This window comes from Lutzomyia longipalpis, chromosome 2 (genome assembly GCF_024334085.1).
Source record: "Lutzomyia longipalpis isolate SR_M1_2022 chromosome 2, ASM2433408v1".
NCBI lineage: Eukaryota > Metazoa > Arthropoda > Insecta > Diptera > Psychodidae > Lutzomyia > Lutzomyia longipalpis.
In genome coordinates, this window is record NC_074708.1 from 3,656,796 (window position 1) to 3,774,031 (window position 117,236).

The 117,236-nt window shown below is 35.7% G+C and overlaps 15 protein-coding genes across 22 annotated transcripts; 6 read left to right on the forward strand and 9 right to left on the reverse strand.

Moving 5' to 3' along the window:
- Positions 1-1,563: 1,563 nt before the first annotated feature.
- Positions 1,564-3,123, reverse strand: LOC129788664 (farnesyl pyrophosphate synthase-like). Its single transcript, XM_055824897.1, has 4 exons — positions 2,820-3,123; positions 2,669-2,751; positions 2,406-2,608; positions 1,564-2,333 (listed from the first exon to the last, which is right to left on the reverse strand). Exons 1-4 carry the CDS (start codon positions 2,990-2,992, stop codon positions 1,581-1,583), a joined length of 1,212 nt encoding a protein of 403 aa, XP_055680872.1. The 5' UTR covers positions 2,993-3,123; the 3' UTR covers positions 1,564-1,580.
- Positions 3,124-4,311: 1,188 nt separating this feature from the next.
- Positions 4,312-9,589, forward strand: LOC129788665 (sialin). Its single transcript, XM_055824899.1, has 5 exons — positions 4,312-4,730; positions 6,641-6,852; positions 7,962-8,275; positions 8,363-9,128; positions 9,199-9,589. The coding sequence occupies exons 1-5, from the start codon at positions 4,691-4,693 to the stop codon at positions 9,406-9,408; spliced, it is 1,542 nt and encodes a 513-aa protein (XP_055680874.1). The 5' UTR covers positions 4,312-4,690; the 3' UTR covers positions 9,409-9,589.
- On the reverse strand, positions 9,487-12,513 carry LOC129788666 (5-methylcytosine rRNA methyltransferase NSUN4). Its single transcript, XM_055824900.1, has 5 exons — positions 12,370-12,513; positions 12,123-12,309; positions 11,117-12,056; positions 10,918-11,055; positions 9,487-9,731 (listed from the first exon to the last, which is right to left on the reverse strand). Exons 1-5 carry the CDS (start codon positions 12,430-12,432, stop codon positions 9,587-9,589), a joined length of 1,473 nt encoding a protein of 490 aa, XP_055680875.1. The 5' UTR covers positions 12,433-12,513; the 3' UTR covers positions 9,487-9,586.
- A 323-nt stretch (positions 12,514-12,836) lies between these two features.
- Positions 12,837-36,199, forward strand: LOC129788667 (E3 ubiquitin-protein ligase UBR1). Its single transcript, XM_055824901.1, has 9 exons — positions 12,837-12,969; positions 13,361-14,077; positions 21,308-21,846; positions 24,107-25,083; positions 26,945-27,892; positions 30,279-30,390; positions 30,459-32,068; positions 33,241-33,773; positions 35,069-36,199. Exons 2-9 carry the CDS (start codon positions 13,900-13,902, stop codon positions 35,581-35,583), a joined length of 5,412 nt encoding a protein of 1,803 aa, XP_055680876.1. The 5' UTR covers positions 12,837-12,969; positions 13,361-13,899; the 3' UTR covers positions 35,584-36,199.
- A 2,188-nt stretch (positions 36,200-38,387) lies between these two features.
- On the forward strand, positions 38,388-41,247 carry LOC129788673 (uncharacterized). Of its 2 annotated transcripts, none has more exons than XM_055824915.1 (3): positions 38,388-38,536; positions 38,710-38,824; positions 40,171-41,247. In XM_055824915.1, the coding sequence occupies exons 2-3, from the start codon at positions 38,719-38,721 to the stop codon at positions 41,013-41,015; spliced, it is 951 nt and encodes a 316-aa protein (XP_055680890.1). In that variant the 5' UTR covers positions 38,388-38,536; positions 38,710-38,718; the 3' UTR covers positions 41,016-41,247. The 2 variants fall into 2 exon arrangements, with proteins under 2 accessions (XP_055680890.1, XP_055680891.1); XM_055824916.1 differs by lacking the exon at positions 38,388-38,536 and adding an exon at positions 38,624-38,633.
- A 1,219-nt stretch (positions 41,248-42,466) lies between these two features.
- On the reverse strand, positions 42,467-44,061 carry LOC129788675 (uncharacterized). Its single transcript, XM_055824917.1, has 2 exons — positions 43,903-44,061; positions 42,467-43,607 (listed from the first exon to the last, which is right to left on the reverse strand). The coding sequence occupies exons 1-2, from the start codon at positions 44,006-44,008 to the stop codon at positions 42,778-42,780; spliced, it is 936 nt and encodes a 311-aa protein (XP_055680892.1). The 5' UTR covers positions 44,009-44,061; the 3' UTR covers positions 42,467-42,777.
- Positions 44,062-45,400: 1,339 nt separating this feature from the next.
- On the reverse strand, positions 45,401-47,075 carry LOC129788672 (uncharacterized). The gene is made up of 2 exons (XM_055824914.1): positions 46,336-47,075; positions 45,401-46,265 (listed from the first exon to the last, which is right to left on the reverse strand). The coding sequence occupies exons 1-2, from the start codon at positions 46,451-46,453 to the stop codon at positions 45,430-45,432; spliced, it is 954 nt and encodes a 317-aa protein (XP_055680889.1). The 5' UTR covers positions 46,454-47,075; the 3' UTR covers positions 45,401-45,429.
- Positions 47,076-48,344: 1,269 nt separating this feature from the next.
- On the reverse strand, positions 48,345-62,051 carry LOC129788668 (anoctamin-1). Of its 7 annotated transcripts, XM_055824903.1 has the most exons (7): positions 61,970-62,040; positions 61,450-61,816; positions 60,895-61,253; positions 52,937-53,894; positions 51,164-51,396; positions 50,263-51,093; positions 48,345-50,192 (listed from the first exon to the last, which is right to left on the reverse strand). In XM_055824903.1, the coding sequence occupies exons 2-7, from the start codon at positions 61,460-61,462 to the stop codon at positions 49,662-49,664; spliced, it is 2,925 nt and encodes a 974-aa protein (XP_055680878.1). In that variant the 5' UTR covers positions 61,463-61,816; positions 61,970-62,040; the 3' UTR covers positions 48,345-49,661. The 7 variants fall into 7 exon arrangements, with proteins under 7 accessions (XP_055680878.1, XP_055680880.1, XP_055680879.1 ...); XM_055824905.1 differs by lacking the exon at positions 61,450-61,816 and having other exon boundaries at positions 61,970-62,051; XM_055824904.1 differs by having other exon boundaries at positions 60,955-61,253; positions 61,450-62,043.
- Positions 61,959-64,911, forward strand: LOC129788676 (uncharacterized). The gene is made up of 3 exons (XM_055824918.1): positions 61,959-63,563; positions 63,627-63,911; positions 64,393-64,911. Exons 1-3 carry the CDS (start codon positions 63,512-63,514, stop codon positions 64,902-64,904), a joined length of 849 nt encoding a protein of 282 aa, XP_055680893.1. The 5' UTR covers positions 61,959-63,511; the 3' UTR covers positions 64,905-64,911.
- Positions 64,912-64,913: 2 nt separating this feature from the next.
- Positions 64,914-68,340, reverse strand: LOC129788669 (ER degradation-enhancing alpha-mannosidase-like protein 2). Its single transcript, XM_055824911.1, has 4 exons — positions 68,190-68,340; positions 67,206-68,129; positions 66,009-66,213; positions 64,914-65,937 (listed from the first exon to the last, which is right to left on the reverse strand). The coding sequence occupies exons 1-4, from the start codon at positions 68,288-68,290 to the stop codon at positions 64,996-64,998; spliced, it is 2,172 nt and encodes a 723-aa protein (XP_055680886.1). The 5' UTR covers positions 68,291-68,340; the 3' UTR covers positions 64,914-64,995.
- Positions 68,341-68,536: 196 nt separating this feature from the next.
- On the forward strand, positions 68,537-70,831 carry LOC129788670 (translation initiation factor eIF-2B subunit epsilon). The gene is made up of 4 exons (XM_055824912.1): positions 68,537-68,731; positions 68,807-68,931; positions 69,001-70,546; positions 70,611-70,831. Exons 1-4 carry the CDS (start codon positions 68,636-68,638, stop codon positions 70,809-70,811), a joined length of 1,968 nt encoding a protein of 655 aa, XP_055680887.1. The 5' UTR covers positions 68,537-68,635; the 3' UTR covers positions 70,812-70,831.
- Positions 70,832-71,135: 304 nt separating this feature from the next.
- On the forward strand, positions 71,136-72,554 carry LOC129788677 (selenoprotein K-like). Its single transcript, XM_055824919.1, has 4 exons — positions 71,136-71,608; positions 71,671-71,758; positions 71,816-71,911; positions 71,984-72,554. Exons 1-4 carry the CDS (start codon positions 71,482-71,484, stop codon positions 72,057-72,059), a joined length of 387 nt encoding a protein of 128 aa, XP_055680894.1. The 5' UTR covers positions 71,136-71,481; the 3' UTR covers positions 72,060-72,554.
- Positions 72,555-74,219: 1,665 nt separating this feature from the next.
- Positions 74,220-83,040, reverse strand: LOC129788671 (chitin deacetylase 1). Its single transcript, XM_055824913.1, has 4 exons — positions 82,499-83,040; positions 77,703-77,903; positions 76,389-77,265; positions 74,220-74,607 (listed from the first exon to the last, which is right to left on the reverse strand). Exons 1-4 carry the CDS (start codon positions 82,569-82,571, stop codon positions 74,292-74,294), a joined length of 1,467 nt encoding a protein of 488 aa, XP_055680888.1. The 5' UTR covers positions 82,572-83,040; the 3' UTR covers positions 74,220-74,291.
- A 231-nt stretch (positions 83,041-83,271) lies between these two features.
- Positions 83,272-85,007, reverse strand: LOC129788360 (uncharacterized). Its single transcript, XM_055824334.1, has 3 exons — positions 84,781-85,007; positions 84,048-84,706; positions 83,272-83,306 (listed from the first exon to the last, which is right to left on the reverse strand). The coding sequence occupies exons 1-3, from the start codon at positions 85,005-85,007 to the stop codon at positions 83,272-83,274; spliced, it is 921 nt and encodes a 306-aa protein (XP_055680309.1).
- A 20,515-nt stretch (positions 85,008-105,522) lies between these two features.
- Positions 105,523-106,114, reverse strand: LOC129788361 (odorant receptor coreceptor-like). Its single transcript, XM_055824336.1, has 2 exons — positions 105,638-106,114; positions 105,523-105,576 (listed from the first exon to the last, which is right to left on the reverse strand). The coding sequence occupies exons 1-2, from the start codon at positions 106,112-106,114 to the stop codon at positions 105,523-105,525; spliced, it is 531 nt and encodes a 176-aa protein (XP_055680311.1).
- Positions 106,115-117,236: the final 11,122 nt, after the last annotated feature.

Here is a 117,236-nt window from a genome sequence, read left to right on the forward strand (position 1 = left end):
AGACCAATTCAACAGAGTGGCGGTTGATGTGAGAAAATTTATAGACAAATCGATCGAGCGATTAGCTAATTAGATCAATTTGGTAGCTATGCATTAAGTACAAGAGCGAGATGGGATTTTTGAGCATTACACAGACATATCATCGATTGCTTGTTGTATAAGAAGGTGAACACACATAATTACAGGTATAAAACTCATAAATTGTGTGCTCTGCTTCGCCGGAAATTTACAAATTGCACTATCAAGGTGAATTTCGTAATTTTTTCTTTGCAAGTTTGCAAAAAAAAAATAACTCGAGGAATTGGCAGTTTTAGGAGGAGAAATTTAAATAATTCTACAAGTGAAAGGAATTCTCATTCTTTAAATCAGGTGGTGGTAAAGTCTATTAGAAGACCTCGAAAGAGACTAGAAGAGAATTTTAACATTACTGAAATTCTTGCTTGGTAGGTATAAATTAATTCATCTTCTGTGAGTTTTTTATCTAGGAGAGACCGAGGTAAAAAAAAAGTCAATTTTCATAAATCCTCATCTGCAGGATTCCCCAAGCCAAGGGCAAGAAAAGGAATTTATGCAAGGACATATGAAAGATGATCCTCTGTCGCAGAACAATTTTAACCCATATCATCTTGTAGGGAATCATAAAAAATAGAAGAATCGCGAGAGAAACTCCCCAATATCCACTGGGATCACATAGAAAAGTGCAGTGAGAGAACAGTCCGGGAGTACATAACCTCAATTGTGGAACAACATTGAAATGAAACAATCAATCTCCCTTGCCACAGATAGTGACACAATATAATCACCAAGTTAATGAATTATGCAAAAAGATCTATCAATCACGACCATTGTGGAGCCCTAATGCCGATCGTGAGCGAATTTGATGAATGGGCGAGTGGCGCGAAGTACGGCCCTGGTGGTTACGATGTTGTCTTGTAGCGTATGTAACGTAAATGGTGGGGAGATGGAGTTCATTGAGAAAAGCACGATATAGTTGCAAAAAAAAGCAGCGTCGACGCAATCAGTACAGTAAGTTCCCCTTCGTTGTTCGTGACATGAGATGTTCACGATGTGGGGGTCACAATGACCGTGGCAGTGACTCTTTCAACGTGAGATGCCCACTGATGGACAATCAATGAGGGAATTGTGTGTAGACATATGTGCAAAATGCAAGGTGAGCTGAGGGCAAAATAATTTCACAATTATTTCGCTGAATGTGCAAGTCGTGTTTTCACTGACGAAACTCTACACCATAAAACAGGTGGTTGGAATATAAGGACTTTTTTTTAAAGATTCATTAAATTGTTAGAAAAGTAAAAGAAAACAAATCTTTAATAGTGAAAATTCTTCAAATGACGCAATTGGTAAAATTTTAAAGAAAATTCAATGACAATGAAGACTTTCTGATGAAATATGAATTTTTGATGACTGTCTGCTTTTTATTTTCGTCTTTCTCGTTCAACGACCCATTTATTTATCTTCTTCTTTAATTATTTTTATATGCAATATTTTGTACATAATGAAACTGTTTCAATATTATGGAATAACCAATCAAAAATGCCAAAGAAAGCATAAATTGTAATTTATTGTCCAAGACACATTTTATCAATTATTTCGAGACAAACTTGCAGAGGAATTTCAGAACTTTGACCAATTTCTTTCTTCACCGTCGTATAGAAGTTCTTTTCAAACTCAAAATAAGCATCTTCCAGGGATACCTCATTGTAGAGCTCCTTAACACGACGAATTGATGCTTCATCGCTTTTCCCATAACACTCCTTCATAATTTTCTTTTGCGCCTCATTGGCACGCTGGAGGAAATTCACAGCTAACCACGTACATTTACCCGTCTGAATATCCGTTCCTGTTGCTCCGGAATCTTCAATCTTCCCATAGCAATCGAGATAATCATTCTGGATCGCTGCAAAAATTCCAATTTCCATCGTGACGTCTTTTGTATGCTGCGTAAGTTGATCCTGGCATCCAGCTAAATATGCAGCCATTTCCATTGGAAGATAAATTGAATCTGAAGCTTTATTGAGTGCAATCCCTCTGTATTGTTCCATTGTGAAGGTCAGAACATCCTGATATGTTGCTTTTGCATCCATTTCTTGTCCAACTGCTACAATAAATGAGCTTCTCTGGAAAAGCTCCATGAGTTTTATGTAGCAACTCAAATGGCTGAAATGATCCTTAAGAAGCTGATAAGCTGCATTTTCAAGCATATTGGCATCATTGAGAGCAGTTAGCCCAACTTTTTTGTACCAACAAGGCTTTCCTCTGCGGTACAAACTACCATCCATTATATCATCCATCATTAAATATGCAGATTGAAACTAAAAAAAAGAAAAGACAAAAAGATAAATCATTTAAAGTTCTCTTCAAGAGCTTTTAAATGTTTTTCCTACCAATTCGACACACCATCCTAAATAAGCAGCTGATCTTAAATTTTCCGAAGATACTGGAGCCATTCTCTTGAATGTCTCATAAAGGAGCATTCCACGATTTTTCTTTCCACCCAGCAGATTATACTGAAGAACTCCCTCAATGTGCTTTCCACCTCCGAAAGGATCGTAGATTTTCACCTTTTCTTTTAAATCTTCCACAATGTCTAAAAAAGTAATTGAAAGAAATTAATTTCTTTCACTCTTTAGCTTCCTAAAATTCTTACTTGGGTAGAACGACATAAATTCCTGGAATGTTTCTGGAATTGCAGCTGAGCTCGCTTTGGCATAAGTTTTCGTTGCAAGTGCTCTGAAATAACAAAAAGTTTCAAATAAATATTCGATCTGATTGAACTTCAAGCATTTTCCTTTAATCACCTTGATATGTTATTTAATTTAAATTCATTTTTTGATATTTTCTTGAATTCAAACTTATTTTTCACTTCACTGCTCTTGCAGAATTTGCTAATGTATCTCCTATGAGACAGCACAGAAGTACGAAGTAGAGCTTTTGAGCTTTCTCTTGATATATATCCAAATGTAGAAATCATTTTGGGGAACTGAACTTAACTGATATTTAAAAAAAAATGAAAGAAATGTTTAAAAAAAAATGAAAGAAATGTTTAATCAAATCCACAAAATCACCATTTTCTCACAAAATTCAACACAAAAGTGTTGCCAAGAGATTGTAGCACCTTCTTTTATAGGCGAGGGATTATTTAGCCTCGTTATAAACCTTAAACTCAAAGCATATTATATGGAGGAAAAGTTGTTGCAGCACATTTTTTTCTGTAATATGAATTTTAATTATTCAATCGCTGAAATGGCTTAAATGATGTAAATAATAGGTCGTCTCTCTCAATGCTGATTAATAATATTTTGTATTAGTTTGACTTCATAATTATTTATTCACAAGTATGTTAATGATTGAGAGAGACCTACCTCAACAAATACTTAAGTTTCGATTTATGTTTTCATAAACATAATATCGGTTTAATATTCTAAACTACTAATGCATCATTAAGAATAAACAGAAAGAGAATTTTAATTTTCTTTTTTAGCACAAGAATTCCATCGTATATTGATACCTTATGTCCTTTATGTACATAATTTATATATATAATTATCTACATAATAGATTGCAAAAGAATCAATTTTAAAAGACGAGAGCCCTTAATCAGTTTATACAGCATAAAAACACAAATTATGTTAAATAAATGCTAATTTCGTCTTGAAATCGAATGTGAAATTTTGACCCTCTTCTGTGACCCGGTAAGTTAATCACATGGTATACATAATAATGATTAAAACGTCAAAAAAATGCTTCTCCTCTCAGCAAATGAATTCCAACAATTCAAAACATATCATGACTAATGTAATTTTTCTTCATGATCAATGGATTGTTTTTTTTAATGAAAAAGAAGAGATTTTTTGATCTTGAACTTGAATGACATTTTTACGTTACCCATTGATTTTCCATTAAAATTACGCAATTTAAAAATAAATTACAAAATACGTTTTATGTTGAAACTATGCTGAAAATTATAATTAATATAAAATACGTTTAAAAAAAAATTAAGCAAGCATGTCCTACAAGGAAGAAAAATCTAAACAACACCTCAGGTAAATTTAAATAACATTTATTACCTTTCCAATTGTCTACCGTGTCGAGAATTAATTAATAGAACACACACCTTTTGAATTTGTCATGAATTTCATCGCGCGGTAGATATTTCACAAATTCTCACATATGTTGAGCTATGTCTGGGATAAAAAAATCGATATATATGCGTGAATTGATAAGAAGAACGAACCAGAGTGATGACGTAGTTTCTCGTACAGGAAGACCACGAACGAAAAGAGTGCGAACTTGGAGAGTTTCATCGAAATTTGCGCTCTTGCGAAATCCCCTCACAATGCTCTACCGTCTGCCACACGGAGAAGATGGAAAGAAAATTCTGATCCGTATTTTGAATAAAATAAAATTCCGTGAGAAACGAAGTGAATTTTTTATCACACTCGTGAAGCAACGCCAAGACACGCGCGTGAATTCTTTTTTATTTTAGTGAAAACGAGAATTGAATCTGAGATGGACGCTTAACCATATCGGTCTTCCCTGCCCAATTTTGTTGTGAAAAAAATAAATTAGAAAAGGTGATTGAGTGGTGTGTAGTGGAGCTTAATTTGGGATTTCTTTTCATCCAGAAGGAATAAATTCTCAAAAGAAGGAGAATTATAAATTTTGCAATATGGTAGAAGCTGTTCCAGCCCGGGGAAATGTGCTCGGAAGTAAGTTGAAGCCATATGCTTTCTGTCTCTAAACCCTTAAGAGCTTCCTCCCATAAGACCATGTGCTCTGTGTGTGATGAAAGATTAATTAAATGGGAAAAAGAAATCCCAACCCAGTGAATCCTTAATCAACCTTGTTCAGAAAATTCTTTTGGGGATAATGGTCAAGAAGCAAGGACACACCAAGGTCACGACGCCTTCAACAAACACTTGTTGCTGACGCAAAACCAAAAGGCGTTTCTGCAATTAAGCGCAACGCAGTGGAAAATCGATTTTCCCAGACACCCTCCTGGGCCAAAAAGTTCACTGACACACACCCAGAAAACACGTAAAGTGATTCGGCTAATTTCGCATGAAAATTCATGGATATGAAAATTGAGAAAAGTCAAAAATGGAGCATTCCCAGAGTTATTTATAGAAAAGTGCGAAGATAATTCAGCACCCACGCATCTGCTTTGATTTTCCTTGCGTGGCCAGAGAATTATTAACCCGCAAAGTAAGACAAAAGGCAATTTTATACTGTGTGAGGATAATGCCATATAAATTGTGTGTCAAGAGGATGGTGGTTTAGTAGCAAAATCATTAAATTCACATGATTTGCGATGTGGAGAAGTCGTTGCCAAAAAGCAAGGGAGAGCATTTAAGAGGAGTGATGTACCTACATTTTTTTTTTGTTTCTTAGTCAATTTAAAATTGAATTAATTTTTTTTGATTCTATGCTTTTCTATTTGTTCTTTTACACCATTAGAAAATTATTTATTTTAAGTTTGGGTTAGTGAAGAAGACCTAGTTCTCTAAAAATTTAATTTTATTGGATTTTTGATATTTTTTTTTTAGTTTTCTTTCAATTTTGCCAATTTTTTTTATCCAAATTTGTTAATTTCGTCAATTTTCTAGCAATATTATTAACCATTTTAGTTAATTTTTAACCCAATTTCGTAAATTTTCAGCTCATTTTGTTATGTTTTTGCCAGGTTTTTAGCCATGTTTCGTCAGATTTGTTAATTTTCTGTCAATTTCTTTGGCAGTTGACCCAATTTTGACAATTTTCTGCTAATTTTGTTAATTCTTTATCCAATTAAGTTAATTTTTACCCAATTTCGTCAATTTTGTCTTTGTCTATTTCTTTTTTTTTCCTATTGTGATCTTAAGTCTTTTTGATGATGTACTCATGTCTTTTCAAGACGTTTTACCTTGCTTCACTCTTCAATATTAAAGAAATCAAACTTGGAGCTTTTTCTTTATATTATTCCTCAAAGTTTCTTCTATTCAGAGCAAAAAAAAACTAAAGTAAATAATAAATAGAAAACTAAACAAAGTTTATTGATAAAGAAACGATATTTTCTTTTACCTTTTGAGCTTTTTAAAATAAATAAACTTGCGTTTGTAGTAAAATGGGATTAGATAAATAAACGAAAGCAAAATCGCGCTCATGTCTCTCCATCACAGATCTGCTTAGACGCGTATTATGTTATCAGAAAAGGTAATAAAATACTACGAAGAAATAAATGCCAAAAGTGGTTGGTTAATTGAACTCATTGAACCAGATAATCGGAAGTATCGATCATAAATTAATCATCACAAACACCCATAAAAATTCAACACTTTGTCCTGTAATTAAACCAGAAGCGACATCATCGCAACTCTCGTAATCTTTCATCCTCACTTCACGTGCAAATGCTCACCAATTCTCACCGAATTTGCCCATCTGTTCCGCAACATAAAAAAAGAATAGACGACTTTATGCAAATTCAATGTGAAACGAAAATATCAAATTTTGAGTAAATAGCTAAAACTAGTTTTTTTTATTTATTTATCTTCGCGCCAAATTCTGCGGCATTGTTGAGATTTTATTGATTTTTGGGGATTTTTTTGAGTGATTTATTAAAAATAAAACTAAAATTCGACAGGCCTCATTCCGGCACGATACATTCTGGCCCTCTTGGGCTCCATCGGAATGGCAATCATCTACGGACTGAAGGTGAACCTCAGTGTAGCTATGGTTGCAATGCTAAATCACACAGCTCTCGCTCAAGCCAGTCATGATGCCTTCAATGGCACAACCAGCATCTCACCTGCAGACGATAGTTGCAAAGGTGATGATTCACATGAAGCTGTTGAGGTAAAGAAGTATTTTCAAAAAAAAGTATTCTTGAATTTCTTTTTTAAAGAAATTATTTATTTTCTTTTAATTTTCAATCTCAATTCTGTAGAAAAGTTTTCTTAATTATGTTTTCCATCAACGGAGTATTTTAGAATTTAAAATTGGTTAAAAAACTTTTTTATGGTTCCCTAGACACATACAACAAAAATATTAGAGACTCATAATGCTAATTTTATGTTTAAGTTTTCTTTTTAATTTTTTGAAATCTATTCATTGAAATCTTAATTCAAAAATTTGCTCTCTATCTTTTGTTCTTCTTTAACTGAAATAAAACTTTTCGTTAAAACAAAATAAAATTCTTTATGATAGCCTAGACACACACACTATAAATAATAACATTTCTATCTACTTGTGTTTATTAATCTGGAATAGCGCATAATTTTTTAATCACATAAAACTCTAAATCTAGCTTTATAAAATTCATTTTAATCTTTTATAGATCTTAAAAAAAAACCTTAAAAATATTTTTCATTCAATAATAAAAAAATTAAATAATAGCCTAGACACATACCTTAAAATTTTCAATTTTTCCCACAGAAAATCCATAAAATATAGGGAAACATGGCCCGATTGCGACCTCCTTAGACCTTTTTTAAGTCCGTTATTACTTAAAACCGATAAAACTTTTAATGTAGTAAGTTATGAGAGAAAAACGAGCCTTAAATGGGCTTTAAAATGATACAAAATTTAAGAATATTGCTTTTTATTTTATACCATTTTTTTTTCTCATTCTGCGCGGACCTTTGGAGGTCGGAATTGGGCCACGTTCCCCTAATCAAAATTGAAATCATTTCGTTTTTATAGCAAAATGTGTCTTACCTGAATAGTTTTATCTGAAAAGATTTTAGCTAATCTTGTGGACTAATAGGTGTCTTAGCTACCAACTTGTATAGTATAATATTAAATGAATCTCGGCTAATTCTAAAAATTTTTACGCAGAAAAGCCTTTTGTTCTAGCTCACAATTTGCTGGAAGAAATAATATTTTCCACAGAATTGAAATTCTGAGAATTTTCCAATTTTTTTTTTAAATTTCTATTTCTTTTTTTTTTTTTCAAAACAATCCAGGATGGACCATTTACATGGAGTGAACCCCTTCAGGGCACAATCCTCAGCTGCTACTTCTGGGGCTACTTCATCTCCCAAATCCCCGGAGCGCGAATTGCGGAGCTGCTCTCTGCAAAATGGGTCATGTTCTTCTCTGTGGCCATCAATGTGGTCTGCACCCTCCTAACTCCAATCTCAGCTGAATGGCACTATGTGGCTGTTATTGCAATGCGCGTGGGTGAAGGTATCGGTGGGGGTGTAACCTTCCCTGCCATGCACGTCATGATTGCCTCATGGGCCCCACCCAATGAGAGAAGCGTCATTTCTGCCATTATGTAAGGATGACGGATTATTTAAAATCATCAGCAGAAGCTTCCCGGAAAAGCTCCAAAATCTCTTTTTTTCCCTGAATTTCTTTTCAGTTACGCTGGAACTGCTTTAGGTACGGTCATCTCAATGCTAATGGCTGGTCAATTGGCAGCTAATTGGGGTTGGGAATCCGTCTTCTACGTCATGGGCTTCCTGAGTGTTGTCTGGATGGTTCTCTGGGTGTGGCTTGTGCAGGATTCTCCCACAAAGCAGGGGCTAATTAGTCAGGAGGAACGAGATTTGATTACTTCTGCTCTGGGATCGAGTGGAGAAGATGGGCATCATCCGGAGAAGAAGCAACCAGTACCGTGGAAGAGAGTTTTCTCCTCTACGGCCTTCCTGGCTATCCTGGTTGCCCACACATGCAGCAATTGGGGCTGGTACATGCTCCTCATTGAGCTGCCCTTCTACATGAAGCAAGTTCTGGGATTCAATATAAAAGAAAATGCCTTGGCCACGGCTATTCCCTTCCTGACCATGTGGCTCTTCAGTATGGCCATCAGCAAGTGTCTGGACACACTGAGGAGTCGCTCAATGATCACCACAACAACAGCGAGAAAAATAGCAACGCTCTTCGCCTCTGTTGTGCCAATGTTTGCCCTTTTGGCCCTCTGCTACATTGGATGCCAACGAGGAGTAGCTGTAGCACTCATGGGAATCGCCATTACATCCATTGGTGGGATGTTCTGTGGCTTCCTCTCGAATCACATTGACATTGCACCCAACTACGCTGGAACACTCATTGCCATCACCAATACAGCAGCCACAATCCCGGGAATTATCGTTCCTGTCTTTGTGGGACAAATTACTCATGGAAATGTGAGGGAAATTCCTGAGAAATCTTCGCCTAATTTCCAAAACTAACCCTGAGAATCTCTCCTATTTCTAGCAAACAATCTCCGCCTGGAGGGTCATCTTCTACGTCACCATTGTCTTGTACATCATTGAAATTGTTTTCTACCTCATTTTCGGGTCAGGGGAGGAACAACCCTGGAATAGGGGTGGAGATGTGAAGAAACTAACTGAGACTGATGACCCCGAGGGCGTCCCATTGCGCCAGAAGGCAAGCCCAACGAGCTACACGAGTGAGAATCAGTAAATGACAAAACCTCACAATGTTCTCTCAATACTCTCTCCCTGACTTGTGGATCACTTCCGGAGGATAATTCTTAAGATATTTTTTTTTAAATGTTTTCTGTTTATTTACAACATTTCTTCAGTTTTCTGTGTCTCTCTCTACGTCCAGGAGGATGCCAAATAAATTTTGTGCTTACCTTTTAGCTGATTCTTGTCATTTTGCAGAAGTACATTGGGCCAAAATTCAATGGGAGGAACGGGATGACCATTTGGCCGTATTTGAGTCCTCGGGGATTCTCAAACTTGAAGATTTCCACAAAGGGCTTCATTACGTCCGTTAAATCCCTGGAAAAGTCATGAAAAATGTTCAGAAAATGTACTGGTAAGCTGACCAAGCTTACGAGAGCTGTGTTTCTTTCAGTGTACCAATTTTGTGAGAGCAAACTAGAGCGTAAATTAATTTAAATACGCGCAAAGTCGGGAAAAGTTGAAAAGTCATCCCACAAGAAATCTTTAGAACGCCATATCTCGGGAACGGCTCCATAGATTTTCGAATTTAAGCTATCGTTGGAAAGGTCTTAACCTCAACTATAACATATTAAAATATGAGGTAAATCGATAGAAGCATTTTCGAAATATTCGAGTTCGAAAATTTCGAAAATTTTGATTTTGACTTCAGCGCCTCTTGCGGTCATTTCTCGAAGTTGCAATATTCTAGACATTTGTAGGGTTTCACGAAACCTTTCATTTGCACTTAAGCTGATCAAAATCGGACTTGTAGAACCCGAGATATGACATGTCAAATTTGGAACTCAATATTTTCAAAATGGCGACAAATTTTTTTAAAATTTTTTTTATAGATAGATGTTATAGTAAGCTATAACATATCAAAAAATGAAGCAAATCGATAATGGCGTTTTCGAGATATTAATCGAAAACTCATCGAAAATTTTGTTTTTGATTTTTGGCTCCCTAGCGGTCACTTTTGAAACTTCGGATGTTCTAGAGAGTTGTAGGGTTTGTCGAGAGCTTTCATTTGACCCCGGGTTGATCAAAATCGGTCAAGCCGTTTTCGAGTTATGGTCGATTTTCGATGAAAAATTGTGGCAGCCATATTGACTAAACGGCTTGACCGATTTTCGAAAATGAGGTATCGTTGGAAAGGTCTTGATGTCCCCTACAACATATCCAAATTTCAGATTTTTGTCTATTACAGAGGCTGAGATATAGGCAAAACAAAATTTTGAGATTATTCAAAATGGCGGTCGGAGGGGTGGGGGGGCGTGAATTTGACCTCATAATCGGATGTCTTCCGGTCGATATTTAAACTTTGCCGTTTACCGCAAGTCTCTATCTATTACGGTTCTCTTGCAATTTAGCTCTGAACCTAATTCGTGCTCATACTATAAGTTTGAGCCCGATCTGACGACTTTCGATTTTGCTCGGTACACAAAAGCTGTGTCTGAAAGAAACACAGCTAAAATTGAATTTTTAAGTTTTCTCGCAATCTTTGGGAAGAAAGTTTTCTTACTTGATAACTACTGAGATTCCGGATTCCCGGAAGGCATTGGAAAGGGCCATTTGAACAACCCCATCATTCTGAACGGGACTCAGGGAGCACGTTGAGTAGACAAGGGATCCTCCGACCTTCACAAGCTTCAAACAATTCCTTAAAAAAATGCAGAGATTTAAAGAAAAATCCACCAGAAAACATTCCCTCAATTCCTTACTCAAGAATCCCCGCCTGAAGCTCCGGAATCTTCAATCTCTCATTCATTCTCGTTGGTTTGAAGATGTTATTCTCATTTTCATTGAGGCAATGCCTGTCTGTCGTACAGGGCACATCCACGAGCACTTTGTCGTACTTTTTGTACTCCGTGAGCAGCCTGGCGTCTTCGTGGACAATGAAGCATCTCTTCTGCTGCCAATTCTCCCGGAAATCAAAAACAAAGTCCTCCATGATCTTCCGGATGCGCTTAACTCTCGTCTCGGGGATATCATTGCACACGAGAACATCCGGGTAGAGAGTTTGAAGCATTATGAGGGATTTCCCGCCAGGAGCAGCACAAGCATCGAGAACTTTGTCTCCAGGCTCAATTCCCAGAGCCAGGGGTGGGAGGATTGAAGCTCCATCGAGGAGGTAGTGTGAAAAGGAGCCCGTAATGCATTTCTTGGGGCTAGAGAAGCGATCTACATTGCTCCTCTCGTACGTGTAGATGTGAAGATTTTCCGGGAAATGCAGCTCAAGTTCTGGTTCAATCTTCAGGGGGAAATCTGTGTTTTTGTTGTAGTATTTGTAGTGATCTGACTCAAATACCCAATCCTCCAGACCCTTCATCCTTGTGGCTGGCATAAAATCCTCCAGCAGCCCTTCGCTGATTTCCGGATCAATAATACGACGATCTCGGGATTCTGGCTCAACCAGCGTGGACTCATTGTCAGCTGGGGATTGCCTCATTGTGTCTATAGTCTCAGGGATGTAGTTCAGGGAAGCTTCTCGTTCCTGTGGGTAGAATGTTTGGATTTCTTCAGCCTGCCGTTTAGCCAACGTTGCCTGGAGCCTTTCATCGATCTTTGTGAATTTCTCCTCAATTTTGTGCATCTGCGGAAGTTCTCCTTTCTCAATTCTCTCTTTAGTGATATTATACAGAGTCCTTACATTGATGGCACCTACAAGAAATCAATAAGAAATAATCAATACAAGATTTCTTAAATTATCCTGGGAAATTCCCTAACCTGTAGCTTCGAGTTTCTCAATGGTTTTCTCTGCATCTCCGAAATTATTCACAATCGCCATGTATTTATGCTCACACAGGAGTGCCAGCCTCATGGAATTCCATCTGATCCCAAAGATAGAGCCGTAGAATTCATCAAAATTCGTCAAAGCGCGATCTTTGGGATAAATTTTCTTCCTCACCATGGACTGCAAACAATCATTAGAAAATGAGAGTTTTCCTTTGAATAAATGAATGATTCTACTTACCCAATGATCCCGACGATGCTTGAATCTCCTGAGCTGCAAAATCACATTCTTTGGCCTCAACATTCTTCTTAAAAATTAATATTTTTTGCCAGAAGTTCTGAAACTTCTCTACAAAAAAAATCTCTCCAAAATAATAACAAAAAACACGTGTTTTTGACGTTTCATGCAATTCGCAAGTGGAACGGGACAATTTTTATTGGAGTCACGTTACAAAGTGCGACACTATCCATGACAAATTACGTGTTAATCAAATTCTCAACGTTCTCAAATCATTTAAGGTTATAGTTTTTTAGAATAATCTTCTTTTAAATCAAAAGATTACATAAAAATGGTTTTATTAGCACAAATGTAACAGGAGCAGAGTAAAAAATTTCTATTCAACTCACTTGTCACGGGACACACGGCAAGAAAGAACCTAACCTATGGGCTTGTTTTTAAAAGTTGACATTCGGACGTTTCGCTTGCTGGGATGTGTAAATGTCAGTTTTTTGCAGAACCTTCACTGCAAATTGACGTCTTAATTTTCATGCGAAAGAAAAACGCATTTTAACACGATAAATCCACAAGGAAAGTGACCAAAAAACATCTTGAGACGTCTATGTAAGTACTGCGTGGCTTTTCCTGCGGCTAATTTCCCTCAAAGTTGGGTTTTTGGGGATTTTTCCGTGACCCAGAGGCCGTCATGGAGAGTTCACAACAAAGAAATTTCCTTCTCATTCACTTTTTTCCTTCCACCACACATTACGCACCCAATTGCCACCACTAGATCACCTCATTTTGCAGCCTGAATGGCAACCAAGTGGTGGTGTTGGAGTGATTTTCCTGCCATCTCTGCAAAGTGATAATTTTAAAAATAAAATTCGCGACGAGCTTTCTGACAAGGCTCGCGCTGTGTGGTGGGAGCGGGGTGGGATGGGAACCTTGATGCCTTGCGTATTTTTCTTTATTTATATTTTTCATGCCAAGCACCGTCATCTCTTCTCTTTTTCAGTCGCTCTCCCTCTCAACTCATAAACTGATGTGCCACTGATTTTGTTTTCCATCTCCATCCATCGCGCGGGAATTCCCTTCGTAGTCAGGAAAGCAGCAGCAGCAGCAGCAGCTGTTCCCCAAAACACCTCTCTCAATCCCAGAGGGAACTTTTGCAAACACAGCAAACGAAGAAAAAGAAGAAGAAGTGTCCAGGAAACTCGTGATGGTGCAGAGGACATCCTCCTGACAAACTAAAGAGTGTTCTTACGACGGGTGTGCCATTTTGTGCTGTGAATTTGTTGTGTGGTGAAAAGTCTCACACACCCACTCCCTGTGGGGCTGAAAATTTTGTGTGGAAATCAATTTTTCTGGGTTTAGTGAAGTGAAAGAAAAAATAAATAAAACCTGAGAGAGATAAACTACGTCGCAAAATTCTCTATGTGAGTGAACTCTCTTTCTCCTCATCTGGTTGAAAGTGAGAAAAGACAAATACTCGTGTTTTTGTGTGTGCAAAGAAGATTAACAAGAGAAAAGGAATTGAATTTGGTGCGCGTGAAGATGATTAGATTGAGGGACATCGAGGAGAGGCAGGAAAAGGAATCTCTGCCCGAGAATCCGCTGAAGAGTTGGCGGGCAAAGTTTGACAACAATTCCCTGACCACGGAGGATTTTATCACCTACTTCAACGCTGCCTGCCCATTCTTCATCATTGTCAATAAAGAGGAAGGGGAGACTGGTGAGTACAAATCAATTAGTTGGTATACCACAATCGTGGCATACCAAGTATTGTAATCGTCGGAAAAACCGACCACCTCAGATCGGGCTCAAACTTGGTATGAGCACGTTTTAGACATCCCACATTACGAAAATGGTGGTGGAAAATTTTTGATCCGGCCGGCCTGCCGGCCGTCCTGCCGGCCGGTCGCCCAAACTTTGCTTTATATCTCAAGAACGGTAACAGATAGAGACTTCCGGTTTGAAGTTTTCTATAGAAATGTGGGTGTAAAATTTCATTTTTTCGCATTTTCAAAATCCAAGATGGCCGCCGTCCGCCATTTTGAAATACCATCAACCAGTCCCCTTATAGCTAGAAATCTGAAATTTTAGTATGTTGTAGTGCTCAGTGAGACGTTTTCATCGATAATTTATACTTGAAAATCGGTCAAGCCGTTTAGCAAATATGGCGGCCTAAAGCAAAAAGTGTTTTTTCGATATAACTCGAGAACGGCTTGACCGATTTTGACCACCTTGGTATCAAATGAAAGGTTTCAAGAAGCCCTACAACTGTCTAGAACATTTCAAGTTCCAAAAATGGCCGCAAGAGGCGCTAAAAACAAAAACAAAAATTGCTTAACTTTACTGGGCAATATCTTCGAATCCCAATCATAGATTTCCTTGAATTTTTGATATGTTGTAGCGGGACTAATAATCTTGCATCAGTCCGAAAATGAAGAAATTCTATGTCGCCGTTTAGAAGATATGACCATTTAAAAAATTCTTGAATTTGAAAAGTTCTAAGAGCCATATCTCTTGAACCGCTTGTCCGATTTGACTCAATTTGGTATCAAATTAAAGGTTTTGCAATTATCTACAACTTTCTAGAGCATCAGAAATCTCTAGAACCATTCATTCAGGACGAAAAATACGAAAAACTCTTTTTGTGAAACAAAAATCCTCCATTTTGTGTTCTAGAGGTGACCTTGAAAATCATTGAAATTTATGTCAATTTATAGCCTATTTTAATACCTTTCCAAAACTAGTCAAGAAATTTCTGTAGGTCTAATAGAACTTCAGATATGTGCATTTTTATCTTTCATATTGATGAATTTCATAAAAAAAAATCAACTTTGCCTACTTATTCTACTCACAAATTAAATTACAACGCATAGACTGACCCATCCGCGTTGTGGTATACCAACTTTAATAACTGGACGCGTTATGATTGACTTTATAGAGTTTTTAAAGCCTTTTTTATTTAAGGGATGATTTCAATTAAAATCTCTTAAATATTTCCTTTTAAAGAAATTAATTTAGATTTCTTATTAAAGACCTATTAAAATCTTATTAGAACTCTTGGGACCTTTAATTTTAAAGGCATTCTTATCGTTTTAATGCGTAACACCTCGAAATTTAATCCTAAATAATAAATTTTAATAAAGAAAAATGTTTGTGAAACGAATTTTTTCTGCAGTAAGGAGCAACTTGAATTTTTTACACATTTTGAATAAACTTCTCTTCCCAGAACCAATTGATATGCTCCCGGAAAGTGCTATAAGTGGCTGGAAGTTGTGTAGTCATCCCGTCCATTGCATCTGGAAGTTTCAAAGGGATCTTAGGAACCTTCTTTTCAACACCCGGTTGATCCTTGATTACGTTTAGGGGTCAAAGTCTGAGTCTAAAAAATGTTTCACGCAATTGCAAAAGGGACTTCCTAAATGGACAGATTTTGAATCCAAAATGTAGTCAAGGATCAGCCGGGTATTAAAAAGGAGATTCCTAAGATACATAGAAACTTTCTGATGCAATTGGCAGTCATCCAGCACAACTTCCAGGCACTTACGGCACTTTCCGGGAAGAAGAATATTTTCAAAAAGGGTAAAAAGTTCAAGTTGCTGCAGTAGGGTCTTTAAACGGTTACATTTGACGAATTTTTAATATTCTTCTTCATTTTTTTTTAGTTTAAAACGTTTTTTTAATGGAAAATATACCTGAAAATGAATTTGAATAAAATTATTCCTTTTTAAGGGAAATTTATTTCATTTTAACACCTCTTAGCTCATTTAAACAGTCACTTCATTAAGTTTATGACCGTAAAATAGGTATAAAGTTCTCATTTTTATTCCATTGAGCCTTTTGAGAACCTTGAAATGTAAGATAAACAGAAAAACTTGTGTTAATTATATTACCTATGCGAAAAACTAAGCTTAAATTGATCAAAATATTCTTTAATTTATCACGTCAAAATCATTAAAATTTTAAGACAAAATTATTCCTTTACGTTTTTCTTTAGATATTTTTAAGGGTTTTCTTTTGGTATTCTGTGAAAAAGACTTTTAGGAATAAAATTGTTCTAAAAATTTAGATCTTTTAGACCTCTTAGCCAAAACACATCATCCATATTTTTTTTGATTGAATTCGTAACCAAATCTAATATTTTTTATTTACAAAATAAATCATTAAAAATTTATAAAATCTATATTTTTAACAAACATATATAGCCAAGTCTTAATTCCTAATCTTGTGCTAAATATTTAGTACAAATTCGTATTTAATTATTAAAGAACTGTACTAAAAATTGTCTAGATAAACAATCGTGAGTAATCTCAAAATTTCTCTAAAAAATCGGATTTTTATGTCTTTAATAAAAAAATAAATAAATCTAAAATTCTGTACTAAAAAATGTTCTAAAATCTTGAACATTTATTACGCCCCTTGTTCTTAAATAAAACTATTTTTAATAAAATTCCTTGAAAAGGTTAACCGTCTTTCTAAAACCTTAACACTAATAAAAGAAATTTTATTATTATTCAAATTTATTACTAAATTATTGATAAAACAATATTATTAATTATGGGTTATCCCTTTCTCTTTCAAACATCTCCTCACTTGCGTTTCTTTTTGCTTGTTTATTTGCACAAACACCCACACACGAAAAAAAATCAAAAGTTTTGAGGGTGAAAATGGTGTGGAATTTCGGAATTTTCGTTGGGTCTGCGTGCGAGAGTTGGAGTGAAAGTTAAGTCAGCCATTCCGTGAGTCGTGACGATTTCCGAGCCAGACAATTACTCAAGACCACTTAAATTAATCACATCGTCTATCATATTTTCGCTTTTCACTCTCTTTCCACGATCAGCTGATGAACTCACTCTGTGCTCACACGCTGGCCCATACAGCTCTCATTCTCATTGATCAATGGCCGAGATTGGTTTGCCATAGAGTTCCTCCCTCTGCTTGTCTCCTTCGTGGTTTTAGATATATTTTTATTTTTTATAGAGAATAAAATTGGCTAAAGGGGCCACCACACAGTGCCAGACTTCTTAAAATTGTATAAGAATGTTTCATTTATAGAAACTTACGCTCCGTTTATTCGTACACAATTAATTCTACATACTTACAAATTAGTAAGGAAGGTACGTTTCACATTAAATAGTCTCTGGCAAAATACAAAATGAAGACAAGGTGAAGGCAACTTCCTCTTGGTCGACATTTTTTTTTCTTTTCATTCACACCGTACTTGCTGTTTGTCTCGATATTCTGTGTACGATACTCTAAAATTCTATTTTTGTGACAATAAATTGCGGATGCTGTTTAATGTTTTCTTCTTCTTCGATTCCTTTGTATAGTTTTTTTCTTTGCACAGACTTACTCACCTTGAATGAAGAAAAGTGAAGCAAGTTCTGATTATGACGTGGATTCCTTTTTTATTATTTTTGCTTTATGATAAGACTAAAGAGAATGAAAACATTGTAATTTTTTTATTTAGTTGGAAAAATATTTAAATTATTTTTTTTTAATCAAGAAAACTGCGCAATGTTGTGGGAAAAGAAGTCTCTGTAAAAAGATATTTAGTATGAAATTTATTTAGGAAATTTATTAATTTTTAAATAATTCTAATTGAACTAAAGGAATCACTTAGAATACGTCTGGTTTTTTTTTTAGGAAATCAAGAAAAGAATAATAAGTCGCCAAACTTCATTTAAAGTCAGTGACCATTTGCCCAAAAATGCATACAATGACGTCATCATTGTATTTTTTGTCTTATACAATGAATGAAACATCTTTCTAATGTTTCATCAATGCTTTTTCGACAAGACGATGCTTCAGATATTTTTAGTTAACTTTTGGGTGCAGAAATAGGCTTTTTTCATTGAAATAAATTTATTGGAAAAAAGTTAGAAGTTCTTTAAGAAATAAGAACTTTGTCCATGCTTAGAAGCTAGAATAGAATTGAAGTTATTGCTACAATATTTTTTTTTATTATTATTATTTTTTTTATCTATTCTTTTAATTGCATCTTAAGATTCTTAATGTTCGTTCTAATTTCATGCCCTAACGACATACTTACTTTAATACTTTAGGACTTTTCTTTTAGCTTCACGCGTAACGTGAAGTCCGTGACGCACAACTGGAACTTAAAAAAAAACATAAAAATATATTTTTTAAAGATTTTATATCACAATTAAAATTAAAATACAACAAAAGAGCTTTTTGTATCACATTTTCATTTCACTTTTTTTTTTCAAACATTAAAGGAGCCCATGCAGCTCCCAAGGGCGAAGTACCTAATTGAAGGAAACGCAGAAAACAATTTTAACCCACCCAGTCTTGTAGGGAATCAAAAAAGGATAAAGAATTGCCAAAAATATTCACCATTTTCCACTGGGGTCACAACGAAAAAAGGCAATAAAGTTTTGTAAAAATTCAAAAAAATTGGCCGCCATTCGCCATTTTGTTCATTTCAATGCATGAAGCATATGTTTCAATGCTTCGTCAATATGAGCTTGTCGATGACAGTTTGACATTTCATTTATTTTTGGGAGAAAATAAAAAAAAATTGCGTATTTTTTTGTTTAATTATCGTGGTAAATGTGTTTTACGTGTTGTTCAAGAGTGATTTTTATATTTGAATACCTGAAAAAAGTCTTGGGAAAGGTGGGTGCCAAGAAAAATCGTAAGGTTTTGCGTGACAACATCCAGGGAATCACAAAACCAGCAATCCATCGTCTTGTCCGTCGTGGTAGTGTGAAACGCAAAGGATTCCAGCGCAGAGGATCTCTCAATTCGTGAAAAAGCCATTTTCAAGACGATCCACGACCAATGTTTTTGGATTGCTTTGTTTTGTAACGAGAGATGTGCTCGCTGAGACGGTCACAAGCTGGGAGGGAATTCATCCTTCAGGTATTCAGATATAAAAATCACTCTTGAACAACACGTAAAACACATTTACCACGATAATTAAACTAAAAAATATGCAATTTTTTTTATTTTCTCCCAAAAAAAATGAATGAAATGTCAAACTCCCATCGACAAGCTCATGACGAAGCATTGAAACATATGATTCATGCATTGAAATGAACAAAATGGCGAATGGCGGCCAATTTTTTTGAATTTTTACAAAACTTTATTGCCTTTTTTCGCTGTGACCCCAGTGGAAAATGGTGAATATTTTTGGCGATTCTTCATCCTTTTTTGATTCCCTACAAGACTGGGTAGGTTAAAATTGTTTTCTGCGTTTCCTTCAATTAGGTACTTTGCCCTTGGGAGCTGCATGGGCTCCTTTCAATTCATCCCACTCTTCTGCATTATACAATGTGAAAAGAGAAATAGGGAGATGCAACAGAGAAGAGGAGGAGAAGAATAAATAGTTGAGTAAGAAAATAATGCAAAATTCATATAGTTTGAGCTACATTTTGAGTGCGCGACTCCTCTTTCACTTTTTATGGTATTTTCAGCAATGTGGCGAAAGCATTGAGATATATTTCGATATCATCTCTACACTCAGTTGCACTTCAAGTTGCAAATTTAGACCTCATTATCAGTGGGTTTTTCTGCGGGGGTGGAAAAGAGTTTGAAGGGAAGTTCTCAGATAAGTTTTTTTTTTTCTTTGAAAGAGTTTCCTGCAAAAGGAGCAGGATGTTTGAATTTAAATTACGTTTTTCTGAAGGTTGGAAAAGTCAATTTTATTCATTAAATAAAGCTTAGGGGAGTGTGGAGGAAGTTGAGGAGAATTTGCAATGAAAATCAATATTTCGTCATCTTTTGACTTTTCTCGGAAATTTCTTAAGAGAGACTATCAATTCAGAGGAGATTATGCATTCGGGGAAAGATTGATTACAAATACAGGGTGGTGTAGTTGAAGAGAATTCTTCCAAGAAGTATTCTGAGAATTTTTTGAGAACTAAAAAAATTAGAACATAAAATTTATTAAAAGAAAATTACGTGAAAAAATTTAGAAAAAGTTTAGAACAATTTCTATTGAGGTTTTTCTATAATCTATATAATCTAAAAATTAAATTCTTATATTAAAGACACATTTTAATAATTTTTACATTTTTTATGTAACTTTTAGTTCAAATTTTAACTCATTCAGCATAAATAACAAGATTTAAAAAACTTTTAGAGCTTTTTCATCACCTTTGAAATACTCTTAAAGTTTATTACAGGTTCTCCAACAATTCTACGCCGTTTAGAACTAAAACTAACAAGAACCTAATTACAAATAGCAATTTTTAACTAATTTTAGACATTTTAAAAAAAACAATTAAAAAAAAATATCCTGGATATTAGATCTATGTGGTCTAAAAGAACTAACTTTTTAGAACTTGTAGTCTTAAAATTCTTTTTACACAGAATACCAACTAAAAGGAAAAACTCTCGAATTACAGGAAAAGAAAGGAAGATATTTTAATTAATTTCAAAATCTTCTCATTCATTAAAAATAATAATTTAATTTTTCTTGAATAACTTTCTAAAAATCTTCTTAAAGATCTTTAAGAAATCTCTTGAAATCTCATTAAATCAATCGTCTATAAACGAACAATAAATTGATATTTTTCCAATTAAAATTTCTCTTTTTTTTTAAAGCATCAATTTAGTTGCTCTATTTGAATGCCTTATCAGTCTTATCGTTGATTTCTCCCCAAATTAATTTTCTTTCACGAAACACGAGATGGATTTTCCCACCTGTTGTGGGTAATACCAAATAAATTTCATCTCACTTTCTCAATTTTAAAGGGAGAAAGAAAAATATTTTATTTTGAGGAAAAAAATTGGCAAAAGTTGCCTTTGTTGGTAATATTATTTGTGCTTTAAAATAGAACAAAAACTCTGTGAGAGAGAAGGTCTTTTTTGTGTAATGATGATGAGAGACAACTCTTACGTGGTGGGACAATAGAGACAGAGCTCCGTGCGTGATAAAGCCATTCAATTCAAAGTTAAGGGTTGGTCTGTCCGCTTCTTGTTGCAGAAACGGTGACATTTGATGAGCAAAGTGCAAAAGGGGCCATTTTGGATGCACTCGAGGACTTCATTTGCGGTGACAATCCTCAAAATGTGCTGGATAAGCTGAAGTCAGAGAATAACGTGGCAGCAGTGTGTGGGAGGGTCTTTAAGATTGGCGAACCGACGTACTGCTGCCGGGAGTGCGGTATGGATCCCACGTGCGTTCTCTGTGTGAATTGTTTCAAACAATCAGCGCATCGGCATCACAAATACAAGATGGGCACCTCAAATGGTGGCGGATGCTGTGACTGTGGCGATGCTGAGGCATGGAAGAGGGACCCGTACTGTGATCAACACATTCAGGGGCTGACAAATACCCAAATTGATAATCCCGTCATCACAGAAAGGATAAAGAATGCCTGTGGTATGGTCTTCCATGCTGTCCTCAGCTATTGCACCACATCCCTTGAGATTGATTGCAATGGAACAATGTCAGCTGTTGACGAGGATGAAGACTTCTACTGCACAGTTCTCTACAACGATGAAACTCACACGTACGAACAGGTAAATGAGCCCAAAATGTTTTAATTTTTATTCAGCTTGAAAATCCATTTATTCTTCCCCCACGGCATAAGGCCTTGTGGCTTTATATTCGAAAGGCGCACAAACCTCATTGCACTGATATCATGCCAAGTGGCGAGGAAGCAAATATTCTTACAATTCCCGTCTCTCTCTCTCACTCTCAGACTAAACATGGAATGTAGTATTTTGGGTGTCTTATAAAATGATTCACTGGAAGTAGCAACTTTTTCTTCCCCAAATGATAAGACTTGGAAGGAAAATTATTTATTTTATTATTATTAGAAAATGTCTCGCAGAAATAAGACGATTTTGTAGTGAGAAAGTCAACTTATTTAGGCCAATTTATGTGAATTTTTGATTAAGCCGAAATTGCTTTTTCTTTTTGATACTAAATGTGGGGCTTCTAATAATTGCTTAATTATTATTCAACTTGATGTTGATTTAATGTCTTCCGTAATTATTTATCTAGTTTGTTTTATATTGTTTCGGAACATATTTAGCTCATACTCCGAGTTTATTTTTTCAATTGAAATTTATTCTTGAATATTTTTATTCAAATAGGGTAAAGTGTTCTAATATGGGGAAGTAAAAATATGTGGGACACATTTTTGCAACAAATGAAAAGGATAGGTACCTAAATATTTACTTAAATAGATTGAAATTATATTTTTATTGATATCTAAAAAATAATAATAAATTAAGCCCATAACCTATATTAGAAAAAAAAATTATAATTTCTATACAAAAATTGAAATTTTTAACGAATTTTTATGGTAAAGATTATGTCCGGATTTAACTTTTTAGACTATAAAGTTGTTCTATAAAATTGCTATTCAATTACGAAATAGAGGAAATCTTGAAGAAGAAAAAAAACAGAATGATTTATCATTAATATTTAGTTTTCTTGGATGTTATATTATTATATTGTTTTGATATTGTTTTTATATTTTTCCAACCTTTCCAACAATCAAATAGATCAAATATTATTTAAAAACAATAAATTAAAATCTAAAAAATCATATCCGAATAAAATTCGAAAAGAACTTCAGCAAAATTCCCTAAAAATGATAGATTTTAACGCATTTCTTTTGGCTCTTATGAATCTTTTGACCGATTAAAATGGAAAACTTTCGCGAATGATTGTTTTTAACCAAAGAAATGTTAAGGAATCATCCAGGAATTTTTAAACATTTCAGTTTTTGAGATATTTTGAAATTAAATGTTTTTTTTTAAGATTCCTTAATAATTTCAAGAAAATTAATTCAATTTAAATAAACTTATAGTGGCGATAGGTCAATCGGTTAACGCTCCGATTTGATCATACCCAATATCGCTACGAAGCGGGTTCGATTCTCTGCTGGGTAGATTTTCTACCTTTCCTTGGCCAAGCGTTTCCTAATACCGGTTTCCTTCCCATTCCTCTCTTTCGCACAAAAAACAATCACACAAAATCAAAGTGGGTTCAATAGAACTTCACTCCACACAAAAAACTGCGGGCGATATTGAATAAAAAGACCCATAAAATCCTAACCCTTTTTTAAATAAACTTAATTTCTAAATTATCTTTGTTCATGGAAGATAATTTCCACAAATTTTCAGAAAAATCAGCCCAGTTGAATTCTGAAAATAAAATAAATGATTTAAATATAAAAGAATTTTAAAAGTTTAATTATTTTCTGATTAAATTTAGAAGATTTTTTTCATGAAATTGTGAAAAGAAATAACAAAAACTAATTAACCTAAAAAAATCTAATAAAATACCCTAAAAAATTATAGAAATTAAGTCCTTTAAATGGAATAATTTGATAATTTTTTTTAGTTTTATTTCCGAATAATTTTAATAAATTCAAACAATCTTTCTAAGAAGACAGAGAGTAATGACAAAAAGTGTCCCATTTAGGCACATTTACCCTATCTCTGTCCTTCCTTTTATAGAATAACTTTTGGCATAATCTAATCTGAGTTTAAAAAATATGATATTTTGACCATGATTTCAATAATCTGGAATCTGGCCAAGACGGAGTTTAAAAAAAAAAGAAGAAAGAAAAGAAATAAAACAAAACCCTTTTTAGTATCTCCGAATTGTGCTACAATAAATCACTTTCATCCTCACACAGTTCAGTTGCCTTGGCTTGTGCCCATGGTTTCTTTTGGGGGTACTTATCAGAGAGCTGATTAAATTTGTCATTGGATGGGAGCTAATTATCTTCCCTCCTCGTCGTGAATTTTATTCGCTGTTTAGGTTATCCAGACATTGACAAGGACTGTCGCATGCCCACACAAGAATGCCGTGGACTATGTCACCAGTGTGGACAGAGATGGGCGTGCAGTGGTATTCTGTGGCTCCTTTGCTGAATGTATGCGCCTCAAGGGTGAGGTGGAGAAGCAATCCGTACGGAATATAATGCATGCTAAGACACAACCACTGAGAGTGACGGTGCTGCACAAGAAGGGGTTGTCGTATCAGCAATTTGCATTGCAACTCCTTGGATGGTTGCAGCAATTCCTCATGCACTCTGCCTCCTTCAGGAAGGTTTTTTGTGATATAATCACCATGAATACGGATTACAACATTAACCATTTGCTGTCGAATGATTGCAAATTGTGGAAGATGGCACGTACGAGTTGGCACAAAGTTCTCATTTCGGGCATGTTGATGGAGTATGAGAATAAGAAGAAGTTAGCTGTTGTCTTTACCAAGTTGTACGCATCAGTGATGCAGGATTACATTCGCGATGATCATGATCATTCATTCTCAATTGTTTCACTGAGTGTGCAACTTTTTACGGTGCCAACCGTTGCCCACCACTTAATTGCCCACGAGAGTGCATTCTTCATACTTATGCAGACTTTCTATGCGGAAAGTGTGGAGAAGTATGTGCAGAATAAGGTGCTACAGTTTGCCAAGACAACAATAAATCTCAATGTTTTCAAGAGGGCCGCCTACATTTTGTACGATGTGCGGTACCTCCTCAATATTGCGCCCGATGTGTGGACGGATGATTTGCGAAAGGGCTTCCTCCATGGGATGCAGATACTCATAAAACTCCTGAGGGTGATGCAAGGAATGGATGCAGTGCATCGACAGACGGGATCACATATTGAGCATGAACCAGAATGGGAGTCAGCCTTTAATTTGCACATTAAATTGGCATACGTCATATCCTTGGCACTTGATTGGTGTCGCACCGATAAGGTTGTCCTTGTCAAGGTTTACAGGTTTGTACAAAATCTTTTATTTAGTTATCAATAGGGCTACCACCTTCGAGTTTCGGGGTATGATCTCCGGGCTACGGGTTTAGGATCAATTTCTCCGGGTCACACGGTTTTAATTTTTTTCTGCTTTAATTTTCTGCAGTATTCAAAAACTAAAAAATCGGAAATTGAAATAGACTCTATAATTTAGAATTTTTCGATTTGTTTAGCTAAAGGAAAATCGTCTGAAGTCAGATCTCAGTTTTTCTAAACCAGAATAAACTTCTTTAAGCTAGACTATAGTTTTCTTCAAACTAGGTTTAAGTTTTTAAAGTCAGTCCTAAGATTTTAAGGCAAGACTATTGTTGTAGACTAGACTTTAGTATTTTTTTTAAAGGTCAAGTTTTTAAGGTTTCAAGGTTAGATCATGCTGAACTGAACTGAGTCTGAATACGTCTTAAAAGTCTGACCGAAAGAAACTAAGGTTTAGCTTAAGAAAAAAAGACCTGGTTCAATAAACGGCTTAACTTTGTTTCTTAAGTTTTTAAATCAAACTTGCATTTTTGAGGTTTTACACAATTTACCCTTACAATTATTTAAGATAAAGCATTCATAGTTTTAACAGTTAAACATAGACTAGCTTTAGAATGCACTTAACACTACCTCAGCATGACCTCGATTAAAAAACTTAAGATTAAAACTGAAGCCTAGTTAAAGTAAACTTAAACCTGGCTTAAATATATTCAAGCTGATTCCTTATGCTAAAAAAAGTTTGCGAAAAGTTCGGGGGGGGGGGGGGGGGGTGGGGTAGTTAAAATCTCTGGGTCAGAATGTAATGTGAGGTGGTAACCCTAGTTATTAAGACAAGGGCAGGGGCGTAGTCAGAAATTGAATTTAGAACGAATATAACGACTTTAGGGTACAGATTAATGATGATTAAGGTTACTAAATTAATAAAATAATTACTTTTGCATTCGAATTAGCAGTTTTTGATAGTTTTTTGTGCAATTCGAACGTTTGAAGTTTATTAAAACGTCTAACGTTCCTTTTAACGTTAAAAACGATTTTGATAATGGTTATAACGGTTTATTTCCGAAATATTTTAGTTCTGTGACCATAAATCTGAATATTTTCGAAACGTCTCTTGGTAAAATCGAATTAGAACTGAAAAAACTTTTAGTCTCTTTTAGGGTTAATTTTTTTTTTGCTTTTACTGTTCAATCTTTGCCTTTATAGGACTCAAAACCAAATAACATTAAATATAAGAGCAAAGAAAGGCAAACGTAGTATTTGAGGATAAAGTGAAGGAAAGTCTGATTTTAGGTAAAAGTTCAGTTCAAATTAATTTTACTATTACTATCGACTTGAATTTAGTCCCTTTTAGGCTTAAATTTAGATCCTTTTAGGCTTAAATTTAGTCCGTTTCAAGTTTAACTTTAGTCCCTTTTAGGCTTAATTTTTATTGGCTTTTACTACTTAATCTTTGCGGCTTTACGACTCAAAACCAAATACCATTTTTGGCTTTAATTTAGTCGTTTTTAAGCTAGAATTTAGTACTTTCCGGCTTTAATTTATCCCATTTAGGCTTAAAATAAATATTTTTTAGGCTTCTACGCCTCATTCCTCAATCTGAGCCATTTTTTAATTTCAAAAGTTTGCCATTCCTTATTTCTAACGGTTTAACTTATGATTTTTCATTAAAAAAATTATTACGTAACTTTTAACGTAGAATTAATTTATTTTGATTTCTAACGAAAAACCTGAACTGTCGCAATTTTCTCAAAGAGTCTTTAGACACCCAAACTTCCTACCTGACTACGCCCAATTACTTGATCGGAGAGTCCTTTAGCTTTAGCAATTAAAAAAAAATTCCCTTTCTCTTTAGGATGGTCTTGGCCTCACTGTCTGAATGCGAATTTATTGTGTCGCAAACAATGACAAAGGTGCAAGAACTTGCGGATCACAGTGTAACGTGCTTAATGTACGATGTAGCATCACAACCTGTCTCAATTCATCTCCCCCTTTCACGCTTCTTTGCCGGATTGTACTTACACTTGGAGAAATTCGGTTTATCTTACTACACTGTGTCTGCTCCCTCATCTGGCCTATCCCTTGTCCACTTGATTGAACCCGTACTGTGTACACAGACAATGATTGCTCAAGTACACGCTGGCATGTGGAGGCGCAATGGGTACAGCCTCCTCAATCAACTCTACTTCTATCGGAATGTTAAATGTCGCTCAGAGATGCTTGACAGGGACATTGTTACCCTCCAAATTGGGGCGTCGCTCATTGAGCGCAATGAATTCCTCATTCATGTTATAAATAAATTCAATCTCATGAGTTGGGTGTCACCGACCCCGTGGACAACACCTGAAGTGGATTCCAGAATTACGGAGGAGGATAACATCAGACAAACAATAAATATGGTTGATGAATTCCTCGAGTTACTCATCATAATAATCGGGGAGCGCTACATGCCGGGCATTGGGCGTGTAACGGAAGAGGATAGGCTGAAGAAGGAGATCATTCAGCAACTCTGCATTAAGCCCTTTGCCCATTCGGAGCTCAATCGAACCCTTCCGGATATTCAGCATGAAACTGGCATGGAGAATGTAATAAATGCCGTTGCAATTTTCAATAAACCCGCACAGGCGGATAGGAAGGGGGTGTACGAGCTAAAGCCGGAATTCTACGACATGTACAACATGTTCTTCTACCACTACAGCAAAGAGGAGAAGTCCAAGTCTGAGGAGGCACAGAGGAAGCGTAAGAATGCCAAGAGGACGTGTTGTCTACCGCCAAAGCTACCAAAGCTCACGGAAGCTTTTTGGTGAGTACCAATTTTTGCCCATAATGAGTTTTATAGTTTCTTGATTAAATTTTAAAGGATATTTTGTTTAAATTTGATTTTTCTAAACAACTTTAAATAGAAAAATAACAGAAAAGAGTTGATTCTGAGAAAAAAAGATTCTTTTCTGTTTTTCTGTTTATTGAAATTTTTATGGCACAAAATGTGTCTTGGCTAAGGAATTTTAAAAATTATATTCTCGTAAGCCTTTCAGATATCTTTTTTTTTTTATAAATTTTCAAAGAAGAAATCTTACAGTTTCAAGGAAAGTTTCTCAACTACGAAATTTAAAATTTTTTTTTGTAGCACATGTGTCTTGGCTAAAGAATATGAAAATTTTTTATTCTTTTTCATTTAAAAGATATCTTTTCTTTTACGACATTAAAAAAAATAAGTTTACTATTGCAAAATAAAAAAAAAATAACAGAATCAACTAAAAAAATATTAAAATTTTCTCAGGTACGAAATTTTAAAATTTTTATAGCACAACATGTGTCTTGGATAAGGAATTATAAAAATTATATTCCCTTAAAACCTTCAGATATTTTTTCTTTAATAAAATTTCAAAAGAGAGATCTTACAATTTCAAGAAAAATTTTCAACAGAATCAAATGAGAAAATATCCAAATTTTTATAGCATAACATGTGTCTTGGCTAAGGAATATAAAAATTTTATTCTCTTTCATCTATGAGATATCTTTTCTTTTATAAAATTTTAAAAGAGACTTTTTTACAATTTCAAAAAAAATTTAACAGAATCAACTAAGAAAATGTTTCTCAGCTACGAAATTTTAAAATTTTTATAGCACAACATGTGTCTTAGATATGAAATATTAAAATTTTGCAATTTGTGTGAAGTTTAAAAAAAGAAAAAGCTTTTTAATTGAATTATATTCTTTATGTTTTCCTCAATAAAATGAACCTCATTATTGATTTCCGTTTTGCAAATTTTTTCTGCTTGAATAATTTTATTTTAATATTGAATTTTTGCATAAAAATTCAATGATAAGTGATCATCCTTGACCAATATGCAAAATTACGATCATTGACCATCGAAGAGACCCCTAAATTGCCCCTAAATGACTCATTTAAAAATCAAGGAAATATTTAGTTTTTTTTTTTTAAAGAAAGTTTTTGGAGAAATTTTTCACAGAGGAGTTTATGCCCGGGTATATGAAAGATGATCCTCTATCGCAGAACAATTTTAACCCATTTCATCTTGTAGAGGATCAAAAAACATTGAAGAATTGCGAGAGAAACTCCCCAAAATCCACTGTGATCACATAGAAAAGTGCAGTGATAGAACAGTCCGGGAAAACATAACCTCAATTTGGGAACAACATTTAAATGAATAGGAGGAACTCCATTGTGTTCGACCAGCGTGGCATCGGGACCTCTTGAGCTTCTTTATAACCTTCCCAACCTTTCCTGCCTACCCGGATGAAGATTTGAATGATTTTTGCTTCACTTCTCGCTTCCCGGACTTCCCGTCGTTGAGATTTTTTTTCTCTTTTTGGAGTGCTTTCCCTTGGAACTGTAATCAACAGTTGTGTGTATATAAAGTAGCAAAGCTCTCCGAGAGCCTACTTTGACGTTCAAGGTGAGTTTCCGGGAAGCTTCCCGCAAGGCCCCAGAAATCAATTTCTCTCTTGTTTTTGTATATTCATCATCCTTATGGATGTAATTTCAACCCAAAGGCGGCCAAAAATGATGATGAATGTAATGACAAAGCCTACGAATCAGCTCCCCTTGTGGTGTTCAACAGCTTTTCCGGCCAAGGCAAGCATCTGAAGCTTATGGCACAGATGCTACGGAATATGTTTCCCACAATTAACGTGTCCATGATTATGATGCTGAATATTTCAAAGAGGGAGTTGGAGCGGAGTCAGATCGGAATCTTTTTGCCCCCGTAGATCTAAAACGTCCACTCAAGTCCAGGAAACGCCCTGCTGTTGAACTCTTATCCAAGAGAACATTCCAAGTGAAAAAAAACTCAACGACGGGAAGTCCGGGAAGCCAGAAATGAAGCAAAAATCATTCAAAACTTCATCCGGGTAGGCAGGAAAGGTTGGGAAGGTTATAAAGAAGCTCAAGAGGTCCCGATGCAAGGCTGGTCGAACACAATGGAGTTCCTCTTATTCATTTAAATGTTGTTCCCAAATTGAGGTTATGTTTTCCCGCACTGTACTTTCACTGCACTTTTCGATGTGATCCCAGTGGATATTGGGGAGTTTCTCTCGCGATTCTTCTATTTTTTATGTTCCCCTACAAGATGAGATGGGTTAAAATTGTTCTGCGATAGAGGATCGTCCTTCATATGTCGTTGCATAAACTCCTTTCTTCATCAATTTAATTGTTTTTCCTGCAGCATGATTGCTGATCTCCTGCAGTGTGATGTGATGTTACTGATAATGCAGACAGTCTTGGAGAAGTCGCTTGATCTCAAGGAGCGAACCTTCTCAGAGGGACATCTGCAAAAGGTGAGGATTGAGCGCTCCCAAAAAAAAAAATAAAAAGAGTTTTCTCAATCATTCCGATTTGTGTTTAGGTTCTCTTCCTAATTGGTTATGGGCTACAAGATGAGGAGAGTGGCAATTATCCGTTTTTGATGTTCCACGAACGTGCCATAAAGTGGAATATTTTGCATTTGCTAACGGAATTGGCAACATGTCCGCGTGTTGAGGCACTTACGGAGCATATTCAGTGGACAGTGAAGAAATTCAAGGAGATTCAGGCACGTGGTGAGGATAGTGGTGCTGGGAGTAGTACGAGTGTGGCAATGGAACAGGATGATACAGCAATGACGAGTGATGAGCAGGAGGCGGCAGAGAAGCAGGAAAGGGCGAGATTGGCGGCTGAGCATCGTGCTAAGATTATGGCACAAATGGCGAATGCTCAGAAGAACTTTATGACGGAGAATGCGGCGCTATTTGAGAGTACAAAGGTTGAGTATGAGCGCGAGGAGACGCAGGATTTCATGGAGTGGGAGAATGCGAATGAGCAGAGTCAGTCAATTGCGTGCTTGGGACCAAATAGGAAGGTTCACATGGATGACGATCAGGTGGTGTCGTGCATACTGTGCTCGGAGGATGTTAATGTGAGCAAAGGTGGGCCGTGTATGGTGTATTCGGCCTATGTGCAGAAATCCACACTAATCTATGGGCCAGCAAGGATTTATCCGCATGTGAGTAGCTGTGGGCATGTAATGCATGCCAATTGTTGGCTTGAATACTTCAACAATGAGGTACAAAAGGAGACCCGCAGACCGTATCGAAATCGCTCTCCGGCCAGCTTTGATACGGACAAGAAGGAATTCCTCTGTCCACTCTGTCGATGCTTGAGCAACACTGTCATCCCGCTGGCGAGCTCTCTTCCACTCTACTACATTGGCACAACGACGCATCAACATGCAACGGAGCATGTGGATTTCTCCACATGGTGCGACATTATGCGGAAATTCATTGATGGTCTGGGGAGTGAAGAGGAGGAAATGCTGAGTATTGATGCCATCCTCGAGGAGTACAATGAGCCAACGAGGGAGCTCTTTGTAGCAGCTTGTCCCCCACTTAAGCGACAAATAGATCGTGATCTCATTGGGCATGTGAGTGATTTTGTCACCACAATGAAGGATCTCATTGGGCGCAAAAAGATAAATAAGCACGTTGAAATGTGGCTGGCGTGTGTGTACACCATTCAATCGGTTGAGATGCTCCTGCGGGCGCAGGGGAAACCCTTGAAGGGTCACCTCTCAATACGACAGCTGAGTTGCCTGTGTGGTCTCATCCGGATGTGTGGTACAATGGGATTTGCAATGATGGAAAAGGAGAAACGTGAGCTTCTCGCTCTTTTCCCGCAATACCATGTCCTGTGCCCAGAGACAAATTGCCTTCTGGACACAAATCTCTTTCAATCACTCGTTGTGACGGTCTTCATGACCCCTTGTGTGATGTATGTGCAAAAGAGGAACCCAGAGGATTTGCTGAAGAGTGATTGTGTCATTCCCACGGGGCAAATGATGGAATTTTATCTACTAAAACAGGCTTTTATTCTCAATATTGCCAAAATTCTCATTACCTTCAATCCAACGGTGGAAGTGGAGGAGGATGCCGTGTTGGAGGATGCACTACTCAAAGAAGTTCATCAAAAGGCGGAGGAAAGGTAAGATTATGTATTAAAAAAAAATATATGAAAGCGTTATTAAAAAGAAATTTAAAGGAATTTTGTACTGATGGGGAAAGTCAGAAAAACAATTAAAAGGAGGTTTTTTTTTTATTTTTTGACGGTTAATACATATTTTCTAACGTTTGATGTATTTTTTTGAATGTTCGATAATTAATTTTTAACTTTTGACGTTTCTTTTAAACGTTCAATGAATATTTTCTAACGTTTGACATTTCTTTTCTGAAGGTTGAACTTTTTTTTTTGAAAAACAGACGTTGCTTTTAAAGTTTGATAAATTTTTTTAACGATGAAGTTTCTCGTCTAACGTTGGACGTAACTTTTCGGAAATTTGACGTTTCTTCTTAATTTCTAACGTACCTTTTATTGTCTGATACATTTGTAACGTTTTACTAATTTTTCTGTCGGTTTTAATACATATTCATTAAGTTCTCATCAGCGGCAAACCTTATGTCCTTAAATGGGATTTTCCGCCCATAATATTAATGTTTATTTTATTTATTCTTTAACTTTCAATGAAAATTTTAACGTTTGACGCTTCTTTTTAAACTTGAACGTTCCTTTTTAAGTTTTAAATATTTTTTTCTAAATTTTGACGTTTTTTAAGCATTCAACATTTGTTTTTACGTTCGATGAATATTTTCTAACGTTTGACAGTTTTTTAGCGCTCCATGAATCTGTTCTATCATTTGACGTTTCTTTCTAATGTTTGACGTTTCTTCTTGAAGTTCGAGGATTTCCAAACGTTTGATAATTCTTTTATAACGTTCGAAAGTTTGTTTTGTCAAATTTATTATTTTTTATATAGTTTGAAAATACATTTGCTAATTTTTTTTTTAAATGGGTTTTTAGCCTTAAATAAATTTATTTCACGTCTAAGGAAAAGCCTGAACTTCCTGAATTTCTAAAGGGTGTTTAGACACTGAAACACCCTCCCTGGCAACGTCCCTATGAAGCTCCTTCCGTTTGATTTAATCAGCGAGGGGAGCTCACAATCAAAATCCTTAAATTTTTATCAAAAGAATTATTAATTAACTCTTTTTTCGCTCAAATTTTGAGCAATTTCTTAACTGATTTTACAACCTCTTTTTTGAAATTTTAAATTTTAACAGTTATTAGATTAAGAGAAGAATATTTTCTTCTTGTTTTAGGTATAAAAAGGAACAAGAAGAAAAGGCAAAGGGAAAAAATAAACCACAAGAAACATTATCCATGGAAAGTCCTTCATGCTCCACAATAGTTTTCACGCAACCAATTCAGAATGTTACAACAAAGACAACAAGTATGGAGGTCCAGGAGGATCCTGATGATGTTCCAATGGAGGCACAGACGGAGGAGAAAAAGGGCGGGAAGGATAATGGTTTGGTGACTATGTTGGCCTTTTTCCGCCTCCACAATATCTACGTGGGCTCCACAGCACGTAGAATAATCACCCCGAGCCAATTAATTGAGGAGATTAAGGAGAAAAGTTCGACATTTCTGCGGTCAGCCACACTCCTATTTCACTTCATTACGGGCATTGAGATGCCGCAAGAGTTGGAGGAACTCGGTGGGGATACATTTGAGCTGATGTGCGAGTACCTGGGCCTTGATGCCAACATTGAGTCCTACTTTGTGTGCAAGAAATCCCTGGAAATGATGACGCGTGCCTCATTGCATCCAACCATTGAGGCAATGCGGAAAGGTGAGAAGAGGGGAACATAAATTTGGCGGGAAAAATTGTTTGAAATTAAAATTAGTTGGTGTTCTACTTCGTGGCCAACACCAAGTATTGTAATCGTCGGAAAACCAACCACCTCAGATCGGGCTCAAACTTGGTATGAGCACGTTTTATACATCCCACATTACGAAAAATTTTAGTGGAAAATTTTTGATCCGGCCGGTGTTCCAAACTTTGCCTTATACCTTGAGAACGGTAACAGATAGAGGCTTCCGGTTTGAAGTTTTCTATAGAAATGTGGGTGTAAAATTTCATTTTTTCGCATTTTCAAAATCCAAGATGGCCGCCATCCGCCATTTTGAAATACCGTCAACCAATTCCCTTATAGTTAGAGGTCTGAAATTTTAGTATGTTGTAGAGCTCAGTGAGACGTTTTCATCGATAAATCATACTTGAAAATCGGTCAAGCAGTTTAGCAAATATGGCGGCCTAAAGCAAAAAGTGTTTTTTCGATATAACTCGAGAACGGCTTGACCGATTTTGACCAACTCAAACTCAAATGAAAGGTTTCAAGAAGCCCTACAACTGTCTAGAACATTTCAAGTTCCAAAAACATCCGCAAGAGGCGCTAAAAACAATAACAAAATTTGCTTAACTTTAAGGGGAAATATCTCCGAATCGCCATTAGGCAAATCTTTTAAATTTTGATATGTTGTAGCCTGACTCAATATCTTTCACCAGTCCGAAAATGAAGAAATTCTATGTCGCCGTTTAGAAGATATAGCCATTTGAAAAATTCTTGAATTTGAAAAGTTCTAAGAGCCATATCTCTTGAACAGTCTGTCCGATTTTGCTCAACTTGGTATCAAATTAAAGGTTTTGCAATTCTCTACAACTTTCTGGAACATCAGAAACCTCTAGAACCATTCCTTTAGGACGAAAAGTGCAAAAAACTGTTTTGGTAGAACAAAAAGCCGCCATTTTGTGTAGCTGACGTAAAATTGATGAAGTAAAATGGTAAAAGCCGCCATTTTGTGTTCTGAAGGTGACCTTGAAATTTATTGTGATATATATCAATTTATAGCTTATTTCAAGACCTTTCCAAAACTAGTTAAGAAATTTTCTGTAGAACTTGAGATATAAGCTTTTTTATCTTTCAAATTGCTGAATTTTATAAAAAAAAATTCAACTTTTCTACTAATACTGCTCACAAATTAAATTACAACGCATAGATTGACCCCTCCGCGTTGTGGTATACCAACTTTTATAATTGGACGCGTTATTTGAAATCAAATTAATTTTTTATTTTAATTTTGCAGGAGAAATGGAGAAGAAATCAACACCGACGTATTTACCGGTGAAGGAACTTGTTGCCCTTCCGGAGGATTACAGTGATCTAATTAATAGTGTCTCCCTCTTCACGTGCCCCAATAATTCACGCGATGACACCCGCAATCCCACAATGTGTCTCGTTTGCGGTGAAGTACTCTGCTCGCAGACGTACTGTTGCCAGAGTGAGATTAACCGGATGACAGTGGGGGCGTGTACGTACCACGCACACGTCTGTGGGGCAGGAATTGTTCCACTTTTGCGGATCCGGGAGTGTGAAGTGATGCTGCTCAGTGTGAGTAAGGGTTGCTTCATCTCCCCGCCATATCTCGATGAGTACGGTGAGTACGATGCGGGACTCAGGCGCGGGAATCCTCTCCACCTGTGCCGGGAAAGGTATGAGAAGTTGCGCATTATGTGGCTAAGTCATGGGTTCTACGAGGAAATTGCCCGCACGATGGAGATTACGAATACAATGCCACCCACACAGTGGGAGCTACTCTAGTTGAGGAATCACAACACTTTTTTGCTTAAACTACCCGCTCCTCCCTCTCCCCTCTGGTCACCCCTTTAGCACGCGCTTCTCGAAAGAAAAAAAAATTAAACTTAAATAAGAAAAATTAACGTAAATGCGCCCCTCTCTCAAATTAAGGAGAAAAAATCGTCTTTTTTTTAATTTAATTTCAGTTCCAAAGTAGAGAGAGAGGAAGTCAAATTCAAGTAAATATTATTGTTTTTCTGTGTAAAATAAAACAAGAAATTTGAGGAAATTTATAAAGGCAAAAGTCTGATAAAAAAAATGTATTATATTCGCGTTATTTTCTTTTTTTTCTTTGTATTTTATTAAATTGAGAAACTTCCTCGTAAATGGTGAGATTTTTTGATGATTAAGGAAGAGTGACGATCGTGTGCAGCTAAGTCGATGACGCTTCTGAAGAATGATTGAGTCTCCTTATATATTTTTTTTCTTTATTAAAATAATTATTAATAATATAATTTGATTTATTTGAAAGAAGAAGAAAAACAAAGAGAAATTATTATAGTTGATTTTTTCCGGTTTGATATTTTGTGAGATATATTTGAGGAAGAGAAAAAGAAATAAAGAAGATTTATGAAGCAAACTTAATGGTGTTTTATTGGTTGATTTATTTTTGAAGGGAGTTTGAAGGAAAAGAAATTTTATTTAACCCTTTCGCGTTTTTTTGGGTCATACGCTGACCCAAACATGAAACATTTTATTTTTTCAATTAATTATGATTTTAATTAATTTTTTACAGTTAGAAAAGCATCAGATTCACGCAAAATATGCCAAAAAAGACGTTCTAACTAAGAAAAGTCATCTGAGAGCATTCATAGAATAAAGATCGTAATAAAAGAGTGCATGTTTCAATGTTTTTATGTTTCACGTTGGATGCGAAAGGGTTAATCTCCATTTCCATTCTTTTGTTAAACGATTAATTGATTAAGGAATTTCAGGAAGCTTATCTTGTATCTTTAAATGTTTCAAAACATTCACGTTAATGTTTCTTCGATGTATTTGTCCCTACGAAACATTAACGTGAATGTTTTGAAACATTTAAAAGGAGAGAATTGGAAAATTTCGGCGTAATGTTTCGCATTTGTGATTTCAATGAAAAATGGGAAATTTCCTATCATTTTTTTTTTTCATTCTCTAAAAAAGACAATTTGAATTAAAATTATTTCCTCTAACCAGGCTAAGATACTCATATATGCCTGAATAATCTCCTTTTCATTAAAACATTTTAGAGAAATTCCAATTAAACAATTTAAATCCAGCAGCAAAGTTCAATTCAAACATATGTTAGTCCCATGCTCAAATCTGCATATTTATGTCCTATTCTTGAGCAAGAATGAGAAACTTTTTGAGCAAAAAAGAGGAGAAAAAAATCCCGCGATAACGGACAAACATTTGTATGTGGATTCAACGAAAAAAAAAAAGAAACATAAATCAGCCTAAAATTAAAAACTTCCACGATGAGGTTCTGAAAGATCTTTCAGCTGAGACATTTATGCGAATTTTGGCAACTGAAGAACGTCCTCGTATCTGAAATAGATTCTCATTCAGTTTAAAAAGAATATATAATCAAAAATTCATAAGTTTATTTATAAATATAATGAATTGTGACGAATGGCAAAAATTGCAACATTTTTACGAAGAGACACACTGCTGGGAGAAGAAAAAAGCGGATTTATGTCTCTGATAGAGTAAGACTTAAGTCTAATGCTCTCTAAGCTAGAATTAGAATTTTTCTACTTATTTATTAATAATAAATGTTTTTTTTTTAAGAAAATTTCTCTTTAAAAAAAGCTTAAATATTGACAAAAGTCTCTGACAGAGGCGTAGACAGAAATCTGCCTAAAGAATTTTTAATTTAAATAAATTTAACGACGCTGAAAATTTATTTAAATAACAACTTAAGAATCGAATTTTCTGAAAATTAACGATCGTTGCATTTAAATTAACAGAATTTGACATTTTTTCATGTACAAAATTCTAACGTTTGAAGTTCTTTCTAAAAGCTTTGACGTTTCTTTTTTTTAATATTTGACATTTATTTTCTTATATTTGTTCTTGTTTCTAGCCTTCGATGATTCCTTTCACATTTGACATTTCTTTTTAATTTTTTTTGACGTTCATATTCAAACGATTGATGTTTCTTATCTAACGTTTCACATTTCAAATGTGATGATTTTTTCTTAACAATGTATATGTCCTTTCTTGAAAAGCTTAATTTTGAATCAAAAAGCTCAAAAATTGAGTAAAATCTCAGGCAGAAATAAATTCTGTTTGACTCTGGTTTGACTATTTTTCTTACGTTCAGCAAATTTTTTCTAACGTTTGACATTTGTTCTTTTTTCCCTTTATCTTGTCTAAGATTTGCAAATTCCTCTCCAAATTTATTTTTCATTTAATTTTTACCTTTTAAATAATTTCTTTAACCCTTTAAGGTATTAAAGACACCCAAAAACCCCCCCTGGTTACGCCCATATCTTCTGAAGAGACTTAAAGTCTTCAATGCATACGAAGCTTAATCATCTTCTGGCGCTATTTGCATTTCTTTCATTTCTTTCAATTATTAAAAATTGGGCAATTGAGGTCAGAATGTCTCGCAGAAGCGCCTGGAGGAGAATTTAATCAATTGATCGTCTCCGTCGGTATCAATGACAAAGCTCCAATATTCATGGGATGAGGGGAGACAATTGAGAGGCTGAAATGTGATCTTCCGGTTCATCAGGCACCCGTGTGTGTGCGTGGAAAATTGAGTCTGCGCGATTGATTGAGTTTTGTGGTGGAGGATCAAGAGAAGCAGAACAGCCAACAGATCAACCGCACCACAGTGTCATTCTGTGGCTGCTACTGCTTGGGATTTTCTCACTACTCCACACATTCTTTTGGACTCTTTTTTTTCGTTTCGTTATCTTATCACGACAAAAAGGTAGGTTTTGAATAGAGAAATATTCCACACATAAATGCTTCGCGTGCTCTCTTTTTGGAGACATAACACGAGAAGAAATATGCTGCCATTCAGTCAAGTGAAGGCTTTCGAGGAGAGTTAAAGGTTCTTTTTTTTTTTTAAGAAAAAGCGATTTTCATTTTTTCTTTCATTAGATTTAGAGAATGGCCGCAAAGGAAATGTCTCAAGTGAAGAATATTCTGGACCTCAGCATCGAGGAAAAGAGGAATTTTCTCAATTCATTCGATTTCCTTATGACTGATTGCGATGGTAAGTTCATTGTTGGTGCTCAATAAGGCTGATAAGGTTAATTAATATAAAGTGATTCAGTGAGAAAAGAAATTCACGTGAAGTTCAATGATAAAAGGAATGCAAGTATTGTGTTTGATAGCGTGAACATATCGCTGTGGCAATGATGATAAAGCTTTTCTCATAAGAAAAAATCTCTGAGCTTAAAAGTCATGAAAGCTTCAAGGAAATTAAAGAAAAATTGATTTTTTGTGATAAAAATTGAAAAATGATTTTTTTGTGTGAAAAACGAAATAAAATAATTAATTTTATGAATAAATTAAATTTAGTTATTCAAAATAAAAGATCTGAAGAAAAAAAGACTTACGTTATTGAGAAAAAAAGCTCGAATAGATAATTGTTTAAAAGTTTAATAAAAATCTTACATTTACCAAAATTTAATTTTTTATTTCAAAATTAGAATTTCAATAATTAAATGAAGAAACGAAAATAAATAAACTGGAAAAGCTTAAAGGTGATTGACTTGGTTAATACAGATCGTTAAGTTTAGAAAAAAAACAACTCTGAGAAAATGTACCATGAGTCATATAAAACTGTTTTTCCTTAATTTATTAACCAAAAAAAATTAAAAGCTGAACGAATTAAATAGTTAGTTAGCTATTTAAAATAACTAATTTGTTAATTAATTGATTAAATTGTTAAACAATTATTTAATTAATTTTTTATGATAGGGGAGACCGGGGTTAAAAAAGTCACTTAAGGGTTTAGAAAAAGCTCAAAATATCATATTTCCCAAATAGATAAAACGAAATGTATAGCTCATTTCTTTAGGAAATTTACTGCCCTACAACTCTTTCTCAGATCATTTTGTTCTATCTAGCTAGGAAATATGATATTTTAGGCTTTTTCCAAACCCTTAAGTGACTTTATTAGCCCCGGTCTCCCCTACATATTTTTTAAGTTAAATAAGAAATGAAAAAGGTTCTGAAGCTAAATAATTTATTTTAAAAGAAGCTTTCGTGAAAGCTTTGAAATTTTTTTTTAAATAGATTTTGCAAGATTTTTTTTTTGAAAATTAAAAAATCATTAACAAAATTAAATTAAATTATAAATTAAACTTTCATAAATTATTTAAAAAAAATGAAATAATGAAAGCTCGGTTAGATCAATATTTTCTAGGCCAAGCTCTAGATTCTCAACAAAAAAATGTAATTCTTTTCGTGCAACCCAGTTTTACCCAATTTCCCCTATTTTTTATTAATCTCTGAATTTCTAATCTCAAGATTATCTGATTTATTTTTCTTTTACAAAGAGATAAATCGTCTAATCTCAAATTCTTTTTTTTTTAATTAATCCTCCCTCTCAAGGCGTCCTGTGGAATCTCTTTGAACCAATTCCTGGCACCGGAGAAGCTTTGAGGGATGTCGAAGCTGTGGGCAAGAAGATTGTTTATGTGTCCAACAACAGTGTCCGTACGGATGAAGCGTATGAGAAGAAGATTGTTGGCATTGGTGCCACGTACAGACAGGAAGATCTCGTGCATCCAATCCACACAATCATTCACTACCTCAAGAAGATTAACTGCCAGGAGCTGATTTACTTCATTGGAACAGCCCACACAACAAATCTTCTCCGTGCAGCTGGGTTCAATGTGATCGTGGGACCGAATGAGAGAGTTGAGGAGGATTTCCACAAACTCGTGACTCTCGTGAAGGACAATCAGCCCGTGAAGTATGTTATTATGGACGTTGACTTCAACTACGGCTACCCGCATTTCCTGCGCGCTGAGCTGTACCTCCGTGACCCAGAATGTCAGCTAATCCTTGGCGCCACAGACTACCGACTACCCATGATGGCAGGATTTGATCTTCCTGGCCCGGGGTACTTTATGGACGCCCTAGCATTGACTCTTCCCCCCGGAAAGAAGCCCATTGTTCTGGGAAAACCCGGTGTTGGTCTGGGGGAGATTCTCAAGGAGAAATACGGAGTGACTGATCCACAGAGGGTTCTCTTTGTGGGCGATATGCCCCTTCCGGACATTAAATTAGCCACAAACAACGGCTTCCGGTCCCTTCTTGTGCTCAGCGGTGGTACATCGAGGGAACAAATGCTGGCCAATGAAGACAGTACGCAAATCCCGGATTTCTATGCGGACTCCATAGCTGCCCTGTCGACGCTCATTCAGAGCCTCCCACCGCAATCAGCACTGTAAAGTTCATCTTGGAGGAAATCTTAAAAAAGCATTTAAACCTTTGACCTTTGGCTTTGTTGGCGCCCGCGAGAGAAAAAGCTTTGAAAAGTGTTCAAAATTTTATTTTTTGAAATAAAAAAAATTCTTTGGAATCCTTAAGAAGGATTTTTGAGGAATTGAGCTAAAATGAAAAAAAGTTTGTAAAATAAGTTTGGGTATAAAATAAATCGATGCATTAGAAAATTAAAAAAAATTGTTTTAAAAAACATTTTTTATTTGAAACATTTCAGGATATTTCTGTTAGAATTTTTTATGCTCTAAAATTTAGATTAATTTAGAGTCTAAATTAATCGAAAGTTCTGTTTAATTATGCTTAAACTATTTTAAGTATATAGTTCAATGGGGCTATTGAATTAAATTTTGGAATGAAGAGTTTATTACAAAAAATTCAACAAATTCGAGAGATTTTTTCTATAATCTTGCCTTTTTATTGGTCATTTTTTCTTGAAGAAAATCTTAAAATTGGGAGCTATCCATTTGATCAAAAAAATACATTTTTTGTCAGGAAAATGTCTAAAATAAATAAAAGATTATTCTATTTTAATCAATATTTTCTTTATAAGATGTTCTTGTGATCTAATAAAGAGCTTCAAAATGAATAAACTTCTTTCGATGAAAAAAGGTTTGTTTTTCTTTTTATTCCATGAAGATATCTTGGGAAGAATCAATTATTTGCAAAATATGAAAATTCCTCAAGTTTTCCGGAGTTTTTCTTACTTTTTGATCATTAAATAAGCTCTACTGAAATACTTCAAGCTCTTCTAGCTATTCTGAATCCCACAAAGCTTTTTCACCTTTCTCACAATATCTATAATAATACGTTGTTGATAAATTTGCAATTAAACCCAATACTGTTGTAAAGAGTTTTTCTTCAAATTGCTAGCTCATTCCTAATTGCTCAATGATTCTTAACTAAATTTATCAAGCTCATTCTGTTCGTCATAAAATAAAAAAGAATATTGTACATAATTTCGTTCTTTTTCATGATTGTCTCTTTTATTTGACTGTTTAACCCTTTGATGACAGACGGATTAAGAGTCTAATTAAAAGAACTTTGTAGATAACAATTGAAGGTACATACCTCGATCTTTTCTCTCTTGTGACCCGGATATTCCTATTTAGAACACTCGGCAAATGTTTTTTTTTCTTTGAATTCGGAGGACATAAAAATTGCATAAAATGTCCTAATTTTCAGAAAATTCAAATAGAATCAGTTAAAGGAAGAATTTGAGAATTTCTTACGAGAAATTTAGTAAATTTTAATACATAATTAACTTTTCTGGACAATTTGAAATCAGACTCTGCTCTTTAAAAAATTTCCTGGGAATTTCTGGGTTAAAAATATATGGTAAAGACCTTTTAAAAAATTAGTTAGTATAACCAGCATGGCTTCAGAGGAAAAATAAAAGAAATAAAGTTTATAAAGAAACATATTTCATTCTTAAAAAATACATTAAGCATTCTAAAGAAATTTTTCCTTCACCTGGATTCGCTAAAAAAAATCCTTTTTTGTACTAAATTATTGTTTTTTAGAGCTTTGTGGAGGCTATCACACTAAAGCTTCAAATGCTTGAAGCGCTAGAAGCTTTCTAAGCTTCTTATGTCTTCCCATGTAAAATGTCCAGCATAAAGTTCTTGGAGCTTGTAGCATGAATGTTGCAGCACCATCAAATTCAGCTAATTTCCTTAAAACTAAAAGAAAATTCTAATAATAAAATTTACTTTAAGATGGAAGACTACTAATGAGTATTGATAGATCAGCGATGGAGTCCGCGTAGTAATCCGGAATCAACCTGCCCTCATCTAGGTTCATCATCTGTTCCTTTGAGGTGGCCCCAGTGAGCACAAGGAGTGACTGAAAACCACTTTTGTGTGCAAATTGAACGTCTGATTCGGGAATATCTCCCACAAAGAGTACCCTTTTGGGATTCTCAATCCCATATTGATGCATTAGAATGCCCCCAAGAGCATCTCCGGGTTTTCCCAGGACAATGGGCTTCTTTTCCGGGGAGAGGCTCTCAATGAGGGGTTTAATGAAGAATGCCGGGCCAATGAATTCCAAATCCGGCATGAGAGGCATTCGCTCCTCCGTAACTCCCACAATTAGCTGACATCCTGGATCACGGAGGTACATTTCAGCTCTCAGCAATTGGGGGTAGCTGTAGTTGAAGTTGAAGTATGTGATAACAAACTCAACAGGTAGATGATCTTTCACTACATCCACTAAATTCTGGAAATTCTCTTCCACACTGGTTGGACCTTCAATCACATTGAACCCAGCTGCACGGAGAAGATTGCCCGTGTGGGCAATTCCAATGTGATAAATGAGTCCCTGGCAGTTGATCTTCTTGAGGTAGCGAATGATCGAATGAATTGGATGCACGAGATTCTCCTGCCTGTACGTGGCTCCGATATCTGTGATCCTCTTCTCGTACGCTTCATCCGTGCGTATACTGTTGTTGGACACATATACTACCCTCTTGCCCACACCTTCCATGGCATTTATGGCAGCTCCAGTGCCCGGAATTGAGCCAAAAATGTTCCAAATTACCCCTGTGGGGGAATTTTCAGTTTAAAAAATGTTTCTTCTACTTAATTTTCTCACTCATGATTCACTCAAGGTTCTTGCAGGTAATTTAAAAAGATAACGACTTTACTTAAGATTTTTTTCTAATAAGAAATTTGAGCAGGTGTCTTGAAAATTTAAGAGAACTTCTCATCTTTTCTCTATATGTATAAGATAAAATTCTTTGAGCACTTTTTGAATTTTCTTTTATCAAATTTTCTCTCTAATTTTAATAACTTTTCTATCAATTTTATTTAATCACATTAACGACATTCAACTCACCATCACAATCAGTCATCATGATATCGAAGGAATTGAGGAATTTCTTCTTCTCCTCAATGCTGAGATCAAGGATATTCCTCACTCGATGTACTCCATTTGTGGTCATTTTTCACACAAAAAAAAATATCTGAGATCCTTCACTTCACGTTGATGCAAACTATACTAACTGTTCGTCCACATTTTAAGCCAAATATATACGAAAGATATCATAGAAAAAAATCTTCGCGGTGATAAGATAAAACGCGCCACAACACGCGCTCCCCCAAAAGTCTCACTATACTCAAAAACCCATAAAAAGTGATTATAAAAATGTGATCAGTACGAAAACGGTTGAGACCTATACGGGTTGGTTGAAAGACTCAGGGAGTTAAATTAATTTTTTTTCACCCAAATTCACGTCATCTGAGAAATTATCTTTGTGATGAAACTTGGCAGAAAAAAAGATTCTCATAAAAAATACAACTTGTTTATCTTCTTTAAGGTTTGTTATTTTTAATTACCTTTAAAAAAATTTTCTTCGCCGTAGAAAAAGGCAGAATTTATTGTTTCTGTTTGTTTTTAAAAGGTTTTCTTGAGTTTGATGCAGACTGATTTTATATGAGGGGGTTTTGCTCAATTAATTTTACGATTTTTAATATTGTCAATACCTGAAGAAGATCAATTTTTATACTCGAAATGTCGGGCATAGAATACGTCTAAGGTTAACAGTTCTTTAAGTCATGGCAGAAGAGATCGGAATAATGTATTTTAATGTCCCTTGAAGGATACAGGCCGTAATGTGATATTATATGCTTCACGCATTCATTTATAACTTGCTTTCGTTTTTGATCACTTAGAAGCCCAATCGAAGTGAATTCTTCAAGGGCTTCTTTGCAATTTATCTCTATATAAGTTTTGAATTGCTAGAAAAAGAAAATTGTTAAAGTGCGATTAGTTTTCATTAATTCAAGTAACCTTTGAGACTGTATCACGATCATTATCCCACTTATCCCAGCTTTTTTCTGTTCACTGTTACTTTATTCTTATTTTAACCCTTTAAGAACCGTATTTGCTTCTACTAAATAATTAATTTTAATGATTTTTTGGGTTATTCTGAGTTTGAGTTAAAGACCGCTGTTAAAATTAAATCCACTTTACACTGAGCAGCGCGGACCTCCGCGTGTTCGTCTGCTCTGAAATCTGAGAATGATCTGACAAGTTTTTTCATTGACACTTTTGTCATGATTTCCAGTCTATTTTTTCCATTGACATTTTGGAACTTTCCAGGCAGTGACCACCTCTGGAATTCTTCGAGCCTTCATATGGCGCCAAATTTGAATTTATTGAGACAATTTGTAATTATTTTAACAACCGTATTGATCACAATCAAATATGATATAACGAGGAATCCCAAAAAGAGATTGTTCAAAATGGAAATAAACGTTCTAAAAGCCCTTGCAAATAATTTGAAAGAAATCTCAGAAATAAAAAATAAAATAATTCTTAAAGAATAAACTTAATTTTATTGAAAGAAAGGAAAAAATGAATTTATTGTGACAAAATGCTCTGGATCAACGTGGCTAAATCGGAGAGGGAATCAGCGTAGAAATGTGGAATGGCTGTGCTGTTTTCATTTGCCAGCATTTTCTCCCTCGTTGTCCCTCCTGTGAGCACCAGAAGGGACTGAAAGCCCACATCTCGTGCGAATTTTACATCCGTATTGATCAGATCACCCACAAAGAGCACCCTTTTGGGATCTTTTATGCAGTATTTGTCCATTAGTAGCTGCCCAAGAGCCTCTCCGGGCTTCCCGAGGACAATGGGCTTTTTACCAGCAGGCAAGACACCCACCAGCCCATCCACAAATGGTCCTTGACCGGGTAAATCAAAGTCCTGCGTCACGGGGATTCGGTAGTCGTATGCGCCAATGATGAGATTGCAATCGGGGTGCTGGAGATAAATGTCTGCCCGCATGAACTTGGCGTAGTTGAAGTTGAGATCACTGTCCACAATGACCAACTTCACGGGTTCGCAATCATTGACGGTTTTGAAGATTTTCATAAAGTTCTCCTCCACTTCACCCGTTGGCCCATCGAGGATCTTGAAGCCAGCTTCACGGAGGAGATTCTTCGCACAATCCGTCCCAATGGCATAAATTAAGCCCTGAAAGTTAATCTTGTTGAGGTACTCCACAATTGACACCATGGGATGTACGAGATTCTCATAGCGAAATTCCACACCGAGCTTCTCAATTTTAGCCTCGTAGTCCTCAGTGTGTCTTGTGCTGTTGTTGGAAACGTACACCACACGCTTTCCGTAGGATTCGAGGGCATTTATTGTTGCACCCACACCAGGAACTTCCCGAAGGGCACACCAGATTACTCCTGAAAATCACACGGAGAGATTTATTGCGGAGATTTTCCTCCCAATTGATTTTCCCAGGATTCCCCTCACCGTCACAATCCGTCATGACTGTGTCGAAGGAATTTAGGAAATTCATTCGTTCCTCCATGTCCAGATCCAGGATATGCTTCACCATTGCCATCCTCTCTTTCATCTTTTCCTCATGCATCCTCCTGGAGCTTTTTCACTTTTCCACAAAACACTGCTGTTGTTGCACTTCCAACGAATTTCCCAAAAGCACTGAAACTTGGGGCAAATCCCGCGGGCTTTTTAAATGGTCAGCACGAGATTCTTTGCATAAATTGAGATTATGTAGTAGTCCCATTTTTAACCCTTCTCCCACTCTTGCCACACTCCATGTGAACCCATCATCACTTTTAAGTAAAACCGGAAGATTACACATTGAAATCTCCTCCAGGTTCATGCCTCTTTAGCGCATACAGCTCAATCTCTCACGGGAGGGACTTTGCATATCAAAAGACATTCAAGGTGAAGAAGCTATTTTCAACCAACGAAACAGTTAAGAAAAAAGCCACAAATTGCCTTCACGGTGAAAATGCTAATAAGTCGCGTTGTGGGAAAATTAATTTGATAAAAATGGGCTGACTTCTTTGAAAGTGAAATTCTCAATAAATTCGTTCATTAATCGGTCAACGAAGAAGTTGTTTTGATTCTTGGGAAAGGGAAATGCCACACTCGGTTAAATGTTGAGGCCCAAATTGAATGATTAGATCGTGCCTCCGAATTCTATTAGCTGTCTCTTCAATATGCTTTTTTCTACTTTCTTTTGGCTACCAGAAGTTTAGGATTCTTGGAAGAGTTGGAAGATGATTTTCTTACACTACCCGCGAAAAGTTTCCGAATTAGCAAAAATTTTATATTTTTAAGACCAATTTAAAATGGATATAACTGCGGATGTGATTAAACGATTTCCATAAATAAAGTAGTTTTGGAAAGGTGCATTTCTCACCTTTCTAAAACTGGTAGATTTTTGAAAATCGGTCAAGCCATTTTTTTTTAACAGCCATTTTAGTAGACTGATGCAAAATATCATTTGTCAGTTTTTCACAAATTTTCACTTCAACCTCTTGTAAATCGACAGTTAGTGAACCGATTTTGACAAATAGAGTATCGTTGGAAAGGTAATTCAATTCTCTTTTCAAATCTAATAAATTTATGAAAATCGGTCAGGCTGTTCGATCTTGGTAGCCATTTTAGTGAACCTATGTGAATAATACATTTTCGAGTAATTCTCAGGCTGTGATTGATCGATTTTAACATGCTCAGATTTATGTGGTAGCTATAAATATGTTTCAAATTGTAGACTATGGAGCTATCTATGTATATAAATCTGATTTTGTTCAAATCGGTCAACCACACCAATAGATATACTCAAAAATGTAGTAGTAATTCACTGTAGGTTTACTAAAATTACTGCCAATATCAAACCACCTGACCGATTTTGATAAATTTATCGGATTTGGAAAGAGAATTAAATTACCTTTCCAATGATAGTCCATTTGTCAAAATCGGTTCACTAACAGTCGATTTACAAGAGGTTGAATTGAAAATTAGTGAAAAAACTAATAAAAATTTAATTTCGCATAGTTCATCAAAATGCCTGTCAAAAATTAACGGCTTAACCGATCTTTGAAGATCTACCAGTTTTGGAAAGGTGATAAATTTACCTTTTTAAAACTCGCCCATTTATAAAAATCGGTTGACCATAGCCGAAAATATAGCCCTTTGAAATATTCTTTTAAAAATACAGAATTTTTGTTCATTCAGAAACTTTTCGCGGGTAATAAACAAACTTAAATCGTTAAAAGTATTGAAGGAGACAATTTTTTTTTCATTATCGTCATGAACATTGGTGAATGAACTCCTTTAACGCAATGTTTTTTCCATTGAAATTGAAAATGAAAGTAAAACTTTTACGTCAACCTGAAAAATTTCTTTTAATTTATTATTCTACTTTTTTTTTAATCCAGAGATAGCTCAAACGTCATCGAAACGTGTTGATTAAGACAAATTAAATTGTCTTAAAAGAAAACTCTTCATTTCTTCTCCTCAAACATCAATTTATTGTTATTTTTCTGTTTTTTTTTATAATATAATATATTTTGTTTTGTAAATAATATCGTAGAAGAGTCACAATAACTGTCAATATTTTAAAATTAAATTATTTCTCATGTTATATATGTAGGTAATAAATATTTCTTTTTTTTAGGTCCTCATAAAATTTATTAAATCTTCTTCTTTTGTAAAAAGGTGACCAAAAAATATTATGTGTGTGAAAAAGATTGTCGTGTGAATATTTTTCTTAATAGCTTTTCGTTGTGAAATGATTTTCCTTTTTATTTGTGTGAAAATCAAATATTAAAGACTTTTTGGGGATTTTTTTTTTCATATAAAAAAGAGGAAAATTAAACAGAAAATCAGTCATTTTAAGAATGGTTTGTATAGAGTGTCAAAAGTTTAAATGCATTAAGAAAATTTAGAAACTTACAAACATCAACAACTTTTTTTTTGTAATAAACGCGTTTTCTTTTTATTTTGTAAGCTTTCAGGCGGCTTAATTGGCAAGAGCAAGAATTCTTTTTTTTTCTAAATATTAAATGGGTCTGATTCTATTGAAAATATTTTCTTTTATAGCACAAAATGTGTCTAAAATTACTAAACTTTTAGAACAATCAAATCTTTGAATTCTTCTTCACAGAATACCAGAAAAAGCTTCAGAAATTGCAAGAAAAAAATATTTCCAAGTAGAATTTACCCAAAAATTTAGTTTTTTTTTTAAACAGCAGCACCAAATTCTTTTAATTTTTTTAATTCCTTCCCATGAAACTTTTGGTATATTTTTTTTCCAATTAATAATTTAATTTTTCTTTATATAAATATCCCTTTTCACTAACCAATTATCCTTTATTTATTTTTTGTCAATCATTCCTCATCAAGGCACTTTTATTAAGCCCATCAATTTGCAAGAAAATAATCAATTTATTAATGCTAACTATATTTTTTTTTAATTTTGCCGCATAATCCAATTAATTTATCCCATTTTTTTGCTTTAATTTATTAAGTAAAATAAAAGTCACAAAAGTTACAAAAAAAACTAACAAGAAGGAACATGTGAATTTTATTGAAACTTTCATGGGGTTGAAGAAACTTGAAAGCTTTGCCGACATTCAGAGCTTTTTCTTTCTTTCTTCCGAAACCAATTTTCTCATAACTTTTCTCTAAAATTTTTAAAGAAATAAATTCTTTTTTTTTTTAAGAAAGAAAAAGCTCAAAATCACCCCAAGTTTCTTCCCCATGAAAAGCTCAATTCTTGTGAAAATAACTTTCACTCGCGTGAAAGAAAAATGAAATGGAACTCACGTTGATTCCGTGCTGTTTCTCCTTTCTCTGTGCCTCGGTTGTCCCGTATCCTCTGGCTTAACTCCCCCATTGGGCACTGTGGCCACGATGGGAGTCTTCCTCCCTTCGGCTTGCTTCAGACGTTCCTGCTCAATTATAATCTCTCGCGTGAGGTACTCCTCGCGTTTAATGCGTTCCCGCAGATGTCGTGGCTCATCGGGCACTGCCCATGCAACAAGCATCTGCACAGCCCCAACAACATTCTGGAAAACCACAAGGAAGGCCAATCGTGCTGCCAGGATGTGCCAATAGATGAGGGGGCGCTTGTACGGGCGACCATCCCACGGGGGATTCCGGTATTCCTGATACCTGCACATTGTAACGTTGGCAAAGTTTGTCTGAAGTGGAGCTGTGCCCTCTTGGAAGTCGCTCGTGTTGAAGTAAGCCAGTGTATGATTGAGGTAGCCAACGTCTGTCTTATCCGGATTAACGGATGCCATGTAAACCAGGCGTGGGATGAAATTTGACGAGAAGGCAATTATGAAAGCCTGAAGAAACGGTTTTAATTTAAATTTAAATTCCAATTTGAATTTTTTCCAAGAAAACCCTTTAACTTACACTGGAAACAACGGCAATCCTCACGAGAATATGCATTATATTGTACCACACCCCAATGTCCTTAACCCTCTTCGGGACAGGTCGTCTGTAGAATTTGAGGAACTTCTTTGCATCCAAACGCATCTCAAAAACATTGTTAATGAGCGCAAAAAGGGGCGCAAGTGGAAAGGCAACCACGAAGATTGTAATGAATCCATACTGAATTATCATTTCCAAATAATCATCAAAGAGTCCTCGACTACTCCACGCCAGGAGTTTGTAATCCTCCGTCCACTGACTGCAGCAAATGAGTTTGTCTCCATCCTCCTCCTCAGTTGTCTGGACAAATTTATTCCTTATTGTATTGTAGGTTTTAATGAGGAATGGCACAGCCATCTCTAAGGCAGCATTGAGGGCTTGCTTTCCCACCATTATAATCACCAGCTGTATGCACAGCTCCATGAGGCACCCCCCAGGGCTGCACTCCTCTTGGCGCAACTTAAAAATCCTATTATACTTTGCCGGATACCCCACGAACTTCCCCTTGAGGAAGGCAATGTAGAAAATGGATGAGTAGTAGTTGACAAACTGAAACAGGTAGATTTTCAGCGTCAAACTCTCATCGTACTCCGTCTGCGTGCGTCTGTACTCCAGATTCGTAAGGAAAACCGCTAAATAGTCATAGACGTAGTTCATGGCAGTGATTACGATCAAGTTTAGCAGTGCCGCCGTCACGGGTGTCACCATGATCTTGTACGACATTGAATCTGTATTCCCATAGAGATTTCTCGTTGTTGTCGTCGACATCCGGTAGATGATCACCCCAAACACCGCGGCAACGGCTAAAAATATCTATTCAAAAGACATTCAAATTACCCACCGAACCCAACAACACCTCCACAACACACCGAGAGAGACTCACAAAGAGGAAGATCACGGAAAAGCTGACGAGGTACATGGGGAATTTTTTCTTCCAGAACGGCACTGATGGCTCCAATGTCTGGGTCACCACGTTGAATTTTTTCTTTTTTGTGCTCTGCAGTCTGGCCAGGTACTGTGGCCGTGCATGTTCTGCCTGATGACAGAATCCCGTGAGACCCCATCTGTGGATTATTTTGGCTGAATACCTCTTCCAGAATTCCAGATAAACCACAGCTAATGGGGAAAATATATTCTTTTTAAAAATATTAAAATCTCTTAATTTACAGCAGAGCTCGATTGAACTGAAGGAAATTTTTTATGGAACATTTCAGGGGTGTTTAATTGAATAAGAATTATTCGGATAATTCGTAAAAAGGAAGCAAAATATTCAGCAAATAAACATCTTTTAGGTTTTATTCATAAAAACATACAGACTATGGAGCAAAAAGTACTAAATCAAGCTTTAAAAAGCTCAAAAAAGGGTTAAATTCAAGTCTAAAAAATACTATATTCAAAGTTGGAAAGTACTAAATTCAAGTGGAAAAATTATTCAAATTTTAAAAGCTCATAAATTAATCATAAAAAGCACAAATTGATGAGAAAAAGCTCAGAAAAGTACTTAAATTCAAGCCAAAAAAATACCAAATTTAAGAAGAAAAAAGAAGCAAAAATTTAAAGTGTTAAAAACTGAATTAAGTTTGGTTCTTTTTTATGCTTAAATTTCTTTTCTAAGCTTTTTCTCCTCAATTTGAGCTTTTTTATGAATAATTTATGACCTTTTAAAATTCGAATAATTTTTCCACTTGAATTTAGTACTTTCCTGTCTTGAATTTAGTATTTTTCGGCTTAAATTTAGTCCTTATTCAGCTTGATTTAGTACTTTTAGCTCCATATAATCTGATTCGAAAAAAAAAGTTATTCGGCAATTATTGAATTGAGCAAGAATTATTTTTTAACTAAAAATTGAGGATAAATACTAATAATTTTTGGATAATCTCCTATTATTCCGGGACATTTCTTTATATTTTCCGGGACCTTAATTAAGGGATATTTGGGAATAATTTCTTATATTTTATATTTTTTTTATAAATAAATCACATTTCGCATCATTTTAATTTTTAAATCACACAAAAAACAAACAATCCTTTTGAAAATGTCTAACGCTTCTTGCGATCATTTCTTTTAATTTAAGAGCTTCAATTTGAGTTTGATTCAATCAAAATCTGTCAAGCTTATTCACTAAACGGCTTGATCGATTTTCAAACATCAGCTATTGAATATTTAAAAAAAACATAATTTCAAACGTTAGAATTGCTCATTGCCAAATTATGTGCAATTTTAACGTTTTTCGTAGTTTTTATCGTTTGAATTTTTTTTTTTAAATATTTAACATTACTTTTTACCATTTAAAAATATTTTTATTATTTGACGTAACTTTTCAAAAGTTTAACGTTTTCCTTCTAACGTTAACAACTCCATGGAAAAAAATTAAAGAAGTAAAGGAAATCATTTCAATTGCACCCCCCTGTGGAAGATTTATTAAGTATTTCACGCGCGCTATTTTAAACACTCCCCGCAAATTATTCATATTGTCAGCTTTGATGAAAAGGCGTGTGGGGGTGGTGAGAGACAACAAGCACGCGACAGGCGTGTCTGCGCGGGAGAATCCAATAAGGTCGTCTCGTGCTGGTCATTAATCTCTAGGAAAGCTCTATGGCAATCCTCTAATAAAATCCGCGGAAAAATTTTTCTAATAAGAAAAAGGATTACTCACCCCAGATGGACATAAAGCAGGCAAAGAAGACGGTGACGTTGTTGTCAATTAAATGAGCAAACCGGGAGTAAATGCACGTCTCCGAGAGGTACCAATAGTCACATTTGGCATCACATTGAGGGCACATAATAATACTCTTGCCCGCCTGGCAGATATCCTCGCTGATTTGATTGGAGAAGAGCGTTGCGAGTCCATAGAGGAAGCACAGGAGACCCACAATTGCAGCTGGGATCAGCATGTGCGTGTAGAAGCCCAACCAGGCAAAGTAGAGGGCGATACGTGCCCCAAAGTAATCCCGAATGTGATCAAGTGGTTGATGCCTTATCCACTGCTTCACCGATGCCCATTCATTCATGAGCAGAAAGCGCTGACTCTCAGGCGTTTTGAGATCCCCATCGTGTAGGGGGTAGGCATTTGTGTACACCCCGTCCGAGAGGAGCTTCTCAATGCCCACACTTGCATCGCTATCATGCCCAAAACGCTGTCGCTCCAGGATAAAATGCACCACAGCAATTCTCACGTCTGTCGTGAAGAAATCCGGTCGATCTGTATCAAAGAGGTAGCTCTTTTCACGTGAAAATTCCGCCCTTAGCTCTTTATTCCGCTCCGGAAAGAGCGCTGGGTCGAGCTTAACAAATTCAAAGGGCTTCCCGAAGAAGGATTTCATTTCATCCAGCAAGTGAAATTCATCCTGAATAATGTCCTCAGAGCCCTCAATCCTCTTTATGGGCATTCGCATTTTTAGAATCTCACAGAAACGACACAAAACCTCTCGGGGCGCGTGAATCTTCACAAAATGTATCCTTTGGTTCTTCTCCACCTCCAATTCCAATCCCTCACTCATGAGATTCCTCTCGAAGGCCTCCCTCTTCTCCGCATTGCCTGGATCGGGATCATCCCCTTGGTAGGACAGGACAAAATCCACCGTACGTTCACCATCTTGAAAACGCCTCCAGGTCTTTAAAAAAATATATTTTAAAAATTTATTTAAGCAAAAGAAATTAATTCAGAGAATTCTGCATCAGAACTACCACCAAGATTTACACTACTTTAACTCCACAGTAGAAGAAAAGAACCTACAAAAGACCTAGGAGAGCACACGACCAGATCTTCTTCCTTCGACATTCTCCCTCTTCAACTAAAATTTAATTGCATTTTGTGTGCCTTCAATGCTTTCAAGAAAGTTATAATTTCTTATCTCCGGTAATTTCTTCAAGTGCTTTCCCCAATATGTTCTGATAGATTCCCACAAAAAAAATAAAATAGATAAGATGTTGCGACTTTCTAGCATTTGTTTGGAACCTTTTGTTGTCGGTCTTTCAAATTATTTTATTTCTTAGAATGAGAAATATTTATTTTTAATAAATGGAGTTAAAATGACCCAAATCTGCCTTCAAATATTTCCACGAGACTTCTTGTTATTTATAGAAAATTATGTATCGCTCCTAAATGACATAGAGAAGGAAATTCCTAAATATATATTCACCTAAAGCTCAAACTGTACCCAAACAGCCGCAACATTCATCGTGAACATTCATGCTTTTGATTAGAAATAATAAAATTACTTTTACAACAAACTATGAATCATTTTTTTCCATCGAGATAAATAAAAGATTAAAAAGAAAATATTTAATAAATAAAGAAAAAATTGGAATTAAAGTAATGTAAATCAATTTAAAGAAAATTAAAAAGATACAAAAACTAAAGAAAAGCTTCAATAAACACAATTTTCTTCTAAAGCTCACAACATTATCTTTTCTACAATAAAACTTTTTCTCAAAATGATTTATTCAGCTGATAATTTTCACTTCAATGCACATTTGCGTTATTAATAGCGAGAATATTCTGTATGTATATATTTCTAAGATTAGTCAGTGACATATTCTATAAACAATATATTACTTACAATATTGAGCTAGACTAACATCAGAATTTTAGCATTTTGAGAAGCAAAAGCTCAAGAATTGAGATTAAAAAAAAAAACATTTTCAATTCAAAAGTTGTTAATCAATTCGCAGAAAAATGATAAAATATTTACTTTGAAGGAAATAAGTTGAATAAATAGTGAAAAGGAGAAGAGATTCAGATTTTTTTTGTTAAGTCAAAATTGTTATTTTTTCTTAAAGAACAAACCAAATACTTGCGGTGTATTTTGTGGTTAATTAAATTGCATTGTTTTGTAAGCTTATGTGTTGTGTTTGCTTGTTTAATATTAACCCTTGGAATGCGGAGCGGGGTCGTTGAACGACCCCAGAGCTATATTTCGTGCTATAACTCAATAAATATAAAAGATAGCGTTCCCATCTTTTGGAAATAAGTTCCTTGGTTATCTGAGGAGGTTGTGTAAAAATTTCAGCTCAATCCGACCACCACAAGAAAAGTTATTAAGGAAAATGTAGAAGAAGGGAATTCAAAAATTGGTGTAACGGTCATTCTGCGGAAAATTTCTTAGAGCATAAACAACATAAAACATATTTAGAAGCATGTAAATGTGCAAAACAATAAAGAATATTCGAGAAATATTGCCATTTATCACGTTGCGGGAAGTGAGGGGAATGTGGGGAAATAGTGAAAAAAAATTACAGTTGGGGTTAACTTTCTTGGCAAATTTCTCAAGAAGAAATTGTGAAAAATTAGTGAAAAATGTTTTTCCCTAATATCTTCTTCTACGTGTTTCCGGGTGGCGAATTTGTGATGCAAGGGGCAAGAGGACTATATAAGGAATCTATAGGCACTAACCCGACAACTCCAGGTTGTATAATTTGGGAGAAAATTGGCCTTCTTTTTGGGGTCGTTCAACGACCCCACCTTCGCATTCTACGTAACCTCCAAGGCCTCCGCATTCCAAAGGTTAATAAATTTTCAGGGAACGTCGGCGGAGTTGTTATCAATGAGAAATAGCGATATATAAAATAAGATGAATGAGTATTTAAGTAAGATAATTTACTTAAATGAGTCACGAGAACTTTTGAAAATAAAAATGCTTTGTTAAATAAATATAAAAATTTTGAAAGAACATTTTTTTTAAAGGGAGAGAATTTTCTCAATTTCTCAAATACGGTTTTGGGAATAATCCAAGTTGGAGCTTTAACCATCTAACCTATACGGGCCTTTTAATTACAATTTCAAAGGAATGAAAAGTAATAATTTATTTAAAAAATAATTATTCCTTATCATCCTCTTAAAATGAAATTAAGAGTCTCGTAGGTTAGACGGTTAAAGCTCCAAATTGGTTTATTCTCAAAAACCGAAAGAAGCAAGATTGGTTCTTGACTGGGTAGAAAATTTATCTATTTTTTCCCAGGCCTAGAGCTTTTATATCGCTTTCCAATCTTCTGTACAAAATCTAATGAGGTTTAATTTAAATCGTTACAAAAGCCGTTTATTCGATTCTGTACGGGAAAATCTCTCATTTGAGAAAAAATTCCGAAAATCAAGAATAAAAAAAAGAAAAGAAATTTTCCATTTCCCACTAAAACAAGCTGAGAAAATCCTGTAGTACAAATAGCTCAAATATGCAAACAATTACATCACTATTGCCTATTTCTTATATCTTGTAATACATAAAGCATACAAAAATATTTTGTCGAAATTCAGTGTTATAGCATCTGTAAATAAGAATTTGTAAAAATGTTTCATTCATTAAAAGATAAACGTAATAGTAACGTAATTATTCGCTTTTTTAAGCTAATTTGTGCAGGATTTTTCTAGCTAAACCCAGGATAAAAAATTGAAATTCTCTTTGACTCATTTTTGCATTCGATTCTTTACAAATGATACATATTTCGATTTATTCCTTTATTTCTTTGAATCAAAATTTAGACTATATAGAAATGAATAAACTGCTTTCAGGAATTCTTTAGTTAAAGATCATTTTTTTTTATTTATCCACTTTCTCATGAAGGTAAATCTAGGATTTCTGCATTAGAACGTGCACCAATTTTCTTTGAACAATAAATTTCGCTTTAGGTGTTTGCTAAATGAGGTAATTTTATTTTATTAGCCGAATATATAAAGGTGATAAGAACCTCGCAAATTACTGCAAATTAAACCTTTTTACAGTCTATATAAAATTGTGATTATTCTACGCGTAAAAAAGCCCAAAAAGCTGCATTTATCGAAAGCTCTAATCTCTGTTCTTTTCTCATCCTCGTGAGGCTGAGAAAATATAAACTTTACTGCAGCAGTCGCATATTGATCTCATCTCTAAACACATAAACCACACCGAAATTGTTAACATAACACTATCAGTTTTATTTATATTAAAATAGACCAAACAGAATAATCAAGTTGAAAAGTCAGAGAGGGATTTTTTTCATTCAAGCTCTGACTGAGAGAATTCCCGTGACTCCATAAAGTGTTCATAATCAAATTTCTCCGCATGAGATTCAATCTTTTTTTTAACACTCTGTGAGATGAGATACTTCAATGGAATATTAGTCAGATTACACTTTAAAGTCATCGTCAGTGAAACCCTGAGTTGGATTTTTTTTCTTGAGAAGAAATTAGCACTTTCTGACTTTACAGAGTCACATCTCATCGAGAGATTCTTTTGTAATTTTGCTGATGGAATTCCACGTGGAAATCTGAGAATTTTCATCTTCTCCCTGTCTCTCCGTGATTTTACAGCTCATATGCCGGGAGAATGCGTCATCACTCTGTCTTGATTTTATAATTATAAACCCAAAATGCCGGTGCCTCGAGGAAATCATTCGCATAGAAAAACCTTCCATATGGAGCGGAAGTTGGAAAATGCGAATAAACACAAAAGGAAAATCTTCACTAAAACACTAAATTTATCAAAATTATATCAAAGAGAATTTTATGGGGGGAAAAATTCACGTACAAATTCATATTCTTCTCCTTTACTTTTGCCACCGAATGAGATGAATTTTGCCAAAGAGACACCCATACGGCTGAAATTCCCTCCCAAAATCACATTACTTCCTATCCCACACAAGCTCCGAACGCAACTGAGCTATTTGTGCGCATTTTTAGTCTTAATCGCGCAGAGGAAACTCCTTCGCAAAGAACACGAAAAAGCAGCTGATCGTGCCAATTGACAAATCTGTGCAAATTGTTGCTCTTTCGCGGGAAAATTCTCTTACACTCTGGAACCATTTTTTTTCATCCGAAACGGAAGTAAAGTGGTAATTATCAATTAATACTTAAGATTGTTATTTTTCTTTTAATCTTTCTGCGTCTTTTGTTCCCTCCCAAAAGATCTTTGGTATTCCCCAGAAAATCACAAAGTCCATCTTGAGTAAACTATGTAGCATAATACATACAAACGGAATTAATAAAGTTTGTTGTATTCGTCATTTCCGATTTTTAAGCAATATTGTGCGTGTTGGACAAGGGAGAAAAAATTCACAAAATTAATCGCCCTTGAGATTATCACGGAGAAGAAGAAAAAAAGCCCGAAAAACCCACAAAGAGCGCGCTCTCTTGAAGCAAAAGCATTGCTCTTTCACTAAGGCCACCATACACTACACAGGCCACAATTCACGGGCTCAACGACACAAAACTTTTGTGGATTTTTAAAAGTAAAATTAAAAAAAAAAACTCACACAATTCCCACGCGAACTGGGTAATTTCTCCAAGAAGATTCGCATTCCCTTATTGAGAGAGAAAGAAATGGGAGAAAAATGCCAAAAAAGTCAGCAAAAAGCAAGAGCTTTCATCACAAATATAAGCTCATAGTGTTGCAAATGTGAATGCCAGTAGGAAACTAAACGTGAGCTTTGCAATAAAGAAGCAAGAAAAGCCAGGTTGGCATTATATTCTTAATAATGCTGGTCTGTTGTTAATACAACGCGGCTCTCAAGTGATTCACCTGAATGATTATCGCATTGCAAGTGTGAGACTCTTCACAAGAAGTCATCTCACTACTTGCTTACGTTAATAAATATTCAATGAAAAAAAAATCATTTAAATGTCTTCGGGTTGCGTGAGCGTCTTCTTAGGCAAATTATTCTTTTTCTTGCAAGTAAGAAAAAATATTCTTAATGAAAATGAAATCATTTTCAATACACAAATACAGGGGATATGCTGTAAACAAGATTATTTGCATTGAACTTTATACGACAAGGAAACGAATATCAAATTTCAAATAAAATGTGATAAAGAAAATTGTTGGAGATAGAAGAAATTCTAAGAGATTTTCTCCTATAAAATCTTAATGTTCTGATCAGTATTTGATAAATAATTATTTGTGCATTACTCGTCATTTGACAAATATTTCAGAAATATTCTGAATGTGGGCGGATGTAAAGAAGTTTATCCGTTTTTGTACGGAAAATGTACACAATTTAGAAAATAATCATAACACGCGAAATCTTGTAAAAAAAAAATTAAGAATTCATTAAAGAAACTTCATATTTTCTATTAGAATCAGGTTAGAAAGAAAATCAATAAAGATTTGTCTAAAAAATTCAAAAAGTGACGTCACTATTGTATTTTTTTGTCATTTTTAATGCATGAAGCGTAAAATTAAATTGTAGAATGAATGCATCGTTGAAGCAATATTAGCATGAATATTTATGTATTAAAAATGCAAAAAATAAACAAAATAGTGACGTCATTGTTTGTATTTTTGGACAAATCTTAACCTGATCATTCCAGTAAATGTCAGTGGAAAATGGAAATTAAGGCCATTCCTTATTCACTTTGATTCTCTTTAAGATATTGCTCATCCGGATTAATTTTTCGAATGAATGTTTAATTCATATAAAAGTGAATAAACTCCTTTATTTATTCTCATAAATTGTTGTCTGTTTAAATATTTCAAGAAAAAAACTGGCAAAAAAAATAAATCGAAAAAATCGAATAAAAACCTTTTCAAAGCATAAAGTCCACCACCATAAAGCAAAGAAATTAAGAGAAAAATTCTGATTCTTAACAAATCTACGTTTAAAATAAAAATCTAATTTGCTTTACTTGATTGATTTTTTTTGCTAATTAATATAAATAAATTGCTAAATTGCGAATTACTTTTTCTTTAAAATAAACGACGTTGTGTTAAAAATAATTAAAACTGAACGAGATTTTTTTTAGCTTTGGAAAGAAGAAAAATTATTTAGCGCCCAGTATTAACCCTTATTTGCCCCTAGTATGGTCGTTTGCATAGCTTTTCTTTCCACAAAAATTAAACAATTTCGATTAAAGGAAATAATCAAAAGTTCTTAATAAAAATTTCTAAAACTTTGGCTAAAAAATAATTTTTCTTTCCATTTTTGAGGTAAGATTGGGCATATCAGGGTTAATTAAATATTATTATGTAACGTACATATGTTTAAAATATTTAAAATTTAAAAAAATCTTTATATCTGACGAGGTAAAAAAATTAATTCGTTTCTTCTCATTAAAAAAAAAAACATAAAAAGTCTGTCTTGAAAGTTTTATCATTTCCTCTTTTTATGTAGGAATATTTCTGATTAAAAAAAATAATTCAAGAACATCCCTAAATTGTGAGTTAAGCCGTATAGTTGAGCCCATGAATCACACTGGCAGTTTGGGGCTCCTTTAAAGCTGTTAAGTATAATACAAAATAGATATCAAAATACAAATCGCTCTAATAAAAATTCCACAACAATCCCTCTGGCCTAAATTAATTATTCTAATTGGAAGCCCACACCCAGGAAGCACCACAGCAGTGGGAAAATATAGCAGAAAAAAGGGGGTTGGAGGGTGGAAAATTTTGCATTAATAGAGTCAATAATGTTGCTGAGAGAGCCACCACAAGGGCAGGGCTGGTTGTGCGTTATATGTTGCCCTGCTTGGCTATGTGGCATGAAGAGCAAAGGGAGGGAGGATTATTAGATTGTATGACAGAGCAGTCCCAGGCACCACAGAGCACGGGTTGTGTGTTAGGGGGGTGGAGGAAGTTTTTGTGCGCGAATCTGTCCAAATTAGCCAGCCAGCAATTTGTGGGCAGAGTGAGAAAATCATTCGTTTACCCTAGCTTTCCACTGCGAATAAGTTATCGTCTGTTTTTGTTTAATAAGGAGTGCAGAAACCTCATCATTTTTCTCCGATGCCTCACGGTACTTGGTCACGTTGTTCCCTTTGGCCACAACGGGAGGAATGTTGATTGGCGTTGGTGTTGCTGCATCCACATCATCCTCTTCCTCAAGAGCACCATTCTCCTCGTACAGATCCTCAGCTGAATGGTAGATTGTCTGCCGGGAGAGTGTGAGGGAGCGCCTATTGATGGCCTCTGAAGCCACTGAGATGGTATCCAGGTAAATGCTGTCACGGTCATCCATGTCGTCGAGACCCTGCTCCAGACTCCCCTCGTACGGATCAATCACATTCACTGCAAAAGAGACACCCACAGCCGATTAATTTGCTGGAGATCTTCCTTGAAATCCCTTTTCCAGGATTGATTAGCTTCAAAGCCACACGGAAACACGACAATGAAAGGCAAGAAGATTGTGCAGCACAGAGACACAGCGAGTGAGGGAGTGCATTCGCGGGGATGTTGTGCACAGAGAAGCCACAAAGTCTCTCACCTCTTCTGTACATCTTCACAAGTCAATCCTACACGCCAATTCGGTACAATATTCCCTCTCAAAGGGAAATTCCTTTAATTTCTTTCTTTTTCTCTCTCTCTACACAGGGTGTGCCAGCAAGGATTAGAGGAACCACACAGAATGATGCCACGCATCCACCCACAGATAGGAGAATTCCCACAACACACAGAGAGATACAGACGAGACTCCTCTGTCAAAGACACCGGCGTTGCCACTCTGTGATTTCGAGCTCGTAAATCTCTGCTGAACTGATAAGTGATAATAGCATTCACTTGCCCATGCTGTCCTCGCCACCGACACAGACGCACCTCACAGCTATCGTACACTGTGCGGTAGCACGACGTCCCTAATCTCGCGGGCACACAAGTTCACGGAATTGAGTGATAAGAAAATGATAAGGTCTCGCTGGGTAGTTGGGGAGCCGCACTACAGGAGGTGTTAGTGATGTGGAAAAGATTCTCTCCTGGATTGCAGCCACGACTAAGGGCCCCAAACGCACCTGTTTATCGGCGTTTTTCCTTCCCGGATTAGCCTGCCTGATGATGAGTTCTTGACAACTCTGCCCGAGATGACGTCATCTCTGCAAATGTACCTCAAACGATCAGTGTTGTGCGATCATTCTTTACATTTTTATGATTTTTACATTCATTTTGGTTTTTTTTCTTTTTTTTTTGTAATTTTTAATTTTATTCTAATTGGAAAAATAAATTAACAAAATAATTTCAAGGATATTAAGTGAATAAGTTAAGGAGCAAAAAATATACAGAAATTGATTTTTTTACACACCGTGTAATCAATGCAGTAAAAAAATCTTACCCGGCCGGTCTATACTGTATAAAATTTTTATATGATTAGATTAATAAGTGAAAGGTTTTTTATTCTACAATATCCTTTAAAAAGAAGACTAATTAGCTTTTAACTGTGCTGTGGAATTAATTTAAAATTTATTACGCTAGTTTTGCACAAGGCGATTGTATTTTTTTTGATTTTTCTCCGTTCTTTTGCGTTCTGTGAGTCTTATAACAATACTCCTGTATCCCGGTCGGGAACAAGTTCAGTTCAGAAAATGATTTTCTGGTTTCTTACGCTTTTTCTTTGCATTACGTACAGCCTTTAAAAAAATTTAGTAAGTAATAAAATACCTGCTCAAAATGTACCAGCCGGGTAAGCCGCTAATTTTTAATAGAAAACAGCATACAATGTACATACATTATGGAGTAAAAAGGTAGAATTTTTTTATCCGCAACAGTTTAGCTGATTCAGGTAGGAAAATATTCAAAAACAGTTGCAAGACAATTTTTTACACTATATAAAAATACACGTGGTCAAGGGTGTAATAAATTATTTTATTACACCATAGTATAGATTAACAATTCTCTGTCTTTTTTTTTCTCTACTTTTTATTGTAATCTAAATATATTTTCTTACATTGTAATATATATTCTTTACACTGTAATTTACCCAACTCTCTTCCAAATGTAGAAAATATAGATGGCGCTTTGGAATTAGCGCCAAAAAAACGGCGCGAGAATATTCCTTCCGCATGGAGACTCATAAAAATTGGGAAATGATTAACTTGTGCAATAATTTAGCTATTAAAAATAATTTCTGGGATAATAAAATCAACATTTTCAGGAGCATTAAAAAATGTTAATCTTCTACAACACAGATCAAGGAGAAAAATTGAAAAATAGAATAATTCTAAGTTCTCTTCCAGACATTCTTGAATTAATATTCAATTCTCATCATTCAATTGATTCAATGAATAAATTCTGCTCAAGTTCTGAGAAATGAGCTTGACCCAGTTGAGATCATTTTGGAGTGAAAATGAAATTATTTTGTATGAATAATGCAAATTTTGTCGCCGCCGCCGCAAAAGGAAAAGTGAAAGAAAGCAAAAGCTGAAGATGATTTTTTGAATGTTCCAAATTTGCCAACTTCCGCTCATCGCGGTCAATGTCGCCCAAAACTCGTGCAGATCTTCTTGGTCTGCCACGGTGAGAGTTTGTGTTGTTTGGTCAAATTTTTGCAGTTAAAAAAAATGAAGATCCTGACGCTGATTTTTGGCTCCTTAGCTGTTGCTTCTGGGATTGGTAAGTCTTAGAGCAAAGCTGATTAACTTCTTAGGTACAGAATCTCTTTTTTTTCCCCTGAAGAACTTTCCAATGATCTTTGGGATGAATTCCGTGATCGAGAGATTTTTTTCTACACCCTCAAATCCAATGGAACGTCGGATGTTTCCCTGGCCAGGGCTCGTCGTCCTGCTGAGAAGAATTGCATCTGCACAACAACCCAGTGCGATTGCTGTGCTGGTTTGAAGCTCCCACGACTTAAAGTTAATCGTCAAATCTGCACAAAGATGAACTACAACCGTCATACATCCCTCCTACGGATGGGGGTGATCATGAATGGGAAGGAAGTAGCCCAGAGGACTATTTATGGTGAAGAAAAAAATCTTTTTGATTGAATTTTTCAAGCAACTTGAAGTTTGTACACTTTTCTACCCAGAACGGATTGATATGCTCCCGGAAAGTGCCGTAAGTAGCTGAAAGTTGTACATTCATCCTGCCCAATGCGTCAGGAATTTTCTAAGGGATCTTAGGAATATCCCTTTCAACACCCGGCTGATCCTTGATTTCATCTTTGAGCCCAAATCTCTCCATTTGGGAAGTCCCCTTTGGAATTGCGTGAAGCGTTTTTATAGCCTTAGATTTTGTCTTGAAGATGACGTCAAGGATCAGCCTGGTGTTGAAAAGGAAGTTCTTAAGATCCCTTAGAAACTTCCTGATGCATTGGGCAGGATGAATGTTCAACTTCCAGCTACTTTTAGCACTTTCCGGGAGCATATCAATTCGTTCTGGGAAGAAAAGTGTACAAAGTTCAAGTAGATATTTTTTCTTCTCTAACAAAGATTTTTTCCAGTTCGTCAATCGGATGGAGCAGGAGGTGGACAAGGTGAGGAAGGAGCTAATCCCGAACCATTCTGCCTCCCCGTTCCAATTCCCTTCTTCAACTTTGAGCTCTGCGTGAAGCTCTTTGATCTCTCAACACCTGGCCCTAATCTCCACATGTGCATGGATTGGTTGGCCAGGATTGCCTCAGTTCCCATCATTGTGCTCCACTTTGACTGCATGCAGATGGGATTGGATGGGGTGCACTTCATGAAACCCGGGGAGTCTATTGATATGCCCAGTGGAGGAGCTGGTGGGACAACTGGAGGAGCTCCTGGTGGCCCTGTTGATCCAACAAACCAAATCATTGAACCCGGTTCACCTGTAACCCCCGCAACACCATCCCCACCTGCTCCAGCACCCCTCCCACCCGACACTGGCATTATCACCTCACCCAGTGGCCCCAATCTCCCCCAAATTGGCGGGGATGGAAGTGATTTTGATCCTGTGGATGACATTAAAAAGAAACCAATCTACTACTAAAAAAAAACATTTTTTTCTTTTAATTTATTTTTAATCAGACTCAGAAAAAAGGGATTTATCACAAAGAAATCTGGAGGTGGAGACGCTCTAGCTAGAAAAACTCCCCGTGAACACTGAGACGCTGCAGGTAGCTCTGAGCACGACACGTGAGGAGGCTGTAGCTGTCGCTGTTGAGAGAAAAATTCCCAGCTGCTTGGTAGTAAGGTCCCCGGCGGATTTTCTCCAGTAGAGTCTGTGCATCAAACTTTGGTCTTGCTGGTTGTGTTGATTTCAGAATTGACTGAACAAATTCCGCCAGGAGGGAATTATTCTCCGCCTGTGTATCCACAAAAGACTTCAAATCTGCCGGATCTGTCGGGAGTTCCGATGTATTTTGCGTTATGCTCGCGTTATCGTCATCGAATGAGACAAAAGACCCCGAAGCTTCTCCTGTGATTTCCTCCTCTTGCGCAGAATCTTTAGCAGTGGTGTCATCCGGAGGACTCTCTGTGACTTCTTGAGGTTTCTCTTCCGTCGGCAGGATAATACTGTCATCGGGTTTTTCCTCCATTGTTGCATTAACCACCTCACTCTTCTCCACTTCCTGCTGCTGCTGATTCCGCGTCTCCTTGAGAATGTTGAGAATTTCAAAGACAATATTCTTCCTCGCTTCCTGCGGGTCTGTCTTGGCTGTTTCCACCTCTATTGTGAAGTTCTCCACGGGCTTCTCGGGCATCGTCTCATTTTCAATGCTAAACTTGAACACATCCCCCCGGAAGTCAATTGTCTTGTACCCAGCCAGGAGATCTTGACGTGGAATGTCGTAGCAACATCTCAAGGCAGCCGGATCAATGGGATGAGCTTCAGTGTTGAAAATATAGCCACCAGCTTCAATGACACACTCCCCATTTGGGGTGTTTATCACCACGCCTGATCTTCCGTCGTTATTGAGGAAATTCTCAGGATCAAAGAGCAAATAGAGGTACTTTGTGGTTTCCGCGAGAAAGAAGGATTCCATTCGATCTTCCTTTCTGTGATCACGAACATTTTTTATCTACAAAAATTATCTTTTTAGGGATTTTTCTGAGGGTGGAGAATTTCAAGAGGGGGAGGAGGGGAACCTACCGTGGCGTATCCACAGGAAGTTTTAGCACTATGCTGAATACTCCGTAGCATATCCTCTCCCACTTGAAGGAGAAAAGGATCTCCAGTTGCACGATAGAGATACATAACGGATTCAATTAGTTCAGGGCGTAGGGGATAATTTTCCCGGTTCGCACCTGCTTCGGCATTGGGAATGTTGTAGAATTCCGGAAGGAAGCCATATTGTCTGCCCCGGAATGAAATTCAAAGATTGAAACTCCCACAAAATGAAAGGATTTTCATGGCCAGGGGCTATATTCTCTTAGCAGGAGAATATCATGCCGGTGATAAATTCCTGTGAAACTTTTCACAATCTCGTTTTCACGGAATTTCGAATTTGTATTCTGTTGCGGGGAGTGAAAAGTAGATGACAATTTTTGTGTAGAGCTTTTTCGAAGATGTCAAAACCAAAGCTCTCTTATGAATTATTGGGTGATTTGCACTAATTATCGTCTCAAATCATCCTAAAACTCAAAAATAATAAGAATAAATAGTTTTGTAGTGTTTTGTATCAGTTTAAGTGCAAATAAAATGGACATTATTATTCACAGCAGATTGCGAGAAGGGGAAAAAAGTAAACATAACCACAAATGATATTTTGGCATGAATTTGTCATGGCGGGAATTTTAAAATTTGAATTCTATGGTATAATCCAATAATTAAATGTGTTAATTATTATGTTATTTCAATTTTCTCCATCTCAAATAGCACTAGAACCTATCTCCACGATGGAGCAATGCTATTTTAATGGGTTTTAGAATATTTCATTACATTTTATAAGATTTTTTATACTTTTCCCAGCAAAAAGTTGAGGAGAAAAACATAACCTCAAACCATGAGCGTGATAATATCGCTGGGATATTTTCATCTCTTACAGAATACGATTTCGTTGAAAGCTTTCATGAATTTATCACGGGATAATTCTCCTGCTTTAGGAGGCTTTAGCACTTTAAAAGAAATGTGAAAATCGGGAAAATCTTGCGGGAGTTTATCACGGATGCATTATTTTTATTAGATGATCACGTTTACGTGAAGTTTTTCTCACTTTTTCCCCGCAAAAAGCTTTCGGGAGTTTATCACGAGAGTTTTTCACTTTTAGAGAATACAGCCCCAGGAGGGGAATTACAGAGATTCCCGGATAACTGATTAATTTTGTGAAATTTAGTTGATTGAACTTACCTCCAAACTCCCACGTAGTTGTGGAGGGTCTTCATGGCGGCATTGATGTCCCCAATGAGACTGAGAACTCCCGGCCAGTAAGCCTCGAGGGATTGGAAGACAGGAAGTGTAACCTGCCCCTTGTTCATGCTTACCCAAATATACCAATCATCCCTCTTGAGGAATTTCTCAACAGACTCTCGTCCTGCATTGAACATCTTCATGAGTTCCGGACGATTGAGCATTATTGCCCCCTTGACGAGGTACTCATAGTAGGAATCCACCCCGGCTCCAATTCCCGCATCCTGGGCTGTCCATCGCCCCGTCTGGACGTCAATGTGATTCCCAAAGAGACCAATTGGCGATTTGTGGGACTGCAGAGCGTAGAGGGCATTCAGGGCAACTTCCTCGTAGATCGGATCCCCCGTAAGGCGACTCAGCGCTCCAAATTCCACAATAAACGTCCCAACGCCCGCAGTGCACGTCACACTTGTTTCTCCAGGTGGAATCCCATGCTTCAAGTTCACCGTGCCATATGGCATTCCTGTTTTCGTATCAAATGCCGGCAGAAGGCGCTTAGCCACGTCCTCAGCTAGCCTCAACAGTGGCCCATTGCACGGCCATCCCGGCTCCAGTTTAACACCCGCTCGTCGGGAGAGTAAATGAGCACTAAGGAGGCCCCCAACAATACGAATATTTGTCTCAAAGACACTCACATTGATGTCTGAGTCGAAATTGGAGTTATTCACGAGGATGTCAACAACTCGCTGAAATTCCGTATTGTTCCCCATTACAGCCAATGTGTCCAGGGCATCGATCAGGGTGAGGGAGTAGCTACCCCATGTGTCAACCCCATCACAAGACAGTGGTCTCAATTCGTCAAAATTACTAGCATGCTGAAGGTAACCATCGTAGGCATGTTGAAACATACTCCTGACTTCCTCACTGAAATTAATTTCATGTTTTAGCGGATTTACAGGGATGTTGCCATGAAGATCTTCCTACCGTAGATTCCTCATGTCTTCCTTTGTGTATTCCCGGAGAGCATTGCACGGGAGAGTTGTTGCAAATACGAAAAAAAGCCATATTTTTGGGAGCAAAAACATTTCTCATTGATTTTTGACGGATTAACATAACCTAACTGTAGTTTAACGGTTTTCTTCTGTTTAAAAATTAACCCTTTGCCGCCTGCTAGATTGAATAAATCTGAGAAATTCATTTCAGCTCTTTACTTTGCAATTCTATCGTTTTCTTGATAAAGAAACAAATGATTTTACTCAAAAGAATTTGTTAAAATGGTTGAAATTCATTTTTATTTGTAGATTTTTTATTGTTCCGTTAAGATTGAGGTTAGGAATTTCCAAAGCTCAACATAACCTCACAAATTCCTGCCACGGATCAGTGCCCGTTTCTTGTGTTTTATTATTTTGTGCAAAAAAAAAGCCAAAACTATGGAGAAATTGGAGAAGAAGGAAGTTTCTCAAGCTATAATTGTGGCGAATAACTTCACGGACAATTTCGCACCATTCACGGACACAACTCCCGTGGTAAGCAGCTGGAAGATCTTTTGTTGGCATTGTGGGTGTTTCACCACTTTCACCTGCAATTTCTTCCCCCTGTAGGCACTTCTTCCCATTGTGAATGTTCCCTTCCTGGACTATGCCATTGAATTCCTGAATTTTAGTCGAATTGAGGAAACCTTCATTGTGGTCAGCAGTGGGGTGGATCAAGTGAGGAGTCACATTGAGTAAGTTTCCGTGGGCAGGAAGTTTGTCCGGGAGGAAGAATAAACTAAATAAGAGGCTGGTTTTTGCAGGAAAAGACTGAAGGAGTACTACATCTGGTCCGTGAAGATGACAATCACAGTAATTGGATCCGAGGGGAGTCATTCAATTGGGGACGTGCTGCGTGATATTGAAGCCAAGGGCCTCATCCGGGGGCACTTTATTCTCATGACCGGAGACACCGTCTCCAATGCCAATTTAATCCCCCTGCTGGAGAGGCACAAGCAAATTGCCAAATACGACAAGGGTGCCTGCATGACTGTCATGTACATGGAACTCCCGCCCTGCATGCGTACCGGAGATGAAGTCACCGTGGCTGTGGATCGCCTCAATAGTCGCTTGCTGACGCATCAGCGGCAAAATCCCCTTAATCGCGAAAGGAATTTCACCTTTGACCTGGAATACTTCAAACTCCCAAGTTCCGCGGAGATTCGGCATGACTACGCTGATCCACAGATTGCCATTTGCTCCCCAATGGTTCTCACCCTGTTTGCGGACAACTTTGACTTTGAGACCCGCGATGACTTCATCCGGGGGCTGCTGATTAACGAAGAAATCCTCGACAGTCGCATCTATGTGGCTGAACTGCCGGCCGGGGAGTACGCCATGAAGGTCAGCAATTGGCAAAAGTATAAAATTGTCAGCAATGACATCATCCACCGCTGGACGCATCCCCTATCCCCGGATATGGGAATCGGCCGCATGAAGCTGCAGTATCACATCTCGAAGAATTTGGTGTACAAAAATAAGAGCGTTCAACTGGCCAGGAGTAGTGTTCTCAAGGAAAGTCTCGTCATTCACGAAGACAGCTCCGTTGGGGACAATTCCTGGCTATCACAGTGTGTTGTGGGCAGACGCTGTCGAATTGGGAGGAACTGCAAAATCTCCAATTCCTTCATCTTCGACGACGTGGTGATTGAGGACAACGTTCAGTTGGATCACTGCATCATTGGGCAGGGAGTGGTTATCAAAGGAAACACAACAGTGTCCGGAGGATCAGTTTGTGGTGATCGTGTAATCATCCCTGACAGCTCAACAATTGACAAACTCACCATTCAAGCTGACCCTCCGGAATTCTCTGCACCTGCCCAAAAACTAGGCAATTCCGCCTACATTGTCGTGGAGGAAGAAGATGACGAAGCTGGAGACTCAGAAGATGAGGAAAAAGACACCGCACAGACGAGAATTAAACGAATGATTGTGGATGATTGTGCCGATGTGGAGAGTGATGTGAGCTTAAGTAGTGACGAGGAGGAATCTCATCGTGCATCACCAGTTCCGGAAGATGCCAATATCTTCCTATCGGAAGTTATTGATTCCCTTAAGAGGGGCTTTGAGGAGAAATCTAATCCGGAATTTCTTGTTCTTGAAATTAATTCATCCCGCTATGCCTACAATATGTCCCTGTCTGAGGTGAATTTCTACGTTGTTCAGGCAATCTTTCACCTGTCACCCCTCACAGATGCCACAACAAACGTCCTGGCGGCTCTCAAGCAAATCTACAACCATTTGGGACCTGTGCTGAAGAACTACATCAAAGGAGAAGCAGCCATGGAGGATTGTCTCAAAGCAATTCAGGTAAATGGAGAAGAATCTCCATAGAAGTAAATTCTTAACAAATAGAGAATCTTCCTTGTTGCAGGATGTGTGCCAGGAGAAGGATAACATCAAGCCAAGAGTGTCACAAATTGTCCATTTCTTTTATTCTGTGGATCTCGTGAGTGAGGAAGCGGTGGTGGCGTGGTATGAGAACCTCGATGACGATGCTAAATGGCTCAGGGATGGCCTCAAGAAACTCATTGTATGGTTCCAGGAAGCAAGTAGCGATGAGAGTAGCGAATAAGATTGAGAAAAAAATTTTAATCATCCTGTGTGTCCACTAAAATTTTTCTAAACACGACCTTCCTATACTATTCGAATGGATTTTCCACTGGCTCTTCTAAAAATGTTCTAAATCAGACAAATCCTAACCCAAAGTGGGCAACAAGTTTTTGTAGGAGTATTTTTCTCCTTCCGGAGGCGTCAATATATTGGATGCGGGTTTAACACTGGAGGATCGAGGTTTCTAACCTCAAAACTTTGACCTTGATTTTTTCTTAAAAGAAAATGTTTTACCAGGTTTTCTTTCGACGATTAATGGAGCTTCCCTATCGAATCCCTGACGAATTAGCCACTTTGGCCAGCAAAATCCTCCAGGGTTAAAAGAAACGAATCTTTTCCCAAAGCTTTCGGCTTTACCACGCCTTCCTCAGTGGTAAGATTGTCAATTATTTGAACCCTTGTCCACAATCTCCTTTGCTTCTCTTGGCATTTTACATCGGCAGGGAATTTTCACTAGAATTTTCTCAATTTTTCCTTTCTTTTTCTTCTCTGAGGAGCGAACGCACAGTAAACAATCAAAAAGTAACATCCAAACCTGTCTTTAAGACTTCCCGATTTTGTCGTAGGACAGAATATAAGAAAAAAACAAGAAATGTCCATGGAAAACATGGGACGAATCTATTGGATTGTCCATGGATACTCTTTATGGGGAAACACGTCATGGTGAGCAAGGAATATTCCGCAATAATGTAAGATGTCGTGAAATTCCAAAATTAGCACGCAAAGATCACGCTGTGAAGATGGTTTACGTGTCACGAGGTAAGAAGGAAGGATTAGCAATAGGAATTTATTGAAATATTAATTTTTGGGGCTTGTTTCAGATGGTTCCGTGCACCAGGGAAATGCTCCGTGGAGTTTGGAGCGACTGGTGGCACTCTTCTGGGGCATTTGCAATTTCATCTATGTCTTGTAAGTTCCCTGCAACCTTACCACTATTGCCAAATCTAATTTTTAATTTATTTCCAGCTTTCTAACAATGTTCAACATGGATCCAGATAATCCCAGAGGGGGATTCTCACGGGGTTCCTGGGGTGGAGGAGGAGGAAGTGGCGGTGGAGGGAAGTAAGTACATGAGCAAAAATCTTTATCTCTCCAAACAAAGCAAAAGATAACATTCTCTGTCTCCCTTTTCAGCCCCCCAAGACCACCAACGAGACGAATGGGTGGCTTCAAGACACTCTCAGATTGTTCCGTTCCCGGAGGTGGATGAGCACGGTAAAGTGCCTCCGAAGGGATTAACTTCCCAGCCGGAGGCACAGCTTGGGGATCTGCAGTGTGTTCCCCAGCTGGTTGCTTGAGCTTTCAATGCTCTCTGTGACGAGAAATCCATAAACCACGTGAAAATGGTGGGATTTTTCCGAAGTGGCACCTGTTGGGGATTCATCTGCAGATAAATACGCGCGGGAATGGGATTCAGCATCTCCTCGAATTTTTGTGAACAAGAAAAAATCAGTGAAGTAACTCTGGGAAAGATTCAGCAATGAATTCTTTTAATCAACCATTTAATTGTGCTTTATTAACATCCTAAATCCCTGAATTTAAGAGATTGTCCGGAGACATTTGTAGTGTTTACCGTGAACTGTTAATGGGTTTATTGGTGTGGCGGGAAGAACAAAGAAACTACGACGGTGATGGTGAAAAAATGATTAATTTTGTTCTTTTTCTCCATTTTAGTCAAATAAATAAATTTTATTGGAATAAAAAATGTTTCTTTTTGATAATTTTTTTTTTTTTTATTTTAAAGCTTTACGGCCCCAGCCTTTTCAAGCCACAAGGCCATTTGATAATTTTAATTGCAGAAATATTAAAAAATTTTAGTTTGAAAAATAAAAAGCAGAAAGTTTTTTTTTTTTTTATTTTTTTTTTTAAAGCTTTACGGCCCCAGCCTTTTCAAGCCACAAGGCCAAGCAGAAAGTTAAGAAAAAACTTGACAACTTCATTATTGGTTATGATTTTCTCAATCAACGAAGAAAATGTTAGAATTTCTTAGAGAAAATGAGTTAAACTAATAGTTTGGCTTTCATTCGTTGTGTAGAATTACTAAAGGGATTCTTTAGTGTGCTTTGTGCCGTGGAAATCATAATCCAGCAGCTTTTTTTAGGCATTCACAACATCGATCGTTAAGCTAGAAAGGACGCCATCTCATAAGACTTCCGGAACAGCCAGAAAGATCGTGATTTCCGTGATTTCTAATGATTTATTTAGGAGATTCCGCTGGGGAGAAGAAATTGGTAAGTGTCAAAGATTTATGTTGTTCTCCTGAAAAGTTCTAGAGCAGTTCTCAATGTCTTAATCGTTTTATTCATGAATTCTTGTCGTTGATCATCTTATGATCTTACGTACGTTGAAAAGTACAGTGGTTAACCTACAATACGAATCCTCGGATTAATAGTTTCAAAATTTAATTGATATTCGTCTCATTTAACCCATCTTTCTGAATTATTCGATTTACTTAGGATTAAGGAGTCGATTCTGTTAAAAATCTTTTCTTTTAGTATTCCTCAGTTATAAGATTTTTGGTATTTTCTGAAAAATTTTATAAGATTTTATCAGTTTGTTTGTTTTTCTTTAATCTTGCTTTTAAACGAAAATTACTTTTCCAGAACATTTAAAAGATTTTTCTAATTGTATCCGAGACCAACAAATTCTTTGTTTTTCTCCAAGAATAACAATAAAACGAGTCCAATTCTTATAAAACAATTTTTAAGATTTAATGAAAAAAAAAAGGATTTTTATGAGAATTAACTTTTATAAATCTGAAATATTTTCGTTCATTGCTCAAAATCTAACCAACCGATTTTGAATTTATTCAAATCCGTTTAATTATTTTTAAGTTAATCAAAAAATTAAGATTTTTAGTTGTAACCACAAAAAGGTGATCTATGCACCACCAACACTACAAAATTATCTCAAAAGATTCCTCATTCACTCATTTCCTTTATGAATGAACATCAACAAAATTAATTTATTTTTTATCTCATTCTTGGAGTATTTTCACGCACAAAACACTCAAGAACTTTTTTTTCCTTTTGACCAAAATGTAATTTAAAAATCTGATACCGATATCAAATACTCCTCAATAAAAAAAATCTCTTACCTTTCGTTTTTCTTTTCAATGATAGAAAACTTTCTTCTTCCCTTCGTGGCTCAAGATATGCTGGCACTTTGAACTTTTTTTTGCTATTAGAATGATCTCACGAAGAAGACGAAAAACAAGCTTTATAATGAAATTGAGAGTAAGGAATCTTGTTTTGGGAAATCAATCAATTTGTTTGAACTCTCAAGTTTCCAAACGGGGGTGTTTTTAGAGGGGGAGGGTGGGTACGCAGAATCACTTTTCTTGATGGATGGTGATTGAGAAGAGCCGTGAGAGGGTGTTATTTTTTCACAGTACTTTATTACGCGATTACAAAACAAGAAACATCCCCCCTTCGTTTGCAAATCATTTTGTCTGTGGCTCCCTGTCGGAGCTGTAGATGTAGTTATCGCGTCCGGGGACACCTGTGCCCTCCGCATCTCCCAGCCATGGGTACTGATTGGGGCATTCGGTGCAGGTTTCCATGTACCGTGTGTCGGTGATATTCGTTGTGGCTCTCTTGAAGGCCAGGGCGCATTTGTTAGAGATGTTGCATGGCTTTGGTGCTGCGGGTACGGTGTTCTTGCAATCCCACGGGTCGTACTTGTTGAGGGTCTTAAGGGGCTTGGGATCTGCAACCCATTGCAGGGCTTGAGTAGCTGTTACGAACCAAACGTCGGGTCTGAAGAAGAAAATAATTTTTTTTAGGATCAAAGACATTAAAATTGATAAGATTGAGTAGAAAAAAATAAAATTTAATTGAAAGAATTTGTAGGAATTTAAAGAGATAAGAAAAATATCATCCCTCTCCCTAATTTTATGTAATTTCTCCCTTTAGGGAAAGTTTATCTTTTACTTTTATCTTTCATGGCAAACGCTTGACTTCCTTTCTGGAAGCTCCCTTTGGAGCCTTTGGAGGAACTCCTCAAAAAGACGTTGTAGCTAAAATATAATTTAACCACCTCAAAGAAGGAAAAAAAATGTCTGTCGCTTCCGCAAAAGTTGCAAGTTTGATTGATTTTTCTCTTTGAGAAATTTTCCTGAATTTTCACTCAAATATACAATTTTTTGGGGGAAAAGTTACGGCATTAATTTGTGCGCGCTTTGTGCACTTGAAAGGCTGGGGATGAATTGATTTTCCACTCATCTGACACTGACTTTCTGGTATGTTAGCATCCATTGAGATGAGAATATATTCATCTTGAAGCATTCTCTTCGTGTGCTGTTTCCGTGTCGTCTTCATGCGACTCATCCACTGGAAATTACTTAATTGCATATCCATTAATTCTTCATCAAAACTCTGCACATTGTTCTCTTCCTTGTCTCATGGAATTTCCCTCTTCTGACGCACAAAGCAAAATATCCATGTACGCTCTTTGCACGTTTACCTTAAAATTAGGTCAGTAAAAAGTCTCCGAAATTACATATAAAGAGCTACACACCTGTGAAAAGCTCAAAAACCAAAGCTCACCAATCGATATTTTTATGAGCATACTTATATAAATATTTCAGTAACTTCCGTAAGTTGCGTTTAAAACTTTCAAAAGGTAGGTCAAAACTTTTCCATTCTTCTTGTGAAAAATTAATTTACCTTCAAATGGACCAATTTCCTCCCCAAACAGATAAATGCGGAAATTTTGTCACCCGAAACTTTCGCAATACCAATTTAATCTCAAATCACGATAGGAGACAAAAGGAATTCCTGACCAGCATTTTGGGAGAATTTTGGGTATGATTTCGTTGTAACTTTCGAAACTTGATCTCTTTGCTTAACTCCTTTTTCTCATCTCCACCAAAACGGAAAATATCAAATGGAGGGAAACGAGTAATTTAGGAACTCAAAAGAGATAATTCTCTAATTTAACTTCCGTCTTTTAACTCGTTGGGTAGGAAAATTTTATTGGATGCAGAAATTTCAAATAACTCTTCCTCAGCATAGAGGTATATTCTATAGGTACCTATGTACGTGTTTGATGTACATACGTGTAACATAATGAATTTATGTTGGAAAATGTTTTAATAAGACATTGGGCCTTATTCAGCGACCAAGAAACCCTTGAAATTCGCTTAAAATCTTGAAATTTCAGTACAAAATTTAAAGATTTCAAGGGTTTCTTGGTCCTTAAATAAGGCCCATTATGTGGGGAAAGAGAATAATTCTTTTAATTAACTGGGCAAATTGTTTAAAACTCATTTTTTGCATAAAATCTATTAAAAATTATTAGTTAAAGGAGTTTATGAAAAACTCCCTCATTCACGGAAGAATTCTAACCCGGATTAGCTTTTAAAGAATCAAAAAAGAATAAAAAAAAACCAGCAAAGGTTTTTTTTAAATTACAAAAACATCAGTTACGTCGCCATTTTTTTTAAAACTTAGACCCTTTAAGCGTCGTGTTCCCGTTAAAATTTAATTCAATTAACCACCCCAATCACCCCCTGATTCCCCTTTGAATTGCAACTTACTGTGAATTAGCCCAGTCGAGGAATTTATGGAGGCCCTGTTCGAGTTCTTTAATCTGGAACCAATTGGTGTGGAAGGCCATCATGTAGGGTGCTTTGTTCTGCTCGTAGTGACGTGCAAAGTCCTCCTGGAGCCACTCTAGAACATCGGTGGGATCGTGATTGTGGAGGACGCATTGATCGAGGTAGGGGCAGTGACCACCCTCAAAGCTCTCCACGTAGTGAGCATTTAGCGGAAGTTCCCAAACACCTGGGAAGGATTTTGTTGGGCACGTGCCACTCTTGCATTCATGGGGAATTTTGTAGTCAAGCGTATACGGCCACACGGGATGGGATTGCGGTGGAACGGTCACACTGCTGTCGTAGACATAGCCAAAGTCCTCAATTACTTTGTACTGCGTATTCCGGCCGGGTTTGAGGAAGGGTGCCCTCATACCCACCACACTATTTGTGGAAACATTGGAGAAATGTCGCAGAATTTCCCGCATTCCAATCATTTCACCCACCCACTCCTCGTAGCCCTTATCCTGCAACCCTTGCTGCAGTGAAATGGTCTCCGTGGCCATTTCGTGACCCTCAGAAGCCAATGTCTGAATTTGCTGGTAGTTACTGTACTCGTGTGAGATGAAGAAAGTCCCACGAATGGGGCAACCATTGGGGTTCTTTCGCTTCCCATTGAACACCTTCTTGTAGTGATCGAAGTTATTGAGATTAACAGCTCCGTCGAAGGTTAGAAGGATGATCTGAGGGGTATTGTCGGGATCCAAACCGCCAGGGATTAATGTTCCATCTTTGGAGCAGAAGCAGTATGGCAATTGGCATTCGCTTAAATCGCATTTTGTTGCTAAATCCTGTGGGGTGTCTGTGACAGGAGCTGGGGCTGCAAGGAAATTTATGCGAATCCTTGATTAATCTTGAAAATTCTCTTATAAATTCTTTCCAAATAGATTAAAATTTTGATGAATTTAAAAAAATCCAACGGAAAAAGATTAATTAAAAATTAATCAGATTTATTTTTTAATTTTCTCACTTTATTCATTTTTTAATAAAAATAAATTGAATCAATAATTAAAATATTTTTGCACATTTTTCCATAAAATATTTACATAAAAATTATCCCTTGTTTACAATATTAATGTTATTAAAATTCACATGATAAAGTCATTTATATTAAAATGTCCTTTTAACTATATCAATAACACAGTATAACAATAATTTGCAACAGAAAAATTATGCAAAATAAATTATTAATTTAAACGAAACATAATTGAATATTTTGATGAATAAAAAAGTAACAAAAAATTTATAGGTACTTACTCGTGGCAATTGGTCCACAACGAGCTTCATCTTTGAAGGTGCAGTATTTACTGATGTCGTCAAAGAAGAGTCCTGATGGGCAGCGATTTAGATAGGGATACCCATCGACGCACTGATAGAACCTCTTGCAAGTCTTGGGGTCGGCGTAGTTGCCATTTCCCACGTCAATGGGGCATTTGTATTCTTCCTCTGGTTTCTGACCTACAAAATACGTACAATGTTAGTTAAAGGCCGCATTATGTATGCAGAAATCATAAGAAAAAAAACTTTGGTAGGAGGATGATCCAAAAACAAGCACGTACTGGTGGAATTTCTTTCATTTCACCTCTGCTTTGTACCTTAGCCGGGTAATCAATATTTATTATGTGAAACGTTGGTGACAGTTTGTGCTTTAAATACTTTTGAACATTATTTAACCCTCCGTGATTCTCATTTGATTAATTTTAATTTTTATTAAAATTGGAAAAAAATCTTATCAGTCAAGGCCACGAAATAACCCCACTCGGCGGACGGAAGGTTAATACACAAACAAGAGGATAACATTTTTTCTTGTTAATTCAATAAAAGTTAAAATAAATTTGATTATCAATGAAATTAAAACATAAATTCTAGAAATAAAAATGTGTTGTTTTTCAATTCATTGGAAAAAGCTCAACAATTAAACTTTTTGCACATAACGCGATACTGAGCAGATTAATAAATATACATATAGTACACGTATGTATATGATTTTAATTTGAATGGATTTCTAGCAAAAGCAATAGAGACATTATTTTGTAGTTAAATGAGGGGGGGGGAGAGGGAGGCAATACAAATAAACGTAGTTATAAATGTATTTTAAACTTAATTTAAAAATGCTGAAAAATGTTATTTTAAATGGATATTAAATAAATAAAGCTTTAGGCATGGCTTAAGGTTTTTCAGGAATGAATTTTAGGCATGTTCCCAGATATTGATCAAGCTTTTCTATATATCTGGAAAAGATCTTTCTACAAAGATAACTTTTCAAAGGATTAAATGGTTCTTATTCTCAAACTTTTCAAATAAAATTTAGGTTCTTAAAGTAATCTTCGAAAGTTATTAGTAACTTTTAATTTTAATTAAAACAAATTTTATTTCTAAAGATCTTAGTAATTAAACGTCAAACGTTAGAAAAAATTCTTATGTTAACCCTTTCCTGTCCAGTTCTCTAGAAATACAATTCTTTGCTTTGCCTAGATTTTTAGCTAAGCCACCATTCCTATAAGTTTTCTTCCCTAAAAGCTTTTCTTCAACAACATTTCCTCCATATTGTTACGCAATATGAAATTCAGAGCTTTTACCTAAAGCTCTGCCCTGACTTTACTATACAAAGAGCTTCGATCTCCCCTATAAGAAGAACTTGTAAAACAATTTTCTTCCACGTCAAATTTTATCATTCAATGCAACTCTGAGGTAGTTTAAAATGCATCGACAACAACTATCGAAAGTTCGGTCTTTACCCTGAGAATGCAACGACCATGGAAGGTGTTTTGAACGCAGAACATGATGTTGATCTTATTTTGTTCTTCGCTCTTTCTCTTTATCTCTCGCATAAGTCTCTCGTACGGAAGGCACGTAATAAGCTATGCTACCTACCTATATCTGCATGATAAAAACCATACGAGGATGTCTTAAGTTTTTTTTTCTTCATCACTGCAATATGCGGTGGTAAATTTGTTGTGACAAGAAGGGCTTCAACTATGCATCGAGTGATGGTGAAGAAATATTTTTAAAGTGAATTCTCTCAATTGGCGTTAATGTCCAATGTCAAAAGCAACAAGACATGGATTACGTGTTTAACCTGTTCTTGAAAAATATCAAATTAAATAAGAAGTTGTGGGGAGAAATATAACTTTTCTCGGCGATGTGTTTTAGTTTCATGACCCGCTTCTTATGTTGCAGAAATTTTTCAACATTAAGTACGTTTGGAAAATTTTTCTTGCAATTCTATTGATGGAAAATTTTTCTCACAATGCTCATTGACCCTGCTGTCGTGGCTTAAAAAGCTCTCGTGCTATTTTTTTTTTATTATTATTTCTTCTTCCACCGCCGCCGCCAATATAGATGTGGTGTGTGTGTGCCGTGAAGTGTGGAATATTGCTTTGAAATTGTATTATTATTTATTTGTATACACAACTTAAATTGCACTTTCTGTTTATTCAGACGAAGAGATTTTTTTCTCGCGCCTTCTCCATGGGAGAGATAAAATATTGACTTGGGTTGGAAAAATAAATTTATAAAAGATTTTGTGAGCTGCGCAGAAAATTATGAATTTAGCTGCAACAACGACCGTCTCACACGGTTAAAGCCATGCATTTGGAAGGTGTAAAAGGTACCTACATCGCGCACACATTTCCAAGTGTCTCAATTTTGCTATTTACACCTTACGTAAGGAACTATATGTGTGCTCTTTTTTTTCTACATCCATCGCCCATTATTTAATAAATGAAAACCTGATTTTCAAATAAATGATGGCACAATGCCCATCGATATTCACAATTTCTCTCAACTTTTTCTTCGCAAACTCTCCACGATGTTGGACATCTTGCAGTTTTTTTTTCTTCGCCGTTTTTTTTTGAGTTTCGTTTTAGCTTCTTGAGCAAATGCGAGGGACATGAGGTGACTTTTTGGTTATTTTTTTTTGTGCTCAGCTTGGTGTGAATAAAATTAATAAATTAGTGATTTTTTTTTCTTTTAACTTCTCTATAACACACCCATTTATTCTCTTTTGCCAATGGGTTCAATTTATTTATAAATTCACCGAATTTTGCGGTTTAAAACGAGTTTATTGTTGAGAAAATAACATTTTAGAATTCGGCGTTTAATGGAGAATTTATACCTATAGTTTTGCTATTTTTAAAATAAACCGGAATAACGATTGGAATGTTTCTTTCACAAAAATCATTTCAAAAATGCACAAAAACTGGTGAAAATTTTAGTTTTTAGGAACTTCTTAAAGTTTATGAGTTTGTTAAAAATGATTTATTATTTATTGACTATTTTTGAATGGAAAAGTCAAGAAAATAAAATAGAAGAAAATAAAAAAAAATTAATTTTTCTCAATAGATTATGTATATAAAAATTAAAATTCCGATAGTAATAAAAAGCTCTTTAAATAGAGCTTTTAAAACTATATGTAATTATGAAGGAGCTTTCATTTTAAAGAAATTGTTATTCATCATTGTCATCCTTACACACTAAAAATTTTCATCGTAAATTTTACGGAATGGGCATTCTACGGTATTTCTGCACACATCTTAGTTAAAATTCTTTAACTAAAATTTTAGTTTAATGAATTTAACAGAAGTCTACGAGAAAACGAAATATTTTAGTTTTTAGCTTTATTCCGACTGACAACACGAAACTTAGAAGAATTGAAGCACTCTGCATAGAAAAGCCTAAAGAGGTTTCGTAATTTTTACGGTGAAAATAGACTATTTCCTCCAGTTTACAGGAAATTTATGTTCAAAAAGACTAAAATTTTATTAAATTTTACTAAATTTCTACGTAATGATTAAAAAACTAAGAAAATTAGGTTTTTTTTACTAAAAAAAATATTTAACTATTAACAACTTCGTAAAAAAGACTAAGAAAATTATTTTATTTAACTATACTCTTTAGGAAATTTACTGGTTTTACGTTTAAAAAAGAGAAATTTTCCCGTAAATGTACATTTACGGTGAATTTACCAGCAAATTAAATAAAATTATTTTTAGTGTGTATTAACGCTGACCGGAAAATTTTAATGCATCTAATTGAAAACTCAATAATTAAAGAAAAAATATACAGCGCTTTGTGCTGTTTCAAACTAATTTAATTACTAAATAATTTTCCATTGAAAATCTACGTTAAAAATTTAATTTTTTTCATTAAAATAAATTAAGTATTAAACAGTTAAATATATATTTGAAATCAATAAAAACAAATAATTATCTTTAGGAAAATTCGGATGTTTTTCTTTTAGAAACTTTATAGAGAAAAATTTAAAAGAATTTCAATTTATTAATTTAAAATATTATTTTTTTCTCCACAAAATGAGAAGAGTACGTTAGCAATTATTTTATTTAAATTACCGAGAAATACAATTATTTCCTTTTCATCTTTTCTTATTGCATTCCTTTGAGTAAAATTACTTTGAAACCTAAACTATCTTCCACATAGTTCTTGAACTCATTTAGTACCTATATAGACAACTTAACTCATGGAGACTGTCGTCAACAAGAAGAAGTAGTATTAGCCTACAGTTCAACATTCCTTCGGTGCATTGCAATCTCTATCCAACGGTGTTTTACGATGTCGCAGAAAACACGAAAGATTTTTCATAATATTCATCAATATTATATACATTACATTACATAGGTATATAATATGTTGCTGCCCCCTCCCTCTAACCATTTCACACTGCCACATTTATGGTATTTTTTTTCTTTCCTCATCTTTCTCACACACAAAGTGAAAATCACACCGAAATTCACTCAATTTCTTTTTCTCTTTTCCCCCGCGCAATAGAGGTGGCAATTTTCCCAACCACGTCTCACCCATTTCATCTATTGGTTTGTATGAGATAAAATCACAATGATTTTTTCAGAAGGTGAAAATCACTCGATTAGGTTCTACGGGGTGGGGGGCGAGGTGGGTTTTCCTCTCTGGGCAATTTACAATGTACATTTTCCAGACGGCTGTGTGGGTGGGAAATTGACGTTCCTGCACAGACAGTTTTCTTTTGGCGCCAAAAATGGGAATGAAGAAGATGAAAAAAGAATAATAAAACTTACCGGAAGTTGTGTGAAATGCAGTAAGTATGAGCACGGTGGCATGCAACAAACGGGCGGCACCACTTTTCCACATAACTCGTCTGTGTCTGTTTTCCCCGTGCAAAAATCGATTAAAGAGAAAGACGATGGATCAGGGCAAAAAGTAGAAATCACAAGAAATTACTGTGTCACACATAAATTGCATTTAAGATCCAATCGCGAAGCAATTTTCCACCAATTCACCAATCTTTTTTTTTTCTTGCTCCTTCACTTTCACACCACTTTTGGGCAATATATGTATGTACCTATGTACCACACCTCAGTATGCTACACACTCTTCTTCTCCTTTATGGGAGGACGTCTCAAGGTAGGATATTAGAGCAATTTTTGGGTGGATAAATTGCAAATCCTGTGGGGAATATTTTTTTTCGGGGTTTGAGAGAAGGGAGAATCGACACTAATTTTGTGTCTTAACTCACTCACTCAATGCACACGACTGGTGTTGAGAGAAATTTCTTCTCACCTCCCAAGTTGGTTTCTCCGCAGGTGTGGTGAATGGCGATGAGGTGCCGTGCTGGAGGCTCTCAGTCAGCCACACACATCTCTAGGTGGATTGAGTGATTAAAAGAGACGTGACGTCGGGGCTCCACATACAACTCAAGGTCATGGTGGTGTGCAAGAAGTCTTGGAAGTGGCAGAAGATCAAGTTATCGCGAGATGCGATATAGAGAAGAGGTACTCACACCGGAAGAAAGAGAGATAGATGCCAATTAATTAATTTATTTATTACTTTTCTACGGCATAAAACTCGTTGGATTTTCTGTTAGTTCTGTTAGAGAATTGAAAATGTTGGAAAATGTGAGAAAAACGGAGAAATGCAGGACTTTTCATACGGCATTCCGCGGAGAAGTCAAGCGTTTTTTCACATAAAAAGGATTATTTCAGGATAATTAACATATTTTCAAGAAGAAATTATCTAAAAATAGTAAATCTAAAAATAGTATCTAAAAATTTCCAAAAATATCTTTTTTTTATTTCAAATACATTTTTTTTTACTCTGTTTGATTGCCATTTTGCCAAACTATTTCTACCAGTGTATTTACCCATTGTAGTGCGATTGTACAAGAAAACGAAAGTGACCACTCCACGCGGTTGTCTTTAGCACACATTTTTGGAAATCGCACATTCGCTGGAATTTCTCTCCATATAACTTCCTCTTCGTTATTTGGATTTCATTGCAAGAGAGAGAGAACAATTAATGCGTTTCCGCTTTGCTTCAAAATTCCCACCAACTCCCACAAATTGTTTGAAGAGATTTTATTTAGAAAAATTATTCAAATTCTTCTAAAAAATGAACTGTTTTTCATCTCAGAAGTGGGATTGAGATCTCTGAAGTACCATGTTGCCCGTTGAGAATTTAATTAAAGAAGGTGTATAGAATTGTTGCATAGGAAACAGCAGCTTTACAAATCTGAAAGATAGGTAGTATTGTAGCCAAGGTAGTCGTTAAAAAAATTATTTGTAGCAATAAGTACCTGTACAAAGGTATATATAGATATGACGCCAAAACCAAACGTTTCAACTTTAAATGGATATTTGAATCTTAGCATGAGCATCAGTAGATTCTTCTGATCTGCAACATCCATCAGGTACCATTTGCTCATGTAGAGAGCCACTGACATGGCCTCTGAAGCATTCCTTATAATTTGCCCAAAGTAGCATAAAATAAAGACTTCCCAAACTTCGGAAATTGCAATTAAAACTGCTAAAATGATTGACGAATTGATTGATTGAAAGGTGAAGAATGTGAAACAGAGGTACATCATAATGGCAAGGAGTTTGTGAAAGTAGGTGTGCCAGAAGGATTTGCTCAAATTCTGGAATTCATCCAATAAACATTTATGCTGAAAGTGAACGATTTTGAGGGTTCGACTCCCTCTGACCACCACAATCTGCTCAATGTCCAAATGCGAAAGAAGTTCAGTGATGGAAAGTAGTTCAGCTTGAATGTACATAATCATAATCATGATAACAGCATCGGAAATTATGATCATTCCCATTGTTGCAAAGTACAGGGTTACTTGGAAAATTATGTTAACTGGGCGAAGGAAAATGCTGTCTTGTGGTATTCCTGGGATGAGGAAGAGCATTGGTGCGGTGAAGTTGGTCACAGCTAGATCGTAGCAATTAACAAGGAAGCCAACTGAACCCAATCCTGTTATAAACATCCTGTCAGGACAAAAGAATTTTATCTTAATCCCCAATTCTGAAATAAAATTACTAATTCAGACAATTTTTCCTACCTTGAGAAGAGCAAAGCATTCTTAAGGATTCCACTGAATATCCTCTGTCTAATCTCGGAAATTTCGCACTTCCTATCAGTCACCAAGTGGTCAAAATAAGCCAAAATCTTAATAACACCATCTCTGTTAAACACATTAATACTCAGATAAACCATCAAGACCTGATAGTAAGCAATAACAAATGTAATGGTGAAGGCTACATCGAGGAAATTGCTAAAGTCCTTCATTTCGTACACAATATGCCAATATGCGAATATCCATCCCATCACAAGAAGTACAGGGAATGCGGATAATTTCAAAAAACCAATAATTCTCCAATCAGAACCTGGGAGAAAATCCAATCTCCATACTTTGAAGAAAAATAAAATAATCTTCTTCAGTTCACGGTGATACTTGACCAACATGATTTTCTCTAAAGGTCCGTAGGCGATAGAAGTTCAAACACAATTAACAGCTTGAATGAAAATTAGTTTGTATTTAAAAGTTTATGGCTTAGCAAGAGGATAATTTGATGAAAAGACTCACTTCTCACCTAAGGAAATTTTTAAACTAAATTGGGTTAAGATTCTACGTATACAGGAAAGGTTTAAATTTTATTTTTCACGAATTTGAAAGTTTTTCTCAAAGTGTAAAAAAAACAGAAAACATCGCACCTAAAATTTAATTATATAGAACAAGTTGTTATAATTGGGTGTGAAGACATTTTAAGGACAAAAAAAATGGAAGGAGGTTGTTTTGAAGATTTTAAATTCTTTGAAAGTATTCTATTACGCATCAATTGGAAGTACATATTTCCACGTAGAAAAAGTTTATGGTATCCAAGGACTTCCTGAACTTCAAAAGAAAGGGTATAATTAAAGTATTTTAAAGAAAATTTAAATCCATAAAGTCGACTTGTTAATTATTAAATAATAAATTTATTTTATTTGGTGCTTCGTGGTCCTTTATTTAGGAAATTATGCTAAAAATGAATGAAAACAAGGAAAACAATATGGTGTGTGTTTAATTCTATCACTGGATGAATAATTAGTCGGCAGGGGGGTGTGGAGGGTGAAAACCATCAATGATTATGGGGGATGATAAAGTTTTACAATTCAATTACAAAATAATTTTAATTAATTCAAAATTTGACGTCAACCTTTTAACACGTTATGGGTCGGTATAATACGGAGACTTTTTTTTACGCAACATGTATTAAATAATTAACTACAATCAAGAATGTTTACCCAACTGATCTATTGTTTACTGGCGTCCTTTCTCTATATCCAATATTAATCAGTCGGTTAATTAAACTATGTTGTTTTTTGATCGGAGACAGTCAATAAAAACGCACGTCTTCACGCTTTCAGCGACGTTTCGGTTTATTTTAAACCATCATCAGGCTTTCAGCAATACGACACCGTTATACTATAAAACGAAGAATTGCACATCAAAATTGGTCAAACTACTACGGTATAACGGTGTCGTATTGCTGAAAGCCTGATGATGGTTTAAAATAAACCGAAACGTCGCTGAAAGCGTGAAGACGTGCGTTTTTATTGACTGTCTCCGATCAAAAAACAACATAACTCAAAAACAGTCGTTAAATTCTTCAATCAAAAGTTAATTAAACTTTTCAAACGAGAGCTCTGTCCTATTTTTTACGCGGCGTAAAGAAATACGATTTGTAAGAAAATTTGTGACGTCTAGTGACCCGGAACGTGTTAATGCCAAAATTTAAATAATATAAAGGTATTATGGTAAATTATGAGTATATATTTTAATCATTGATTAAAAATCAATAAAGCATAAAATACATAAAATAATTTTTTAAGTAAATGTATGGAATTGATACGAATGTGGCATTCTGTTGACATGAAGAGAAAACCGCGTTCAATGGTTTATTGGTATTAATTTGCACAAATTCAAATTGCTTGCATATTAATTACTTGAATTACATTGTATTTTTTCTGCGTCATGCAGTACTGATGTACCTCTCAGTATCTCATGTAAAGCTTAAAGCCGCAAAATCAAATAAATCAACCACTTAAACCACATTTGATATTTATTCGATACCAAAAACTTTACTAAATTGCAATTTATACGTTGTAATTATAAATTAAGGGACGTTAATAAATTGAGGTTCAAGAGTTTTTTTTATCAAATGATTTTTTTTGTATGTGCTACAAGAACAAAGATAGAAGAAGAGATAAAAAAACGGAATTCTCAACTGAGAGGAAATGAAATAAAAACTCAACTTTAATTTAACCGCGTAGAATTATATAGAAAAACAAATTCCACAAGAGTTGAATTTGCATTTTTTAATGAGACAAATGAGACACTATTCAGCAGTTTTTTTTCTCTGTATGTTATTGTAGAAAATGAAAATCCTACAGAGTCCTACTTCTTTTAAATGAGAATTGTGTTTTATTTTCCTCGAGGGATTTTTTTTCTTGCGATTCTGCCCTCCACCGCGTACGCCAATGATTCTCATGAATCTTTCATTTCCATTCTTTGCCGTTGAAAAGTTTAATTTTTGCGGGAAAAAGGATAGGAAAATGGTGTGGAGAGGGATATACCAAGACTCAATTATGAATAGACCAGACGGTTTTTTATTTATCTCTTCAAAGAGTTAGTTGTTGTTCAACCAAGAAAAATTTATTCATAATTAAAATCATTACAATACTTTGATGGAAGTTGATATTCTTTCTATCTGTCTATTTGAAATAATGAGTTTTTCCTTCATTAATGAGAAAAGCGGTTTTCCTTGCAAGTTTTCTTTAATTGAATTGAAAATAAAAAAAAATCAAAAGCAAAAGCTTTTGTTGATTTACGTTCTAAAAATTTCCTTTTCAAGACAAGAGTTAGCCAGTAATTCAATTAAGTACAATGTACGTGAATTTTCATTCAGCATACAACGCTTATACGGCATGAAAACCATAACTCAATGTAGTTTTCAATCAAGGATTCAATCTATTTGGTTTTCTGGAGCAAAACAATAGAAATAATGAACAATTTCTCAAAATTTACAAAATCCAATCCTCGGTATCATGGAGAAATGCAAACATAAATGCAGAAAATTCTACAGGGAGTTAATTACTTTCTGTATGTGAATGAAAATTTGGAAATTTTACTCTTGAAAATTAAATTAATAATCCACAATTTGATTTAGAAATCAACTCTCTTTGCTCCAAAGTTCAGGTAAAATCAAATTTGGATTTTATTGTTAATTTCTACGAGGATCTTGATATACAAGAGGTACAGAGGGGCTTTCCCGGACCACCTAAAAATCGAATGGAGTAGAATTAATTGAAATACTGGGAAAGAGTAGATTGAGAGGATTGAGAGAAATAATGAAATTGAAATGTATTGGGATGTTAAATGAGATGGAATATAGAATAATTTGGACGGACATGAAAATTCTCAATGCTCAGAATTTCAATGCAAAAGATGCTTGGGCGTATTGATTTTACATTTTGAACCAAACAATAAGCTGGCAAACTCTTCACCGGATTCCCCATTGTCTCGCCGGGGGAAGGGGTGGGGGGAGTGTGGAAATTGGACGCTGATGTTGTCAAGAAATGCGACATCTTTGTCCACAAAGAAGGCAAAAGGTTCATTTAAATTCTATTTACAAATCCAACCATTATTCTCGAGAGAATTCAGCAATATTGAAACGATTAAATGGCACAACTTTCGGATGCAGTTCCCTTTTGAGAGAGAAAAAAATGGAAATTCATCTATTTTTTGGCACACTCCACTAAACTTCCTCGAAGAGTTTTCATTTTGAACTGGGAAATTATTTTTCCTTGTTGCTTCTGCCCGATAAATTATGAAATTAACTTGTAGTCCATTCCAAGGGGGAGGGTTCTCCACCCACCCTGTGTAGCTGTGTAGTGAATATTCTCGAGCCGGATGTGTTTAAATTGAAAGTTAAATACTTCTGTATATTATAGTTTAGTGTTGCGGAAGAAATTTCATTTTACATGCTTCAAGACTTTTTGGTATGTGCAATCGTAGGAAAAAAAAAACAATAACGTGAAATTATTGCAATTTACTTGGCTACATTGTGCTGCGATATTTAATTTTTATTATCACTCCATTTATTAGTTGCTTATTGTTGCCATTTATTTGTGAAAATAGTTTTTATTTCTGTAATAAAATTACATGAGAGAGTTTTGATTAAAAATTTATTGAATTTCTTGAGATTTTGTAGAGAGAATGAGAAGAAGATTTTTTTAAAAATTGATTTAAATCATGAAAATATTTTTAATAAATGTTGTTCAGTTAACTGTGTTATCATCCCCTTTATTCCTCCATGTATCGTCATTAAATTAAAGAGAACAAATTTCATTAAAAATTTAGGAGAACTCAAGATATTCTCGTACAGAGAATGTGCAGCATTCTTGAGAAAACCAATGAAGTGTATTTGGGTGGAAATTGAACAAAAAGTGAGTGCAAATAGCAAACTTTCCCATTATCATCCTGTGTGCAGCTAACTTCATTCAATATTCTCCAATTTTCCCGGCAACCAAGAAAGCAAACACTTTCCCCTCAAAAGATACCAAACCGTTCTAGAGTCAAAATGTACATACAAAAGGGAAGCTTTTCCCTCTGCTCTCTTCTCTGTGTGTGACTTTTCTTAAGCTCCATTTGGGATGTTCTCCTACACACAAAGTGAAATTTAAAAGGAAAACCTCCTCCTACACAGGAAGTTCCCAGCAGCAGCGGGAGAAAGTGTAGCACAAAAGGAGTCGGAAGAAAAGATGTAAAAGAGTTAGGAGGTGGCGTTAAGACAAAGATACACAATTTTCTCATTTAATTTACGATTATACGACAAAGAACAATAATACGAAACGAAATTCTTGTTCTTCACTCCTCCCAGCTACATTTATTTGCCCACCAAACGCTCAAAACCCACCCCCACTTTTTCAGCCAACCCCGTACAGCGTGTAGGGATTGAATCACATACAAACCCTTAGGGTGGATGTGAATGAATGAAATTTGAGTTTTTGACGTCGACACACGAACGCAGAGGCAAAGAGGAAAATCATTTAATTGCACAAAGAGTAACTCGTTGAGCTTCTGTGGAGTTTTCACACTTTCAAATGACTCTGGGCTGGGGGGGTGGGGTGGGGTTGAACATGGTGTTTTATTACACCCACAGAAGGATTATTGGTGCACTTTTCTTCCCTCCGATATACCACCACACAGCATTGGTACGCCAGGAGCAATCCCTCACAGACGTGAGAGTCCTCAAATGTGCACCAATATTGATTCCGACGTCAGTCAATTACCGCATTTGCGACATACAGAGAATTTTTCCTATACTTTCCCCACCCCCTACCCCATTTCCAATAGAATTTTTAATGCCTCCAGAGGTAAAGTGTTGCACAAATGTAAGCAGGGGTGGAAAAAATCAACCTTCTCTTCAATCGAAAATTCCCTTTTGCCTCCGGGGAGCTTTCACACAAAATATTCATGCTTGCACTGGCAAGAAGTCAGGTAGACTAATTCGTACTTAAATCACATGAATTGATCTGAAAGGCTTGGATTTGGCTTATACGCCAACGTACTTTGAAGCTTACATAGGGGAGGATTTTTGCCAAAGAATCCTGTGTGTAGAATAAATCCACCCCCCACACATACAATTCTAAAAGCTCTTGCTTTATGAATTTCAATTTAAATCCTTATTTAAGAGATTTTTTTTTTCAAATTTAAAAATTCTTCAAGTATTTATTCTCACTTTGTCGTGGAGGATTTTCCAGAAAACACCGTCACAATTGAATAATTTGCAAATAACAAGAGGCAAGATAGGAGGTAATAAATTACTTTTAAGTGTAGAAAAACATCGCATAAATTGATGTTAATCACACTTACAGCTTCACATAAATTTTTAACGTAAACTCCAACTGAATGTCCCTGCCCGTAGTAATTGGGGAACTTTACTTTCTTATAAGGAGATGGTGCAAAGCATGAACTTTCAAACTGCACCACATAATGGCGAGACATGTTATGCGAAAGTCCCCAATATAGAGCTTTTTGAATTTTCCACTTTATTTTCCGTCTCTATTGAAGTTTTCACAGTCATAAATTTTCCAACCTCTGCATTGGGGTATTGTGCCAAAAGGACACCGCCTTCCTGATGAAAATTATTATCTTCTATAAACGCGCCTCATTTCCGAGGTTGCCCCAAATCTCCTCCATATACATAGCTCAACTTCCTGTGTAATCACGGGCACAAACTCTTAAATATACAAAAAGAGGACATGAAACTTTTTTAATTCAATATGTGCAGGAAAAATTAAGTGGAAAAGGACCATCGTTAATGAGGATCAACTGTGCTGTCGCGCAAGCCTTCCCCAACTTTTAATTGGTTTTTGTCTTACACGCGCGTGCTACGGTGTGGGGTTGGAGGCCAATAAAATTGTGAAAATAAACCATTAAATTACGCTTTTGCTTGTTCTCCCGCAACAAGGACCGTGTCCACAGAAGGGTCCTCCAACAGCGAGACGAAACAACACCAATGAAAAAAAAAACTCCAATGTTACAATATCCTCGAGCATTCTTGTGTAAAAAGGGAAGACAACGAAGAAGCAGCAACAACAAAAAAAGGAAGACAAGACGAGATTTTTATTGACAGTCAGTCAATTTTATCACAAACACACATAACTTTTTATTACTTTCACCCAGGAAGGAAGCCTCGTTGATGGGAACAAGGTCGAAAAAATGAATCGTAAATCAATCTTTCCGTTGCGATTTATGTAAATTTCATCCCCCCTGGTAAATAAGCAATAAATTACCGCAACCCCTCACGTTCCGGGGCAGCAAATGAATATATTGCAAAAAAGATAAATATCTCTGTCATATGCCAAAAAGTGTGTGCTCCACCCCAATTTCAGGGATCAATTATCTTGTATATATGCAAGGGTAGAATAATGTAATAAAAATAGATTGTGTATGGAGGGAAATATTTGTCAATTTGCACAACTTTTGTTGACAAACATTTGCGCGATGTGAGGCCAATGAAAGGCTGCCAAACTTCTTGTAGATTTGGGGGTGTGGGCTAAAGGGAGGAAAGTTCTTTTTTTGTCCCTCGATAATACGCGTGCAACCCCAAAAGACACAAAAGTAAAATATAATTGACTTGATGTGTGCTCTAGGAAATCAAGGAAACTTCTCTTATTGAGCAAAATAACGAACAGAGTTGTTAAATGATAGATTTTTTTTTTATTTTGCGAAAGCTTCAAAAGCTCACAAATTTTATTGTTCTAATTATTAGCTTAAAAATACAAAGAATGCGATTAAAAAATACTCAAAGAAATAAAAAAAATACATGAAGCGGTAATATGTAATAAAATCGCGTAAGAGGTCATAGAATGTGTTAAAAAATCTCAAAGTGCAGAAAAAAGCTCGTCTGTACATAATATTTGACATTTAAAAGCTCCCTGAAACTATATAACATACAGATATATAATTTTAACGATTTTAATCCATAATCTAATTTATTATTAAATCTTGAAAGCCAAAAAAAAAGCAGTAAAATGGCATATTCTTGTAGAACTGAAGCTAACCATTGAACCTAATCACCCTGAATTTTTGTGCCATTTTTCCAACCCCCTGGAGGCTTTCCCCCACTACTGCTACAGCTATTGTTCCGCCAATTCCCTTGCCAACAAGTTCTCATAATATATACCCAGAGGGTTGGAAAACCCAACTCTTAGCTGTATGGCTCAATTAGCTTCTTTCCGCGATGCGACCTCCCCGTTCCCTCGCATACATTTAATGTGGTTTTGAGGTCTTGGTGGCAATTTTCATGCCTCTTTTCCGTTGTGCCGACATAATCCCCATTCACAAGAAAGTCTTCATCCCACCCCCCTGTGCGCCATCCCTCATGAACCATTGAGAGGATTAACACTGAAAATTTGGGTATTTTTAATTAAAGATTATCTCACTCAGTTCTTGTTTTTAAGCCCGAAAACTTCCTCTTCCTGTGTGGAAATCAGTGAACAAACAAGAGAGTGACTTTTGGATAAGTCCTCAAATGGAATTTTTCCTTCCCATTTGAGACGATTTTTATTTGAGGAGGATACTGCGGGACGTGTAGTGGTGCAGAGTTTGAAAGTGACAAGTTCCATTTTAATTAACAAACATCTTGTTCCAAATATAGTCCAGTAGATAGAACAAGAACCTCCTTGATTCTAATCTTATATGAGATTGAATTTATTGGTTTTGTTGCCACAGTTGAGCTAACCACATAATGTTCAATGTTATGTATTTTCTTAGTACGTTTAACCACCAACACTTGATGGGGGGTTCTTATCGGGTGTTTTTGCACGAGAAACCTTCCGCAACACATATGTCGTCCAGTTCCTATCCACATGGAGCGGATTGTAGCAAGAAAGTGGTGTCCGGAAGTGAAAATTGTGGGAAAATGACAGTCAATTTTGTGTTTTATGCGGAAGGGGTTGAGAATTTTAGGGGGATGATGGAAGCAAAGTGATTCCCATTTAATAAATTTGCTCCATACTTGCAGTATATATAGCAAGTTTTTTTTCATTCCGGAAGGGATCGTCATTGGGCACCATTGTGTATCTCCTGTGACCAGAAGTTATTCAGAGGACACCCATGAAAAACACATGGCGGATGGATTTTTCCTTGTCATTGCCCTCCGCGTTTTTGTTCATTTTGACAAAATTATTTTAATGACACAGAATGATTTATCTATGCGGTTGGCGAGGGGATTTAAGCGTGATTGTTGAATGTAGTAAATCGTGGGTAGAGTGGAAGAGCTCTTTAACTCGCATATTTTATGGGATAGTCGCTGTGTAAAGTAATGCATGGCAATGACATTGCAAAATATCTATGAGAGGCATTATTACCTCCTATCACCCACAAATGAATCAAAATTTTGTCGAGAGAGTCATTGTTATGATGAGTATCATTATGATTTTTTTTCTGAGCATAAAAGAAAAGTCAATCATAACGCGTCCAGTTATAAGAGTTGGTATCCCACAACGTGCAAAAGTTTGTTTATGCGTTGTAATTTAATTTCTGAGTTGTATTAGTAGGCAAAATTGATTTTTTTTGTGAAAATCAGTAATTTGATGCATAAAAATGGTCATATCTCTGGTTCTATAACAGCTACAGACATTTCTTGACTAGTTTTGGAAAGGTATTGAAACGAGCTATAATTTGACATGTAATATGATACTCTTCAAGGTCACATCCAGAACACAAAATGGCGACTTTTTGTTTTACCAAAACAGTTTTTATTATTTGTTGTCCTGAAGGAATGGTTCTAGAGGTTTCTGATGTTTCAGAAAGTTGTAGAGTTTTGAAAAACCTTTAATTTGATACCAAATTGAGCAAAATCGGTCAAGCAGTTCAGAAGTTATGACTCTTAGAACTTTTCAAATTCAAGATTTTTTTAAATAGCTATATCTTCTAAACGGCGACATAGATTTTCTTCATTTTTGGACTGGTGCAAGATTATTAGTCTTGCTACCACATATCAAGATTTAAAAGATTTGCCTAATGGGGATTCGGAGATATTGTCCCTTAAAGTTAGGCAATTTTTGTTTTTGATTTTAGCGCCTCTTGCGGATGTTTTTGGAACTTGGAATGTTCTAGACAGTTGTAGGGCTTCTTGAAACCTTTCATTTGATACCAAGATGGTCAAAATCGGTCAAGCCGTTCTCGAGTTATGTCGAAAAAACACTTTTTGCTTTAGGCCGCCATATTTGCTAAACCGCTTGACCGATTTTCAAGTATGAATTATCGATGAAAACATCTCACTGAGCTCTACAACATACTATAATTTCTGACCTCTAACTATAAGGGAAGTGGTTGACAGTAGTTCAAAATGGCGGACGGCGGCCATCTTGGATTTTGAAAATGCGAAAAAATGAAATTTTACACCCACATTTCTATAGAAAACTTCAAACCGGAAGTCTCTATCTGTTACCGTTTTCGAGCTATAAGGGAAAGTGTGGGCCAGAGGCCGGCCGGCCGGCAGGCCGGCCGGAACACTTTTTTTTCCACCACCATTTTCGTAATGTGGGATGCCTAAAACGTGCTCATACCAAGTTTGAGCCCGATCTGAGGTGGTCGTTTTTTCCGACGATTACAATACTTGGTGTTGGCCACGAAGTGGAACACCAACTAATTATGTAGGTATATAGGTTCATTAGGAAATTAAAAAGGAATTCCTCAAGTCTTAATTCTCTTCTGAATGGATGGAATCTTGATGGAAAATTATGGGAAAAAATCTAATCAATACAGTATGACCTTCATTCCACTGATTTAAGCGATGTCACGGTGTCCTACCACACTTTTAGGCGCCATGACCACCATTTTATCGACGTGCGAGTTTTTGAAAAATAATTGATTCATGGACGTAAATTTATCAATTAATTTGGGGCAGTCACACCGTGGGATATGCGCGTATGCGTCGTGTGGAAAATACAGCAATCACATCATCGAGAAAATTTTACGAGGAGCAATGAAAATATAACAAGGCAGTTCATCGAACGATAAATTTTTGCTACTTTAATGAGCAAATTTATTGCTCTGTCATATCTCTGGGAGCTGTTATTTTCAAATAATTCTTCCACACAATATTAGTGCGTTGTCTCCGCATTCATGAATTTATTAACATTTTATTTGTCTCTCTACAAGGAGGAAAATTCAGAAGAGAACCAGGAAAAAAAGGAAAAAGAAAAAATCCACCGCGGAGAAAATTGCAAAGATGAAACAATGTTGTTATAGAGAAAAAGTTGTTATGTGGTTAAATTGTAAATCAACGACACTGCGGTGTTGTTGGGGGTTGGGTTGGGATGTCTTCTATATGCTGGTTTATGCCGTGCTAAAGACCTTATCTGCCGCCGAGTGATGCCTCTATCGGAAATCACGAAAGCAAGAAATTCGCAAGACATTGCATAAATCACCCTGTAATGTATTCACATGAATATATTTATCATTTTATTTTTGTCTCCACCCCCACTACGAGCTTTTTTTTTTCAAAGCTTGCAAAAGGAGGTTTTTATAAATATTTAGGAGACTATCAGGATGCCGAACAAATACAGATTTATTAAAATTTAATGAATTATTAGAAAATAAGTCGCTAATCAATTATGAAACTTATGTTTCCTTATAAATTCTGAAGAAAAAGCTCTAAAAAAAGTTAAATCTTGTCAACATTTTCTCTCTATATTTATGTTTTTCTATTTCTCTTTATACTAAATAATATTTCTTGCAATGGCGCACCCCTCGAGGGCGAAAAAAAGATGAAAGACATTGCGAAATTGTCGAGATTGCTGAAAACAAGAATTGTGAAATGGAAAAAGAATGTTGCAACAAATTATTTTACCTTTTCACTGAGCTTAAAAGCTCCACAAGGATTTTAGCATTCTCTTTTATTTTCTATGTGACCTTTCTAGTTAGACTTTGGTGGTGAAAACTGCTTCTCTGTGTGAGTTTTTGCAGAGAGGCAAGAAAGATTTTCTTTCGTAAATTGCAATTTATTTCTTATTTTCCTTCTTTTGTGGCGGAAATAAAATAAACTGTTGAATGTTTGGGCAGTTTTGTTCTCTTGGTTTTTTTTGCTTTGTTTTCATTTGAGGGTTGACTAAAGGATATTATCTACTTTTCTTCAAGATTTTTCATAATTCTAAGAAACATTGCACTTAAAAGTCAATCATAACGCGTCCAGTTATTAGAGTTGGTATACCACAACGCGGATGGGTCAGTCTATGCGTTGTAATTTAATTTTTAAGTAGTATTAGTAGGCAAAGTTGATTTTTTTTTATGAAATTCATCAATTCGAAAGACAAAAATGGTTATATCTCAAGTTCTACAAGACCTACAAAAATTTCGAGACTAGTTCTGGAAAGGTATTGAAATAAGCTATAATCTGACATATATTTCGATACATTTCAAGGTCACCTCCAGAACACAAAATGGCGGATTTTTGTTCAGCAAAAACAGTTTTTGCACTTTTCGTCCTCAAGGAATGGTTCTAGAGGTTTATGATGTTCTAGAAAGTTGTAGAGTTTTGCAAAACCTTTAATTAGATACCAAAGTGAGCAAAATCGGACAGACCGTTCAAGAGATATGGCTCTTAGAACTTTTCAAATTCAAGAATTTTTCAAATGGCCATATCTTCTAAACGGCGACATAGATTTTCTTCATTTTCGGGCTGGTGAAAGATATTGAGTCAGGCTACAACATATCAAAATTTAAAAGATTTGCCTAATGGGGATTCGGAGATATTGCCCCGTAAAGTTAGACAATTTTTGTTTTTGTTTTTAGCACCTCTTGCGGATGTTTTTGAAACTTGGAATGTTCTAAACAGTTGTAGGGCTTCTCAATACCTTTCATTTGATACCAAGATGGTCAAAATCGGTCAAGCCGTTCTCGAGATATATCGAAAAAACACTTTTTGCTTTAGGCCGCCATATTTGCTAAACGGCTTGACCGATTGTCAAGTATGAATTGTTGATGAAAACGTCTCAATGAGCCCTTCAACATACTAAAATTTCAGATCTCTAGCTATAAGGGAAGTGGTTGACGGTGTTTCAAAATGGCGGATGGCGGCCATCTTGGATTTCTAAAATGCAAAAAAATGAAAATTTACACCCACATTTCTATAGAAAACTTCAAACCCGAAGTCTATATCATTTACCATTCTTGACTTATAAGGCAAAGTATGGCGCACCGGCCGGCAGGCCGGCCGGCCGGCCGGATCAAAAATTTTCCACCACCATTTTCTAAATGTGGGAAGTCTAAAACGTGCTCATACCAAGTTTGAGCCCGATCTGAGGTGGTCGGTTTTTCCGACGATTACAATACTTGGTATGCCACGATTGTGGTATACCAACTAATAATCGTTAAAAAGTCAGAATTTTTGGGATTATTAAATTATTATCTCTCTTACATAGTTTTTCCTCAGGGCATGCATGTTGTATCCATCACAAATTCACACGAGAGCTTTTTTTTTGTATCCATAAAATATCTCCCAATCCCATTTGCTTATCATTTGAATATTTTCTATCCGAAAAAAGGATTATTTTACTCGGCTCCCGTCTGCCTATTTACATGAAATGGAATTATCCCAATTGAAAAAAAATGCTGGAATGAGAGTTTCCTATTTCATTCCAAAAGTGCTCAAAGGGATGGAACAAGAACAATGGAAAATTTGTATCTCCTGCACCATTCGATATTTTTCGCAGTGAGGTAGAAAAAAAACGGAAAGTTGCGTAGCGCATCACCATGCTCAATGAGTTTATTATACAGTGAGACTGGGACTTAAGTAAGATACCTACACTTGCGAACTACCTACCTCCTAAATCCACTGTTCATCCACTCGCCTTTCCTCCAATACTTTTCCACCACACGTGTGTGGTACAATGTGTATTCAATACTCCAATGGTTGGGAAAATGTTTTATTCATATTCATTCGCTACCCCCTTCCCCATATACATTGTATACGGTTCAATTGCTGAAAGGTGAAGCTTTCGGCGCACACGGGGGTTTGCAACATTAGATGGAGTGGATGTTTAGGAATTTGTACATGTGTGGAGAGTTAGAGGACTGGGAGATGGAAGATGGGGTACCCCGAGTGAAAATCAGACAAACTGCTACAGGAGTCGTAAACGCAGTTGGAATAGATTAAATTACACATATTATACACTTGGTGTGCTCCCACAAAAGATAAATGTTTGCTCTCAGTTGAGGTGGTTGTTTCGTCGTTGAATAAAAAGAAAGAATACAACTTTGTGATTGTTATTGCCCTCCTCTATACGTGAAAGGTATCTATTTTATAAGAGAGATTGTAACTCTGAAGAAGAGAAAGAATGCGAAAACTACTAGAGTTTTCAACAAAGTCCAGTTAGTTCAGAATGTTCATTTACACATAGGTGTACAATATACATAACATAGCATAATGACAAAAATTTCCCAAAGAACCCCCCAAACATTGAATTCATTCAATGAGGAAGTTTTGTATTAACTTTCGTAATCAAGTATTCTCTCTTTTTATTCGATAGAAATACGAGACTGTTAAGCTTTCCTTAAATTCATCAAGGATTAAAGCTTTTAATGTTCTGCCCAAATAAATTTCCAAATTGCATTAATGGAATTAAGGGCAAATGAAGGTCCATCGAATCATTTATTTTGCAATTAAAAATATAAAAGTAAAATATCATGGCGCTTCCTAATTAACTAATGCAATTTTACTGTGATTCCATTACACCTAGGTGACCCACAAATTAACACTAACACCAGTATTTGGTTTAGTGTGGAATCATTAGCAAAATCACAGAGATTTAATTGGATCATTACAAATTCAAATAGCATTTTATCGGGAAATTTCGGATGTAAATTTATTCCCAAACCCTTTTAACTGTGTCCCTGCTTTTCACCTTATTCGCCACCCCTATTGCATTACCTTTTTTAGCCCCTCGGAGAGAGAGAGGGGATGAGAAATTATGGAAAAATCCAAAGTTTATTTGATCCTTTCAATAATCACCTCCCTCCACTTTCTGTTTCTCTCTCTTATGGAAATGTCGCCTAAGGGTTGTTTGATGAAGTTTCCTCTTTCGCCTATAAACTTTTCTGCAAGTACCTCCTCGACATTTAGTCACATTTGAAAGTTTTACATATACTTTTGAATGCTGATGGGGTAAATTATTGACTTTTAATAGTTTGAAGTTGTTGGAAAATTCCCCACCTTTTCATGTTCTTTGTGTCGTCGTGAACTATCAAGTATATATCATCCATCTAAAAATTCATGGCATTTTATAAGGGATCCCCATTGCAAGGGTGAATTGAGGGTCAATTGGTTTGTGTGGGTCGAAGTTTTCTTTTAGCTGGATGTTCAAATAAATATGAGATGAATGAGGTGAATCGTTTAAACAGAAAGCTTTTAAATTAATACAAAATAAAAAAAAAATAAATGTTCAACAAAATCATCTTTTAAATACTTAAAAACAAAAAGAATTATGTATGAATGATTCCTGGAATAGTGTCCTTAATAACTCAGATTTATTAAAAGCTACACGACTACTATATGTAGTGGTCATCAACGTAAATAATTTTAATGTAAAGCCAGAGACTTTCATAAAAAATTTGCACAATAATGCAATTTTTTTCATTTATTCTTCAATTTTTTTTCTAAATGAATGAAAACTCTTTTGCAATTTTCAACTATATATAGCAGAGAGGTTATGTATGCTTTGATGTGCTATGTTGAGCTTTTAGAAAGCTCCCAACCGTAGTTTCAGAGTACAAAAATATGAATGAGTATTTGGAACAATGCCCGTCCGTATATGGAGAGATTGTCATTTATTCATTCGCACAACGACCACATATAGGATCATCAGACACTGATGATTGCACCCCAGGACCCTCCCTCCCCAAGCTCTATAGCCATCACCGCCTGTTCATGTCCATCTCCCCCGTTTGGACGCCAGTTGAGCAGAATGACACCAATATAACCCAACTAGCCACCATCGTATAATAGAACCGGACACCCAGATATGGTGGGCATCGGGAATTTTCCTGGGAGAATGGGGAGATGAAACAAGGATTTAAGTTGTGTAATTCCCGTTTTACACATCACTTGCTTTTCGGGTCCTCTCTCATGGCATGGAATATGTGAACGTTTCCACACCCCAGTGGCTTTGGAGAAAAGGGATATGCCTTTGCTAACACAAAACACCCACAAAATAAAAGTAAATCATCATAAATTTATATCTCTTCCAACATTTTTTTTGCACCCTCTTCTTCACCTTCCTTTTCCACGATTTTCCCACCACCCCCATACTCCCATAGATTTAACTCCGCGCCGACAGAAACCTCCTCCTTCCCGGAATCAACCGTTCACATCAAAAGTCATGCGAGGCTTTTTCACCGTGTTAGAGGAATTTTCCTTCTTTAACCTCCCCCAGAGAAAAATTTTATTTAGCTATGAAATTTTCTTCACATTGGAATTTTTTCTTCTTTTTTTTTTTCTTTGGCTTTGTATCGCCTGCCTTGGCTTATAAATCTTATCTATGTGGCTCAATCTAATCGATCGGTGTGGAGCATGTATATAGCAAAGGAGTGTGTTGTCTCATTTTGCGGAGACGCCTCAAATATTTTCTTGACTTTTATGCCTGCGAAGATATCTGATGGAATCAAAAGAAAGCCAAAGAAGACAAAAGCTCCGGAAAAGCACTGAATAGATAGAAAATTGTTAGACTTTTCTTTTTGTTTTTAATTCGAAAAGAATTTCCAATGAAAATGATTTACAATAAATTTAAATTAAATAGAATTAACACACTTTAAGCACTAAAGATAGATAATAAATTATTACCAAGATTTAATCTAGAGCTTTGTGTGTGGCACTGAAGTAAATTTGTGGCTCACACCTTGGTTTCACACATAAACCGAAAGTCTTCCAATCTCATGTTGGTCATACCAATCATAAGAGAGAGAGAGAGAGAGAGAACGGACAAGTGATCCAATGGGGAGGAGGGTACACACAACTGACCACATCGGTGATATCTGGTCATAACTATCCAATATTATCAACATTATTAGCTGCCATTGGCAAACATTCACACATCGCAGCTCTTGGGTACTTCGCAGGGGTGGAGGAAAGCTCATAGCCGAAGCACCGGGGAATTAGGTTAATGGAGGAGGTTGTCATGAGAATTTGGGGCTTGTGTGGGTGGATATTGGTTTGGGAATGTTGGATATATATTTTTTCCCCAAATATTTACTCTACTCCAAAGTTGTTCAATTCAAATTGAAGTACATCGCTCCACAAGAGTACCCTCCACCCCCACACCCACCCACACAGCATATAATGCTCAAACAGATTGCCAAGCGAAGCATGCAATTTGTGAAAGATATTCTTTTTGTGGGTGAAAACTGAAAAATCCAGACCACCTTTAGCCAGGCGTCTCCAGCTCTGTGTAAAATGTATTAAATTTCTATTGATGTAATAGATGAGAAAGATAAAGAAGGGAATTTCTAAGTAATCAGAATAACAAGAAAATTCGTCAGATATTCAAAAAAGGAATCTGGAGTCTAGATGTCAAGACTTTGATTACTTAATTAATGAAAAAATTTAAATAAAAGAAGATTAGTTTCAATATTCAAATTCAAATCTCAATAAAAATTGTAAAAGAAGTTTGAGCTGCAATAATAAAAGAAAATCTCTTTCTTTAAACTTTAAACTGTGGAAATTGACTGAAATACTTCCTAAACACAAAAAAGGAATTCTTGTTCATTGAGCGAGAAAAAATTGAAAGTGGGAAAATGACAATAAAATTCTATCTACTTATTTGATCATGGCAAAAATGTGTGTGTTCCACTCTAAGCTAGAGAGAGATAGATCCACGTGGTCATTGCTTTTGGGTTTAGTTGCTGTGGGGATAGAGATATGGCATATTTCTCTGGTTAGTGCCCCCAAAATCATGGTATACCTCATCCACATGCTTTGTACTCTATGTATGTGTGTGATATGGGGGTGGAAGCGTAAAATCTTTGAGGTATTTTCCCAACATTACGCTCCAACAATGATCTCCTGTGAGACGGACCGTGGAGCTATTGTTGGCATGGAATTTCGGTGTGTACTAGGCACACCACCAGAACCCGGTGAATTGGTTATTATACCCTCTCTGAAATCATTTCACATCACACCATACACTGTACCAAACGCCACTGTGGACTCTCAAGAATTGCTTTACCGTGAAGTGACTTTTGGCTGAAATGATGGCTGAATGTTGTTATGTGTTATGACTCTCCATGTAACTTCATTTCATAGGTACATTACGAAAAGTTAGGTCATGATTTTGAGATAAGTTTTACAACATAATTCGCATAATTCATAGAAAGTTCAAAATTAATTAAATTCTTTCAATATCTTCTAACAATTTTTTTTTAGATATTTTCATTATTTAATTACATAGATATAATTAAAACTATGTAAATTATAAAATATGTATTCATATTAGTTAGCATTTGCATTGAGTCTATTTTAGAAATCAATATTATTTTGTTTCAGATTTATGGAAAACTGTAAAATATGTAATTTTAATATATATTACAAATAGAATCAAATTATGATATTCTGCATAATTTACATTACTGCCAACAAATTTATGTATGCTCTTCAGTTTGAAAAACTAATCATAATAATTCACCGTTTATTTAATAAATGGTTAAATGTTTATTTAGTTATACATATATTCTGTGTCTATATATCATTTGAATATAATTAAATTTAATCCAGTGTAATTGAGAACAACGCAAATGCGTCTTTAAGGATATTTTGTAAATTATTCTTGAAAAAAATCCTTATTAATTTATCCCGCTTTTTTTAAAATTAATTTTATTCTTTATTGATTCTTTTATTTAATTTTAAAATATTTATAAATTTGATTGAAAAAATTCTAATAAAATTCAGACACTTTTCTGATTGGAAAATTAATATGTCACACAGATTAATTTTAATCATGGCCTAAGTTAAATTAAAAAATTACCTCACCAACGTATTTTAATTATAAAATTTAATTGCTTGTATGTGAGATTTCTCGGAAATGAGCAAAATGAGTAAAAGGAAATTGCTGCAAGATATGTACAAAAATTCTATATAGCACTGTAAGCAATATTTTCCCATCCCCTCCATAGCAAAAGTTCCATAGAAATCTTAGGAGAAGAGAAAATCTCATAGACTGCAGGGTGGGATGGTGTATTGGTGTGAACTCTGGAGTAAACTGATTGATTCAATTTCAAGACGTTTTTTTTTGCTCATGGGATTTCCTGCACCACACCGTCATGGATATAATGAGGTGGTAGGTTGCCCCCTCAAACGACTTACAATTATTTTAATGGAGCTTTAGACGCCACCACTTTTTTGCCGTCGTCGGCTTCGTGCTGAAAAAGGCGTGAGGAAAAGCAGAAAAGAAAGGTGTTTATCTCGGCAAGCACCTTTCGTCAAAGTGGCAACTGAAAGGAAGATAAAACCCAGAGAGACATCACCATCAACTCCCACTGGCATTGTCTGTCACATCATCAAAGGATTTATGGCATTCTTACCTTGTTCTGGGTTTTTTCCTCTACATCTGTTATTTTTTTTTGTGGGGTTGGAACAACAAGGAGATTCCTTCAGGAGCTCTATAAGTAGAAAAGTTGATGCGATTTTCCACGGCTTTGTTTCTCTTGGACTATGTTACGTTTCTACAACAATTTTCCCCCCAAATTCTGAGCAAAATATGCGTGCAAAATTTTAGCTAAAAATCTGCTTATTTATTAAAATGTTTCCTATTGATTAAACAGGAAAATTTCAAACTGAATCGATTTGATTTTACAAAATTTAGGAAAATTGGGAAAATTAAATCAAATCAATACCCTTCTGTGTTGTTTTTCGGAATAGGTATTAGTTGTTCGGAAATCCATGTTGCGGTCGGAAATAGAGGGTTTTACGTATTGATAAAATGTTATCTCTATAGCGGAGAGGGAGGATATAATATAATATGTGCCACAAAGCTATTCCCAAAATGTCCGCGTGGACTGATAAAATGTAAATTGCCATTTGATTTGCATTTTCAATTCATGTGTGTATTAAAGAATTCACACATAGAATGACGAGATACCTACATACTGACCATAATAAGTTGGCTAATATTTGTTTAAATAGGATTAGAAATAATTTACTATATTGGGGTAGTTTAATCGGGGTTACCTATTTAGGGGAAATAATTCCCATTTATTCTAATTTTATATGCAGTGTGTGGTACATGGACTGGACATATTTCTAACATAACTATGATGAAATTTATGTAATTAAATTAAATTTATTAATGACACAAATTTGAGAATTTTATAATTAATTTTGATCTCATTTTAAAGAGAAAAACTACACTCGTGCCTTGGCATAAGATAGTCTAGGATGTACTGCTCTCGCGTATTGAAAATAATGAGTGTGAAGAGTATATCCTAAACTATCTTATGCCAAGGCACGACTGTATGTTGTTAATTTGAAAAATTAATTGATTAATAAAATATTTCTACGGTAAATTAATAGACGAAAATTATAAAGTAATCGTAAAAAAAAATTTCGAACATTTAATTAAATAAATTGGTCCTCAATTTAAGGAATATCTTTGAAAAAATATCAATATTCAGTCGTTAAATAAAAAAAAGCAAAAATAATTTCTTCAGTCACTAAAAACTTTCCCATTCACAATCAGTTAATCTGCAAAATTTGTAAAATATAAATCTCAATCCGGAAGTTCAATAAAGTGTCAGAAACTGACCCCTTCACTTTTCCCATCACACCCATAATGTGTGATTCCTTTCTTGGAAATTGCCAACATACATAAATCTCTCCTCGATGTAGTACTCGTGTTCTGGGCAGTATATATGGGGTTAAACACAAACCAACCCCTAAAAGACCTTCGCCCCAAACCACCACAAACTTCAATCGCATGTTCAATTGAATTTAATATCACTTCAATACATAATACATACAACATATTATATGTTAGTCACAAAAGTGCACCAAACTACGGCAAGTACCATAGATGCTCAATAAAAAATCGGACAATTGTATATTTTATTTGCAGTGGCTGGTAACAAAAGGAGCAATTCAATTTAACTTTGCAGAGTATTATATCATTTTTAGGCACTTTGCCAGTTTCTTTTTGTCCTGGCATTTCATATTTTCTCAATGATTTGTAAAATATTCATTTAAATCGCCTTCTTGCATTCCTAGTTGAGAACAGTGTAAAGAAAAGCTGCATAAGATAGAGCAGCTCTTACAATCTGAAAGAGAAAATTCAATTTAAAATATTTTTCTTGTAAATGAATCTTTGATAAAACTAACTCCAACAAAGGTATTGTTGGAAACAGCTTCAATTCCTAGCGTTTCAATGCCCATATTCTGTTGACTGACCATTAGCACGAAGAGGAGTTTCTTCTTTTCCTCAGGTGTCATTTCGTACCACTTTGTCAGGTATAGTTTTTCAGTGAAACTCTCAGCACTATTGAGACTCAATTGTCCAATGAAGCACACCATAAAGACCTGATAGGAGACAGCTATGGATGAACCAATTACAGCAAGATAGGCCGATGAGAAACGCAGAACATAGATGATTAGGCATAGGTATGCTGAAGCAGCCATTAGTTTGTGCAGATAGGCATGCCAAAGGTGCTTCTTAAGCAAATTCATTTTGCACAGAGCTTCCACGTGAGCTTTTTGAATTTCTTCAAGAATTTCCGTATTTCCATTTACGGAATTTTCATTCAATTGCGCTGCCAATTGGGAAATACAGTCGTACTCGGCTTTAATGTAGCTAACCATGACAACGACAAATACATCACTTAAAACAATTCCTGCGTCAAAAATGAAGAAGCCAGCAGTTTGTAGAATGAGGTTTATTGGATAAAAGAAGAAACTTTCTTCGGGTACGAAGGGAATTTTAGTAAACATCGGTGAAGAATAGTTTGTGTAGACTAGTCCGTAACACCAGATTGCAACGGTTGACGCCACAGCTCCGTATACAAAAACCCTAGAAGAATTTTAGAAGTTTTAGAGAATTAAGATTAAGTCCTTCCGGAAGCTTCTCTTGACTGACGCTTTCGGACTTAGTCCTAATTCTTAAAGTCTTTTCAGACCAGGGATTTAAGTAAGTCTGGACTTAGACTTAAAACGTCTATGAATAAATATAAAATCGGTATTTAACCGTCTTGTCTGAACAGACAAGAAGTTTTTAGTAGGATAATCTGTGAAACTTATTTACCTTACCTTATAAAGATAATGCCATATTTAATTGTTCTAGCCATTATTTTCTTTCGTATTTCCGGTAAATGTCCTTGCTTTGTCAAGATAAGACAATCAAAATATTCTCTAAAAGAAATGAGATCACTTTTCTGTAGAATAACAAATAAAATACACCCCGACAATGCTTGATACTGAGCAAAGAGATAAATAAGATTGAAGAGAAAGTAAGTTTCATCCTTTAACACAGTTCTATCCACGACGTTTCTTATGCATAAACATATACCGAGCACAAGTATCAACATATAGAGATTTTCCTTAATTTTTCGCACAACAGACCACTTTACAATGTCAGGAATAAAGTTAAATGTTGAAATGGAAATGTAAATATCTAAATTTCTCTGATATTTCTTGTGAAGGTGCTGAAAGTCACACGACTCCATTGAAATTGCAAATGACGTGACTTCCTGGACTGATTGTAAATCAATTTTTAACAGAAATGTTGCAAAATCAATATTAATGTTCTTTTAATGACCGTTTTACGATTAAGTTTACCATAGCACTGATGGGATTATTGAGATTTCTTATGATTTTATACAAGTTCCGCTAAGTATTGATCACAGTGATGACCCTAATTGTGCCGCTGTTAAAAGTGAGATATAATTAACTTTGTAATAAAAAAAATATAATTAGAATCATTATTCCAATTTAACTTTATTAGTTGATCGAGAAGAAAACTTTATTTAATAACTATGAAAAGTTATTAAAATTTTTTCATTAAGTTATGAAAATTGAAGGATTTTTTTTCTTTTATAGAAAGTCATTTATTTTTCTTTTCAATGAGTTCTCTATAAAAGAGAGCTTGAAAAATTAGCTGTTATGTATTATTGCACTAAAGAAACTTTACTGAATTATTATTTTATTCAATTTTTGGATAAAATAAAATCAGATATTTAATGAAGAAGAATTTTTATTTGATAAATTGTTGTCGAAGCTCAACATAATTTATTTTGTTTTATTTTAAAAATTTAAGAGGTAAACAAATAACTTTCACCGTATTTTGGTAAACAAACATTCGTAATAATTACGAGTTGTTTGTTAGAAAAACTTATATCAAATGCACGTGCTTTTGGCATAAAGGTAAAATTGCAAAATTTACTGAGGAAATTTTATTGCGTTCATTTGAAACTTAATTAAAGTGCATTTGAACTGTCAAAGGGTAACACGCTAATACTATTTGAATGGTGCACTGATCAATTTTGGGGTTTGAGGGCGGTATTGAGTTCATTAATAAGCCCATTACATCTACATATATGCGAATTTCAAAAGTTCACACTTTGCTGCATTTTGTGAAATCAATTGCAGCTGAATATGGAAAAGCCTGTGAGGTGGAAAATTTTCAAATTAACATTATTTTCATTTCATACGATGAAGGGTTAGAGGTGAACGATTATTTTTCCGTGAAAATGACACAGAAACTCTGGGAAAATATATTACCCGACAAAATTGTAGTTTTCACAATCTCACATTGTTCTACTTTCCCGACTTTCCTTCTCTATTTTGTTCTCACAAAAAATGAAAAAAAAGGTCGCCCATCATCCGCAAAAAAAGTAAATGTTTGGGGGGTTTGGAGCTTTCCGTATCGGATGCTGCCAGGCAAACATGTTTTGTTGTATGGGGAGAAACAACACAAATGCTGGACAAGACATATTGACATATTTATAATTTCCGAGCATCAAATAATATATTAAATGACCATAAAATAATCGATTTCCCGTCCCTTATCGTCATTTCCATGCAAGGCAAATAATGTGTCCATTCATCTCCCTAATATGCCTGTATATCACCCGATGAGCCCCACAAAATGTTCAAATATAGCTTATGATGTTCCACAGAGATGAATACCCCCCCCCCACCTACCCTCCCCCTCTTATGGGCGTAGGACTTTTGTATATAGCCCGAGGAATTGAGCATTTATTTCTGTGGGAAGTTAATTAAGATTCAAGATTCTATATCCAAAATGACAGAGTAGAATATGCTATATACATACCTACATACATAGATATATAATGCAAAGACATAAGAACGCTATCAGACGTATTAATATGTATCAAATAAATATCTATTGCAAATTGATTGGATATTTTATTAAATAAGATTCGACTTCTTTAGGGGAGACTAGGAAGTGACACAGTGTGTCACAAAAATATGTACATACCTCTATAAAAAAAAATTCAAAGTTCCCCTTAAACTTTCAACCAAAACCTAATAAATTATATAGTTTTGATCTTAATCTCGAGAAAGAAACAAAATGAACAAATAGATGTGCAAAATTAACAAAACGAGCAAACCGAAAATTAATTCTGTCCTCTCCGCCGAAAATTTAAACACTTTGGGATAACATTGCACAAGTAGTTTAAGAAAAGTTCCACTATATATGGGAAACGGAGTAAATTTATGGAGTTTAGTTTGAGAACAGACTTGCAGTACTAAAGATACAGTCATAATACTTTGTGCTTTGCAAAACTTTTCCCGGGGAAAACTCTCAACTTAAGGCTTTTTTAGGGGGTGGAAAAAGAACTAACATGTGAAAATATTCATATTGTGTGACTCTCTTGTTAGTTGAGCTTGTAAGCTTTACACCCAAAACCACGACATGTTCACGTGCTATATACAGTCACAACTCCATCAGAGTCTCCTTGGGATATGCTACAACTACCATACATATGTTTTGTATATATCGTCTTTCGTACAGAGATTTACTTGCAGCGTCTCTTGAGAGCGGAAGAGCGAGGAGGAGACTATTTGGGACAATGGGATCAGGGAAAGAAAGAAAGTATATATGGAGGAGGAAGGCGGAAAAGGCAATTTGGGAAATTGTTTGTCTTGATATTGAATGTGCGTTGGATAAATAATTCGTCTAAGAAGATAATAGCCCATCGCAGAATGAAAGACATTTTGAATTGTTCGAATGACGAACGCCATGCGTTATTGACATTAAACGTGCTGTAGGGGAATGCTAAGGCTACGCCAGGGCAAAGAAGGGAGAGGGAGTGATCCAATATAAAATGAGGGTGGATTTAAATGAGGATAACAATCGGAGGCAAAGTATAATATCAATGTTGATTTCCTTTTGCTATTTTGCCCTCCTTCCTATTTATTGGGCATTCCTTTGCTTCCTCCCACATATGTATGTTGTACATTCAACTGTGTAGCCGAAGAGCAAATATGTATTATACCATTGAGGAGCGATTTAGGATAGATATTTCGTTCAAAATATCCTGATATGACTGTGTACAAAATTTCCTCTGCATCTGGGATTTTGAATACCTACTACAACGCTTTATGGAAGTGACCATAGCCCAGAGGCTTGAGGGATAAAAGGACCACTAAAAAGACTATGAGGGGACTCCCTCAAATAACTTGAGCAAATGTATATAGCCATAAAAGTAATATAATGATAATAATATGGACTTCAATGTGTTGAAATAGTCAGCATAGCCAGCATAGGATGCAATATAGAGCCTCTCTATTCATATATGGGTCTATGTAGATTTGTCTAGATGAAGGCACACAAAGCTGTGCAATAGAGAAGAAACTTCTTGTTTATGGAATCGAGAAGACCGCATATGCTTCCAAGATTCACAAATATTTTCTAAAAGATCCAAAGCTCCGATTTCAAATGGGATTTACCTCCGTATCCCATACACGGTGTACTCAATGGAAATATATTAAGAACTTGTTATTTGACGATGCATCCACAGAGCGCCCAGGTAAAACTATATTTCCACATGAAAATATCAAAGTGCTGTAATATATATGAAGAAATTTCGTAAGAAGAGATTTATGGAAAAATAATCATTTCAAGAGAAAATATAATTTTGATTATTAATGGAAAAGGGGAAAACTTGGAATTGATAGAAAACCCTAAAAGGGAAAATCATTAAAATTCTCACTCTCTGTAATAATAGAAAATTCATAAACTAGTCTAACGAAAAGACTCATGCATAGAACATTAAATAATGAATTTAAGACAGGGGGTAGACAAAGTCCTTTTTTACCCGAACACAGCAAATAATGGCGGACGGTTTGCAGAGAAATTAAAGGAAGAAAATGACGTCACTTTATTTCCAAAAAGTGCATCGAAATTTTTAAAATCAGTTTTAGTGCATTAATCTTTGTGAGACACCCCTCAAAAGCTATCAATCGATAGAATATTAAATTATCTATCCAGTGGTGGTGGATTTTTTCAGATTGAAGCATTTTCCTGGGTGTCTCAGCGAGTGAGCAGTGAATTCCTATGGAAATAGAATTTTTGTCTACCCCCTGATTTAAGAAATTTCTTGTCATTTCTCCAAGACATTATGAGATGTTCATATCGAAAGGAATAGTGCAGTGGCGTAGTTAGGAGGCGATTTCATGAGAAATTCAGCGCCTTAAGAAATTCGGGCAGCTTAGAATATGTCTTTGAAGGTAATAAAATTTTATTAAAAATTTTTAAAGGGGGATTTTCAAATGATTTTTAAAACATTGCACGTTAAAAGAGAAATGTCGAAAATTGGAAATTATGGGAAGCTTTGAGATTAGAAAAAAATTCTAACGTTAAAAAAATTAGCAGGGGAAAGAAAATATTAAATGTTAATAAAAAAAAAACGATCAAAAGCTGAAAATGAAACTTCAAACGTAAGAAAAAAATCAAACGTTTAACAACAACAATACAAACACTTGTAATTGAATACCAAATGCTATGAAATTTTTGTCTAACGTTAGAAAAAGAACGTTAAACGTAAGAATTTCACACAAAAATTGCCAAGAGCTGCTAATTTAAATGCAACAGTCGTTAATATGGTCAATCAGTGATCTTTATCCACATTTTTATCGTCCCTTAAATTGAAAGAAAAGTATTTTCTCAGAGAATTTTCCTTAGAATTTTTTTCTGAAGAAGTCTTTTTAGAATAAATTCCTTGCTACACCCCTGGAGATGAGACTTGATTGTGGAAATGACAATTTAGTGAGTTTAAATTGGAAAATTACTCATCTAAGGTCCGTGACTTTAATGGAGTGTTTCTTCATCTTGGATTTTATATTACAAATCCTTTCGGCAAAAATATCTGCAGTTGTGGCAGTTTGAATTTCAGTGCCAAATGGGGGGAAAATGGATGCACCGAGAGTGCCTGAGGATGGAATATAGCATGTGGAAGAAGTCTGTGAGAGAATGCAATCACGGTAATTAGTTACAGCAGCCCCATTGCCCCTTTGCAGAGATTTTTCTGCAAGTGCACTTAGCAAAATTGCACATTTTTGCACATATATCGTTTCTTTCATCATCTCTTTTACATCCACACGACTCTTATTCACTTTTTTACCCCCCTCCCCACCGCGCACATTTTATATGGAATTCCGCGTTCAAATATCTGATTTTTTTTTCGCCTCAAATATGGGGAATTTTTGATGGCACACACAAAAATAGCAAATGTGTGTATAAAAAGAAAGTTGAATTGGGAATTGACGAGACTACATAGCGAATATGATCCAATTGATATTTTTGTTGTTGTTGGTGTATTTTCATTCACAGACAAATCAAAATGTATTTGGATAAATTCAATTTCCTGTTTGATAAATTTCCCCCCTTGTGTCGTTTGAGTGTGTCGTCAGGAAAAGTCACAAAATATACAACATGAAGCCCCCAACTACGCAATTTCACTGCGGGGTTGGTGATGACACGAGTGGGTGGGCAATGACAAACAGTATTGTTTTTTTTTATTCAGAACAAACAGAAATATTGGGATCAATAAATGTTTTGATTTTTTGCAATTTTGATTTTTTTCCAGAAAATCAATTTATTTTATTAATTTTTTTCCTTCGTTTTTCTATGAAAAAAAGAATTATTGCGATATGTTAATCAAAGGAAGAATAAAAAGGTACAAAAAGTTTTAAATTAAACTTCATGGAGCAATGTAGAACTTAATATTCTCTGTACATTTTGTACCCTTCCCATGGGATTTCTTTCAATTTCAACTTAAATATTAAATACAGCACGAATGCAAAAGACTTTGCAACAATCACAACCTTCTTCTATACCCCAATGTATTTTCTCCATATAAGAAAATTGTCTTGGGACAGCTTGAGAGCTTAGAGAAGGAGATGTTTATATGAGAATCTCATGGGGCAGTTTGTCCCAAAGATTATTCGAACATGGAAAACAATAAAATCTTCCTCAACTCGTACCATGAATAATTTCATCGTGTATGTATGAACTAGACCGAGAAATATGAAGATATCAAAGTTCCTTCGTTCCCCTGCCAAAGTGGAAAATGATGAATTGTGAGATACAGCGAGTCACCACTAAATCAACTTATCTTGCACTCACATCCCATCGTAAAGGACATTCAGTACACTTAATTCTGACTTTTATGATGCAACATCGTCCAAAGGCGCTCGCCACCCCTCATTGTTGTTAAGGCATCGTTGTGTAGAAAAAGAAATATCTCAAACAGAGCCAAATTGTTTTCTCGGGGAAATATTAAAGTCAAAACATTCCTATTATTTTGTAAGTCAAAGATTTTGATAATGGACAAAATGGTTGCAATAAAGATTTAGGATTCTATTTTTTTCCCACAATGCTGGACATTTTCTATTATCAAAAAGTATGTAGCAATAAAAGGAAGTTTTATGTGTAAAATTTAAGGAGGGAATAAAGATTGCAAAATAGAGAATTCTAAAGGGCCTCGAACATGATGTAGACGTATTTTTTTTTATAATCGTAACCAAGGGGTGTTTATTTGTCGAATCTTATTATATTTATTTTTTGAGAAATAAGGATATTCAATAGGATTCGATTTTTAGTCATAAAGAGACTCAGATTAAGAGCAAGGAGCATGAAAAGTATTAAATTCATGCTTAAAAAATTAATTAGAAAGTCGAATAAAAATATTCGACATACAAACAATCCCCTGATCTCAAAACTTTTTTAACAGTAAAGCTTCATTCTAAAGCTACTTTAAATATTTTAATTTGATCAATTTCAATAAAAAAAAAGCTCCAGAAATATTTTATGAATTTCAAATAAAAGCATAACAAGCATAAATTCAAAATGGTATGATGTGTAAACACCCAAAGTATACCTACAGAAAGGTATTTCTGGGGTTGTAACGACAACGACATGAGTGGCACTTGGTGGGGTTTTCTTGTTAGAATTTATTACTATAATCGTGCAGTAAAAGTGAGCTTCTTTTCTACCTCTCTTGTCTTTTCTTTTATTATCTCCATAGAATTGTGATTACTAATGATGGGATTCGGTGTACCGTGAAATAAATCTCAATCTCTTTCGGCACCACGACATTCTCTTTTGCACCAAAAGGCAGGGACGCTATGTATGTATATAGCATGCTGAATGTGTTCTAGGAGTGGCACGAGAAAATACAATAAATTGTAACTTGCTGATCACTCCTACAACTTTTCTCCGTGCTCAATTCTTTTGCAATGTGCGTGGGTGAAGGGTGTGGATGGGTTAGAAAATCCCCTTTGGGACTAAACTGTGAATTCCTTCCATGCACACACCAGATCAACCCTTACGTAGGTTTTGAGCTTTTCGTGGAGTTGGGTCGATGTCTCGTCGCCTATTTGAATTATTATTCCCTCTGCCTTGACAAGTGTCCCAACACCCCGAGAGTGGGGAGAATTTCAGAGGGAAGCTCCATTGAGAAACTTTCTTCACCTTTAACCCCCCTGTGTGACCCCATGACCACATAGTAAGATTAAACGCAGTGATTTTCACAACGTTTTTCACGGAGTAACCCCTTCATAGACTCGGTGTGTGTGTTGATTTGCTCCTCAATCTCTTCATCCTCTACCACACTATTTCAAACTCTTTTCGCATTCTTTCCCTCGTTTTTCTTCATTTTCATCCACCACCCCCTACAGCTAGGAAAATCCCTTGCGAAAAATATTTATCCGTTGAAGCATTTTCTCTCTCTCAGCAGTATCTTCACTATCCCGAGGACGGTGTAATAGATTAATGTTGACGGGATTATTGCACTTTGATTGTTCTCTCAAGGAATTCTGAAAATTTTCCGCCAAAAGAGAATTTTGTGCCAAAACAACTCTAATGGCGTGCTTAATCGGAAAAAACTCCATCAGGAAGCATAAAATGCTTTGAAAATATTTGTAAGAAATATCCTTGAAGAGCTACAAGGAGATGCTAAAGAAAAATATCTGAAGATTATTGATTCAATTTCTTCAGTTTTTTGTATCTTTTTGATGCTATTTTCTGATTTGTAGCTTCGTGAAAAATTCATGGAAATTCAAAATAATTTCCTAGTTGATTTTATGCTGGATTTTTGACTTTTTACCTGCTCTTTAAGCTCTCATTTTTTATGCATCTCATTCCAACTCATTCGCCAATTAAAATTCAAGTTGAAGCATACATTGCAGATACCTATGTTATATTTTATTACGCCTATATATAAAATTTAAGAGAGACATAAAAACTTTTCAGTCTGGAAAACGAATTCAGTGAGAGATTTTATATCAAAAGAACTTTTTTTTAACTCGTTGTGCTGGCAGAGGAGCTTCAACTGCACAAAAGTAACGTACAACGTGGGTTATCAGTAGAAGGATACATTATGTAGTGCATGGAAGTGAATAAAATAATCTCATTGCACACGGGAAACCATATTCGCTGCAATTGTGCCGTAGGTATGTGAAAATTCCAATTAAAAGTCTGTCGTATGGCGCAAAAATGTGGAGCTGTGGTCAAGGGTCGTCAGGAAGCGTGTGTTTGTTTGCACACGAAAGGAGGAAAGTTCTTGCGCGAAAATTCAAAAAGTGATTCTAACTACGAAGATTTATATTAATTGCACAAAATGTGTGCGCTCTCTGTTTTTATGAAGCTCTGAAACTCTTACATATGTCCCCAATTTTGTACCAACTCGCGGATGGTTTCACTGAGAAATTATGTAGTGTTTTCAATAAATTTTAAATGTTGTAATTTTGTACATTTTGACCACAGAATGTGTCATTATTAATAAAATAACCTAACTACTGAAGAAATATTCTTCATGCGCGCCACCCACAGTGCTCAAATTCTCCTGAATTCTCTTAAAAAAGAAAGAGAAAATAAACGTTAAAGAAATAATTTTAATGGAATTTAAAATTAGCATTATGTTTTCGTTGGTTGGTTACGTACATAGATGATGAGGCTAAGCATACAACTAGATGAAATACTTATACATTTTCCTAACCCTGTTTACCCGCCCACCTTCTGAAAGTGAGTTATAAGTGTGGTTTCACCACAAGGGATTATTTCTGAATTTATGTTTTCCTCGAGGATTCGGTGTTTTAGCATTATGCAAACACTCACAAATAATTTCTATTTGGGCATTTTAATTAGTTATAGTATTTTTAGTAGAGCAACAATCGTCCTTGACATTGGTACATTAAAAAAAACAAATTATATCCGCTAAAGAACTCTTCTTTGACCCTCCTGCCAAAGGCAACCTGCAAACAAAGGCAAAATAAGTTCGATGGAAAAGGATAAATTTAGGTCATCTGAAGGATTATCCCTCCACCTCCACCTATTCGTGTGGAAAATACAACACCTGTCTGACTGACAAAGAGAGAATTGATGTGCTTTATCAGTGTGGTATCGTTTATTTCCCACAAAATTGCCTTCGAGAGTCGTATCATTCATTTGTACCCAGGAAACAATTCCAATTGACTTTATATGCCATTTGCTGTGGGGGGAAAACAAACCATTTAGGAGGTCCGTGACTAAATACTAGTTGACAGGAACTTTGGGGGCATTCAATCATTCCCAAGAATCATTTCTACCTCTGACTATGACTATGAGTTATATTCTGAATTTGGATAATTAAATATTGATTGCGTCATTGATTGTATTTACTTCAATTTTGAATTACATTTGCAACGTGTATTGGCTCTACGTAGAGCATAAAATCAAAGGTAGATACCTCTATATTCTACATTTTCGAAGGTTTACCTATTAACCCTTTGATTTCACTTATTTAAGTACAGTAGAAGTCCACATCAACGAACAATCGGATGTACTACTCTCGCGCATTATTTTTAATACGCGAGAGTAGTACATCCGATTGTTCGTTGATGTGGACTTCAACTGTACTTCTTAAGGGGTTAAAAATGGGATAGCTTTTTGCATACTGTTTGATGTTTTTATAGAAATTCAAGTAAGAAATTTATTTAAAAAAATGATTTATTTATTTAAATTAATTATTTCATTGAGATATTTCCTCGTATACTCCTGAGATGTTGAATTGAATTGCCCAAAGTAAAAGACTCTCCATTCCACCCACATCTTTCCTTTTAGCTGTGATTCTTTCGAAGAAAAGAATAGCACAGCTTCTGTGTACCACCTAAAATGCAATGTTGTCCGATCGGGCTCAAACCTGGTATGAGCACGAATTAGGGTCCCCACATTCCAAAAAACGTATGCTCCAAAAAATTTTTCCGGCCGGCCGTCCGGCCGTCCGTCCGTCCGTCGTATAAGGCTTAATAACAAGAGAACGGTAATAGATAGAGACTTGCGGTCAACGGCAAAGTTCATATATCGGGTGGAAGACATCCGATTATGAGGTCAAATCCACCCCTCCACCCCCGCGTCCTCCATTTTGGAATACCCCTAAATTTTGTTTTCACTATATCTCAGCCGCTATTATAGCTAGAGAGC

Bases quoted from the DNA above. Each gene is read 5' to 3' on its own strand.
- LOC129788664 (XM_055824897.1), bottom strand. From the start codon at position 2,992: ATGATTTCTACATTTGGATATATATCAAGAGAAAGCTCAAAAGCTCTA. The intron at 2,609-2,668 runs GTAAGAATTTTA...TTACTTTTTTAG, and splicing joins ATTTATGTCGTTCTACCCAA to ACATTGTGGAAGATTTAAAA. The intron at 2,334-2,405 runs GTAGGAAAAACA...TCTTTTTTTTAG, and splicing joins TAGGATGGTGTGTCGAATTG to TTTCAATCTGCATATTTAAT.
- LOC129788665 (XM_055824899.1), top strand. From the start codon at position 4,691: ATGGTAGAAGCTGTTCCAGCCCGGGGAAATGTGCTCGGAA. The intron at 6,853-7,961 runs GTAAAGAAGTAT...AAAACAATCCAG, and splicing joins ATTCACATGAAGCTGTTGAG to GATGGACCATTTACATGGAG. The intron at 9,129-9,198 runs GTGAGGGAAATT...TCCTATTTCTAG, and splicing joins GACAAATTACTCATGGAAAT to CAAACAATCTCCGCCTGGAG.
- LOC129788666 (XM_055824900.1), bottom strand. From the start codon at position 12,432: ATGTTGAGGCCAAAGAATGTGATTTTGCAGCTCAGGAGATTCAAGCAT. The intron at 12,310-12,369 runs GTAAGTAGAATC...GATTGTTTGCAG, and splicing joins AGCATCGTCGGGATCATTGG to TCCATGGTGAGGAAGAAAAT. The intron at 9,732-10,917 runs GTAAGAAAACTT...TGACTTTTCCAG, and splicing joins GGAATCTCAGTAGTTATCAA to GGATTTAACGGACGTAATGA.
- LOC129788667 (XM_055824901.1), top strand. From the start codon at position 13,900: ATGATTAGATTGAGGGACATCGAGGAGAGGCAGGAAAAGGAATCTCTG. The intron at 14,078-21,307 runs GTGAGTACAAAT...TTCTTGTTGCAG, and splicing joins TAAAGAGGAAGGGGAGACTG to AAACGGTGACATTTGATGAG. The intron at 32,069-33,240 runs GTAAGATTATGT...TTCTTGTTTTAG, and splicing joins CATCAAAAGGCGGAGGAAAG to GTATAAAAAGGAACAAGAAG.
- LOC129788673 (XM_055824915.1), top strand. From the start codon at position 38,719: ATGGCCGCAAAGGAAATGTCTCAAGTGAAGAATATTCTGGACCTCAGC. The intron at 38,825-40,170 runs GTAAGTTCATTG...CTCCCTCTCAAG, and splicing joins CCTTATGACTGATTGCGATG to GCGTCCTGTGGAATCTCTTT.
- LOC129788675 (XM_055824917.1), bottom strand. From the start codon at position 44,008: ATGACCACAAATGGAGTACATCGAGTGAGGAATATCCTTGATCTCAGC. The intron at 43,608-43,902 runs GTGAGTTGAATG...ATTCCCCCACAG, and splicing joins CATGATGACTGATTGTGATG to GGGTAATTTGGAACATTTTT.
- LOC129788672 (XM_055824914.1), bottom strand. From the start codon at position 46,453: ATGCATGAGGAAAAGATGAAAGAGAGGATGGCAATGGTGAAGCATATC. The intron at 46,266-46,335 runs GTGAGGGGAATC...TGTGATTTTCAG, and splicing joins AGTCATGACGGATTGTGACG to GAGTAATCTGGTGTGCCCTT.
- LOC129788668 (XM_055824903.1), bottom strand. The intron at 53,895-60,894 runs GTAAACGAATGA...ATTTTTTTAAAG, and splicing joins ATTCGCAGTGGAAAGCTAGG to ACCTGGAGGCGTTTTCAAGA. The intron at 51,397-52,936 runs GTGAGTAATCCT...TTTCCCCATTAG, and splicing joins CTGCTTTATGTCCATCTGGG to CTGTGGTTTATCTGGAATTC.
- LOC129788676 (XM_055824918.1), top strand. From the start codon at position 63,512: ATGAAGATCCTGACGCTGATTTTTGGCTCCTTAGCTGTTGCTTCTGGG. The intron at 63,564-63,626 runs GTAAGTCTTAGA...TTTCCCCTGAAG, and splicing joins AGCTGTTGCTTCTGGGATTG to AACTTTCCAATGATCTTTGG. The intron at 63,912-64,392 runs GTGAAGAAAAAA...GATTTTTTCCAG, and splicing joins AGCCCAGAGGACTATTTATG to TTCGTCAATCGGATGGAGCA.
- LOC129788669 (XM_055824911.1), bottom strand. From the start codon at position 68,290: ATGTTTTTGCTCCCAAAAATATGGCTTTTTTTCGTATTTGCAACAACT. The intron at 66,214-67,205 runs GTAAGTTCAATC...ATTCCGGGGCAG, and splicing joins AACTACGTGGGAGTTTGGAG to ACAATATGGCTTCCTTCCGG. The intron at 65,938-66,008 runs GTAGGTTCCCCT...TAATTTTTGTAG, and splicing joins CTTCCTGTGGATACGCCACG to ATAAAAAATGTTCGTGATCA.
- LOC129788670 (XM_055824912.1), top strand. From the start codon at position 68,636: ATGGAGAAATTGGAGAAGAAGGAAGTTTCTCAAGCTATAATTGTGGCG. The intron at 68,732-68,806 runs GTAAGCAGCTGG...TTCCCCCTGTAG, and splicing joins TCACGGACACAACTCCCGTG to GCACTTCTTCCCATTGTGAA. The intron at 68,932-69,000 runs GTAAGTTTCCGT...TGGTTTTTGCAG, and splicing joins CAAGTGAGGAGTCACATTGA to GAAAAGACTGAAGGAGTACT.
- LOC129788677 (XM_055824919.1), top strand. From the start codon at position 71,482: ATGGATACTCTTTATGGGGAAACACGTCATGGTGAGCAAGGAATATTC. The intron at 71,609-71,670 runs GTAAGAAGGAAG...GGCTTGTTTCAG, and splicing joins GATGGTTTACGTGTCACGAG to ATGGTTCCGTGCACCAGGGA. The intron at 71,912-71,983 runs GTAAGTACATGA...CTCCCTTTTCAG, and splicing joins GGAAGTGGCGGTGGAGGGAA to CCCCCCAAGACCACCAACGA.
- LOC129788671 (XM_055824913.1), bottom strand. From the start codon at position 82,571: ATGTGGAAAAGTGGTGCCGCCCGTTTGTTGCATGCCACCGTGCTCATA. The intron at 77,904-82,498 runs GTAAGTTTTATT...CGTATTTTGTAG, and splicing joins TGCATTTCACACAACTTCCG to GTCAGAAACCAGAGGAAGAA. The intron at 77,266-77,702 runs GTAAGTACCTAT...ATTTCCTTGCAG, and splicing joins TTGTGGACCAATTGCCACGA to CCCCAGCTCCTGTCACAGAC.
- LOC129788360 (XM_055824334.1), bottom strand. From the start codon at position 85,007: ATGAAGGACTTTAGCAATTTCCTCGATGTAGCCTTCACCATTACATTT. The intron at 84,707-84,780 runs GTAGGAAAAATT...TTGTCCTGACAG, and splicing joins AATGCTTTGCTCTTCTCAAG to GATGTTTATAACAGGATTGG. The intron at 83,307-84,047 runs GTTTTGGCGTCA...ATTCTCTAACAG, and splicing joins ATTTAAAGTTGAAACGTTTG to AACTAACAGAAAATCCAACG.
- LOC129788361 (XM_055824336.1), bottom strand. From the start codon at position 106,114: ATGGTTAGCTACATTAAAGCCGAGTACGACTGTATTTCCCAATTGGCA. The intron at 105,577-105,637 runs GTTAGTTTTATC...TTTCTCTTTCAG, and splicing joins CCAACAATACCTTTGTTGGA to ATTGTAAGAGCTGCTCTATC.